At 46.7% G+C, this 141,335-nt stretch overlaps 3 protein-coding genes and 2 long non-coding RNA genes across 8 annotated transcripts; 4 read left to right on the forward strand and 1 right to left on the reverse strand.

Moving 5' to 3' along the window:
• The first annotated feature begins 12,275 nt into the window (after positions 1 to 12,275).
• Positions 12,276 to 34,915, forward strand: RRBP1 (ribosome binding protein 1). Of its 4 annotated transcripts, none has more exons than XM_021540254.3 (22): positions 12,276 to 12,391; positions 17,844 to 18,545; positions 21,235 to 21,383; positions 21,579 to 21,701; positions 22,463 to 22,615; positions 23,101 to 23,219; positions 23,988 to 24,141; positions 25,772 to 25,910; positions 26,257 to 26,444; positions 26,560 to 26,597; positions 27,732 to 27,822; positions 28,427 to 28,519; positions 28,866 to 28,958; positions 29,060 to 29,140; positions 29,239 to 29,328; positions 29,759 to 29,851; positions 30,770 to 30,841; positions 31,022 to 31,117; positions 31,571 to 31,654; positions 33,179 to 33,262; positions 33,704 to 33,802; positions 34,678 to 34,915. In XM_021540254.3, exons 2-22 carry the CDS (start codon positions 17,864 to 17,866, stop codon positions 34,714 to 34,716), a joined length of 2,760 nt encoding a protein of 919 aa, XP_021395929.2. In that variant the 5' UTR covers positions 12,276 to 12,391; positions 17,844 to 17,863; the 3' UTR covers positions 34,717 to 34,915. The 4 variants fall into 4 exon arrangements, with proteins under 4 accessions (XP_021395929.2, XP_077638080.1, XP_021395930.2 ...); XM_077781954.1 differs by lacking the exon at positions 34,678 to 34,915 and adding an exon at positions 34,257 to 34,553; XM_031504281.2 differs by lacking the exon at positions 12,276 to 12,391 and adding an exon at positions 14,282 to 14,442.
• A 4,036-nt stretch (positions 34,916 to 38,951) lies between these two features.
• On the reverse strand, positions 38,952 to 50,476 carry DSTN (destrin, actin depolymerizing factor). The gene is made up of 4 exons (XM_021540257.2): positions 50,347 to 50,476; positions 41,718 to 42,025; positions 41,402 to 41,478; positions 38,952 to 40,308 (listed from the first exon to the last, which is right to left on the reverse strand). The coding sequence occupies exons 1-4, from the start codon at positions 50,347 to 50,349 to the stop codon at positions 40,199 to 40,201; spliced, it is 498 nt and encodes a 165-aa protein (XP_021395932.1). The 5' UTR covers positions 50,350 to 50,476; the 3' UTR covers positions 38,952 to 40,198.
• A 165-nt stretch (positions 50,477 to 50,641) lies between these two features.
• Positions 50,642 to 76,091, forward strand: LOC110475831 (uncharacterized). The gene is made up of 3 exons (XR_002466335.3): positions 50,642 to 50,796; positions 59,142 to 59,244; positions 75,953 to 76,091. It is a non-coding gene; the product is annotated as an uncharacterized LOC110475831 (long non-coding RNA).
• A 69-nt stretch (positions 76,092 to 76,160) lies between these two features.
• Positions 76,161 to 78,419, forward strand: LOC110475832 (cystatin). Its single transcript, XM_021540259.2, has 3 exons — positions 76,161 to 76,428; positions 76,902 to 77,015; positions 78,015 to 78,419. Exons 1-3 carry the CDS (start codon positions 76,189 to 76,191, stop codon positions 78,090 to 78,092), a joined length of 432 nt encoding a protein of 143 aa, XP_021395934.1. The 5' UTR covers positions 76,161 to 76,188; the 3' UTR covers positions 78,093 to 78,419.
• Positions 78,420 to 106,208: 27,789 nt separating this feature from the next.
• On the forward strand, positions 106,209 to 107,458 carry LOC116183463 (uncharacterized). The gene is made up of 3 exons (XR_013339588.1): positions 106,209 to 106,363; positions 106,939 to 107,057; positions 107,264 to 107,458. It is a non-coding gene; the product is annotated as an uncharacterized LOC116183463 (long non-coding RNA).
• Positions 107,459 to 141,335: the final 33,877 nt, after the last annotated feature.

Genomic DNA, 141,335 nt, shown 5'->3' on the forward strand with positions numbered 1-141,335 from the left:
GAGCTGCCCAAGGGTGAGGGAAAATCATTTTGTGTAGAGAAAAAAAAAACCAAACTCCTGATGCTTCAAAATCCTATGTGAAAAAGGAAATAACTGTAAGAAAATAGAGCAAACCAGGCCTTTCTTGGTGATCTGGTGGATGAGCAGAAGCACATCAGCTTATGGAGAGGCAGAGATGTAGCTGCAGGTGGTCTGGCCCAAGGATTTTTAGCACCTACTGGTGTGGCTCCCTGAGAGGCTGCAAGCAGCTGGAAACCTTTGTGTTTAGGTAGGAGCGTGCTCAAAAAGCAAGAGTGAGCCCACGACTCCACCAAGGCAGCATCAAAGCTGAACATCTGTTAAATGTGAGCTGCCTCTGGGGGTGGCTGCAATAGAAACTGTGAGCCTGGAAAGCTGGAGGAGATGCCACGCTCAGCTCTTCTGGCAAGGAATTGTAATAATCTCCTTCAGGTTGGGGGCCCTTTGGTCTTGGCCTTCAGAGGAGTTCTGGCAGGCACATGGTCTGAGCCAGTGCTGAGGTGGGAGACAAAGAGCAGCCTTACTGATATCCATGTGTGCTGATGGGGACCTTGAGTGGAGAGGGACCAGGGAATACTGAAACAAGGCAGATCTGGCCAGGGCAAGTAAGATCTGGTCTGCTGCCTCTGATTTGGTGAGGGGTGAGCTGTGGTGGGGGTGAAACAGTGGGAAGGAGGCAGGTGAGTTTGCAGCAGGGCTTGTCCCCTCAGGAGAGCTGTAGCTCACATCCTCTTCACATCAGCAGCCAGGAGGGGCTACCCCCAGCCAGGACAGAGCATCTACTGGGGCTTTCCCTGCTGGAAGCCAAGAGATGCTTCCTATGATGGGTGAATATGAGCAAGCAGGGCGAGACTGGCTCTGCTATAAGGTGAAAGCATGATGGGTGGGAAGCATGTGGGTTGCAAACCACTGGCTGCCTCATTCCCTGGAGACCTGACCTCCAGAGAGCCTCTGGTAGTCATGGGGAACCTGAGCACCTCTACCTTGAAGCAGGCTTAACTTTTGTCCTTGATCACACGCTGGCCTTCCTCTGGGTCTTGTGGTAGCTGAGCTGTGCCATGCTGGATGCCCTCCCAACCCAGCTGCCTCTCTGCTTGGAAGGGAAGGTTTTGTAGGAGCTCTTCTCTACAGTCCTTTCCCCAGAAAACTCCATCACTCTTGAAAGAATCTGTTTGAAAGGATTCAGTGGGATAAAATGTTAAAAGAGGGGAAATGCTGAGCAGATTCAGCTTTTGCTTTGGTTTGATGGTCGTAAGAAGTCACACTAAAAAAAAAAAAGGAGTTGTTTCCAGGAAAAGTTGTCTAAAGTCTCAACTTGATTTCCTTTCCAGTGTCATAAAACCTGTTCTTTGATAAAGATTGTAATTAAAAAACCCAGCATTCCTATCTTTTCTCTGATTAATTCTAATGCTATAAATCCAGAGGAGGAAGGGGATGCTTAAAAACCAAACGTCTGTATTTTCTGATATAAACATACTGTTCTCAGGAAGCCACTTTCTTCTTCGACAAGGGTCTTTCTGTTGGAAAACCATTGCTTAGCTTTGCCCTGACAGCCCAGTGACAGTAAAACTTGTCAGCATGGAGAAACTGGGTGGCCAAGCTGGATAATGTTGGTATTAAGAGGGCAATTGGCTGTGCCAAGCAATCCCCTCCCATTCTCCTTCAGAGCTCCAAGGCAGCTGCTGGCTTGTGGCACATTTCTTTTCCTAGATTTACCTTGGGGGTTTCTTCCCCCCGCCTCCCTGGATTACTAGGATGCTTAAGCTCATTTCTGACTGTGGTATTCCAGATGTGGATGGGCTGGGCTGCATTTTTAGGATCTGATTCAAAGCCCACTGAAGGCAGGAACAATTTGCTGTTGATGTCAGTGGTCTCTGGAGCAGGCTCTGTGTAACTGCTAATTTTTATTCCAGGCAATTGCAGTTAAAAGGAGTGAAATAAAAGCCCCACATTTTATTTTAAAAGTAAAGTGCTCAGCCAGGTTCACTGGCTACTGAGCAGCCAAAACAAGGATCCTACTTAAGCCAGGGTTTTGCACCCTTGTGCAAAGTGTGCCTTCTTCAACCTGGCAACTCTCTGGCTGCTCCTGTTGTGTGTCCTCCTTGTGCTGTGGGATGCTGGTCCCCATTGTGTGACCCATGGATCCCACACACTGGTTTTGAGCACTATGGGGTTACATGGAAATGTGCTGCTTTTGGGGTTGCTCAGGGGCTTTTTTCCTGCCTTTGGAAAACTTTAAATACCCTTGTAACTAACAGGAAGCTCAAGGAAAAACACTAAATGCTCAGTCTTGTGAGAGCTGCCAGAGAGCTGCCGGGGAGCAGGACCCAGGAGCGGTTTGTGAGTAAAAAATGTATGTATAGGTACATACATGGGTACAAATTCCCATTGTGGGGGCCAAGCTGCAAGGCAGGAGCTGCCAGGGCAGGTGTGTGGGATTTGGGTGGCTGTTTCATTGGGAAGAATTACAGACTCATTGGGACCAGACCTCTTCTTTCACTTTCCTAAAAGCCAACAGGATTTTCTTTTCCACCAACTTCCGTGGGCTTTGGATCAGGATCTTTGTGCCTGCAGGGTTATCTCAGTTTCCTGGAACTCTTTCACTGTTTGAATTTGCTAAGTATATTTACTGCCAGGCTGCTTTCTTCTTTAACTCCTGCTGGCAAAAGGTTTAACTCCCGATTGCAAAAACGTTTTGTTCCCGGCAGCTGCTGGTATAGGAGCGGCGTCACTCTCTCCAAATTGGCTGTGCACGTCCCTGGGTGTCCCCCTCTCCAGCTGGCCCCACGTAGTCTTAAAACTTCACAAGATCCACTATGGACTTGCCCCTTGCAAATTATTTGGTGCAGTTGGGGAAGGTTCAGCAGCATCAGGCAGCATTATTAATATTTTTCCTTTCTTTTTGAGCCTCAGACAGCTGTTCACAAAGACATGGGCTCCCTGGAATAGATGTTTGCTCTGAGTTTATTCTGTTTATTTGTTTGGTCACATGAGGAGGGCAGAACATTCAACTGGCTGAATTAACAAATGTAGCCTCATCATGATATAAATGATATGTTTATATCAGAAAATACACTCGATGAAGCAATGGGTAAATCAAATGTTCTGTTTGGTCATTATTAAATGAGGAAAATTTTCTACTGAAAGCCCTGGCTGTAGGTGTTCAGCACCTTCTGGAGAACAGAAGAATGTGGCCTGACATTTAAAAATAGAGGAACCTAGAGTGAGGGAGTAGTTTGGAGAGCAGAGGCTGCTGCAGGGATAGGTCTGAGCCACTGTGGAGCCTGTGGATCCTCCTGCTTGGATCCCCATCAGATGATGGAGAGGCATCACTGGAAACACCAGCCTTCCAGCCAGCAGCACAGGTGCTGATGGTTGAGCAGGGCTTTGATGGTCATGAGAGTGCCCTCAGTAATACCTACAGACTTGGCTATTGGAAAAAAGCCTGTGACTTGCTTTTCCACTTGAATTAGGGCAGGCTGACAAGTACCTGTTCTTGGTTTTTTAGGCATTGATGGAAATGTGACACTTTTAGGAGAATGCATCTCATCCAGGAGTCAAGACAGGTCTTTAAAATCCAAATAGGAGTGGAGGCAGCAATGCAGACATGCATTTCTCTCAGTACACAGAGTCAAAGTACAGCTTGCAGTATAAATATACATGTGTGTGTCTAACCAGGACGGCTGAGAAAAAGTCTGAGAAGTGTAACTCCCTGCCCTCTGTTTTAAGCATGTGCTGCAATGTCAGAGAGACCCCAAAATGTGTTATTTGAAAGGATTCACTGCAGAGATTTTAAAGATAATCTTGGCACTTATGGCACATCTGAATGTTTGGATTTTACAACATGTTGTTCTTTATAAACCATTCCCAGAAGTTAATTAGGCTGTATGAAGAGATTTACAAGAGCCTCTGCCCCTGGCAGTGGAAATGGGAAGCACTTTTGCTGCCTCAGCTCCCGGGAGGAATGAGTGCACCAAAGGCCATTGTCCACGGTTCGGCTCTGCTGTGTCAGAGCACTTCAAACTGACCAGAGTCATGCTGACCTGATTCCCAGCTTTCCCATTCAACCTCCTTTGCTCCAGTTTTACTTTTAAGGCCCTTGTCAAACACCAAATAACACTGCCCCTTGCCAAGGCAACTGCTGGCCAAAAGTCCTCTTTGAATGTGAGCCGGAGGTTTTCCAGTGCTCAGGGCCATGCTGGGGAGCAGAGCCCAAGGTGAGTGGCTGGGGATGTGCCTTCCACTCCAGGACAGCTTTTGTTCCAGCACACCTGAAAAACAAGGAGATAGCAGTGAGGTGTCAGGCCAAGCTGGAGTCACTGGTGTGTGAGATGGTGCAGGAGCATCCAGGGAGCTTGAAATGTGAGGAGCAAGTGAGCCAAGCACAGGGGTGGTGCAAGCAACCACCCCAGTGTCAATTTGACACCAGTCTCCTGTGCCATGGTGGGGGGACAACAGAGACACCTCTGGCAAACCTGAAACTGAACTTTGAATTCCTCCCACAACTTGCAGCTTCCCCTTGTGTGGGAATCCAGAGCTTCCCTCTGGCTGCCCTGGAAGGTCTGGGACCCTGGCAGGGGGTCAGGAACCCCCCTGGACAGAGACCCCAGAGACACTGTCTGTGATCTCTGTCCATAGAAAAGAATTTTCAATCTTACAAAATAAATTACAAGCTCTAAGTGTTTAATATGAGTAATAATTAAGTGTAGCACAGGTACAAAAATAAAATTTTAAATTTCTAAATTAAAAAAAAAAAACAAAATAAAAAAATTTAAATATATTTTATCTTTTTTCTCCTTCTTCATACCCTCCATATTTCACTATAATATTCACATTTTTCTATTAATTTAAACTAAAACCACACTATTTAACATAAATAATAATTATTAACACATTATTATAAATATAACACACATAATTTCTAATATATAATATTTATAACATCCCACTAAGAAACAAAACCCCACACACTAATCTACAAAACAAACCTACAACAAAACATATTATAAATAAACAAAAAATAAACAACCTTAAAAACCAACACAAACAAAAATAACTTATTTAACAACAAAACAAAAAACCAAAATCTTTTTACAACCTCAAAATCATCAATACCACAAATTCCAACACCCCTGCACACCCAGAGACCTTGCCCAAGTCCCAAATACCACATTTTGACACGCCAACATGAGCCTTCACACTGTGCTGCTGCAGCAAGATTTGGGGCTTGCTTTGGCTCACATTCAGCAACAGGTTCAAGCCCCTCACTGGCCAAAATGCCAGCCTGGCACCTGGGTGTAATTGTATATGTACTTGGAGTGGAGTTATTTCTTTATTTATTTATTTGGTTTTTATTTGCTAATATAAAAATCCCTTTTCTGCTCAGAGACAGGATTCTGAGTACAAAGTTGTGTGCAGCCAGAGAGCACAGCATGTTCTTGGACAGCAATGTGCAGGTGCATGACTCTGCTCTAAGGAGACTAATTCAGAGCTAGGATTTACCTTGGCATTATTCAGTGCCACCTCACACACAGGTTTAACCCCAGTCCTGAGGTTTCCAGCTACGTTTTCTGGAAGATAAACTGCTTTAAAAATTACAATTTAAAAAAATTATCCTTTTATTTCTTTTTTTTTTTTTTTTTGTTGTTGTTCTCCTGCTTCTCTGGGTAAATAACCATCCCTAGGTGTGTTTATTTTACATTTCATTGTACATTTCAATGCTGATGTGGCAGATCCCAGGACATTTAAAGTAAGGTTTTTTTCTGCAGAGACAGAGAGGGGCTGTAGGCCCTTTGCAAAGTCCTCTTTGCAACAGTGGGGGTGTGTTGGATGCCTGCACCAGCAAGAGAAATTCACTCTAAGATTCATGTGGAGCAGAGGGGGCTTGAAGGGGGGATAAAGAGATTTAACAAAATGCAGGTGGAGGGCTTGGTTACTTTCTGCTGGTGCACAGGAGCAGAGGAATGAGCAATGGGAGCTATGTTAGCCTAGATAGTGTTGAGCTCACACAGTGAAGGTTCCAGTCCCTCCATCAGACCAGAGGAATGGCTTCCCATCTCCCCTCCCCTGCTGTCACACAGATCAGTGCCATCTTCCACTTGTGTCCCTCTGGTGTCTGTGGGCTGGAGAAACATTAAAACAGGACAAAGGGAAAAAATCCAAGTTAATTCTTTTTTTCCCACATGAAATTTGGACTGATGAAGGCAGAAGAAAAATCCATATTCTATGAAGCAGTTCTTCTCATCCAGAAAAATATTCCACTTACAGAGTGTTAGAGTGTATTTTTTCATGGAAGAGAAGAAAAACCCCTTCAGCTCTTGGCTTTCCCTTCATGGCTGTCATGCCTATATTTTGCAGTCCCTCCAAGTGTATCCAAACCTCTGACTCAACCTGGCTCACACTTTTCCCCTGTTGGCTCCCAGATTCAGCCAGGTGAGAAAAGGCATTGTACAGATTTCACTTGGAGGTGTGTGGGCAGTAGGCAGAGGAGCCTTGGAAATGTGGGAGACCCTCAGCCAGGGAAGCCTGTCCTCAGCTGTGTTTCCTCTAAGCCAGAAGCACTTTGTGGCTTGTTATTGAATGCTGAAAGTGCACTGTTGTCCTCTACTCACGCTCCGTATCATGAGCATCCCCAAAATACCTGAGTTCTCTGTCTGGGGCCTTGGCCTGGGATTTCTCAAAGCTGGGAGCTGTGCTTGTTCCTGGCTTGTTAGGAGAGCCTTCCTGGGCTCTTTAAATTTGGATTACAGTTTCCAGATGTTGAGTCAGGCAATGAGCATGAACCCTGCTAAGATCATCCATGGGATGTGGGAAGAGTTCCCCTGACAGAGCCAGTGATTGCCCCATCCCAGTCTGCTGGCAGTGGAGCAAGGCAGGCTACACATCCCTGAACTGCTTCAACCCTTCTCAGCTCTTCTGCCAAATTCTGATGAAGTTTCTTGCTAAGCTCCTGAGTCACATAAGTTTGTGTCCAGCCAAACTTTCAAGAGAAGCATGAATTTTTTGGGACCTAAAGCCAGTTTGGGGATGGGAAGAGGTGGACTCTCCTCTCTCTCATCCAATGTGGATGGAGAGGGTCTGGAGGGAATAGGTCCCAGGGTTTTTTTCCTTGTCTAGATGGAAATGCCCTTTCTTCCAAGCTGTGCATAGCCCTGGTCCTTCAGCCTGGGCACAGAGACACCATGCTGAACGGTGAAGAATTAGGTAATTTCCTTCCCTTCTCCTCTGGAAGGTGTTTTGATTAGCATAACTATTGTGTTCCCAAATTAGCTCATGTTCCTGCTTTGCCCTCAGGCTGGCTTTTCCTGTTACAAGCCTGCCCTGGCACAGGGATACAGTTTTCCACGGCAGCATCACAGCTCACATCTGGACAGATCTAGCCACATGCAGTCCACCAGCTGCCCTTTCTGAGTAACCTTAGGCTGATGCTGAGGCTACAGAGAGCTGGTCCTACAGCCCTGCAGGCCAACAATGCATGGGAAACCCCAAACAGCCCAAAAATTTTTGGTGAGGTTTGGGGGGACCATGGTATGTGCTGGATGGAGACCAGCAGCAGGCAGGACACGAGTGCATCCCACTCCCTGTCATCGTGGCAGAGGGAATGTTAACTTCTGGCACAGGCTGAGGTGCACATCCCTGGTACCTCAAGGCATCCTAAATGGGGTCTAAGCCTGTCCAGCACATCCTTGGCCAGTCACTCACCTGTTCCTGCTTTCCTCCTGCCAGGAATTGTTCTCTGCTGAAACAATGCAAAGTTCTGGGAAAGAATTAACAGGAGAATACAAAATATTTTCCATGTGCCAACAAGACACATACACAGAGAAAATAATCAGGGGCCCTGATTTAATGGCTCTTGAGTGCCATAGAGAGCAGGAAGTGCTTGCATGAAGCCACTGGTTGGGAGATCTCTGGTGTCAAACCTTATCCACAGCAGATACATCTAGGGGTCTGAAATCAGATGGTTTTAACACTCCTTCATTGTTGGCTGAGCTACAGGGGTGGTGTAGCTTCACAACCCTCCCTCTGTGGAGATGGAGCTGTTTAAGTAAATTCTCCCAGAGAACAGGTTTAAGTTCTGCTTCAGACATCTCCAGTGAAGGATGGAGGAACAGATGAAGCACATGGATATTTAGCTTTGCTCCATTACAAACCACATTTGTTATTCATGCCTTGAGATGGCCCAGAGCAATACTTCACCAATTTCAGATAGGGTTCCACCTGAATGGGAGATCAGTTATGGCCACAAGGGCAGAAGCAAGTGTGCCACAATGAGGCCAGTGGGCAACGTGGGAAGTGGGTGGGGAGGAAAGCAAGCGGTTCCCTTCTCAAACCTTTCATCAGCTGATTTAACTCCAAACTCCTTACCAATCTACTTCTCTTACAACACTTCCACTGTTGGTGGACCCAAAGATGAACTCATTGAACTTCTGGCTTCTGGTGACTGCCTGACTTGCACTCCTCCCTGCCAGCATTTGGGGCACCTCACAGAGCAGAGATGTCGGGACAAGGGAACAGCAGAGCAGAGATCTAAGGGGTGAACACCAGGAATGCTCCTGGAAAAGTGTTATTTTACAAACACCCAGGGCAAAGCCCAGCTGCAGAGACACAGGGATTTAGTGTCTGCTGGGAACTGGGCTGTCCAACTGTTCTCTGGCTGCTAGCCCACTGACATGGGGTCATCCTGCAGGTCCTGGTTCATATTTCATATTCCAGTGGTATTTTCCAATCCCGTGTGGAGTTAGGTGGAAAAACAAGGAGGCCGTGCAGGAGGTACACCCTGCTCCAGAAGCAAATCCAGCTGTGGCATGGTGCATTTTCTAAGCCAGGCCTCAGCTGTGCCATGGCAGAAACATGGATAAGGAGGGATCCAGATCTTGCCACCACATCCCTGCACTTTGCTTTGCTGCAGCATCCACCTCTAATTTCCATCCCTGAGCAGAGCTGCTGCTTATTAAACCCAGACCAGCAAGGGCTTGGCAAGGCATGCAGGCTGGGAGGAACTGCCAGGGAGCCAAGGAGAGGCCAGACAGACTGATTCCTTCTTTTATGAAAAAGGGGAGGCTGCTTCCAGAGTCTTCAAAAAGATCAAGTGTGGATGTGATGCTGCTTGGAGGATCAGCCTGGCCAGGAGACAATGCAGCATCACATCCACAGAGCAGGCAGCAGCCGAGTCTGGAGCAAGGGGCTGCCCTGCTCTTGTTCCTACCAGCTTTTTGGTGCATTTCTGCAGCAGGAGGATTCTGTGGTGGGAGTGAGAGGGGGCAAGCACCTCTACACCTTCATGAGGCCACCGCCAAGGCTAGGCAGAGCTCCCTGCTCTTCTGTAAGAAAGCATGAGCTGTGCCTGTCCATGTGCTCAGCCACAGCCTGGATGTGGATCTTACGAGGGTGGAAGAAAGCCCTTGGTCACAGTCCTGGGTGGCTCCCCAGGTGGGATTTCATGGTCATCTCTGCACAACTGAGTCTGGAACTTCAGAAGGTGCTGAGCTGTGGGGGACTTCAGGGAGTCCTGCAGACCTTGTGGCAGCGTTTGTTTGATGACTGCTGCACAGAGCTAAAAATACCCCAGCTATGGTTAGGAGTTCAGGATAACTAATACACCCAGTGGAAAGATTTGGAGCCATTCCAGAGCTAAACAACAGCTTCTTCACCAACAGCCAAAGACTTGTGGATGCAAAAATAACTAGAAACTGAAAAACTTGAGCTGGAGCAAGCGATTTTCAAACTGAACCCAAAAAAAACTTTTTAGTAGTGAAGACAACTGTGGAAAATTGTCAGTGCTTTGGTTGTTTTAACAACAGGGTACACAGACCTCTGGATTTAGGCTGGATTCTGCCTCTGGGCAGGAGTTGGGAGAATTTAAGGAGAATTTATTATTTAAGGAGAATGCCTTCATTATGAAGGTGAAATCAAATTACACTGATAATATGTTATTCCAGTGGTCTGGAAGAACAGCATATGTGCAGGGGGAAACACCATGACGGGAGGTATCCACTTGATGTCTTATAAAGGGGAAAGAGGAAAGACCTGGGAATAGATCAGTGGGGACTGTGGGTGCTGGGAAGAACACTCTGGAATGAGACAGCTTTCAGCCACACAGGGGCTGGGGAACTGAGGGCAAACAAGGGTTTCAGACATCTGTCTCCAGATCCCAAACACAGCTGGGGAAGGAGCAGAGGGAGTGATCCCCTGAGCACATCTGTGCCATAGTGGCAGAGGCACCCAGGCTCACATCTCAGCTCTGTCTGCCTGGAGTTTCACCCCACACTGTGCATTTCCCCCTTGCTCTGCCCTCATTATTGTTCCATGCTGAAGCAGACACTCAGTTGTTCCTTTGGCTGGAGGTGGTGAGAATGGCCCAGGTGCATGGCTGGGGCTGTGCATGCCCGTCCCTGCCCCAGTGAAGGGCTCAGTGCCTTGCTAAGAGAGCTTGAGAGAGCCCAGCCTCAGGTCTCTCACACCCAGCAGGCATGAGAGAGCACCCATGGTCTTCCAGGATGCTCATGGCACAGCAGGGGGCTGACAGGAGTGCCTGGCTGCATGCTCCACCACAAAAGTAGCCAGGGAAATGGGGACTGACAGGGCTCGGAACTTTGGTGCTGTTCAGCCCTGCATTCCTGCATCCAGGTGCTTTGGTTTGGAGAAAGTCCCTGGGGGGTCTAATGAGCTGATGATCCCAGGTGGACTGAGGCAGGGATGGATCCCAAACCTTTATGCCTTTGCCTGGAGGCATCATGGTCATCATGGGTTTTCCCAGTGCAGGTCCTGCTCGGAGTGGGGAGCCCTGCCCTGCCCCGAAAGAAAACCCAAAAGAGCCTCCAAATCCTCATGAGTGCCGAGAAGTGTTTGTGCCTGTTCCAGATTCCCTTGCAGAAGCTGTGTTATCATACTTAGCTGAAATGTTTCTCCATTAGCATATTTTTCCTCTTCTCCCACCACATCAGCCCTCATGAAACAGTCACTTATTCTCCCCTTGCCCTTGTGTCGAGATGTACCAGGCTGCGGGCTGGACCTACTGTCCTCCCCAGCCTGGCCTCAATAGCACGGCTTGTTCTCTGTGCAGGGGTGACAATCCAGTGGCAGCTGATGTCAATCCCAGGAACACCACTGGGAGCAGCCCCAATGGCCACCGCCTGAGAAGATCTGGCCACTGAAATACAATAACGTTGATGTGCCAAGCCAGGAGGCTGGAAGGTCCCGACAGCCTGTGCTGTGATGGTGAATTATTGTTCCCTGACAGCCAGTTTTTAAATAGATTCCTTTCTTACTCCAGAGCCAGTGCAGAAGCTTGGTTGTGCACCACAATGGCCAAGAAGAATGTGGGGTAGGGAAAGAGATGATTCTGAGCTTGGCTGAAGGTATGGAGGTATGGGAGACATATTTCCACACAAGACCAGACCTTTTGTCTGTTTTGGGGTAAAAACTGTAGCCAATGCCACCTGTGTGTTACAGAGTAGGCAGCAAACCTCTGCTCTGTCAGACCAACCCTATTTGCCAGCCCTCACACTCCCACTCGGTTGGGTGTTGGGGTGTTGGTTGGTTTTGGACACACGTTGCTGGGGAGATGGAGCTGAGATGGTTCTCACATTTTTGTTACAGGCTGGCAGGGTGCAGCATCTCCTGAAGATGCTCTGGCTCTTCTCCAATGGTTCAGCCTAGCGGCTGCTTCTGACGTGAAAGGAGTCCCTTCTGACCCACTTCCAGATAGGAAACTCCCTGTGGTGTGAACAGGCACTTGATTGATAAATCTTGCCATGGGAGGTCACAGCCAGGCCGGGAGACACACGGAAGGCATGTGCCAAGAGGACAGCCGCCATCCTCCGTGGCACTGCCCATCGCGGCCATGGTTTTCTCCCTGTCCTGCGACCCGCAAGCTGGTGGGTGATGGACCGATCCCAGCGCTGTTTAACCGCACAGCGTTTGCAAACCCCGAAAAAAGGCTCCCGCTGGGGCTAGGCATCTCTCGGGTCCAATCTGCTCCCTGGTGCTCACCCCCAGCCCTTGAGGAGGGTCCCCAGCACGGAGCAGCACCCTCCCACAGGCTGGGAGCTCCCGGATCGCCAGCCACGCTCTCCCCGCTGTGCCCAGGGGCGAGGCTGACACCCGGCTCGTCGGGCAGCCGCGGCCGGGCTCAGCCGGGAGCACAGCTCGGCGGGGCCGTGGGGCAGCCCCGCTGCCCGCGGGGAGGCGCCGCGCCCCGCCCGGCCCGGCCCGGCCCGCCGCGCTGAGTGGGCCCCGCGGCGCGGCGCGGAGCGGCGGGCGGGACGCCACGGGGCGGGGCGGGACGCGGCGGCCGAGCCCGGCGAGACAGCGGCGGAAAGTGCCACGACTCCACACGGCCGCGGCGGCGAGGAGGGACCGCGACCCGGCACGGGTGGGTAGGGGCGGCGGCAGCGCTTCCTTCCCCCGGCCCCTTCCCCACCAGCGCTTCCGCGATTTCCCCGCGCCCGCCCCGCGCTGCCAGCGGCACCCCCGGCCGGCGCTGCCCCGGCGCTGCCCCGGCCCCGGCGCTGCCCCGGCCCCGGCGCTGCCCCGGCCCCGGCGCTGCCCCGGCCCCGGCGCTGCCCCGGCCCCGGCGCGCTCGGAGCGCAGCGGGCGGGGCGGGACCCCCGAGCCGCGGAGCCGCGTCCCGCGGGGGGCGGCGGCGGTCCCGGCGCGGGGTCTGCTCCGTGCGGCGGGGCCGGCGGATGAATGGCCCTGGGCGCGGAATGGCGGCGTGTGCGGGCAGGGCGAGGTTCGGGCCCCGCGCTGCCCCCGGCTCCGGCGCCGGCCGGTGACAATTACTGATCCGATTAACCGCGCTGGCAGAAGGTCCCGGCGCTCGGGCCGCTGTCCCTTGTCCGCTTTCATTCCTTAACTAACTCTCCCGACGAAACTCCGCCGGCACCCGGAGACCCCCGGCAGCGCAGAGCTTTTAGACAGCGGCACCGACCCCGTAGGCGGAGACCCCGGCCCACCGTGGGCTCTCTGCAGCCGGGGCTGAGCAGCCTTGCCGCGGGTCTGCCCTGCTCTTCGCCCTGCCGGGGAAGCGGTCCAGCGGAAGAGCGTGTGCTGCACACGTGGCCGAGCGGGATGGAGAAGTGTCCGTGCCTGGAATGCCGGCTCTCACCTTCGTCGAAGCCCTGCATCATCAGCGGGAAATGGCTGGAAGGAGTCGAGACTACCTGGGATGTGAGCCCCAGCCGATGAGGACCTGCAGTGAAATGCCTCTTTGGGCCAGGCAGGAGAGAGAAAATTTCTAATAGCCGCTGCAGCGTTTAGTCAAGCTGCAGCTGTGTTGTGGTGCTGTTACACTCTTCTCCTATATATACACGTATTTTCTGCCTGTTTTCTCACTCCTGGGCTCAGGAAGGGAGCTGGCAGCGCTGCTGGCAAGCACAAGCCAGCTGGCTGCTGCTGCCAGAGCTAATGGAGCACTAAGACACGTTCAATTAAGTCGAGCTATAACTGTTGACGATGGGCTGATCTGGAGTTGCCGTGTGGAGTAGCACATGCTGCTGGGAGGCTGGAAGTGCACAGTCACTTACACAGAAAATGTATTTAAACAGAGACTGCTGGCAACGTGGGCAGGATCTGCTCACGGCGTGCAGGCTTTTCTTGCTTGTTTTTAATTTTTGTCTCTATTGCAACAGGGTGGAGAGAAAAACTCCAGGAGAAGTATCTGGTGATTGTTTATCTGCTGGCAGTGCTGTTGCTGGTCAGACCTCCCAGTTCCCTCATCCTTGCCCTTTCCCTCCTTTTTTTTTAAGCTGCTGGGATACGTAGAGGAAGGGATGCTGCAGGAGCTTCACAGGCAGGCATTGCTGTGGGTTTTGCAGAGCCCGTCTGTGTGAAACCTGTTCTCCCTCTGCCCCCTTATCACACCTGCTGCATTGCCCTAAACTGAGATGCCACCTTCACACCACAGCAAAGTGGAAGCCTTGGATTGCAGGGGGTCAGTGTCCTTCTTGCAAAGAGCATCTTCTCCTATCTGCAGCACCTGTTGATGCCAGGAGGAGATAACATGTATTTTCCTTTGGCTGTAGGAAGAAATAAGATCTCTGTAATTATTGCACAACCTGACTCTTCCATTGCTCCTGCCCACCTGTTGTGTGGCCTGGGTGATTTAAACAAGGGTTGGTGGAGGGCTGGGTCTTAAAGATGCTGAATTCCCATGGATTTCATATATGGGAGGACAGGCTGAACAGGTGGCACAGTTCCAGCCTGGTTTTTGCCACAGCTGTCAGTGACAAATGTGAGCACAAGACACTGAGCGTGGCCCCAGTGCTGTCGTGTCACATGTCTCTGGGTTGGTTCATCCTGGAAATTGTTCAGTGCTGAAAAACCAGCGAGGCTGAGTGCTTTTCTGGTTCTGCTTCCTTAGGACGAGTTGGACTTTTGCTCAGGTCAAACAGAGGTGGCTGCATGTGCAGGGAGGTGAGCGAGGTCAGTCTCTTGGGCTGTTATCTGGGATTTTGGGAAGCTTTGGTGGATAACAAGAAAAAGCCACAGGAGTGGGAGAGTCAGAGCACAGGATTTCAGTCAGTTCCTTTACATGAGAAAGCCAAGTGAAGTTCACCTTATTCCTGTTCTGATGGTGGGGAAAGGCTTTACCTGGACCAGCTGTTTTAGGGAAGGAGTTTGTGTATGGAGATATTAGATGATTTCTGCAGTTTTGGCTGGGAGAGGGGTGGAGGATGCTCCAGAAACGTCATGGAAGTAATGTGCTCAGTGTTGGATGTGAACTTGATATTTTGAGCATAGACTCTGATGACTGCTGGTGTCCACTCACTTCTTGGGCACATAGCCTTCTCCCAGGCAGATGGAAAAATGCCATCGTAGGAGTGACGCTCCGTGGAGGGCCAGAAGCTGCAGGAGGGAGGATCCTGAAGTCTCTGAGCCTCTCCAAAGCGTGGCTGTCAAGATGAACATGTGAGACTACCTTTGGTGCCCTAATTTGCCGTGTCCTGGCTAAGACCTGGTTCAGGTGGGAAACATGGAGGGCTTTCCTGCCAAAGGGCACACGTGCTTGCAAGGGGGATGGTGTCTTGCTGTGCAAATCCAGGAACAAACTTCCAGCCCTTGGAAGGGCAGAGGTGGCAAGGTCAGGAAATGTCAAAGCAGAGCTTCTCTCCTGGGTGCTGACACCGTGGCATAAATGCTTCTGGCGTCTGTGCACCAGGAAGTTTCTGCAGGAAGACTTTTCCTTATCCCCCAAATGCCAAGGCCAGCCTGGCTTGATTTAAGCACTTGTGGCTGTCTGCCCCGTTGGAGAGATGGGCTCTTCCCTGAACAAGCTTAGGGCTGGTCGTGCCAAGTCCCAACCACACGAGGAACCCTGCAGGTAGAACTCGCTCCTCACAGTCAGCGCAGGGGCTGTGGGGCACGAGTGCTGGAACAGGACCGAGGTTTGCCATGGGAGTGCTGCTGGCAGGGATCAGTCCCTGGCTGGCACCTCTTGCTCCTCCTGTGGATCTTCTGCCGGCACATCTGTCCTCAGGAACAGTGTGGGGTCCCCCTGGTCGAGCAGTGGGAGCTTGGATGGCCTCTCTGAGCATCTTGGCTGCTTTCAGGAGCTCTGGCAGCTGCCAGGGCTCTTTTGCAGGTCCACAGCTCCTCAGTGCTCCCAGCTGCTTTGTTCCTGTATTGCTTTAGGTCTGGAGGGGGTTGCTGGAGTGCTTTTGTTTCACTAGGCAGGACTTTAGTGCTCATTTACATCCTTATCTCACCCTGCCTTTAAAGCAGGAGGCAAGGTACAGGCAGCTTTTACTGCAACCCATGAAGAGCTGGGTGAGGCTCTCTGTGAGGGAGAGAGGGTATGGGGCTCTGAAAGGGCTTCTGGAGACAGTCCTGTGGGGTCAGGAGTGGGCAGGCATATGGCTCTGGTGCCATGGTGCCACATCGAGCACTGCCATCTCACCCACCTCACCACCCCTGTCTCTGCCGTCTCATCCATTCCTAGTGGAGATTAGGATTTATTGCCCCATTCCCATCCCCTATGGGCTCCATCAAGCTGCTTTGGAGGGTGGCAGTACCTGCCTCTACAATGGGAGTGTGTTTGTCAGCACTTGGGGGTGCCCTTGCCCCAAGCTGGAGCAGCAGATTTTTATCTAGATTTGAAACTGTGGTGCTGTGAGATCAGGAAGGGCTTATTTTTACAAATCTATTTGGGTTGCTGGGTGAGGTTACTTTGTTCTGGTCCTAAAACAGCTCCTGGGTGCTTTGGTATAGACCTAAACCCGGCACAAGATCGGGGGTATGTGTTCTCCAGCCCTGCTTTTTATTTACTGACAGGGAGAGGATTTCCAGTCCTTTTTACACCGTGGGTTAGGAATTACCTGTCTGTCCTGGTTGGGACCATCCCAAAGCAATGCTCCCTAGTCAGGAGGCCATGACTTGGCACCAGCTGTGCTGGGATAGAGTGGCTGAGGCCATTCAGGTGCAAAATGGCCAGGGTAGATGTAAAACAGTAATAAGTAATGCCTGCAGTATCAGCTGGGATCTCCAGCGGTGCCCTGGGGTAGAAAATTGGCACTGACAGGGCTGGCTGGTTCCAGCTGGCATGGAGAGCCCTCCTGCCTGCCAGCTTCTCTCTCTGCTGCTTTACCTGGGTGCTTGGAGAGGTAGGCAGGGAGAGCTGAGCTACAACATCCTTTCCCAGGCAGATTGGGTATCTCCAGTGGGAAATCTGCAGCTCCTCCCAGCTCTGCACCCCCTGCTTGAGTGCTGGAAATGAGTTTTCACTGCACTGTCCCCACCTCAAGCAGAGCTGAGCTGCAGGTTCAAGTTTGCTGCTCCAGGTCTTAGAAAGGAAGGGCCTCTGAGGTGTCTCCCTCCAAGCACTGAGGTTTGAAAAGATGCTGATCTCCTTAGTTTTATTCTTACTTTTGCCTCCTCCCCTTCCAGCCTGTCCCTCCCTCCCTCCTCGACCCACAACCCCTTAAAGAGGAAATTCGATAATGTCAACAGTTAAGTGTGGGGATGAGAACTCCTGGTAGCTGAGGCCTTTCTGCATTTTGCTAATTCTCTTTTGAGCAACAATTATGAGGAACCACAGCAATGGCAACTTCTGGAAAATGTCCCTTCCCAGATTAACTGCCTGACAGCAGCAGGTGGGGGACTGTGAGCCACCTCAGAGCCACAGGGAAGTGATGCCCTGGTGGATGAAACACGTGGATGGGCCAGCAAAAATTGGCTTTGAAACCAGGATAGGTTCAAGTAGGCATTAAAGGGAGTGGAGATAGCAGCATCTTTCCCCAGGTGTGGCTGAACCCTGCTTGCCAGAGCTCAGAGCATGCAGTGTGGTTCAGTGTACAGCTGGGAAAGGGAAGGGGGAAAGGCTGCTGCAAAGCTTTCTCCTCCCAGGGGGATATTTTATCCTAAAGATGACACCTGGATATGCATCTGGGGGCAGTGAAAAAGCCAGGTGCTCCAGGGAAAGCCCAGATTTTGGCCAACCTGCTCCCAGCAGTCTGAAAGTGGGTTCTCTTACTGCTGCAGGTATGGCTTAAGGTCGTACAAAACCACCCCACTGGACACAGAATGTGGCTTGTGTCTGTCTCTGATTGCATCCCTGTTTTTTAATTCCTTCTCTTCAGTTCTTCTGGAAATAAAATGTAGTCATTGAGGTACAGCTGGACCCCTGTGCATGGGCAGTGTAGCAGAGGAGCACAAACTCAGGCGTGTGCAGGCAGGTCAGCCTGAGCCACATGAATCTGGAGTGTTCCTCTTCCCAATGCATGGTGCCGTTGGAGGGCACAGATGCCCATGTAAAGACCGTTCTCAGAAAAGCCATTGCATTTCTTTCCTCCCCTCCTGCCCCTAACTGTTGTCCTGGTGTCTTGCAGGCACAGAAGAGTGAGGCAGGATGGATGTGTACGACCCTCAGACGCTGGGTGTTATGGTCTTTGGAGGCTTCATGGTGATCTCAGCCATCGGGATCTTCCTGGTGTCCACCTTCTCCATGAAGGAGACATCTTACGAAGAAGCCTTGGCCAAGCAACGCAAGGAGCTTGAGAAGACCCAGCAGCAGAAATCAGAGAAAAAGAAGAAAGAAAAACCAGTTGAGAAAAAAGGAAAAGCAAAGAAAAAGGAAGAGAAACCGAATGGAAAGATCCCAGAGCAGCAGCTTACTCAGGAAGTGATGGACCCTCCCAAGGAGGTGCTTCCTGAGCCTGCTGCGGTGCCTGAGCCTGTAAGCATTGAGACTCCAGCTGCAGCCGTGGCAGTTGTCCCCCAGGAAAAGGAGAAACCTGTTCCATCACCTAAGGAGAAGAGGAAGAAGGAGAAGAAGGTGGCAAAGGTAGAGCCTGCTCCTAGCCCAGTGTTGGCTCCACCCCCTGTCAGTGTCCCCAAAAGTTCTCCCGTGCGGGAGGTGGCCCCTAAGGAGGTGCCCGTTGTGGCAGTGCCCCCAGTTGGCACTCAGCAAAGTGCCCCAGTCATCAGCTCTGTCACCGTCAAGAAAACCGAGACTCTTCCAGCCCAGGAGGACCAGAAACACGATGGACCTGCCAAGAAAAAAGCTGCATCCAAGAAGAAGAGCGAGCCAGGTAAGGCCAGATTCCTCTGCCTGTATCCCTTTGGTCCAGCACACGGGTGTTGGAGAGTTACAGGTTCCTCTGGGATCTGCATTATGGGCTCTGCAGATGGGAATGAGTGACAGCTGTGTGTCCCTGTCCTGGGAGAGGGACAGCTGCTCTGGTGCTGCACATCTGGGTGGAAAGCCAGGATGAGGTATTTTCCCTATAGAACCCTGACTGTTAAAAGTACAGAGGAGCTCTCCCACACCTCTCAATGGAGCTGGGTCACTGCTAACGTTTCCTCATCCTTTGGTGGAGGTGAAGAAGGATTCTTCAAGCAGAGAGGAGTGATGGAGGTTCATACTGCAGGGTCGTAATTAGAGGGAGATGACTTTGGGTCTGTCACAGGGAAAACCGGATCATCATCAGTTCTGCCTTACTCAATTGATTCAGAGATGGAAAAGATCAGGTGGTCTTGAGCTCTGCAGAGTATAAAAAAGGTGTAGGGAGGGGAAAATCAGCTCTCTTGCTGGATTCTTGCCTCTCATTGTACCAGTGGGAACAAGGGATTTATTTTTGGTTAAGTGATAATTACAGGCACCAAAAACATGAATGCTTCAGACCTCTGGAACAGACGTGTGGACACATGGCATCTCTCAGGTGTTCTCAAAGATGTTATGTGATGTGCATGGATTTCTTTCTTTCTTTACCAAAGAAAACCCCAACCCACCAAACTAAAAGACATCCCTTCTTGCTGCCATTCTGCAGCACATCCAAACCTGCTGTGCAGCCTGGCAGTTTCCACACCCATATTTTGGAAGAGGGCCTGCTACTCAGCAGGGCATTTGCAGCTGCTGGGTTTCAAAGATGGGTTAGACCCCTTGAATCTACTCTTCTGTTGGAAGGATTTTACTAAAGGCCATCTCCACACAGTGATGGGGTTTGGAACAGCTGGAGAAGGTGCTCCTGGAGGGTATTGCAGGGGTGGTGTTGGGGTGACTGGTTTGTTGTGTGTGCCCGTGTGAAAAACATGGCCCTAAATCCGACCTGTAAGAGCTGAGGGAATAGGGAATGTGGCTGGAAGATGACCTTTTAGCATTTGTTAAGTTGGGAGGTTTTTGGGTGCTCCAAGCTTAGATTCCCTTGGGTATGAAGTGCCAATCCTGCAGGTCCTGAAAGGAAAGAGTGATGTCTAAGCTGCTTCTGTGGGATTTTGCAAAGGAAAGCTCTTGGTAGGATTTGTGCTGTGAAGCCAACTGCAGTTTGACCAATGTGTTTCAAGCAGCTGTGGTCTCTCCTCCTCAAATGCAAAGGAACAAATTATTCTGTGGCAGATAAAAATGGATGTTCAAAGTGTTCAAGGACACGCCCTCAGCACTGAAACAGATGGCAAAACTGACAGGAATGGCTTGGGGTATTTTTCTCCTGCGACTCCACCTGGAGAGAGGCAGAATTCCTCTTGGTGTGTCCCTGCACACAGCAGGGCTGAGCCAGGGGATGCCATGTGCTGTCCTGCAGCCCTGCAGTTGCCAGCATGAGTAAAGTGTGAGCCCAGCCTCGACACAGACACAGCTGCTGCCAGGGCTTGGCACTGCCCTTCCAAATGGATCTACCAGAGATCGCTTAGCAGTTACTGTCACTGGCCAAACAGACTCGACTTGGGGAAAACAAATTTATTCCCATTCAAATAGATGAGAAACAGAGATTATTTTTAGAAGTTAAAACAATGCCTTCCCCCCGCCCTTATTCCCAGGCTCAACTTCACTCCTTCCCTCCTGACTCCTCTGCCTCCCATCCCTGAGTGGTGCAGGAGGATGGGGACTATGGTCAGTTTGTTACAACCACCCTCTGCAAGCTCTTTCCTCCTCACACCTTTCCCCTGCTCCAGTGTGGGGCCTTCCATGGGCTGCAGTCCTTTGGGGAGAACCTTGTCCAGCATGGGATCCATTCTCTAGAGGAGAATCTCTGCTCCAGCACCTGCAGCACCTCCTCCTCCTTCTTTGAACCTTGCTGCTTGGGGCATCCAAAGCTTTGTATTCAGGAGACTCTGGTGTTAATGGCTTCAGGGGCTCTGGAGCTGTTGGATTCCAAACTGCTTTTTCTGCTGTGGTTTCCTAGGAAAATGAGCCCACAGGGCCAAAGATACATGCAGGAACCCCTAAACCACTGCCTGTCACCCTCTGTGTATCGTGACCAAGTGCATTGAGGTCCTACAACAGCATCATGGTGCCTGATGCTCCCTGGCTTTCCCAGGTTTGCAGGGCAAGGGTTGGAGCCATGATGCTCCCTTAGCAAAGAGCTGGAACAAACTTGGCTGGTGAAAGGTGGGAGATGACCTCGCTGTCACCAACATCACTGCATGGAGTGACATCCTCCAGCAAGGTTGTATTTTGGTGTGGTCCATCTTCTGATGCCCAACCTGTCTGAGCCTCCTGGCACTGGCAAAGCACTCCCAGCTCCTGCTGAGAGTCTCTCTGTGTGGTAGAGGGTGATGGCAGGTGTTGGGACCAGTTGTTGAGCCAGGCAGAGGTGACATATGTGTGGTGTCATCTCCAGCACTTCTCTTACTGTTCTCCCTCAGAGAGGTACCAACTGTGACTCTGGAAATCTAGGTGGATAATGGTTTGAGATGGCAGCTGTGGGCTTGAAGCCAGTTGAGAAGATACAATATTTTTGCTGTTGTCCCCAGAAGTCCCAATCCCTCCTCTCTCCTCTCTAGCACCCACGGATTCAGATGGGGCCCTGTACCTGCCCTACAAGACACTCGTGTCCACAGTCAGCAGCATGGTGTTCAGTGAGGGGGAGGCCCAGCAGCTCATCGAGATCCTGACGGAGAAAGCAGGAATCATCCAGGACACCTGGCACACGGTAGGGCTCTGCCCAGCCTCAGCAAGTGCAAGGGGAGGGAAGGCACCCCATTTTCAGGCAGGCTGGCCCTGAGAGCCTCTGGGAGAGCAGAGCTGAATTTTCCCCTGGAGCAGAGGGCAGGATGTCGCGTGTGTGGGGTGGACGGGATGGGTCTGAAGGTGGTGTCCCCACTGATGTGCCACCCTGTGCTGGCAGGCCACGCAGAAGGGTGACCCAGTTGCTGTCCTGAAACGCCAGCTGGAGGAGAAGGAGAAGCAGCTCTCTACCGAGCAGGAGGATGCAGCTGCTGCCAGGAACAAACTGCGGGAGCTGAGCAAGGTAAGCCCTGAGTGGCCCTCCTGGCATCCCCAGTGTGCCCTCTGCTCATGGTGGCTTTCCAAGTGCCTCCTGCTCCCCACATCTCAGCCCCTGAGGGGGCTGTTTGTACCCTTCACCTCTTGGCTGTTTTCTTCCCAAAAAGATGAGGAGATCCCCCCCTGCCCTCCTCCTCCAGTCTGGGGAGGTGAAAGCCCAGAGAACCGCAGGGTAGTGCCCGTTGGCAGCCATGGGAGAAGCAGGGGAAAACCCTTTCTGTCAGAGATTGCAGCTCTCTTCTCCTTCAGGGAGAAAAGCAAATCCTTCCTCATTTCAGCTCCCCTGAGCTGAGATGATGCTTTTGTAAAGAACCTGATCCTAATTACAGTGCCCTTCCCTGACTCCCTGCCCCCACCTCTTTTTGGGTGTTGAAGGCAGAACAGATCTCTGCCATGCTGAACTTGTGGCTGTCAAGTCCATCTACTTCATTTTTCTTCTTTGCCCCTAACATTGTGTGATGTTATTTATCCTGGGGAAGGAAAATAAAATTCCAGGCTGTCTTACTCCTGTCTCTTAGCTGGCCCAACATGGAACAACAGTGGCATCCAGTGGCCACAGAGCCCAAAACAAAATGCAGGAGGCAATGTAAGTGCTAAATGTACCTGGGCGTGGAGGCAGCAATGAAAGGGCTAAACTTGGTAGTCTGCTGAGCTAGGAGGCCACATCCTCTTAAAATGGGGAAACCTGTGCTCTGAGTGCTAACTGGGGGCCTCCTTTCCTGGAAGGAGCTGACAGCTGAGCGGGCCAAGGCGGTGGCCGTGGAGGGCAAGCTGAAGGAGCAGCTGCTGGCCCGTGAGCGGGAGATCGTGGCGGTGCAGGCACGCATGCAGGCCAGCTACCAGGACCATGTCAGTGAGACCCAGCAGCTCCAGGGCAAGGTGAGCCCCAGGCTGTGCTCTGTACCTGCCTCCTTTGCCAGGTGGCTGCTGGTGGCACATGTGTGACATCCTGGAGAAGCCTGAGCTGTGGGAGGGGTGAGAGCTTCGGGAAGGGGCGAGACTCTATGGTGCTCCTGGGCTGTGGTGCTGAATTTCTCCCCCAAACCCCTTTAAGGCCCCCCTAAATACCCCTTAAACTACCTCAGATCCCTTTCCAAACTCCTTCAGGTCCCCCCACACCTCTTTAAGACCCACTTAATACCCCCCACATTTCCTAAATATCCCCCCAACCTTTTTAATTTCCTTCCAAACATCTTTGGAGAAGAGGCACGTTGGAGCATCTTCATGGGATGTCACACCCCTGAGGGCTGTCAGTATCAGCAGACACTCCCCTGCATTGCCAGTCGCTCCTGCTCGTCTCTTGGGCTTCTACAGGGACAGAAAAAGGACTGGTGGTGACATTAACCCCTGTTGGGCTCCTCTAGATCCGGACCCTGCAGGAACAGCTGGAGAATGGCCCCAACACGCAGCTGGCTCGTCTGCAGCAGGAGAATTCCATCCTGAGGGATGCCCTCAACCAGGCTACCAGCCAGATGGAAAGCAAGTAAGGCTGAGAGGAGGGGCAGAGCCTGGGGCTGCCCTCTGGCAGACCTTGGCTTGACCACCCCCTTTCCCAAAGGTACTTTTGCAGACACCCCAACTAGCTGGAGGTGGAAGAGGGAATGAGGGAGGAAAAGCTTGCCAAGTGGATTTTTGGGGTACACCAGGAGAAACAAGGATGTTCTTCCCAAGTGAAAGGGCAGGGAATCCCTCTCTCCTTTGGGGTCACCTGTGCTGTTGCCAGAACCAACAGGCAGTGGAGGGGCAGAGGGGATCAGAAGGCACTGTGGTGTTTTTCCCCCACAGGGGAGCTCATACTCTCAAACGTGAGAAGAAATGCAGGCAGCTCTTTGATGGGAGTGATGCTGCAGAGAACAGAGCCCAGCCCAGTAGGTGCAGAATAGGAGCTAGGTAGAAGAATTTCACACTCCTTTTTATAGGCAGCCTGAAATGACTGGTGATTAACAGCAAGCAAATAATTACAGAGTGAACTCCAGCTGTAGTGTTTCCTCTTGTGTCTGGGAACACAGATCCATGTGTCCTCTACTTCATAAGAAAGGAATGTCTCCTGTGACTGAAACAGGGCTTTTAAAAAGTGATTTGTTGGCTCTTTCCACCCCCTCCCTGAAGGACCAGGAGTGTCCTAGAAACAGGCAAACAAAGTTCACCATTTCAAGTCCTGTATCAGGCCCACAGGAGGATGTGTTTCCCCCAGCCAGCACCAGGCTCGGCTGGCCTGTGGGCTGCAGTAACCCTGCTTCTGTTGCTGCAGGCAAAATGCTGAGCTGGCCAAGTTGAGGCAGGAGTGCAGCAAGCTGATGAAAGAGCTGTCTGAGAAGTCAGAGGTGCTGCAGCAAGAGGAGCAGCAGAGGAAGAGCTGGGAGATCAAAGCGACGGCCTCGGAGAAGCGAATCGAGCAGCTGCAGGTCAGGCAGGCAAACCCCCTCCCCTTGCAGAGCGGGGTGGCTGAAGGGCAGGGGATCCATGCACTTGGCTGTGGGAAGGGCTGGGAGGGAGATGAATGTCCATGGCTGGCAAGGAAGCTGCCTGGCAGGCTTCCTAATTGCTCTCCTCTCCATTAGCTTGTCACATTCCCTGTGGTCCTTGTGTAGCATCACCGTCAGAGCCCAGGGCACAGGATGCTCCCTGCTCCCCAGCCATTCTTCTGCAGGTGCACTCTCTAAAACTCGGATGGTTTTAAGCTTGTTGCTCTCTCTCCCTGGTGTAGAAGATGGAGCTTGTGGCTTTTTTTGTTGCTAGCAGGGAGTGACTGGGTTTGGGGTTTTTAGGGGTGTTGAAAGGACACCTCCCAAGCAGAGCCTCTGAGCACACAGAGGTGTGTTGCTGGCAGGCAGGCTGTACTCACACAGAGAAGATCATCTTCTTGGGATGTTGAGAGTGCTCCTGGTGGGATCCTGCTGGGATGTTGCTAAGCTGTGTGCTGGGAGCATTAGTCCTGGTGTAGCAGACAGGGTGAGGGATGTTTCTGAATTGCTTTGGCCTCTCCAAGAAGGGGCTGTAGTGGAAGAGACCTTTATTTGCACGTGCCAGAATAGATTTGTAGAGGAGTTCCTAGAGCAAGGGGCCTTCCATATCCTTGCTCTTAATTTTTTGTGTGCTTGAGGATGTAGCTCTCCTTTTGGTGGGCTACATTTGGCTCCTGCTGCTTTTGCAGGTGAGGAGCTAGGAGGGTGATGTGGGCTTACAGCTGGTGTGAAGGCAGGAGCTGCCTCTCTGGCTCAAAGCAGGAGCTTCTAGACATACTTTTGGGAGAACTCCAGGGCTGTCAGCTTGCTGCACACCTTAAATGCTAATTAAGTAAATCACACTAGCTGACTCTAAAGTCAGCTATGCTTAAGGTGCTAGGGAGAATGTGTTCCACAGTAACACCTGGAGCTCTGAGCTGAGGATATTGAGTCAAATCTTCAAAAACCAGAGCAGCTCTGCTTTCCTGGTGATGCTGAAACCTTGGACAGAGGCAGGCCTGCTAGTATCCCTTTTCCTATCCCCACTATGCAAAGCAATTTTTCTCCCTCTGCAAGGGTACCACCTGTACCTGTAAAGCTGCAACTCATCCTCCTCCTCCTTTGCCTTCCCCCTCAAAAGGCCTGCCCTTGCCAGCCTCTTCCTTGCTGCTTTCTATGATGGAAAATAAAAAGTATTCCCCGGCCCAAACTGCAGAGACAATTCCTCCTCCTGTGGAAACGTGGTTGGGTGTCTGTTCTGCAAAGCCCCATGCTAGCACCTCTCCTTGCTGGGCTGGGCTGGTTTGAACCAGAGCTCTAGGAGATTTCTCAGAGCTCTCCAGAGGAGAGGTTGGCCATGGAATTGGCCCAGGACCAAGGCATTTGGGTATTGTCTGCTTCCCAGTGTGAGAGCTGGCACGGGATAGAATGTGAGCACAAGGCGGGGTGCGCATGGGGAGCTTGGCAGGAGGATGACTTTAATCCCCCAAAACACAGCTTAGAAATAAGATTATGTGACACATGAAGCTGTGCTTCAAACTGGCTGGGGTGTCTGTCATGCTCCAGGAAGCCTTCTCTTCCTGCCCTGCAGGCTTACCAACGGGAGGCAGAGGTGATGCTGCAGAAGAGGCTGGACGAGGTCAGCGACGAGCTCCGCAAAACCCAGAGCAGCTACAAGAGCCTGTTGGCAGATGCAGAAAAGACCAAAGGGCAGCAGCAGAACATTGCTGGTGAGGAACTGGGATCAGCATGGGGAGAGCTGTAGGGCAGACTGGAGGCTTTGAGAGCTTGGAGGAGCCATTGGGACAGGACAGGTGGATCCAGGGATGAGCTAGGCTGCCTGGTGTGGTTGTGAGCAAGACATGGGCTGGTCTGTGGTTCTTCCCCAGGGTGTTACTCCAAGGCCCCTCTCCTGTGCTGGCCTGCATCCCTGCCTGCCCTTTCTGTGCCTCCTCAAAGCACCCATGGCTAAGGAAGGCTTCTTTGGCTAAGATCCTGCGTGGACAGAGCAGGGTGAGGAGTCTCCAGGTTTGTTTGCACCTACCCAACTGTGTTTGTCGCCCTTCCCTCCAACAGAGCTGCAGGCCAAGCTGCTGAGCTCCGAGGCAGAGGTTAAAAGTAAGCTGCTGGAGTTGGACAGTGTGAAAGGGAAACTGCAGGATGCCAGCTCAGAGAATGCAAAGCTTCTGGAGAGGATCAAGTCCATCGAAGCTCTGCTGGAGGCAGGCCAGATGCGGGAGGCAGAAAAAGACAGAGACCTGCAGGTTGTGTGCTCTTTTAGTTGGGATTTGCTCTGGGATCCTCTCTGGGATGCCACAGAAAGGGCTGACTTGTATCACATGGCTGGGGCAGGTAATCAAAGTGCTTTCTCTCTTCCAGGCAGCCAATGAAGCAGAAATGAAGCAGCTGCAGTCAAGGTGGGTCCAGGTGTACATCTTTCAGTGGCACCTCCAGCTTGCTGTCCATGTGTCCCAGGCTTTCTCCAGCACTGAGCCTGTGGCTGAGGGCTTCCTGCCTTCCAGGCAGCCCAGCTGGGGAGTCAAGGTCAATTCTGGCCAACAGTGCTGTTTAAAATATTAATTTGCTCTGGTGCTGGCCCCATATAACAGCCAGTGCATTCTGCAGCAGGACTGAATTGCTAGCAGGCACATGGAGTCTGACCACTCCTACAGAGCAGGAGGTTCTGCTGGTGTTGGTGCTGGGTGTGGGGTGTCTCTGGTCCAAGTCCCTGCTCTGGGCCAACCAGAGGAAGTTTTTTTAAGATGTTTCCAGGTATCTCCAGGGATGGAGATTCACCACCATTCTGAGTCCCTATTCCAGTGTTTGATAACCTCTTCCTCCACCCCCCAGCACAGAAGGGTTTCCTGGCATTTAACTGGAGTTTCCTAAGCCATGAGTCCTGCCTGTTGTTCCTTGTCCATGTGCTGGGCACCTCCAAGAAGGCCCAGGCTCTGTGTGGGGGGAAGATTTCTCAGATGCCAGCAAGCATCCAGCATCCCTCTAAAGGAAGGCAGCTGATGAGTTGTCCTGAGACCCCAAGAGATGTGTGTAGTTCTTCTCAAGGACCTGAACCTTGGTTTGCTCAAACTGAAGGTCTCTTAAGGGCAGATGGGGGAACTGAGGGCATGGAGGGAACCTGCAGCTTTCTGCTGTCTGGTTGGCAGCCCTGATTTAGGGTTACTCAAGATAGTGGGATGATATTTTCAAAATGGAGAGCTGTGGGGTCTCTGAGCCTAATGAGGCATGGATAGGAGCAGCCCCAGTTGTGCAAGCCAGAATTCCTGGCCTTTGCATGGTTGCTTCTTCCTCTTTTTGTGTGTGTACAGCCAGCCAGTTAAGTGATTGCTTTTTATTGCTGGTAAGGGGGTAGAAAACCAGATCCCACTCCAGTATTGACATGGCTGTGGTTTTCAGTCCTGCTCCCTCTTCCTCCTGCTGTGTGTAGATCCCAGAGCAGACCAGGATAGGAAGGGCTGTGTCTCCATCTCGGGAGCTTGCTGCCCGTGAGGGAGGGGACTGCTCAGGCTCACTCCTGCATCCTGCCCTTCCAGACTCCAGGAGAAGACAAACCAGCTCTCAGCCTTGGAAAGGGAAGCCACGCAGCTGCGGGAGGCAGTGGAGCAACAGAAGGTGAAAAACAACGTAAGTGGGTGGCAGACAGCCCATCATGGTCACCTTCTGATGGCTCCAGGGTGTGGCCAAAGGCTCTTGCAGCCCCATGGAGCCCTGCAGGCATTGTCTCGTCTGCCAGAGAGCAGGAATACCCCTGGCAGGCTGTGCAGCTGGAGCTGGTGGGCTGCCTAACGTGACATGTCTGTCCCTTGTTCTCTTGGAAGGTTTGGGACCTACCTGGTAAGCCAGAGAGATCCTACCCTGGTGGGGCCAAGGCAATCTCTGAGAAGGCTCCTTCACACCTTCCTGCTCCTTTCCTCCTTATCCCTCTACTGCAAGGTGGTGTCACTCCTGTGGAGGCCACCTCGCATCCCTGCACTTGGCCTGTGTTTCCCGCCGGCATCCTGAGCTTGTTTCTGGAGCTCCTGTCCCATCCAGGGCACTGCCACATCGATGGGGTGTGTGGAGCCACTGAAAAGCCAGGGGAGAAAGGAATGCCTGTGGGCATGGAAGACTCCTGACCAAAGCCAGCTCCCTAAGCAGAGGCTTCGAAATCCTCTGCAGTGCCAGCAAGCAGCTTTGTGGCCCTTGGCATGGCATGTGGCTTATTGCCCTGTCTGTGTGGCCTCCACAGGACCTTCGGGAAAAGAACTGGAAGGCAATGGAAGCAGTGACCACGGTGGAGAAGGCGTGTGAGGAAAAACTGCTTGCTGCTACAAAAGCAAAGGTGAGCCTGGCATTTCCCTGGTGTTGGAAGGGAAACATTCAGCTTCCCCAAGCCACCAGGGAGGCCTGCCCTGGGTTGCCTGCCTGCTTAGGAACAGTGCTGGCACAACTCTTCAAGCTTCTCCAGAATTTTTCTTGAGGGCAGTGCATCCCTGGTACTGGTCATGGTTGGGGAACCAGGGACGTGGTTGAACTGGAAGTGATGCTTTTGTGGTTCCCAGCACCAGCAGTTTTCTGTGTTGGCTGGTTTCCCCAGCCCTGTAGGCACAGAAAAGCAGGACCAGTGTTGTCAGCCTGGCCAGCAGGTGCCCAAGACCTCCATCCATTGCAGTTTGTCCCTCTTTCAGGAAGAGCTGGCCCAGCAGCTGGACGTGCTCCAGACACGAACCAAGCAGACGCTGCTCTCCGTCCTCCCGGGAGTCACCATGTCCTCACAGCAGGTGGGACAGGCTTCCTCAGACCTCCCCAGAGCCCCTCCACATGGGAAGGAGAGAGGTCTAAGCATCCTCCTTCTTTCTTGTTCTCTTTTTTCCAAACTCAGGATTATGACATGTGGCTACAGGAGTTTAAGGAGAAGACCGTGGCTGTGCTAAAGCAGCAGATGATCACAGCAGAGCCACCAGTAAGTGATGGCTGGAAATTGGAGGGCTGAGGGTGTGCTGGAGGGTCACGTGTCTTCTTCTCCTCATCTCTCTCTCCTTCCTTTCCCTCTCCTTTTAGGATTCAGCTCTTAAATTAAAAGAGGCAGAGGAAGCACAAAGCACTTTACAAGCAGAGTGTGAGCAGTACAGAACGATCCTCGCAGAGACCGTAAGTTCCTGCCCTTTGCACTGTGTTGGCTTCCCACTGGAAACCCCTCCAGAGTGGTCTCCTGTCAGCCCAGGCTGCTCATGAGCTCAGAGTGGGCATCCCTTGGTGTGTTGGGAGAGCTGCTGTGTGGTAGAGTATTTGTCAGTGAGGCAGAGGAACAGAATAAAGGTGAACTTCTAGAGCTCTTTTTCAGCCTAATTGTGTTGGAAGCCTTGCTGGTGGTGATGGGATGAGACACAGCAGGGTCTCTGATGACTGGGGAGATTGAGCCAGAATAGGGATTAGGAGCCCACCAGCCCCACCTGATTCTAATTCTGTCACGTGTTGTTTGGCCCAAATCCTTGGAGAGGCTTTGAATGTGCCAAGGCTTCCAGCCCTTACCCTGCTCAGCCTGGATGGGGCTGGGGCTCAGCTGAGGCTTTGCCCACAGGAAGGGATGCTGCGAAACCTGCAGAAGAGCGTGGAGGAGGAGGAGCAGGTGTGGAAGGCAAAGCTCACAGCCTCTGAAGAGGAGCTCCAAAAGGTGTGTGTTGCTGACCCAGCTGGGTTTGATGCTCCTGGAGCTGGACTTCCAGGTGAAGGGGATCTCTTGGCTATAAATTGGTTGGTGTCTCTCAGTGTTCCTGCCAGCTGTGAACACCGAGACACAGGAACTTCCTTTTCTTCCCAAATCTACCCCTCCTGTCAGCAAGCCAGCTGACAAAAAGCCCACCCCATGTGGAATCTTCCCTGCTGAATGCAGAGCTGAGATTGAGCTGTTTTCCGTGGTCTGGCTGCTCCCCATCCATCACGTGGTGTTTTGGAGTTAACTGGGACTGCAGGGAGGTGGGGGAAGTGTTGTACAAGAGATGTTTGATTTCTCAGCCCACTGCTGGCTCCTGCAGCGCCAGCACTGCTGAGGGCTGGTGTGGGATTGCACAGGGTGACGTGGCCACTGGCGGTGTTCGTGATGGGAAGAACATCTGGTGCCTTGGGCAGTTCCCAGAGCAATCCTGCCTCTTAGTGGAGACGGGGTGAATTCCTCCTTTCCAAAAACTTCAGCATCTGTAGAGTCCTCTTCAAAAACCAGCCTGGGTTTAAGTGCTTTTTCTGGCAGCTTGGCCTGTCTTAATAATGAAGTCCATGCCACCTCAATGGAAAACTTCTGCTCCCAAACTAAAAAGTGCTTTCAGCAGGAAGCTTGTGCTGAGTCTGGTGCTGGTTTCTTGAGTGTTGAAACCTGACTGCAGCCGCCTGAAATGCTGCAGGCAACAGCTGTTGCCTTGCTCTCCACCATTTATGGCCTGTGTGTGTTAGACTTGTCCTCCCTGGGAAGGAGAGCTCCTCCGTGGAACTCCCCTTGGGTGGGTACAGGATGAAGTGGGAAAGGTGGGAGTCAAACAGCAGCCAGTTTGTGATTGAGCCAGAGGTGCTCAGTGTCCTCTGATCCCTTCTGCTTCAGTCACACGTGCAGCTGAAATCCCTGGAAGGCGTGGTGGAGAAGTTGAAAGCAGATCTGCAGAGCACAGATCAGGTGAGGTTTCTTGGGGAGGGGAGGTCTCTGCACTGGTGCCAGAGAAGTGCACGTTGTGCTTGGGTTGAGTTAGGCCCCATCTCCTGACTTGCCTTGGGGAGGGCAGACTTTAGCCATAGGATGTTTGGGATGTGTTGGACCTCAGTCAACCTCCTCCTGCTTTCCTGTCTTGTAATGCAGCTCAAGGAATACACCTCTCTTCTGGAAACACAACTGGAAAATCACTTGGAGACAGCCAGCTCTGAGCGCCAGAACTACACAAAAGAAGTTGAAGCTGTAAGTGTGGAGACTGCTGCCTTCTTCAGCTTTTTCTAACCCTGACCTCTCCACCCGTGCATGTTTTGAGGATTTGAGGAGTATCCTGGGCATCTGGGAAGTGCCCCAGGGATCTGCAGCTTTGCAAAGAAAGAGAAAAACAGATGGAGATGGTTGCTCCAGTCTGGGTTGTAGACTCCTAAAGCTAAGAGTCATGGGCAGGGTGATGGGTCATGGAGATCTCCATGGAGGTGCTGTCTGCTGCTCCTAGGTGGCCTGTGTGGTTTCTGTGGCTCAGGTGAGACAGACCTGGCCCATGGCTGTATTTGCTTGAGCAGACATCAGCATGTGATAACACCATGACCTCTTTGGGAAGATGTTGCATCATAAAAAAGCTTCCTTGGGCCAAAGAGTTCCTAAACCAAGTGCATAAAGGGAGTTGGGTTTTTTTCCCTTTCTTTTCCTCCTTGGCAGCTGAGGCAGCTCTTGTCAGAGTCCCAGGAGCAGCTGGAGGCAGCAAAGACTGAAACACAGAAGCAGAGCAAGGAGCTGGCTCTGGTAAGGAGGGACCCTGGGAAATGCCCTGCTGGGTCCTTGGGGCTGGCTTGCAAAGCAGCTGTGGGGCCAGCACCCTTCCTGTGGGCTGGGGGAGGGCAGGAAGGCACAGCCACTGCATGGGCTAACCTGGTGCTGCTGGGGACCTCACATGCACAGGCGATTGCTCGGACCCAGGAGGAGATTTTTATTTTCCTGTCCTTCTTCCTGTGATGGGGTGGGAGGGAAGGGAGAGCAGCAAGGCTTGCTCAAGCTGGTGTGTAGCAGAAAAACCCAGCTGCCCCACCACTGGACACTTGTCACCACAACACCACCCTGGGGCAGGGGTTTGGGTGTCCGTCCATCTGTCCATCCATCCATCCATCCATTCATGTAGGATCATTTGCTCTGCACCCCTGGGAGCTGTTGAGCTTGCAGCTGCCCAGGTCAGATACCACTGTGCTGCTCTGGCAGAAGCTGAGGTGGTTTTCCAAGCATGCCAGTTCGTGTGTGAGCCAAAAAGCTGTCAGGCTTTATCTGTGTGCTTGTGTGAAGGCTGTGTGAAGGATGTGTCACTGAGCCAGGCTTGCTGCTCATCCCTCAGGTCAGGCAGCAACTGAGTGAGGTGAAGACCCACGTACAGGAGGGAGAAGTAGTGGGGTTACAAGCTGAGCCAAGTGAGCCTGCAGCCCTCAAGGGGAGGGTGGGGAGGCCACTCCTGGGAAGGCTCTGACCCTTAACCACATCCCACATGAGAGATATGTCACCATCTCTTACTGCATGGAGAACTGCACACAACTCTGCTCAGGGATGTCACAGCTGTGGTGTGTTACATCCTGTGCTGGGGGGCAGCCAGCCCAGCACCTCCCCCATTAACCATGTGCCCTGTTCCCAGAGGGAACATAGCAGTTGGCTTTCAGCAGGCTGTTTCCCTTGGGAGCCCTCTGGCAAGCTTTGGGGGATGCAGGCAGGAGATGCTGAGAGCCCTTGGGCCAGCACTGCCATGTGGCAGTGACCTGTGGGGTTCAGAGTCTCCTCAGAGGAAGGGGACAACACCCTGACAGAGCTGTGCCAGGATCCCTTCCCAGCCAGGGAGGATTAGGATTACAGAGGCTGCATAAGTCCTGCCACAGCTGGGCTGAGGGCATTAGCAGCAGCTGTTCCCTTCCAGGCTGACACTTCTCACCAGTGGCAGTGCTCTGTCGTTCTCCTTCAGTCCTGTTAACTGTGGAGCCTTCTCCCAGTCATGGGGGCCTGCCAGGAACATCTTTCTCTATGGCATGCCTCTCATCCCACATCCCAGCTGGTGCTGCCTGAGGAGCAAGCAAAATTGGATAGTGCTAAGGCAGGCCCCAGGCTTGCCATCAGCAATCTCCCTGCAGAGGGCCCCCCTCATGCTTGTACCTATTGCCCTTTGGAGCTGTGGGGAAAGCTTTGGATTTTATTTCTTCCATCCAGCCCAGCTCTCTTGGTCATGTCCCTGCTAGCTTATTTCTTGAATATTTTTAAAATGTTATTTCTGTGTGTTTTCCCCTCTTCTCAACACAGTTGAAAACCCAGCTGGAGCAGAACGAAACGCTGGCGGAGAAGGAGCAAATGCTGCGGCAAAAGCTGGCACGGGAGCTGGAGGAGGTGGGTGTGGGCAAGGAGGATACTGTTTGCAAAGCCTTCCTGGATTCTTGGCTGCTAATGAAGCCCAGGAATTAATTTGAAGAATTATTCTGAAGGCTTTTCCCCATCACTGTCCACACCTCAGACAGCAGTGAGACGTTCCCTCCCACATCTGAAAGACTTCTTACAGCAGCCGTGCTAAAGCCATGTGGCATCACTGGCCCCTCAAATTCAGCTCTCCCAGTCCCCCCTGGTCTTGTGCCAGCTTTTTCCTTGGAGGGTTATGGGTTGAGCTGGGTTTCCTGCTGTTCCAAGTGAGAAATGCCATCTCTCTGGTGGAAGCAATGCCCTGTGTGTCTGCACCACCCAACTCTTCAGCAGGACACACTCAGCGGGCACTCGGGGATGGCTGTAGCAGGATGTGTGGGAGATGCTGTGCTCACCTAGTGTGTCCCTTCCCAGGCCCAGAGCTTAGCACGCAGCTTGCAAGCAGAGCTGGAGAAGCTGAGACTGGCTGAACATGCAGCAGCTTCAGACAAGGAGGAGGCCCAGCATCTCAAGGTGAGTTGGCTGCGCCATGACAGCACAAGTCATATGTGAGCAGGACTAAGAGCACGATTTGTCATTTCTGAGGATTGAGGAGCAAGGCCCATCCCATGGGTACCCTGCAGGAGAGGGCTGAGAGTTCCAGTGTGGCTGAAGGATAGCAGGGCCACAGACACTGCATCCCTGCAGGCCGAGATCGGTGTGATGCCCTGAGCAAACACTCAGGCTGGGCTTTTCACACACTGGGAAACCATCCAGTCCTAGCACACGGCATCTCCAGGGAGCCAGAGAGAGCTTTGGGGACTGCCTGTTCTCCCTGTTGGAGGTGGGGACTGGGTGTTCTCCTGGCCTGTGGTCAGTGACACAGCTTGGTGCAGACCCGTGGTGGCCTGAGGTGTTTTGAAGGGGGTAAGGTCACCAGGTGGCAAAGGGAGGCTCAGGCAGGTGCCTTCTTTTGACTGCCATGTAGGAAAGACTTGAAAAAGAAAAAAAATTAACAAAGGACCTGGGCCAGGCAGCAACCAAACTACAGGAGCTACTGAAGGTTTCCCAGGACCAGCTGGCCAAAGAGAGAGAAATGGTGAAGAAGTTGAAAGAACAGCTTCAGGAAATGGTACTGGTGGTGGCCATGTCCCTCCCTTTGATGCTGGTGGAGGCCCTGGGGCAGTGTGCAGCAGGCAGGGGTTTAATAGTGGAGGCAAGGTGGTCATTGCTGCCAGAAACCATTTGGGTGGCTTTTGGGAAGAGCTGAAATGCACAAGATGGTGATCAAGGTCCTCCCTGCCCCACAGGCAGGACCTGGCCCATCTGAAAATGCTTTGGGCTTTGAGCTGCCATGAGAATAAGGGTGAGGCCCAGCTGAGTAACCCACTTCTTTTTTTGTTCTCCAGGGGAAAGAGGACAGTTCAAAGGAAGGGACTTCAGTTTGATGAATCTTCACTCTGGACCTTACGGTTAACTTACCAAAATGCCTTACACATTCCTAAAAATAAAAATTTATGCTAAATTTACTGTAGATAAAAGATACAAGCCATTAGTGACCCAAAACCTAGTTTTGAAACTTACAAGAAAACATGCAAAAAAATTATAAAAAAAACCAACCAGTAAACACTGCAGTTTGTAAGAAAATCTTCATACTGTTTTGTACAACTCTTCGTTTCCTGGGGAGCTGCTGTGGTCACGCCAGGCACATGCTGGGGCTTCACCCTCCTGTTCCAGCAGAACCCACCAGTGTGTGAAAAGGGAAGACTGTGCTTGTACATCAACCAGTGCAATTATAATTATATATTTTTTCCTTATTTTTTCTTTTTTTTTTTTTTTGTTTATTTTTTGAGTGAAAGGAGTGTGAAAGTAAGACCCACCATGGAAGGATGCCCTCTTGGGTGGGTGGCTCTTGGCAGGTGTATTTCTGGGTGTCGATGCAATTAAAATGATGTAGTGAAGAGAGCTTGTCCTTACTTTATTTTTCTTGGAGGTTTGTTTGTGTTGGATTTTTTAAGTTTGCAATCCAGGTAGAGCTTTGGGGGTCACTGCCTCACAGAAGCCATCCCCTGGTTTTTATTCACTACACACAAAGGAAAGAAACTATTCATTCCCACTGTGTTTTCCCACTGATGGTCCAGGGTCACTGTGTGGGGTTTGGCAGAGGGATGAACACTTTTGCCATGGCAGTAGAGGCATGGTGGGGACAGGGACCATTCCTCCTACTTGCTTTAAATCTTCATGCTCCCCTGTAATCTCCCTGTGGGTGCTGTGTGGTGGTGCTGGCCCTTGGTTACTGTCAGGCTCTTTAGCCCTCTGCTCTTTCTTCTTGTTGCTTTCCTTTTTTTTATTTTTATTTTTATTGGGTTTTTTTCCCTTTTTTATTTTCAAGCTGGTTTCTTAGGAAATGGCAGAGGCCACATGACGGTTTGGTGCCTGTCTCCCCACAATAAAGCTGCTGAGCCCAGTGCTGACATCAGCAGACTTTGACAGAGGGGAGGAAAAGGCCCCTCAGTTCCTCCAGTGTCTGCAAAGAGCCAAGGCCAGGAAGGAGGATGAGGGGCAGACCTGCTTCCATTTTCTTCCTGGGGAAGGCCAGTGTGTGACCAACCCCTGTACTGCACACCTGAGACTTCATAGGACTGGGACACCCTGTCCCTCCCTCAGCACTTTTGGGGCCATGATGAAAGGTGGGGGAGGACTGTGTGTACCTCAGCTGGGACCAGGTAAGAAAAAGGGCCAAGAAAATGGGGAGCTGAGAGCCACCCCTGCCCCCACCCTTGAGTGTGTCCCCCTCTCCCTGTCCCAGCACAGGTGGCAGAGGGGCTGCTCTCCCCATCCTAGGGGGACAAACTCAGGAAACAGACCTTTGCCCCACAGCCAGGGTTAGCGTGTGGATTATCTTCCTGGACTGTGTGGCAGATGTAGAGGAATGCACGAACCAAGGGCCACTGGTGACCTCATCCTGTCAGCGCAGTCACTTGCCACAGCTCAGCATGCCTGACCTCTTGGACTGAAGCTCCCCGAAAGTGAGGGAATGCCTGCATTGTGTCAGGCTTGCACAAAACCCCCACTCGAGGCCCAGGCTGGAGGGAGCTGTTGAGCATGGCAGGGTGGCTCTCACCCCCAGGAGCCACGGGGAGGAAGGGCCCGGCAGCCACAGGTGCCGGGAAGTGATGCAGTTCCTTTGGTTTTGCAGTTGTTTGCTTTTGCAACAATTCTTTCCTTTATTGTGAGCTCCTGTGCAGACAGCATACCCAGGCCTGCCCACAGAAGTAGCACAGTGCAGGAAGGGCAGGCGGTGTTCCAAGTGCACCATGGAGCAGGTTGGCTCCAGCGGGGCTCCAAAGGCTGCCCCAGAGCAGGTCCAGTGTCCCCAGGCCCAGGGCACACCATGCCCTTCTGGCACACAACACCGAGCTGGCTGTTTCAGGAAGAGAGAGGACTGTTCTTGTGAAGCAAAGCTGAAATAAAAGAACTCTTTTTGGGGAAAGACATTTATCAGGCTTTTTTACGTGTGTAATGGTACTGTTGCCATGTTTAAATTCCCTTGGCACCTTGATGGAAGGGGAAGGACATCCTGAGGGGCCAGGAGAAAGCCACGCCTTGCCCAAGAGCACACGGAGCTGAGGCCTGGCCAGCCCCTGCTTTCCCCACAGCAGGTGGGATTTTGCCATGTGCCCACCCAGTCACCTCCTTTCCTACAGGACAGTGACCCAGGAGACTGTACTTGTCAGCCCATGACTCAGAGCAGCCCCAGCACTGCAGGCAGGTACCTTTGTTGATAAAGATCAAAAAATTGCTCAGCTGGAGTGACTTGGAATAAGAACACTGGATCCTTCTGCTGATTCAGCCAAGCCTGGAATTACCTTTCAGCCTGGGTACCTGGGCTTATCAAGGCACAGCTGAAGACACTCAATTTAGCCCTCCTTGTAAATTACATTTACACTGCCTACTGTTTACACTTAGGCCTGAATTATCAGTCTCCATTTCCTGTTCTCATCTTCTCACAGGCCAAATAGACAAAAATGGCTTGGGAAACCATTGCCTGCATGTGTACTTCACAATGTTCACACTACCTGAATGACTCCTGCTGAGCTTGTGTGACTGAGCTGCCTCCCTCACCTGAACTCCTTCACCTTTTTCTTCACGTGCCCCTGTTAGGAAGTGATTTCTCCCACCAGCAACCAGCCAAGTTATAGGAAGTACTCATCACGTTGTCCCTCCCTGCTTGTCTTGCCTTTTTAGGTCTGGGAGAAAACTTAAAAACAGTCACAAGAGCTTCATCCCCATGAAAACCAGGAAAAATAACCCTGAGGGGGGAAGTTTGGCCAGCAAACCCCACAATGTGTCTAAGACCACAGCACTGTAGCTCTGAGGATTAAGTTACTGTTAGTTCTGGAGAACAAAGATCAATACACTTTGGGACTTTTTGTGAGGATCCTAAAAGCTCTCCAGTTGGCTGAAACTATAGCACCACACCCAGCCAAGGCCCAAAGGTTCACCTCTTATCATCAGTTCTAGGATTAAGATTCTGAGACTTTGAACCCAAGTCCCTGATCCAAGGGCTTTCACATTGTGGGAAATGCCCTCCTACCTCACAGGTCTGACATCCTACCTCTTTTGCAGTGTCTCCTGCTCCATTTTCTGACCAAGGAAGGAAACCTTGGGTAGAAGTGACCACAGCATCACCTGGGCTAGATAGAGATGCCTGCAGCCTGGAGGCACCAGCGATCAGCTGGATCTTGGCTAGGAGTTGCCTTGTTTGTCAGGCAGCACCACTCCCAGTGTGTCACACTGGTTTCCTTATATCCACCTGGACTTTGGACAGAGATCAGTACTGTAGACACCTGGGCAAGGAGGAGCTGTTCATAAGGATCATTACACACTTGAGTGAGGCCCCAGTTGACTGAAAGACAGGCTAGAAGCCCCAGCAGAATCCAGGCCAGTTTGCTTTGCTCAGAATCAGGAAGCTGCACTCCAACGGGTCCCTTTGCATCAGAAACCTTGTGCTCCCAGCCCTGTGACCCACGCGGATGCCAAGTCAGAGTGGTCAGTCAATGCCTGTCTTTAATGAAGGGCTTTAACCACACAGCCTGGCCAGAGAGGCACATGCTCATTTAGGTAATGGCCCATTATTGCCCTGGCCCCCAGACACAGCAGCACAGCTGGCACTGCCCTGCCAGGAGCAGAGGGGACACTGCAGCTTTCTGTCCCCGCACAGCTGGGAACAGCTCAGGGAGGGAGGCCATCCTGTGACTGCCTGGGCTCCATGGGCCTGCCAGAGAAAGCCCCCTCAGTCCTCATGGGGAAAGCAGGGCAGAACAACCAACACATGGCAAAGAGGGACATGGCTCCCAGGATGGCCCCAGCCAATGGGAATTTGGGCCCAAAGCCTAAAGGCACAGAGAGGCGCTGTTTGTGAGCTGAAGCCTGCAGCAAGCAGGGGGATGCAGAGCCAAAAGGGGAACACACTGCAGAGCCAAACCTGCTTTCCCCCCAGATCCCTCCAGCTTCACCAGCTCTTCCTTGCAGCCTGTTTCCCCATTCCTGCTTCCCAGAGCAGAGCAGGGCAGTCGCTGCAGAAGGCACAGCAGCTCCCTAAGTGCTTACCCAGATCCAGCAATGCCAGCCCCCTGCAGGAGGCCTGATCCCGAGGCTGGAGAGCAATCAGTCACTGACCCAGGGGAGGGAAAGCCCATTTATTTAGGCTGTTCAAATTTGGCACGCACAGAACATATCACAGTAATGCACTGGAGGCTAAGGGTTTTGGTTTTTTTTTTCTTTTTCTCTACAGACATACAAAAAAACTCTATGCAACTCCCATGTACACATTACACAAAGGAAACAGCTTTAATCAACCACTGATGAAACATGGAAGCTTTTAAGATCTCTGTAGCTGGCACAGGAATGTTTTCTACCCCCCATACAAAAGGCATTTCAGGTCAGACTTTCTAGTAGGTGATATTTCCATGCATTTCTACAGAATTAAAGAAGCTAACAGACAAAAAGCCCAGATCAAGCCATATTAGTCAGGCTGATTGGTTCTACTAAGTTAAATCAATAGTAATTATGGACAAATGGACCAAGTGACCAAAGACTGGGGCTGAAAATACCATTTTTTAAGTTGTGGTTCCTTTTCGTTTTACTACCTGTAACTGGAGAGCTCTGATATAAGAATATGCATTTATAAAAGCCTCAGAAGCATCTGATCCACTAGTTGGTGTATATTAGAGAAAGGTAGTCCTAAATTAAACTGTGTCAACAGAAAAAGCAATTTCTATAGAATCACTCAGGAGGAAAGAGACCTCAAGACACTTTATAACAAGAAAATTGAACCTCCAGAACAAGTGAACCTTTAAATATTACTACTGCAGGGTGAGTTCATAAGAGAGTGGATTAGGACTACTTCTCCAGAAAAAGTGTGTCTGTTTTACGTCTAGCTGCATAATTAGGCTTTTTTAGTACAGCTCTGCAACTGCAAGCACTAAGAATTTAACCCAGTTTTGGTGCTAACAGGTTGCTTTAGCTGAAGTTAAACTACAGGTTTTAAGTTTTGTCTTAAATGGTTACAGGGGAATGTTTTTGAATTTTGCTTGATACTATGCAGAAAAGCAAAAACAGGAACCAGATCGTTCTTGCCTCTCCACCTTTCATGATACACTATTCAAATTTTTGGAGACCTTTAGTGTTAATCCATTGGGGACAGTACTGGGCTGGACAACCAATGCAAATATTAATACACCAAGATAAATCCTTAATTTGATTTATTTAGGGTCATTTGTACATACGAGCTACATCTCCAAAATCTACTTTATTCTACAAGACAGCTTCCCTACTGTTAGTGAAACCCTTGCCTAGAATGTTTGCTTTATATAACTGATCTATTAAAACACGGAATGCTTGTAGAGTTGTGGCACTGTATGACATCTACACGGGACTTCCTTCAAAAGCTACGACTAGGGAGCCTCCTAGCTTCTCAGCAATGCAAGCTCGGTTCAGGTCCTCTGGCCCATTTGCTTGGCATTCATGCTTTATGCCTAAAAAACAGAGGCAAAACACTCAATAATGCAGTATTTCAACATGCTGGTAAGCAATCAAAGAAACATACCTGGTAGTAATATTAGAAGAAGCAATCCAGTCACTCAAGCAGACAAGTCCTGCCTTAGCTTAGAGAATTTGATGGCTTTTCCCTGACATATCCCAGGAGACATCTGGCTGCACACCAAATGTCACTGAAGGGACACGAAGGGAGAAATTTGTCACTAGCTCAGTGCTCAGGTGTTGGCCTTTCATGGCAGGCTCTTAGAGCAAATCCCTCATTTCTTGTGCTGCCCTGGATACAGCAGGGGAGGGAGCTCCAGGCAAACACGAAGAGAGGGCTCACTCGGCTCCCGCCGCCTCTGTGGAGGTGGCCGAGAGCATCACACTGCAAACCTGAGAGGCAGAGACTGAGAGCTGCGCTACTCAACCAGCAGTGCTTCCTTTTTCCTTTTTAAGGCTGGGAGCCCAACCCATGTCTGCCTAATATGGCGAAAAGCAGAATTTCCTTAGGATTTCTTTTTCTCAATTTCCACATGTGCAGCACACAACGTATTCCCATGGCAATTCCAGTCCCTGGGCAAGCCATCCTGTGAAAGCTGGCACTGCTGCACAAAGATCTTGTCAGTCTTGCACAGTGCAAGATTTTGGCCCAGTGCAGCCTGACGAGCTGAAGAGTGCTACCTGGCTATCAGCCAGACTGACTTACAGCATAGTAAATTTATGAGACTGCATTTTAACAGACACAGGGATGAAAGTACTCTGCCACTGAGGCAGCTCTGCACAAAATCCAGCGCTGTGTTATGAATCTTAGGGTTTCTAGCCTGTATGGTGCAGATGTGCTGCTCATATTGTCCATCACACATTGCAAAACCTGCTCGTGTCCTGAGCACTGTCCTAGTGCCTCTGAAATTTTGTCAGATAATGTAAATTTGTGCCAGAGCGCATTTTAGCTCTGTCACATGATACTTCACTTCTCACTAGTATATCAAAACAACAACAACAATAAACCCTCCAAAATCTAAACTAATTAAGCCTTGCTGTGTACTCCAGGGACAGAACAGAGTTAGGAGCATTAGCTGTATTACATACCTTGAAACTTCTTTTTGATTGCATCCTTGGAGCTTGCGTAGATCATCTTACTTTTGAGAGGTGCTTGTTCTGGTGCCCTAGGGGGAGACACCACAGAGAGTGACATCAGTGACACTGAATATCCACCCCAGACAGAAGCAGGATCTTACCCACCATAGGCAAGTGGAACATCTCATGGCTCCAGAATACAGGCATCAGGCTGCCCAGCTCACTTTAAGCCTGCCATTTTCCCAGCCTGGGCAATACAAATGCTGAGACCTCACCCATACAGCCTGGACTGCATGTTAGGAATGAGAGAGTTGGGAAGGTGGCTTACCACAAGAAAAACATCAGCTCTTCTTTTTTGGACTCCTTGGTCTCGAAGCTTGCATCATACAAGGCATAGCGACAATCTTTCTCAGGAAGCATCTGCACAAAGTGCTTGAAAGGGTCGGTGACTGTCACTCCGACATCTCCCACCAGAATCTCTTTACCTTCCTCCACAATAATGCACTTTTTGTCTGGACTGAGGCAGAAGATGACAGCCTTCTTCCTCTTCTTGATTTCCTCCGGCGTGGAACACTTCCGCACTTTCATGTCGTAGAAGATACGGCACACCTCATCGGCCACTTGTACTCCGGAGGCCTGCAAAGACCACAGCAAACACCTTCAGGCCTTCCACCCCTAATTTTCCCAGCTACATTATGGCACCGCCTTAAATCCAAGGCTAGAAAACAACAGATTTTTGCAAAGTCACTTGTGCCATGAGAGTCTCATCAGAAAAGGTTGCAGTCCCTCTTTACCAAAGCCAAGTAAAGAATCTGGAGTCTCGCTGCTGCCCACAGCCAGCTGCCAAACCAAAAACTATTCCAAAGAAGGCAGAATCCCACTTACACCAGAACATTGTTTTGGGAGAGTTTTACAGGCATGCCAGCCCCTTGTTCTTTGAGATTCAGTTGTGGCAGATCCTTTGGCATTACAGCAACTTAATTTTCTTCCCCTTTTCAGGCTGGCTGGACAAGCCCATAAGGATCTTCTCTGCAAAGTTTCCCAGCCATTTCCAGCATGCTTGCTAGCAGCTTTAGGAACAGAGGTAAAGCTGGCCAAATTCCATACTTGTCACATGGACTTAGTTTAGGGATCAAGGGAAATGTAGTGGGGTACTGGGATTGTGGTGGTAGTTTTTATCTGAACAAACCAACTTTGGGAAGTTGCTCTGAATTCAGTATTTCAAATAGAGAATTTGCAAGTCTTAACAGTTAAAGTCTCTTCTTCTCAGCACCTACTCCAGCAGTTTTTAAAGCAAGCTCAACCCTTCCCAATATTTCTCCCCCACCTTGGAGTCAGCTGGGAACCTGTAGTGAGTGGTATCGTATTCCCCTGTGTAAGCTGGAACAAGAGGTGCAAATGCAGCATTATCAATCTGATGTAAAGGCAGCTGCACAGCATAAAGAGGACAAGACCTAGCAAGAATGACAAAAGGCTGAACTGCATTTTCAGTCTGATGCCTTTCTGGGAATGAGAGAGGAAAAAAAAGTGGGAAGTAGAAGCATTTACACATGAGTTTTGTTGTCAGACTGCACCAAGTTTAAAAGCAGCTGTGCAAGAGTGAATACTGCAAATGAGGGAAGCCAGCAGGCACTGCTGGAAGGACATCATGGCCAGAGCAGTAAAGACCAAACTGAAGCCTGTCCAGTACTGTAAAACTCAATCTGTTCAAAATGCTACACAGGGTATAAACAATGAGATTCCTTTAGAATCCTGCTTCCTCCCTCACTGCTTTTTTGTCTCCCAAATTCAAATGACATTACTCATATCCATCTATCAGAAGGAAAACTGCTTTCCTCCCTCTGTGTAAACCATGACACCTCACTGCTATGAGCACAGTTAGCAGTACCAACAGTCAGGTACAGCAGCAGGTGAGATACACCACTCAAAAAAGCTAAAGGCTATTCTTATTTTTTAAAACTTATCTTCAGCCCCAGATGTGAGCTCAAGTGATTTTTTTTTGTATTTTTAAGGAACAGCAGAGTTCAGGTGCAAAACCAGAGGGACAGAGGTGCAGGGGACCTGCTCAGGCTGTCCTTGAAATACAGTTATGGAATGGACACCTCCTTTAATGTATGGGTTTTTTTAAAGTGTTGATTAGTGCCTACCACAGAGGACCTCAGATAAGCCTAGATCCTCCTCTTTCTACCAAAATCCTTCCTCCTGTAACTCTGAGTGGCTGGCACAGCCAGCTAACCTAGTGAGGAGAGGTGGCACAGCTGGCAGAATCTATTACTATGGAGTTTGGTACCTAGAGCTCCCAAGTGCTGGTCACAGAAAACCAGGACAATCTCATACATCAGCAATCTGAGACAGCTTTTCTTTAGGGTGGAGAGCAGTGCTTTCTCAGGGTTTACCTAAATACAGGGGGACCTCCCTCAACATTTACAATGCATGGTCAGTCTGGAAATGGTAACCTATGCAGAATTGCTTACATTTACTTTGGGACAGGAGAACAGCAATTCAGGCACCATGCCTCAGCTGTGTGGCAGGCAGACATCCTTCTGCATATCACCAATAAGGTGAGGAAAGTACATGGAGAAAGCCTATTTCAGGATAAATTCAAGCTACAGTGCAAACATGGACTCAAAATGACTCATTCCAGTCACCTCCTCCATACAGAGACACTGTACTTTGTCAGAGTGTGACTGAGAGCTAATGAGGAATAAAGGTCTTTCTCCTCCTGTCCCAGTGTTTGGTGTGGGCAAGAGCCTTTTTGGGAAGACTCTGAATAACACAAAGTTAACCTAATAAAGCAAACAAGAACTACAGCTATTTCATCATTCACTAAAGACAAATCCACAGTGAACTCAAGAGAAGCTTTTTCCTCCCCGACGTTTATTTTCTAACTAATGGTACCTCAGTAGCTGGCAATGGGTGGCAAGACTTGAGTTTTAGCCACAACACCCCTCAAGGTTCTTAGAAAATGCACAGAAAAGTCTGAACTGGCATGGTATTTATAATGAAAAAGCAGTACATGTCACCTACCTTTATCTTTGTCAATTCTTGAGTATTGCTCAAACACTACAACAAATAATTCCCTTGCACCAAGTCATGTTAACTTTGAAAGCACAGGTTAATGCTCAGCTTAGAGCCAGAAGCAGCAGCAATAGAGCTGCAGGTTGATGCAAACTGTGCAGTCATGTGCATTTGCTTGTGCTACTACACAGCCAGAAACATGTCTCCAAGTCAGGAGACAAGTTGTTTCTTTAAAAAGAATCTGAACACTGCTGGCAAGTCAGTTCAGATTCCAAAAATATTGAAAATATTTAGTCTTGAAACTCAAAATTCACTGTAAAACTTCAGCTGATAACTGGGACTGACCAGCAGCTAAAGGGACAATAGTGACAAGTGGATTTTTTAGCTTTCCAAAGCAAAAGGCTGTTAGTAGCTGGTACTACTCCTTTTCACAGCTGCTGTACAACCCCTGGATTCATCACACAAGCTGACATTAGCAGCCATTGTGTTGCCAGGGACAATGTAGATTTGTTCCATCTGAGAACACCCTATAGCTGTGTTACAGTATGGGCTGAGATGAGACAGTGCAACAAACGAATTCCCTCCGAAAAGAGCATCTACTGTCATAACTGCAGGGCTCCCTCTTCAACCCTGGGCCTGTACCAGCCACAAATAGCTTCACAAACATACTTAAAAAGGAAAAAACTCAAACCCCAGGCAGCTTTTGTTTTAAGGTGGCTGCAACCACTCTGTGTAGAACAGCAACAGGATGACTTCTAAGAGCACTGGAACAAGGAGAAATTCCAGACTCTAAATATGTGTACTTAAGCGACACTTTAACCTCATCCCTGCTGCCTTGTCCAGAAGAAGAGCTGGTGAGAAGCCTCCACCCTCCCAGTAATGATAGAGTAAACACTTGTTAGTCTGGATTTTCCCTCTTTGGCCAGATATAGCTCTGCTCAGAGGAGTCAATACAGCACATTGGTTATTATTTTGTGCATTGTGGCTTGAACACTGTAGAGCTCCAGCAGCCAGCCTGGTCCTATTCCTTTCCCAGCATGGAAGCAGTTAGCCAGCTCTGGACTGGCACACAGGAGTTGTTTCAGTGAGCAGCACATACTGCAGGCACTTGTGGGATCCATGACCATCAGCCAGCTGGTGGTATTTCACTGTAGGGGACAGACCCTTAATTGCAGCAAAGCAGCAGCAACCAGGCAAGCCACCTAATTACCACATGGGAAAACGATGCCAGGACAGCACACTCAGGGAGATATTCAGGAAAGAAGAGACAGAGCAAGTTTCTCTGAGGCAATCAGCACAAGTGAGTTGTCCCGCAGCACGTCCATGCAGCTGCTGCAGACACAGCACGTGCTGGGGGCTGAGCCCCTCACCCATGATCCCAAGGCACTTCTGGCAGTGTCCCCTCTGGATCTCACACAGCCTGCTGCAGGCACCTGAGGCAAGGGCTGCCTTCACTGCCTCGTCAGCAGGCACTGCAGGAACACAGCAGCTCTTGTTCACAGAGCCTCGCTCTTGCCTCAAGTGCAAAGCTCTGCACAAGTCTTGGGAGAGCACAATGCCCTCCCTCCAGCAGCCCGAAGAGGGAGCCCAGCTGCCTCCACTAAGAGCTCCCAACATTTTGCCTCCATTGCCAAGTAGCCAAACTGAAATTTAATCTAAAATGGGGAAGACTGAAGAATAATCCAAAGCTTTCTCAAGAAAGGCCCACATACAGAAAAGCCATTTCAGGAGTGAGAGACATGCCAGACACCTGCTAAACTGGATTCGTAGTGAGCCTGCACTATAACACAATTCTGACACAATGAATTTCAACTTCTCTTTTGTTAGGAAGTGAATAGTGTGAGCACCAGTATTTTTCTTAAATACTTAAAATAATTTACCTAAGAAGAGTTTTTGTTTTCCTCAACTCTAAGACAGCTAAGACCTTAAACTAATGACTTAGTTTTTGCCTCAAGACAAATTCGAAGGACTAAATTTAAGTCTTGAGAATTGCAGACTGTCTGTTTTCCCTCCTGTGATTAGGGCCGAAGAACTCTCCATAGTGGTGCCCATGCATGCATTATCTCCAGAGACATTCCAAGATGCAGTTCCTGACTTGTTTTATCTGGGAACCACGCACAAACATTGTACTCATCAGGGTGAACTATCCGCAGCTACTCAAGTGGAAACTTTTGCTCCTTGGAAAAGCATCATCAATTTTTTCCAGGATCTGACACCAAGAATGTATTAAAACATGCCTTGTTTAACTGCAAGGGCAGATTTGAGAACACTGTGCTCCCATGTTTGCTGGTCACATTATTGGCCTGTATTTGTTTGTTAGTTTCTTCAGCAAACCCTTTTCCCCCATGCCTGGCTTACCCTCCCTCCTATCTACCTCCGAAATTCCCTGCCACTGCCAGAGCTGCCTGTGGAGCCATGTGGCATTTCCTTCTGACTCACTAATGTGTCACAGTACATCTCTGCAATAAATACTTTTTCAATTAAACCTATTGCCACCCAATTGGTCTGGGACAGCACCCTTCAGGGACAGAGCTGACCCCTGCACTGCCACACACTGGAATGTCCTGGGCCATCACCAGCAACTTGAGGGGAAAACTAAGCCAAGGTAGTTGTGGGAGCACTTAGCAGAAAGGGAGAGCAACAGCCTGGCTGAAAGTTTTGCCAAATCGGGCCTCTGAAAAGGTGTCACCTAAGGCCGACAAGCCAACTGAAAATGTAGGTGGTCAAAACGATAAAGATATTAAATACTGCTTGGTGAGCACTCAGGAAAACACATCTGATGTTAACATTCCCACTTTACTGAGCAGGAAAGGCAGCAACGCAAAGAGGAAATGCAAGGAGCAGCTACTTTAACTTCATCCCAGAGACCAGCAACAGTGTGGGAACACCAGTGACTTCAGGAGTCTGGAAAAGCCCATATTCCCTGCTTACCTACAGCTGGACAGAGACCCACCTCCATTTACAGGGGACAGCCTGTACATCTGAAAGGTCAAGGTTTCAACTTGGATCTGAATGCTGACAGGAAACAGAACTAACAGCCTTTTACTGCTGTTGTATAAGAGGCTATTATTTGCACACCATAAACCAGCAAGAAGTATAGAGACATCTGTGTATCACTTGTAGAAAGATCTTGCTAGCTAGACTCAAGTTTTTATTTTGCATTAGTTGGTCTCTTTTGGCAGGTGGAAGGTGTGAGGGAAAGAACCAAAACTCAATTCAGCTTTTATTTTTTCCACCCTGACAGTAAGAAACGTTACTGACAAGACAAGGAGAGATGAGTAGAAAAACAATTATTAAAAAATTCCTGAAGGTTTTCTTCAGCTTTCAGCCAAAGAGGAAATTATCCCCTTCTCTAAGCCACCATGAAGTTCACTCACAATTCAATTATCAAGGTAGGCAGAACAAGCAATACCCACAAAAGGCAATCCCAGCAACAGTACCAAAAACCCAGGAACTGCAGTGGCCACTAGTAGCAGGGCAGAAGTTTTAAGCAGCACCCATTCCTGTGCTGAAATGTAAGTTTTTAAGGTAATACAGGTGGAAGCTGGTGTGTAACAGGAATTTCTTGCAGAAAATCAAAACTTCTCAGAAACACATTCAGCACACAAATCAGCTGTTATGAGCCCAAACGCCTACAAGATTTTTTTTTGTGGCCCTCTAGGCACCTATAGCAACCTAAAGCTTAAATGTCACCCTCAAAATCAGGCTCTGGGCATCCAGCTCTGGGCATCCCTGATATTTGTTACTGAGGGATCCTCCTCTCCTGAGGAGACTGCTGTGAATACTGAACAACCAGGTGAGGAAAGGGCTGAGAACAGCTTCTCAAGCAAGTCCTGGTTGTATTCAGGCTCTCTCACACGGGATTTCTTAGGTCAGCCATTGCACCCAGCAGGAGCGTCTTGATAGTGATTCTGCCAAGACCAGTAGGAACATGCCAGACATCAGCAGCACCAATTGTTATGAGGCTGTTATCTTGTATATGAGGCATATGTACCTTGTAATTACACAGATCTGGGAATAGCACTGACTAACAACCAAGAAAAATCATTTGCACGGTACTCCAAAGACCTTGGACTCATTTAATCCAGCAGCAAAGAAACTGAACATTGTGGCAAGACACAAAAGCTGAAAATCCAAGCTCTTTTGATACCAAAGGATGCCCTCCCGCTGGCACTACTGTACTTTGCCAGAAGGCCTCCCCTCTGCCTAAAACCAAGTTCATTTGCAGCCTCTCAAAAAAGCCAACTTAAACCCTGTTGCAAAAAGGAGATCACTATGAGAAATAGTAGTTTTGACTGACTTGGGAATTCCCTGGTTCCAAAGCAAGATGAAGCCTGACACACTGAGTAGTCACACTTAACTAGGTTTGCATACTGCAGAGGTGGTAGCTGGCTTGTTGAGACAAGCCTCCTTTCAACAAGAGCTGTGAGTCTCATCAGACTTTTTAGCAGCTTCATCTGCAATTCCCATCAGCTCTGCTCCATGCTGCAGACCAGCCACAGATGCTCCAGCTTGGGTGTTGGAGAAAGCAGGGACATTAGCAGTACATCCTGTCTGCTAGCCCTACGGACCAAAAATTTATTTCCCAGATATACCACATGTTCAATGAACTACCGGTAAATACTAAGGGAAGGCCTCAATATTTAACACCTCTAATACAGGTAAATAACCCAGGCTAGTGCGTGTTGCTGGACAAGTGCTTGTGCATGACTCAAGCAAAAACAGGGCAGCAATTAAAACTGCATGAGCTAATAATTGAGGCAAATTTGCCAACCTCTGTCTCCCGATTTAAACGAGGATGCAAATTCCGAGCATGGGCAAAGCATATAGAATGAAACTGATCATGTTTTTGGTCTATTCTGCCCCACTTATGCAAGGAGAGCCCTAACACTTCTTTTTTTTTTGAAAGCCACGAAACACAAGCAAATCAGTGCGAATGCTTAATACTTTTTTGGTCCTTTGCTTCCAGCGTTATGCCTTAGATGAATGTTTTCAGCACTGTGCGGAGAAGCAAAACAGAAAAAAAACCCTCAAGTCCTTGCAGCAACTACCTCAAAATTTCAGCTTTCTCGAGCGGCCGCTGCGACACCCTGTTTTTTTACAATCAGCGATTCCCCTCCGCGAGTTCCGCTTCCCCCTTTTGTCCGCCACCAGCGCTGCGGGCTCCGGCCGGGCCCGGCGGCGGGGGGCGCTGGGAGGGCCCGTGCTGGCCCCGGAGCCGCCGCCGGTTTCTAGGCCAGGCCCGCGCCCCCGGGCCGTGGGAAGATGGCTCCCGCCGGGACCGAGGCGGCGGTCGCGCTTCCACGCGAGCAGGGCAGCCCCCGGCCACGGAGGAAGGGCGGGCTCCCACCAGCCCCGCCCGGCGCCTTCCAGCGAGGCTGCGACCCCCTCGCAGCCAGCCCCTCGCGGGGAGCGGCCGGGCCGCCGCCCCCCGTCCCCTGCCGGCCGCGCCCTGCGGCGGCGGGAGGTGCCGCCAACAGCCCCCCCGCCCCGCCGCGGCCCTTTCCCGCCGCGCCCTCGCTCCTCACCAACCCCCCCTCCCAGGGCCCAATGGACGCGCCCGCCCCCAGCGCCTGTGTGCGACGCGGAGCGTACCACTACTTAACGGCGGGGGGAGGCAAGGAGGACAGTTCCATCGCTTCAAGGCGGGGTGGGAGTAACCTTCCGTCGCCTCATGGCGGGATGGGGGCGGGGGGGAAAGGAGGAGAACGAATCCGCCGCGTCAAGTTCAAAGGCGAACGGGAAGGACCGGGAGAAAGGGAAGGAGAAGAAAAAGGGGGCGCGATATTGCCAGGCACAGCGGCGCCGCCAGCCAGAGCGCCGGCCGGGATGCGGCGGGCGGTACCGCTGCCCCCCTCCCCCCTTTTTCCCCCCAGGGATGAAGGCGGAGGCGGGAGACGGAGAAGCCAAGGGCCCCTGCGGCGGCGCGCGGTGCCTACCATGGCGTCGGCGGGGCGCGGCGGGCGGGCTGCGGAGCGCGGTGCGGCGGCGGCGGCTCCCTCGGCAGTCTGGGCGCGGCGCGGGCTCCGGCGGCAGGAAGGGAAGCTGCGAGGGCGCGAGCCGGGCGGAAGCGCTGCCGACGTCACGGCCGCCGTGCCGGGAGGAGGAGGAAGCGGTTGCTATGGCGGGAGCCCCGCGTGGCGGCGCCCCAGCTCCGCGCGCACGCGCGAGCGGGGCGGGGAGCGGGAGTCCCTCGCCATGCAGGACCACGCCCCTGCGGAGTGAACCAATCACAGGGCTACTCCGGCTGATTGACGTGCCAGCCGGCCAATGGTGCGCGCGCTCAGGCGGGCGGGCGGGGTTACCTGCTCCAAGGTGTGCCGGGCGGGGTGCGGGGAAGATCCTGAGGGCAGAGCTGGGGAGCCGTGAGGGAGAGCGCGGTGGGCACGGTGGGCACGGGCGGGATTTGAGCTGCCGGGAGCGCGGCTGGAAGCGACTGGGGCGGCGTGAGGGGAGCGGGGAGCGGCCGAGGGGGTGGCCGTGGCCCTGGGGCGGGCGGGGAAGCCTGCAGGAGGAGGCGGCAGGAGCGGCGAGGGGCGGGCAGCCGGGCGGAAGTGTGGTTTTTTTTTTGGTTTTTTTTTTTTTTCTTCCTCCGAGGGTTTTTCACTACCTACTTTGGTGCGATCTGAGGCGGGCGGTGCTGATTGGCTCGGGCTGCTGCGGCACTGCCCGGCGCTCCCCGCCGGCCGCCGCTGGTCCCGGATCCCGGCGCTGCTCCGTGCCGGAACAACGAGCGGCTTGTCCTCGGAACAAAGGCGGCCCTGAGAAAACGCTGCTGCCGAGCCGGGCGCTCCGAGAATTTGCTCTTCCATGTTCATGGCAGGCCTGCTCGCCCTGACGAAAACACTCATTCCTTCATGTTTCCGGCCAGTGAGGCTCGGGCTGCATGTAGGCAGCTGCTGATGGTACGAAATGTATAGAAAGTTAGGTTTTTATCACTGAATCCTGATTGCAGTGATGTTCCCGTGTTGAGTCGATGAGCAAAAAGCCGCTAGCATCAAAAGCTTATTTGTTGAGTATGTGCCTTCCTGTAAGAAGGAAGCAAAACTAAGGCTTGATGGCGGCATTTTGAGGGCTGAGATATAATCATGAAGCTTCACTATTCACTAAAGGTGTGAGCAACACTTCCACACTTTACAGTTCTCATCCATATTGCTATTCTAATTAAAGGGAGGGGGTTAATTTTTATTTGATTTATCCCCTCTTTGGAGGGTACCCTAGCAGATGCTCCTTGTAGTTGTTTTTAAGTGTTCACATGAGAGAGAAGTTACTGAAATACCCCATGCTGAAGATGGGTGCATTGAAAAAACCATCCTGTTTCATTAGGCTCTTGTGCTGCGTGACTTACTCCTGCCAGCGGTTCATTTTTTGCAAAAGCTCTTGCATCAGATTTGTAATGAAACTAGCAAAAAGGCCTACCAGCACGACTCAGACTTTAACTGGCCTGTGTGGATAGTTCTTCCCTGATACATTTAATCAAGGAATGCTTAAATTTGACCCCAAATCTTGACTTACTTTGGAAGTATTAACAAGAAATAAACAGGGACGTGTTTGGTTTTTTTTTTTCTCCATTTTGAACCGTAGTTCTAAAACAAGTCAAATAAAGTGCCTGTGTAGTAGGGAGAGCTTCAGTCATGTTAGCAATTTTCTCTGGACAACTTCTGGTCCTGCCTCTCTGCTGTGATTGTGGCTTGGAGAGGAAATCAATGCAATGGTGGTCAGCACCATGTGGCAGTGCCACAGCAGACCTCCATCTCTGGTGGTGTGTAGCAGAAACCTGGGGCAGCTGTGCTTTCTAGTCGTAATTGATGTGGGTAATTCGTCTGTTACTGTTCCTGGCTTGCTCTTTGTAGATAGGTTTCACTCTGAGAGAAGAGTACAGAAGTGAGACATCCTGGGGAAGAGGGGAGGAGATGATGCAAGGCCATGAGAACAGCGCTGGGGCTATTTCATGCTGTGTACTTATAAGGGCAAATGAGGTGGAACTGGCCTCTTGGCTCAGTCTGTTCTGAGAGGTGGTTTTGGAAATGTTGCAGTAGATTGAGAAAGTTTCTAACCGGTTAGAGGAAATTCAGCACGGACAACAACTCCTTCACCAGCAGAGTAAGAGAGAACTCTTGCTTTTAAGCTGCCTCATGAGAAAGATGTGCCTGCTCTGGAAAGGGCACTCACTCACCACCAACCACAATGGCTTTTTGAAATGTTTAATTCCCCAGAAGACAAAATAGCATAGCCCAGTGAGGATAAACAACGCGGATGTGGTGCTTTGAGGCAGGGTCTGTGCACCAAAATACACAGACAAGCGTGTGGTTATGGTGGTACCAGCCTGCCTTAGCACAGGGCTCCGCAGCCCTTGCCCTGCTCTTCCTGCACTGGGAGTTCCAGCCCTGCCCCAGGGCTGCCTGCTGGGGTTAACAGTGTGTATGGCACGCTGGGAACCCCTGCTGCATGCCGATCCTGTGCTGCTGGTTCTGCAGGGGAAGGGAGCCTGCTTCTCCAGCCCTGTGCTGCTCCCTGACCTGACAGCCCTCTCCTCATGTGCCTTTAGCATCACCCTGACCATTTGTAGTGCTGGGGTTCCCTCTGCCTGGACTTAAAACAGGGTCCTGTCAAAGCTGTTCTAGCTCTTGCCTTGGAGCCTGAACCCAGGGGGAACTCCCTGGTTTGGGGAGGGCACGAGGAAATTTTGTTTTTATTTCTGAGTTCCCCTCTCTATCAGTGCCAGCCTTTGGATGGGTCAAGGACCAGGCAGAGGTGAGGAAATTACTGCAACTCTGACACCAACACCTCTGGCTTAGTGTGTTGCACACCTTGTTGCACCCTTTGCTGTGTGGTGAGTGAGGCTAAAGCCTTCTTGGGGTGAGACCTCTTTGTCCCCAGCCTCTCAGTGCAATACTAGATTGTCACAATGACAGACAGGAATTGCATTGTGGAGAAGAATGTGGTTTTTTACTAGCTTTTCTGCTTTTCAACACTGAACTAGCTTTTCCCTTTTTTTTCTTTCTCACAGTGTTAGTGCTATAAATAAGCTAGGCTGGAAGCTGAGGCTGTACATTTGGATGAACCATCATGAAAGGTGAATTCCCCCTCCTGCTCTTCAGGCAAATGGTATTTGCAATCAGCCTGAAACTTCTCCCCCACACACGGCCCCCAAAAAATCCATCCTTCAACCAGGGGAGACTGATAGATTCCAGCAATCCTGTAGCTGGTGGTGACCACTTAGGCTCCTGTCAGAAACAGCTGTGAACTGCAGCTGGCAAATGTCTGCCCAATGAAGGCTCGCTTCAAAATCCAGTATGGTCAATATAAAAAGTCACCCGTGGTCTACATCAACAGAAACCTGAGATCAATACATCCACTTTGCTGACTTTGTAGCTTTTGAGATGCTTGCTTACTTTATATGCCTCAGCTATTTGAACTCCCCCTCCAGTCCTCCAAACTACTGACTCATTTCCTCCTCTAAAACCTTCCTTTTTTAGCCTTTCGCTCTGAAGTATTTGGTGTCTGTTTTGAGCTGCATGCTCCATGCCTTACTTAGGCAAACTCCTACATCAAAGCCCTGCAAGCCATAGTTTTGTACCATGGAAATCGTTTATTTTCCCTGATAGTTTCAGTCCTGAGGGGCAGCCTTGGCTACTGACTCTGCTCGTCGGCAAATTGCTGCTTTGCTGTTGGAAATCGGGAAGGCAGACAATCGGCAAAGCAGCTGGTGAGCTGAGGCTGCCGCTGCTTATGCTAATTGCTGTTGTCTCCCTCTTAGCCCCGCTTCCCCCATCTGCCTGCATCCACCTGCCGTCTTTTCATCCACTTTTGCCCTGATCTCACAGTTGGAGCAGGGATCACAGAGGCTCCTGCTTGGCTGAACAGCCACAGAGCACCCAGATCCTGACTCTGCGCTGTCTGATGCACCAAAGGAACAGGTAGTGTCCCCTGGTGCACGGTGGTGACCCAGAGCTCTGGTCGTGGCTGATGGATGCTGCTGTAACAACACTAGCTGAGTGTGCCTGAAATACAGTGCTTCTTTCTCAGGGCTTGTGGAATATTGGCTCTGTGGTCTTGGCGTCGCAAGGATCAGCAAAGATAATTTTAGACAGGAACAGAAAGTCTCTGTAAACCTTACAGTCATAGCTATTTCACTGGCAGAAAAAAAAACCCATAAGGAGCCCATGGCTGTGCATTGCTGAAACATACTGTTTAGCAGGTGCGCTGGAGTAAAAAATTAAAGGGAAATCTGGGGACAGGAGAATCTAAGGGTGATTTCCTGAAACTGCTGTGATGCTCCATCCCTTTTCTGAGGAGGTGGTGCAGCAGACGGGATGCAGGAACCAGAGCCTGGAATTTGGTCCAAAGCCCTATCTTAGTCCATGGCGTGTGTCTGGACAAGCTGCTTTTCCCCTTTGCAATAGTTTCCTGTTTTTGAAGTGTTAACTTTGTTCCTGCTTTTTCTGTATTGCAATTTGAGATTTAGTGCAGATCAGAACTACATGTTGCTTATCAATACTTGCTATTTTTACAGTAATGAAAAGGCTGTTCCTAAATTGCTATAGATGAATGCCAGAACTCATATTCCCTTTAATTTGCTGTCGACTTCCACAATTGCTGCAGGTTGTAGTCCTTGTGACTTCTGCATGGTAAGAACTGCAGGCCATAAGCAACCAGACTAAAATTTGACCCTGCTTGCTGTTGTAAAACTGGGTGAATTTTATTAGCATCATCAGAATTGGTCTGGACTGAGTGGGATGGGGAAGTTAGCTCAGTGCTTCATTACGCTGGGTGTGGATATTCTTAGTTCAATCAGAGAGAAAATGGAGAGTTTCTAACCAGGCAGATGCCTGGAAAACAGTTGAGAAAGAATGTAAATAATTCTTTATCTCTCTTGTTGTTCACACTGTTTATAGATAAGTTCTGCCACTCTGCATCATTCACTGCACACCAATGGTTGAGATGGTTTTACTTTGGGACCAATAGAATTGGTCTGGACAATACTCTCTATAGGAGAGCAGTATATTTGAAATAAATCAGAGTTCCATTCTCAAACCTTCTGAATCAGAGTTCTTTCATACCATCCTGCCTCAACAGCGTCACCCCCGGGGCATTTTCTCCACTAGAAAGACAAAGGAGGAAATAACACAAGAACGCAGCTCAGCAGTGGAACAGCTTCATGATAATTTAAGTAAGCAAGAATGTCATCAAGCTACTCTCCTACCTGCCTTTTTTTTTTTTTTTTTTTCTTTCCCCTTTGGTTTTGTTGCCACTAAAGTCTGAAATACTTTTTATGGTGAGAATGATATACATCTTGCTCCAGAATCAGCTTAAAGCTGGCCACTGCTCAGCTCTTGTATAAATCCTCAAAACAGGCAATGTACAAAACGTAAAATGATATGTTTCCCTTGCATACACAGAAATTAAATTTTAAGTCCCTGTCAGTCTGAGAAGGGAGGCTCATGTTGAGTACAGCGAGGCCTTGAACAAGTGGGTAAAGCTTTAAGCAACATCTCTGCCTGCATAACCCGAATGCTTTGCAGTGTTCCCTATGATTGTGCTCTGGAGCTTTTGCGTGAGACAGGGCTGTGTGTGCAGCACCTTTTACAGACGGGGAGGGCTGAGCCCAGAGAGGCTGCATGGCTCCCACAGCCTCCGGCAGGAAATTTGTGATGAATCCTTCTCTGCCTTTACCGGGTAACACCCGACCCTTCGGGCCATCTCTGCTCTATGCATGTAAGAAGATCGTGCTGCTACACTGAATGCGGCATGACTGCAGGGATTTCTTGGAGAATAAGCATTTGTGGCTCATGTGGGCTTTGTTCCAGGTGTGGAGGCGGTTGCTGCTGATGCCATTAGTAATTGCTATCTGCAATGGCATTAATAATTATTTTATCTCCTGAATTAGTAAAGCCCCACTCCTCACACTCTGTAACCCGGACAGAAGGCTGTTGCAGCAGTTTAGTTTTCTTATAACAGGGTTTGTGCTCAGCTGCATCACAATAATGAAGCCTTTTGGATGTGTGTTGCTCATGCAGGATGGCCACTTGTTTTTGCTTGGGAACTGCAGGCCTGTCTGTGTTTGTCAGGGCTATGGCCATTTACTGAACCTGTCTGGGTTTGGCACTCTGAAATGGGGGGAGCTTGGCTCTTGTTTAAATTGGGAGTTCATTTTATGGAGGGCTTCTGTGGGTAAGATTAGATGAGAGGTGAATTAGCCCTACCCTATGTATACGGCAAGGTGATGTACAGGCATAGACTGGAAAATCCCCACCCCTAATCTGCTTACTATCTAACCATAAGAAATGCATGGGGTAATGAAAAAGGAAGCAATGAGACATATTAGTCAGCATGATGGATGCTCATCAACAGCAGCCTTATAGCTGTGGAGGATTTGCTGGAGGGTAGTGAAAAGCCCTTCAAAACTGTCAAAAGATAATTAAGTAGTATTGACTATGATTTCTGGGGAATGCTTTGAGAATTTAGAGTGGTTACAGGAGGCCTGAGTTGCAGAGGTAGGTCTGGAGAGGTAAGCACTCATTTCCCAATAGGAACCATGGCTGTTGTGACACTGGAGAGAAGCCACAGCACTGGCAGTGCCTGGGGAGCACAACTGGAATGGGCTGCAGGACAAATCTGCCCAGAGCCTGCGTCTGGATGGGTCTCAATGCTATGGGAGCTGGCTGGGCCAGCAGTGATATGGCTGGTGCTGGGGAGAGCAAGCATATATGTGTTTTTGCCTTCTAATACATCAGGTAGTCTCAAAAAGAGCTTTGCTTTCTGGTGAACCTGAGCCTCATACATGGATGGATAACACTCCTAACCACTACTGCCACTTGGGCTGTGCCAGGTGAGGTGGAGGAGTAGGAGAACATTGCAGAGGGACACACTGGGAAAGAAGAGGGTCTTTCTGTGTTTCCTATGAGTGTGCAGTGGATGGGAATCTGACAGTTTCCTTTACCTCTCTCCTATCTGTGTTGTGGGCTTGCAGGATGTGGGCAGATTATGAATGGAGTCAAGAGTGGCTTGATAGCTGTATCTGTGCTCTAGCTGTATTTATAGCTCTGGGTTGATGGCTGGGTCATGGTGAGCTATATATACCTGCTGTGGCTGGTCTTGTCCAGGGAAGTGGCTGTGGGAAGTCTCCACTGAAAAACAGGGTAGTGTGAGCGGAGCATTTCTTTCCCACCACCCTCTTTAGATCTGTTCTGTGTGCCTGAATCTGTACTGGTGGCCTGTGCTTGGTGTGCTGGCTCTCTTCTGGGACACAGAGTGTAGAAATGCTGGCTGCTGTGGGGGCATGGACCAGCTGGGTGAACCTGTGTATTCCCAGTCTTCAGCAAGCAGCAGTCTCCTTCTGAGCCTTTGCATTGCCTAAGTGGCACAGTGTTGGGATATCCATCCTTCCCAACAGCACAGCTCACATCTCTGGATGGGTGGTCACCCAACAAGCTGCATGTAGGTGTGAGGAAGGAGCATGGTTACAGCAGCACTTCTGAAGGGAGCCAGGAAGCACAGCTTGCCAGTCATTGGTGTATAGGCTGAATCTGGCCCCTCAGAGCAACTTCTTCCCTGAGCAGGCTACCGTGTCACCCTTCCCTAGTGCTCTGACACTTCTGCTGGATCAAAAACACTTGAATGTAACCAAAACACAACTCCTGGCCAGTGCTTCCCTGCCAGATTGCCCATCACAGAAGTCTTTCTCCCAACATATGATGCTTTGCTCTTGCAGTGCTCAAAAAGGTACTCCCAAACGTCTCTCCACCTCCATGGGCTTCCAGGCACATTTCCCCTCCTCTCCCGGATCCTGACTGTCTCAGGCCCAATTCAGCATTAGCCCCGCCACTTCAAAGTGGAAGTGGCCCTGCCGCTGGGAGATGTCGGGCTGGGGAGGCCTGGCAGAGCGAGGCTGTCCCTGCCCCCGGCAGCTTGAGGGCAGCGCCCATCGGACCCCGCTGAGCGGAGCGAGCGCTGCTGTCCCGGAGCAGCTGCGGGCTGGTGGCTGAAGGCACGGCACCATCTGGTGGCTTGAAACAGAGAGCAGTCCTGACTGTCTCAGCCAGATGCAAACTAGCAGTTTCCAACTATTTTTTTTTTGCCTTCTTTTTGTTTTCCCCTCTTCTGAGGCTTGTGTCTCTCTGTGGCTTTGCCCACCTGTCTGATGTTCTTGTTTATCCCCAGCTGCTGTGACTATTTCTTACAGAGACAAACCTGTCCAGCTCTGAGTCATTCCTAGATCATGGTGCGATTTCTCAGTCTGGGAAGAATCTGCAGAGGGCAGTGTCGAAGGGCAGGCTGCTACAACTTGAGATGTGACAGCTCTGCTCCCATTAGAGCTGTCCTGGGTTGGATCAGAGGTCTGTCTAGCCTGGTGTCCTCTTCCTGGCAGGAGATACCTGGGGAAGATAGACAAAGGCAGCCAGCTGGCAGCAGGAGATCATCTAGATGGTCTGCCAGCCTCCCATGTGCAGGCAGGAACGTCCTGAGTTTGGCATTGTGCCTCTATTTTTGATAACCTTCTGTGGATTTCATCCTTTCTGGTTTTGGCTCATCACCACCTGAATCCCTGAAGACTCCTGGCATTTGCTCCACCTGCTGGAGTGCAGCTGGGCAGGAGACCTCTGCCCTGGGCTGGGGGTATAAAGAGCTGTCTAAGGTTGCATGAACATCATTCATTTGCATGCTGGGGCTGCAGGGCAGAGCACCAGCCAGAAAGGATTGGTGATATGTCACTGTTGTCTCTCTTTTCCAGGTCCCTTGGAGGCACTAGATATGCCAGGAGTGTCCAGATTGTGGGTCTGCTGATCTTCAGGCACAGAGCAGTGGTGGCACCCAGCTCACAACCAGATGTCAAGGTGGGTGTTAAGGAGCAAACCCTGTATGTGAGCTGTCTGTGTGAGATGGAGTGGTTTGGTTCTTCCAGATCCCCTGAGACCCAAACTGTTTAAGGGCTGCTGGACACTTGATTGGGACAGTTGCCTAAGAAGGCAGTGCTAAAAATCAGGTAGAAAAAAGTGGAGGCCTCTTGTTTTGTGAAAATCATGGCACTCCAAGCTCTTTTTCACCCAAATTCCAATGGATTTTGTCTGGGTCTTGCTTCTGGTTTAGGGTGTCATGAAACCTGGATGGGTGACAGTAATCTGGTTGCTGTTGATTTTGTCATAAACCAAACACAGGTACCTCCTGGCCTGTGAATGTGTGTCCCAGCACAGCTTGCATGCCTGGGCTGGAGAAAGGGATGCCAGGTCTGTGAGGAGGAGCTGGGAGTTGTGCTGGGCTCTGAAACAGGCATCCATGCACTAGACACCATTGTGTTCAGTTCTGACTGGTCTCAGTGCACTGGGAGGGGGCAGCATAGGACTGTGTTCCTGTTATCCCGAGGGTTAGTTCCATGTGAGCAGGGAAAACCATGGGGCCACTGAAAGTCCCATCTCTCCAAATTCACATTTTGCCACCAGGGAGCTCCCATTCCTCATACCAGTCCTGTGGTGAGAAAACAGTCTAACACGGCAAAAAAAAAAAAAAAAAAAAAAAAAAAAAAAATATAATCCTCAGTCTAAGGGCTGGCCTCTGTGGTGCTTGCTCTGGCTTTAAAAAATACTATTTTAGTGTTTGGATGGGTTTTGCTCTTTCATTGCAGGTTTCTTAGGAATGGGAGAACATTGAGTATGGGAATATTGAGGCTGGCTAATGACAGAAAACACAGTGAGCAGGTGGAAATGTGGTGACAGTGATGCATTTTTCCCTCACTCTGGTGGTTTTGAGCAGTCTTCATAGAATGGCAGAGCTGGAGAGGGTCTGCCTGCAGCCATGCCCTTGCTGCTAGTTGACCTACAGAGAAGAATGTGGCACTTGAGTTTTTAGAAAGAGTGTTGACACATGCAGTAGGTTTAGTTTGGTACTAATTTGAGTTTTTAATCACCAGTGATATGGCTTTTTCTGGTTGATTACAGGGTTGAAGCATTTACTCCCCCAGACTATGTAATTCTGACCTTTTCCATCTATTCTCCTGCCTTCCAATGCCTGGTTTCTTTCCTGCTCTTACCTGGCACTTTCACACACATTTTTCAACCTCCCACATCCCTACATTGCTGAGGAGACAAGTCTTTCCCACTTGGAGGAAAAGATAATTGGTATAGTTGAAACATGATCGGTATAATTGAATAATGATTAATTAATTAATAATGGGTGAAAAATTAGTAGTCAGAATACTACAGTGAGTTTGGAAAAATGACTATGCTCCCTTTTTAGGGGCTGGTGTGATTGATGTGAGGTTAGCTGTGGCAGAGTAATGTGTTCTCTGTGTTCCTGCTACTTGTATTACTATTAGACCACAGCAAGGGACATCCGAGTTTGTAAGCAGAAAAGTGTTTCCAAGGATGAGGATAGCAAAGCAGTAGACCAAATTACTTGGGCAAGAAATTATTGTCCTTTCTTGGAGGTACTTAAAAAGCAGCATTAAAAAATGGCATAATTCCTGTCCCTGTCCTCAGATAGTCTGTCACAGGACATCCTCAGCAAAGGTTTCTGTAGCACACAGACAGAAGGGTGGAAGGACATCTCTAGAGATCTGCCTGGCAATTCTCCTCATCTTAGGCCTAGACTCTTTCCTGTCATGGATCCACAAAGGTTGTGTGCACTGTCTGTTGGAAACTGAGTCACATCATGACAGGGAAGAGAAAAAAGTCCTTCAAAATCCAAGCAGTTCCCAGGAGAACAATTTTTTCTCCAGGAAACCAAAGACACAGCTCTGGCACTTTTCAGTCCAGTGTGGCTTCCTTCTGACTCTGGTTGGAGTTTGCTGTCCAGGGGAGACAAGGGGAAATGTTTCAAGTTAGGGATGTATGTTGGAAGACCAGCATATGCTGGCATGCATCTGTGTAAGAATACCTATGGGCAAAAAAAGCCAAAGCTCTCCTAAGTGGGAGAACTTGCTTCGTCATTTATTTACATGCTTCAACACTTGCGTTTTGATGAGGGCTTAAATATTTTTTGTATTAGCCAGAACAAACACAGCAGAGGGCTCTTCTAAACTGTTGATGAAATCATTGAGGGCATTTATGGCTACCTGTGATTTTCCACTGCTTCAAGTTTCCTTTGAGATGTGAACCTAAAATCTGGCACTCATGGGCCCCATGTGACTTTGTGCCTGTTCTTGGGAGCACTGCTTCTCTATAAAACAATGTCTTGATCCATACAAGTACAGATATTTGTTTGTTTGTCTATGGCAGGTGTAGTATCAATGATACATCCTTGTTGAGCTATCCAAGTCATGCTTTAATGGAAATTCTTTAAAGAAGTTAAAAATAGTTCATTGTAGTACACTGGTTCAGCAAATACTGCAATAAAACTTTTGGAATAGAGACTGAATGACAGAAATAAGTGAGTTTTGTGTGGAGGGGAAATGAAAATCATTTTTTATGGCATGCTGCAGTGGTTACTAAACCTTATGGCTTTCTCAGCAGTCTCCGGATGTTGTATTTTTTTTTTTTTCCTTAAAAGCTGCTGGAAGAAAGACATTGCATAAGAAATTCCATTTTCTAATTAAAAAAAAAATAAAAATCTCTCATGGTTGCTTAAAAAACATGAAAACATGAGCTGAATGTTCCAGATAGGATGTTGAAATCAAAACCAAACAGGATGGAAATCTTGGTTCATAGATTTATACTCCAGCCAGCAAACAAACAGCCTTAGATTGGCTTAGAAATTCTGCAGTTTGGAAATGTATCAGTGTCTGAATTTTGGGACCTGACTGCAGGCATGAAGGCAAATGTGATTTTATAATCAGAGTTTAGTCTCTTTTTTGTTAGACAATATTGACTTTCATAAAAAAGTCAATACTCTTCAAAGTAAATACTTCTGTAAAATAAAATATTAAAAAAATATATTTCTCTGGTGAGAACATGTCTTTTTCCAAACTTTCCCTAGCATTACTTGAGTTGCTTTTCGTCTCTTTTTTTTGTTCCCCAACTAATTTTATTCTGTTCTGAGTTGAGAACTTCATCCTGAAGCTTTTTTGGTTCATTCTTCCTTCATTCTGGACTTCAATGTTTCTGTCTGGAGATTTCCATTTGGTTAGATTTTGATGTTGACTTCAGATTTGGTGTTTTCTTCCATCTCTCACTTTTCTTTGTCACCCTGTTCTTTGCTTTCCAGTTTTGTTTTGAACAGGTGCTGTACAATTCCACCTTGGGTCATGGGTGATGTTCCACTGGATGTTACCTTTTACCAGCTGAGCACGGGATGTTTCCAAGTGTCTCAGTGCAGCCACCCAAAGTCACATTTGAGCTCATCTTCTCATGACTAGGAAAGCTGTTGACCTGTTTTGTTTTCCCAGAGGAGATGACTAAATTTTTGGTGAAAAACATACACAGTGCAGGAATTCAGAGAGAGGGAATTACAGTTCTCCAAGCAGAACAGGCCCTGAAGGTCTGTAGAGGCAAACTTTGTGGCTGCACTCCTGGTGATGCAGTGGAGTGGTGTGAAAGTAGCTGGAGGATGAAAAGCATTCTCTTTATCCCCCACTGTGTTTAGACCTGCATCATCCATTGCTTATGATATACAAAGTACTATCCCTAATGTGATTTCTTTTTTTCCTGGATGTTTTTTGTTACTTTGCTAAGGTAAGATCTGCAGCTTTGGGCAAACATATACAGGAGATAGAAATGTCTTAACTAGAGAAAGGCTGACTGGATCTTATTTATTAGTCCTTGTCTTCAGAGCCTAAGTGTCTGTATCTATCATCTTGTAGTTTATCCTGTAGTAGACCCCTGGCTGTCCAAGGCTTCAAGGTCATATGGATAATTAGCAGTCAAGCACTTGCATTCCATCTAATTCAGACTTTTCCCAGTATTATTGATCTCATATGGCCCTGTTTGTGCTGGATGCAAGACAAGGGCCAAACCATGCATTAAACCATGTATGTCAGGCTGCCAGAATGTAGGGGCAGGGGTAGATGCACACCCCTTTTAAACCAACATTCCTTTGAGCCATACATCAGGTCATGCCTCAAAACACTTACCTGTATTTGCCAGCCTTTCACAAGTGGTGAGCACACATATTTCAGAGGAAGCTGTTGGGTGGTATATGGTGACTAGAAGCACTTGAGCACACAAAGAGAGAGAGAGAGGGAGTTAGAGGTGGCATGGCCAGCTTTGTAGAGATCTGTCGTGCTTGCTGGTCTCCAAAGCAACTCATTAGGTCTTTTCAAAATGCTAATTTCTGAGTTGCTACTTTAGATTCCTAAGTGAGGACTTCTAGAAAGCATGACCATAGGATGGGGCTGGTGGGACTCAGAATTCTTGTTGGAGCAAGTAGAAGGTGGAGGTTTGGAAGAAAAAGAGACTACCTTTGCATGCATCCTGAGATGTGTGTGAATTCAATGACTTAAATGGAAGGAGCCCAGTGAGGACACAAGAACAGCAATGAACTTTTGTCCAGGTGGGAATGAAGCTTGGAAAAGAGCAGATGGCTCACTGGCTTTTATGTCTCCTGCTAACCCTCAATGCACATGTATTTTTGGAGGAATACCCCTGAAGCACCCAGAAAAGTCAAAAAGGTACTCCCCAGATAAAGGAGAAATGTGGGTCCTGTGTTCCCTAGTTTTCCAACAGGTGTCAAAGACTGTGAAAACCCTGGGCTTGGTCAGGGGTCTCGTGTGGTGGTAAAGTCTCTCCTCCAACCCGTGCTTCCAAAGAAAAACTGCGCAGGCTCTTGCTGTTCAGTCTCAAGGCAGTTTATTGTTGGTTATCTAAAAGATTGTCTTCTCGGGCTGCGGCTGCTTGGTCAGCGGCCCAAGCAGAGACACACACACACCCTGACATCCTCTCTGTCTGCTGTCTTCTTCTTCTCTCTCCCCGCCCAGGGCTGCTGCTATCTTTTATATGATATATTATGTGTTATATGTTTACAGTTTTTCCCCAATACCTACTACCTATGTTACAAGGTGCTTTTCTACTCTAAACCAATCCATAAGTGCCAGCATCACCAAGAACATGAAGGCAAGGAAGAAGAAGGAGGAAGAACAGGATCAGCCCACTTTCCTCCATCTTAGAACTTCTGACCCCCATGTACAAAGTAAAAACCCCCCTGTACAGGTGCTAAAACCCCCCTGTACAATACTAAAAATTTTCCCCTCTACTTTGTAACTACTTCTACTATACTATCTAACCCTTTGTGACTGCTTGTTCCACCTTCAAAGTTGGTAACTCATTCCATGGCTCAAACTCAAAATCACAGCTGTTTACAGCTGCCTGCCAGGTTCTAAAATGCTTCTAACCAAGGCCTGGAACCTCTAAAAATGTCTGAGATACATTCTGAGTTCTAACAAAGGACAGGTGTGGAATACACTGGCCTTGGCACAGTTGCAGACAGGACCTTGGCTGTGGGGATTTGCAAGCAATATGACCTCCCTTGTGACCCCAGATGGCTTTACAGAATTTGGCATCTCCCTGCACTACTTCCCCTTCTGTGTCTGGTTTGTCCTGACTCCTCTGCATTTGGCACTGGGGATGTTGTGTTGCAAAGACACCTCACTGGAGAACATTTCTGTGCTTCCTCACAACCATGCCCTAACTCAGTGTGTGGCTGGTTGCCATGTTTCCTGATTTGTGTTTATTGCTGCAGAGCCACTGCTTCCTTCTGGCCTTGGCTGACACCACAATCTTCACTGTGGGTTTGTACTCCACATAAATAAAAGGCCTCCCTGGGACTGCCCATGGGGTGAGCTTTCTAAGCCCAAACCTGCCAAGGTGGGGCACTGAGTCTGTCTGAGCCACAGGACTTTCTTATCCTACTGTAAGTGGCCACTTGCCACATCCAAAAGGGTTGCCTGACTGCTATGGAGGCCATGGAGGGAAATAAGGCCATACAATTTCCTGGCCATGTTGTGAATTATAGCAGAAATACCTAGGGTTTTGGGAAAGCAGGATGACAGACTTCCATTCAGTGGGACACTTGGGCAGTGGAGCTCCAAGGATTGCTCCCTTGTTGTGCAGTCAGAGGACTGAACTAGGAGATTGGCCAGAGTTTTCATGGCTTGGGACAGAGAGGGAAAGGAGGCACTTGCCAGCTTGTGTGGAGTATGTCTACCTGCAAGAAAATGTGAGGGGTCTTCAGTGTTTTATAGGACTGGTCTGGCCCTAGAGACCTTGCAGAGAAGCCAGAGTAAAAGGGACAAAATACATATGGTCTTGAAGGGCTGTGTCATCCTTTGCAGGGTAACTCTTCAGAACACTTTATGCCCCTTTGGAAGTCAGCACTGCTGGTGCTTTTTGATGCCACTTTGCTGGATAATCACTGGCATTGTCTGCTCAATGTATTATACAGCTAAAATTTAATTTTTCCCTCTGAAAACTCCTGCTGAGAGAATTGGTGTGCTTAGGCAGGTTATTCAGTAGTGTCAGTCTTCATGGGATGACTTCTCTACAAAAAAGGCAAAACCACAATTACAACTAAAACCTCTTATTTCTTGTGTTTAATGGCATATGGTTAGCAGCAAGGATAGCAACAGAAAAGCAGCAAGGTTCTTTTAAAATTGATATTAATGGGAACAGACACATGGGGAGAGATAGATGAGAACTGCTTCCAGCCTAAAAGCAGCAGCTGCAGAAACAAGGGTTACTTGTTTACCAAGACTGTGGTATGCCCAAGAGTTAAACAATGCATGGGGCTGGGATTGAGCCTTTGGGTTCTAGGTCTCAGCCCTGCTAATGATTGCTTGAGAACCTTCTGTAAATAATTTAATTTCTTTCTTTCTGGCCTGGAACTCAGTTGAGAACAACTGTTGATTTACTTCTACTTGGTTTTGTGTTATTTTTTTCCCTTTTTTTTTCTTTTCAGAATCTTTAATCTCAGCTGTTTGGTGACTGAATGACTCCTAGACCGCAGGACCATCTTTCACCATCTAAATCCAAGAGTGTGGGCTTCACAACATAGGATGGCTTGTTGAGGGGACTGGTTGGGATGTTCTCCTGAGCATGGGTGAGAGGGTTTTGGAGATGTGGCTTTCATGTGGGGTCAGGGTCAGAGAATTCTGCAGAGGCCTCTGTCTTCAGTGGGATCTCCCTTCTGCTACAGGCTTCAACTCAGTCCAGCTCTGAGTCCCACACTGTGACTGAGCTGGTTGGGCCCAGGTAGAGAAAGGAGAAGAGCAAGGCGTCACAGCTGGAGGCATCCCTGGACCCTGCTGGATTCCTGTCTGGAATCAGAAAGGGAGCAAAACAGGGGTAGCTTAGAGGTCTCTCATGATTCTTTGGCTGCTCTCTCAGCCTCCTCTGTTCTGTGGATTCCCAGCAAACCTCAGCTTCTGCTTCATACAAAGGGCTGTGCTTCCCCTAGTATTGCTTCTCTCATAGTGAGAATTCTTGTGCTCTTTCTTCCTCAAATCTCCTGCTTGGGAATGTCCAGTTACACAGGCATTGTGTCTCAAGGAGACTGATTCACTGACCACCCACATGATTCCACCTGCCCTTGGCTGATGCTTACTTGGCTACTGAAGGCCCCTTAGAACGGCCCCAGTGTTGCTCATGATAAATCAGATGGGAGTTTCTAAGTTGTCTCTTTAAGGACTTGTAGAAGCAGGTGTTGAAGTCCCTGAGTTTCAGGCAGGTGAGGTACCGTATTGATATTTTCTGCATTTTTTTCTGCAATTATCTCTATGATCATAAGAGATCTGCAACCTTCTTTTTCTCTTCTAAAGCAGCCTGCAGGCCAGGATTTCCTATTATATTCCTATTCCTATTATCTTTTTAATAATAGGAAAGGTAAGACTCTTTTAGTTTTTCTTGTGATTCTGGAAACTGGGGCTCTAGCAGCTGGCTTCATCTGGCTGAGGCAAGGATAGTCTGGTTTTTCACCTGAATTAGAACACCCCTTAACCTTGTGCAAGGCTGTGTCAACAAAGGAATGAGTTATATTCAAACTTTAGCCTATTGAGGTGACCTTGAAATACTGGACCCTTTTACAGCCAAAATCCTTCAAGGTGGTGGGGAAGAGAGCCTGCATTCCTGACCATTATTAAAGTGGACATTGTTAATCACATGTGAGGTTGGATTATGGCATGCATGGAACTAGTCCTTGATGTTGATCAGTCAGAAGTGCATGAAATACACTTTTCAGTTTATTAACAAGGACTCCTGGAAGGACTCTCCTCCTGTGGCTTAAAGTAAATATGCTGAGGGAAGAAATAAAGAAATACTAATGCGATTAAATGAGAGGTATTATGGCATATTTTCAACCTCTTTCTCCAGATTCTGGGCCTTGAGTCAAGTTTTCGGCTATTTTGTGTGTTCTTGGACAGTAACCTTGCTTGTACTGGTTTTATAAGCCATCAATTGTACTAGAAGTTCAATTAATGGCCATATTGACAGCTCCTCAAATTCAAAGTTTACTTCTCCAGGAAGGATCACATCTTCTAGAACAATGTGGAAAGATCCTACCGGACAGTCCTCAACCAGCATGAGCTGACTTCAGTCCCATGAACTCCAAATGATTTCTGGGGTTGTGGCATGTAAATACTGAACTCCTTGTCGGTGTCTGCAGATGCACCAGCCTAGGAGAAGGAAGCAGCTCTTTTAACCACTCTGAGCTCTTTTAACCACTCTGTTGTATAGCAGGAACAGCAAGATGCAGGCAGAGGGACAAGCAGCAGAAGGATATGGCTTTAGTGCACTGCCTTCTTGTCCATTGCTTTAGTTTTTCATCCAAGCAAAGTTTTATCCTGGAATTTGAAGGAAAGAGACCAGATGTCCTTGTGAGTAGTTTAGATGAGTATTTTGGGGGAGAATTAAATTTTTAAAGGGTTCAGGAGATGTGTCCTCATTGTTGAAGGTTAAAGATAGCTAAGGTGTTACTCCTGCTTCTGCTGTTTGCATCAAGAAAGCATTACCCCACCTGAGAAAATGGCATTATGTGGCTGCCTTCGTGTTTTCGAGCCCAGAACTGAAGTGTTGGGCTTTAAACCCTCCAGGCTTCTTCCTTTGTACCACCTGGGCACAGTGAGGCTTTCACTTTGCTCAGCACAGCAGGACCCATAGGTGGATAATGCTGCCTGAGCTGAAGTGGCTGTGATGTCCTTCTAATGACTGCCTCAAGGCATGCTCAGCCGCTCTCTATTTTCCCAGCGAAGTGCAGCCATGGTAATCAGGCCTTTTTGATGTTGAGTGATTTCCTAGGACTTAAAAAACTGATCAGCTGGAGTCCTGAAGCTTAACAGCCAGTATCCAAGTGCCCTATGGAATACTTCAGGGTGACACCAAATGATTCAGAGTAACTGGAAAGAAAATGCCAAGAGCCAATGTGGTTACTTAATTCCACACCCAGCTGCCTAACTTCATTCTGTCCTCTCTGACTTTGGAGGTCCCCGGCACTAGAAGAAGGGAAGGGCTGAATGCATAATGTCAGTGCATTATCCAGACTGCCTACCTAATCAGAAAGTAAACCTCAAACAGCTGAGTGGCATTTGGGTTTCTAAAAATCTTGCAAGGATACAGAAGCATGCATAATTTTTATTCCCCTTCTTGCTCTCACTCAGGTAGGATTTTGTTTATTTGATAGGTGTGTCTGTGTGTTTGTATGTGGATGGTTTTATTAGTTTACTCTTAGTCTAATAAGAAGCCTATTTTGCATAAGTATCTCTGCATATGATGTGTCATTGCTGGGATGGTGCAGTGCATAGCCTTATGGAATTTGTTTCCCCTCAGACATCTCCTAATAAATTGCAGGGTTTTTTTCAGGTTCCAGCCCCTGGGACTCATGTGAACATATGCAAAATTTGATATTCATTATACTACCTTATAATCTGACTACGAGTTTGACAGAGGAAAACTTGGAAATCTAACCTTAATTTATGATTGATGTATTTTAAAAAGGAGTCAAAAAGCAGATCAAAAAGGCATTTAGAGTGTATTGAGTTTGAGATATTTCAAAGGTAATCTCCTACCTGTAGGGAGCATGATTATTTTTTGTGAGCTGAGGTTTGCTATCTCATTACTGAGTGACAACAAAAGCCGTTGTTCCTCCTGCAGGCTCCGTTTCTGTGTGAGAGCTGTGCAGAGATTAGAGTTCTGCAGGCTGTGCTTTCCAGCCCTGCAGGAAGCAGCCAAAGGCTGTTATCTTTAGCCAAATGCAGATAGCAGGCCTGGAGGAGAGGTACTCAGATAAAGTGAGAGGGGCTGCCACAGTGGAGATTTTTCTGGGAAGTTCAACCAAACTCTGGAAGTGTGTTCAGTGACTTGCCCTGTGTACATGTTAGGAATTGCAAAGGGAGAGCAGGTGCCAAAGGTTGTGGAGTTTCCCTCAGTGGAGATTCTCAAGAACAGTCTGGACACAGTCCTGTGCCATGTGCTCTGTGAATTATACATGGACACACTGGTTCCTTCCAAGCTGACCCGTCCTGGGATTCTGAACTGTGGTCCACCAACAGCAGTGCACTGTGGCTGAGCTGTTAGCAGCGAAACACCTGTTCTATGCAGCTATTCCTACAGGGGCTGGACACAACTGCACTGAAACAAAAGCTTCTTTTTCCTTTCCCCGTTGTCATGTTCATCAAAGCCCAGTTATTAGCCAGCAGGGAATCTGAGAAGGAATTTTTATTTTTTAATATTCACAATTTTATTTTTTCTCCTTATGTTTACACATTTCAATTATTCCTGTTCAGATTAATTTAGTACACTAGGTCTGCTTTATACAGACATATCTTACATAAGATTGCTGGGAGAATGTTGTACAAGTCGTTGTGAACAGCTCCACTGGTAAGTGTTGCCCTCCTACGTGGTATGACCCATTCTTTGCTATTCCCTCCACCCTCTTTAAGATTACTTTTTAAGGCTTCTGCTGGTGACATTTTACAGCTCTGTGTCATCCACTATGTTAGGTGCAGTGATCTGCTGTGGCTTTCTGTCTCCTTGCTTGGATGACTGAAACTTTTGAGCTGGAGCGAACTGACAGCAGCTACTGGATAAAAAGCAGTTGCCTCACTCACAAATAACCACCAAATAACTCACAAATAAATACTTATTTGAGTAAAAATACTGTTTTGAAAGAGAGTCTTTACTTGTGCACTTAAGCTTGCTGAAACCTGAAGGATTGATAACTATAAATGTGGGCTCCAGCATGGCTTGTAGATTAACTGTATGTTAATTAAATAATGATAATTGATGCAGTAATCTTATTTATGTGCAACAATACATACTCTTCTGCAAGGCCCTTTCATGTTTTGGAGTGGGCTGGTCTTTTTGCTGGATGTGTATGCCAAGTGAGCCACTGGTGGGGTGAACTTTGAGGTTATTCACAATTTCACTTCCTTCTTGAGGGAAAAATTTTAGTGGCCAAGTATGCCAGTTTGTTTGGTACGGGTGACTGCTTTTGCTTGCAAGCTACCTTGCAAGTTACCTCTGGCAATTGTTAAACACAGTAGGTATCCTGGCCCCTTCCCATTCTTCAAATCCTACAAGCACAATGTAGAAAAGAGTTTAAATCCTTCCTAATGAGAAGCAGTGAGGAATCCTATTGGCAAGTCAGCCCCTTGAGAACAGGCTGTTTTCAGCACTCAGATGTTTCATAGATTCAAGTTTTGCTTCCCCATTCCCTGCAATAAAAGCTTAACCAGACAGAGTTTTCTGCTCTGAAATGCAACCATTTCAAAACTTAAAACAGAGGTTGTACCTCTGGTTGTATGTGGGGATTGTGAAAATATCCAGGGTATGCACCATTGATTTTGTCTTTCAATAAGAAATCTTTTATTTGAGAGCACAACAGTTGTCTCTTAAAAACAAAGCAACAAAACCAAACAAAAAAAAATCAAACACACCTCCCCAACATCAGAATGAAAAAAACAAAGCAATTGTGTGTCTGTGCAGTGCCATGCAATCCAAAGCAGTCTGGCATCTGTCTTGGCTCTGCTGGGATCACAGCAGAGGAGCTGACTTGAACCAATGAAAACTTGAGGTCCTGGATGGCCTTTTAATTGTTTGTTCTTGCAAGGATTAGGGATTTGTAGTTTTGCTCTTGACAAAAGGGCTTCATCATAAATAGGTGTGGTTAAAGCGTGATACCATGCTGAGCAAACACTCAAATTGTTCTATGCACTGAAGCCCTTGGACTTGGAAGTAGTGAAGTTACATTACAAGCTGTTGCTGAGGGAGGAGAGAAATTATTTAAGGAGAGAACAAGAGTGGTGTGACTGTGACCCAGTTCTTGGAGAGCTCAGGGGAACTCTGCATGGACACGGTGCTACTGATTTCCCCTCTGGGCTTCCAGGGATCTGCAAAGCCTCAGAGCTCTACTCTTTGTATCCCAGTATAGTATCCCAGCAGTCTGCTGGAGGGCCAGTTTCAGCACAGCACACAAACAAACATACATTTCATTTAAGGCTTCTTCTTAGTCAAATGAAGTCACTGGTATGCCTCAGAAGCTAAGCTTAAACATGCACTTCGTGCTTTGGGTAGGATTGGAGACCAAGGACACAACTCATTTTCTTATCAGCTCTGGGAAACAATTCCTGGGGAACTAAAAAGCATGTAATAAGAACTAATGAAAACAAATCTTACACAGCAAAGCTATTTCTCCTGCAGGCTGAGGCAAATACATAAGATGAAGAATACAGGGGAAAAGAGAATGGCCAAATTATTCTTAGTAAATAGAAGCTAATATAGCCATCAAAGGCACCAGATTGCAAAAAATCTCTGATGATAATTTTGAATATATGGTACTGCTGTGCAGCTATTTATATTTCTCAGAGTAAAAATAGGATTCTTCTGCAGAGGGATTTTTTGCTAAAATCCCAAGTGCACCAGTACTTCACTTAAACCAGCACCCACTTTTAGTACTGTGGGTTCACTGTTTCAGTTGCACAATCTGACCATAACTGATTGCATGCAGTTATTTGAAATGCAGCTTTTCCTGCTGCCCATTACTTTGTTTACTGCTTGTGTGTAAACAACAATGCCTCCCCTCATGGGCATAAGGGCAGATTAACTACAGTAATTACTAAACAGATGTCTGCAAGTGAATACAAATTTCTTGGAGGCAGATTATCTTCTGCACTGGCATAATGGAAAGGGATTCAAAGCAGGTGCTGCTTTCATCCCACAGGTGATGTGAGCAGCTTGGGACTCAGCAGAGGGTTGTGTAGGTCCCATGCCTCTGCAGGGTGATAATCATTGACCTACTTGAGATCAGTGCTGAGAGATGTTTGGTACTTAATTCCTAAAAGTTACCACCAGTGAGTAAATAGCCCTCTAGTGCTATGTGAACTTCTTTCCTGTTACTTGGTTTTTCTGTTCCCAAGAAATCTAAGGCTGTGCTTTCAAGAGGGCTCAACACCCAGACTGAGAGCCTGTGTTTCCCAATAGCTCTATTCCCACTGAATTGTATGAAAGGTGCACTCAGCACTAAGTGCTAAGCTTATTTAGGAGTCATTGAACTTGAGAGGGGGAGTCTTTACTAATCCAGTTGTACTGCCAGCACAGAAGTATGTTTAGAGCGGCCTTTTGGTGCCCTTGAAGCCTCTCCTGGCATATACTGTTTTTCAGCTGGGCAATCACCTTGCAGCCTATCCAGAAAAGCCACTACTGGCTGTTGGCTTGTGGCAAGAACTTGTCAGTATGTGAAAGCTACTGCATGCCAGAGCAGGGACTGCTGACCACGAGTCTCAAAGGCAGGCAGAGACTCTTTCTCCCACCATCACTGAATAAGCTGGTGTGGGATGTGTTCGTTTCCATAAGCAGAGGACACTCTTCTACTGCAGTGAAATAGTTTTGCCTTTGGTATTGAATCACTCTCAGACCCAACTCATAAACTGCTGACTGTCTTGCTCAAGAGGCCTTTTTTTTTTTTTTTGTGAGACCCTTGGACTCATGTGAACATATACAAACCCGGCATTTGGTTCTGGCAGCCAGTTTGACAGAGGAAAACTTGGAAATCTAACCTTAATTTATGATTGATGTATTTTAAAAAGGAGTCAAAAAGCAGATCAAAAAGGCATTTAGAATGTATTGAGTTTGAGATATTTCAAAGGTAATCTCCTACCTGTAGGGAGCATGATTATTTTTTGTGAGCTGAGGTTTGCTATCTCATTACTGAGTGACAACAAAAGCCATTGTTCCTCCTGCAGGCTCCGTTTCTGTGTGAGAGCTGTGCAGAGATTAGAGTTCTGCAGGCTGTGCTTTCCAGCCCTACAGGAAGCAGCCAAAGGCTGTTTTCTTTAGCCAAATGCAGATAGCAGGCCTGGAGGAGAGGTACTCAGATAAAGTGAGAGGGGCTGCCACAGTGGAGATTTTTCTGGGAAGTTCAACCAAACTATGCAATTGTGTTCAAAGAATTCCCTGTGTACATGTTAGGAATTGCAAAGTTAAATTACCACATTTAAAGATATTCTTTCCATTAAGAACAGAAACCCCAAGTATTTTTTGGGCCATGAAAACTACTCTGAGGACATGGACCACAGCAACTCTACCCATTGATGTTACCATCCAACTTCCATCTGCCATTTCTGTTGTCCGTGTCTTCATGGGCTCAATCCTACAAATCTTTCCAACGGATTAAATATGGCACTTTATCTTTCAATCCCACAGACACAGAGCTGTCCATATAACTCTCCAGATGGACAGTGGCCTGGCTGACTGTACTTCACAGGAACTCTGTGCCCATACAGAAGCTTTGGCTGGAGGCTACAGTACATTTATTTGAAGGATTTTCTGCACATATGCATATCTTATAATGGTTAGAGTTGTAAAAGTGAAATTTTCATGTTTGACAACTATATTTTTGAATGGTAAAAGAGAGATGAGGGACATCAAGGGAAAGGGCAAGGGATGTAGCAGTTATATGGAGAAATTAGTAAGCTTAGTACCATAAAAAGCTCACCAGTCCTGAGTGAAATTGAAACATAGACAAAAAGGAAGATGAAAATATGTTGGATATTGCTCAAATATCAACCACAAAAGAAGATGCTAAACCACTATTTTTCTAGTTATACTGACGGCACACAGTATTATAGACTTTTGCAATGTTATCATGAGTCTTCTGCTGCTTAGTAAGTTCTTTAATTACCAGCTTCTTTATTTATCTGGTTATTCATGAATTTGTTTTATATTTTTAAAAAAGCACCTCTGATAGAGCAAGATTGTTGCACCCTGCATAAACAAGCTGACAAAGTACAGCTTTATTTCATGAACAAGGTGCCCTTTATTCATCAGCTGTAGAACATAATTTTTTTTGCCAAACCTTTTTTTCTCCTCATAATTGCTTTGTTTCATGTCCTGATTTCAGGGGGTTTGGACTGGCAATAGTCTACAACTGCTTGTTTCTGTTTGGGTGTCTGCAGGTGATTTTGGTGACATTCATTCTAGGGCTTTGAGCAGCTTGGTCTAGTGGAAGGTATCCCTGTCCATCGCAGGGGGGTTGGAGTGAAATGATCTTCGAGGTCCCTTCTAGCCAAGTCATTCTACGACTATTTCTCTTGCTACAAGAACAACCCCAATTCCTGTCAGTGTTGATAGCTCAGCTTGTTGCCAGCTGCAGGGATTTTTCCATGCTGGATATTTCTGGCATGCAGGCAGCCTTTCCAGTCAGCAGATAAGCCCTTTCCATTATAAGGCAAGTTGTGGATATCCAGGTGCAAAACCTCCTCCTCTCTCAGCCTAACAATTCCATGAGGCATTAAATCTCACTGAAGCTGGCTATAATAAGTCCTGTCTTCCCAAACTTAGGATTTCTGATGGGACGAGGGAGATGTCCTAGGGTGACGTTATGGTGCTTGTATCCCCAACAGTATGTTCTGTTTATGTCTGATATTATGTTTTGTGCTTTCAGAACTGACTGAAAGTGAAGGTTTGTTTTGTTTTGTTATCAGCCGGTTCACCTCCCCCCAGGGTCTGTTGTCTAGAAGAGGTAATGCTGCCTGGCTTGCTTTGCTTTGCTTCCTTGCTCTTGCTCCTGCTTCTGCTTCTGCCTTTGCTTTTGCTTGTTAGTTTAGCTGAACAGTCCAATTTTTTTCCCTGGACTGTTTTTTTTCCCTTTCCCTTTCCTGAATATCATTCCAAACTGCTCTGGGCTGGGACGTGGGAAACACCGAGAGCAGCAGCCATCCCCAGCGCCCAGACCCGGGCCATCATTCCCAAGAGAGACTTTCTGGATTTGTCATCTCTTCAGAGTGGTGAAAGAGTTTTGTCGTCATCTGGTGTTGTTCATTTTTTGGTGCTGGGCAGTGTTTTGTTTGTTAAATAAACAGGTTTTTTTCCCACTTCTCGCCGAGAAAATTCTTCCCGAACAAAGGGGGGGGGGGGGGGGGTGTGAGGGGGCGTGGGGGTTTGTTTTCTGGGGGCTCCTTCCAGAGGTTTTCTCCCAAATTTGTCCTAACCAGGACAGGAGATAATGTTGGTATTTCGGGAGCAGACGGGAAGCAATCCGTCTGTCTGGGAAGCCGCCTCGGCCCTTCGAAGCGTAGGTGAGGCAACACCAGCGCTGCGGAGGCAGAGGTAGGAAATTACTCAAGGTGTTTTGTGCTGGGAACACAACACCGGTAGCTTAAAATGCTCTGTGGCTTTTGTTTTCCTTTCGCAGCAGAGGGAAATAAGCACAAGAATAACCCAGGAAGAGGCAGAGTCTGGGAAAAGCCTCCAGCTTCCCGCGCCCGTGCGGAAAGCATCCTCCTCCGCTTTGCAGCGCCGCTCCCGGGGCCGGTGCAGGGGCTCGGCCGGGGCGGGGCGGGGCTCGGCCCCAAACCGCGCCCGGCCCGGCCCGGCCCGCCCCGCGGCTTTAAAATGGCGGCGGCGTGAGGGGAGCGGCAGAGCGCAGCCATGGCGGCCGGCAGGGTGTCCGCGCTGGTGCTGCTGGCGGCGGCCCTGCTCTGCTTCGCCGGCGCCGTGCGGGGCGCCGGGCTCCGCCCGCGGATGGTGGGCGCCCCGCAGCCCATCGAGAACCCCGAGAACGACGAGGGGCTGGAGCGGGCTCTGCAGTTCGCCATGACGGCGTACAACAGGGCCAGCAACGACATGTACTCCAGCCGGGTGGTGCGGGTCATCAGCGCCCAGAGGCAGGTGAGCCCGGGGGTGCTCTCTCCTAGGGGGCTGGGAGTGTGCCATATGATGGCCGGATTCCTTTGGAGAAAGGGCAGGTCGCTAGCCTGGGGGCCTCTGCAACTTTTCCCCTCACAGAAAGTGAATAAAAGCCCGTTTTTATATCTTGGCTTCTCTCAGTCTGAGTGACCTTGAGTGCTGTGCGCTGTGGAAGGAGCCAGCGGCTTCCCTGCGCTGCTCATGAGTTAACATATGTCTGTGTTTATTGCTAAGGAAGCTGCTTTGTGGGACATGTTTACTTGGATTTTGTTTCCTGTTTCTAAGGGGGTGCCAAGTGCCTCTGTAGTGGAGGTTGCCACATAAAATTCCCTCTGTACTTTCAGAGTCTGTTTTCCATCATGTAACAGGAACACTGCCCGCCTCTCTGGTTCTCGGCGGAGCGCTTCTCCGTGTGCTGTGAGTAAAGCTGCCTCTGCCTGCTTGTCTTGTTGCAGATCGTGGCTGGAGTCAAGTACATAATGGAAGTGGAGATTGCCCGGACAACCTGCACAAAGCCAGCAACTGATATCCAGCACTGTGCTTTCCATGAGGAGCCACAGATGGCCAAGGTAGGCTCCAGGGCACAGCCTGCTGACCCCCACTCTTCCCCATTTCCAGCCCTGTCCCGCTGGCTGGCTTTGTACAGATGCCTGTGGTCAGAGTCCCCTGTCTGCCCTGGCCAACATCAGAGACATAATGCCCTTATACTTAACACGGCAAAGCAAGCTTTGCCCTTGCAGAACTTGTCTTGCCAGTTGATGTCAGAGAAGGCAGGGCCTTTTAGCTGTTTTTCAAGTGGAACTCAGGCTGGAGCAGTGCATGTGTCTCAGTCCTCTTAAGAAGTAGTCATGGTCTGGATCAGAAGGGTATGTGGAGGAAACTGTGTCAGGCCTACAGGCCTCCTGGCTCTCAGTCTTCAGTCCTCATAGAATTCCTACCTCTTTTTTTTTCCCATGGTGATGTAAACATGTGTGGCATGCTTTCCTGTGGGACTTGTATTGCTGTGAATAGAGCCTTGGGCAAAGCACTGCCCAAAAGAAGCAGATCACCCCATCTCTTTGTGCCTACCAAGCACTTTGTAGTGAGTAATTGAGCTTTTTGGGTGGGAGCACCAAACATATCTGCCTTCACCTGGCCTGAGTTTTTCCATAGTGCTTAATTCCTTCTGTTGATGGCAGCAACAGGATGTATGTGCCCTTTGTTCCTGCTTATGTGAGAGGTGTAGCTGCACATAAGAGAAGCACAAAACTGGTGTGTACCATTATGGCAACTGCAGTGATTTGTCACACGTGGCTTCGCTGTGCCTATGGGCTTATGTTTGAGTGTTATTCATGCTGAAAACTTTCCTCTATGAGTGGATAAAGGAGATAATGTCAGCAGTGCTGATGCTCAGCTTTATTTCTTAGGGTTTATTTAAGAGATGTGACTTGCTCCGAGTACAAAAGTGCCGCTCCAGAGTACTTGCCTGGAGAGTGCATATCTAGAGAGCCACAGGAGTAAAGAACAGTGGTAAATGACACTCTTTCATGCTCTTAGTTTCCTAACTACTTTTTTCTTTCTTTCCTTAGCACACCATTTGCAACTTCGTAGTGTTGAATGTTCCTTGGCGAAACCAAGTGGAGCTGCTGGAGAGCAAATGCCAGTAAACCTACCTAGATTCTACCAGAGACCAGCAACCAGTTGTTCAGATTTAAAAGAAAAATGCAATAACACAAATTGAGATGGGCTTTATCAACGCCTGCAACTTGGCTACTGATGTATGCTTGTGCTATGCAAATTAAACCATGTAACTTCACTTTTAAAGCACAGTATGATCTCAACTTTTTCTTCTTTGGAATTACTATTTTAGAGCAGCTGTTTTGGTCTTCTACAGCTTTCCCAATGAATTCACTCCAGTATCAGAATTTTTATTAAAACCTCTTGGTATCCATGTTAAGTGACTACTGTAAACATAAAAAATTAATTAATTGCCATGATGTGTGGTTTTCTTTGATCTTCTGCTGCCTTGGAGGGAGGGTTTGCTTTTACTTGTCACCTATCCTGCCCTAAGAATGGGATGAGAAGAAATACTGGGTCGTGATCGCAGAGGAGACAAACCATGCCTGCTTGTTTCTTAGCTTGGCCTCTGGTTCTGAGTAAAAGATGGAAGCCCTAGCTGTTTTCACTGAAGGAACTCTGCTTTGGAGAACTCTTGATCTTGGGAATGGTTTTGGGTCCTGGCTGCTGTACTGTTCTAAGGCTGTAAGAAAGAAGGAGGCTCCCCAAGATAAAATTGCATTTTCAGGTAGTAGGGGAAGGTGCCAGGTCAAGAGAGAGTCTTGGGACTGGTGAAGGTGCTGAGGTGAACAATGGAGGAGCTTCTTGTTTTTTTCACAGTCCTGATATACAGTAAGAAATGCTTTATCTTGTGTTTTTGCTTTTCTGTATTTTGAAATAAACCTTTTCCTTTTGGTGTGAATGTCACGCATGCATACAGCAAGTCCAGCTCCTTGGGAGCACATCTGTGGCTTGTTCTTCCTCCCAAGGGAAATGCCACTTCCCATCATTGCCAGGGTTTGCCAAGCTTGCAGTAAACATTAGGCAACACCTCTGTTCATGTTGTTGGGAGGATGAGCTATTTGCCTGGCACCAAAGATCTACATCTGGGTTGTGCTCAGATCCAATAGGAATAAATCCCTCTTTCTCTTTCTTGCCACCCCATTCTTAGTGCTGTGCATGAAGGTGGCCTGGTTTTCCTTGCCAGCCAGGTCAGTGACTCTGTGCTGACGCTGGAAATCTGGGTTGGGCTGCTTAGGTGCCCTCAGCTGTCCTCTTATCTCCTCACTTCATACATGGTTATTTTCTGGATTCATCCACACAAGCACATGACAGTGGTGAATGGATTCCCTCATGCTTAAAGTAAGTTTGCCTCTTGATCTTCTACCCTCTTGACTTGAGGGTGGGTAATTGCGCAGGTCTCCTTCAAAGAAAGTCTAGGCAAGAAATGAAGGTGCAGATAGACATAATGAGGATTTTCCAATACTTTGTTGCATTTATTACCCAGCAGCTCAGAACAGCTTGTGGAAAAAAAGTGGCTGTGCCAGAGAAGATGAGAGTTTGAGTGTTAGGATCTCCTGACTGTGGAGGTGCTTCATTTTCCTGTTGAAATGCCAGTAACTAAGGGCATGAATGAATAGATGGCATAGATTACCCCATGCTCACATGTCAGCCTTGGTGATTATCCCACCTGGAGAAATGCCAAAAAAAAGCCTGACCTAATTTAAACACATTCCACTGTGGGTGGTGTTGCTTTGCATTTGCAACAGGCTAAGAGCATTAGTGGAAGTTCCCCTGCCAAGAGCATTTTGCTTCTCAGCTCTTTTTGTTTGGCTGGCTGGCAGTGACTGGGCCAGCTGAACACTGAGCCCTCTTTTTTTAGCTGCATTCTCTGCCTGACTTTTTCAAATGTTGGTGTCAGATGTGAACAGGTGACCAAGGAAGTGCTTGTTTCATGTAGTCTCTTGCTTTGCTTGCATCTCATACATCAATTCTGGAGACATTCTTCCTGAAACTTAGTAGGGTCAGAGCTCTGCTGCTGCTACAGCCCAAGAATCCAAGGGTTTTTCCTGGCTCTGGTTCTCAGGAACAGATTTAGGGCCAAGTATGTGAGAAGTGTAGCTCTCCTTAGCAGTGTCTGCCCTTGCAGGCCTGTGCTCACAGGAACTTGTGGCTCCCAGCTCCTGGATTGTTGTTCCCTGCTCATGCTGCTCCCTGGGTCATTGCCCTACAGGGTTTTTCTGAGAATCTTTAAGTTGTATCAGCACTCCTTTCAGGTATGCACACTTCCCTGTGCACACAGCTGAAATGGCAATTTCCTGCAATTATGGCAGGAAATGACCGTGTGAGGATTTGGATCACCCTGCAGCCCTCAGTCTGGGCCACCCAGTGGTGTTGCTGATATGAATGCACTTAGGGTGTATTCCTTAGCCTAAGGCATGGAGACCTCTCAGTGAGTGTTTAAAAATGCTTGGTTGTTTGTGTTCATTATGAACATGTAATATCTTAGAATTCCTACTGTGGCTCCTTCAGAAGGTCAAATTTACAAATCAAATACACATTCAGTTTTGAATCTTGGTGCTCTGTCTCTTGACACGGGAGAGAGAAGACTTCATGTTCCTTTCCTTGTGGAATGCAATGGTCACCTGGAGATCATTTCTGCAGTTGAGTAGGAAAGTGTCCTACATTGGTCACTGCTGGCAGTGCTGAGCCTTTCCATGACTCTTGTCACTCAGCTTTAGTGGTGGCCTGCAGGTGAGAAGGTGGGAGGGCAGGTGCCTGTCTCTCCTCTCTGGGCATCATTGTCCCAGCTGGGCAAGGAAGAGTGAGGAGGAGGACTATTCTTGAGCGAGAAGAGCAGCAAACCTGCAGACTCCATGGTGTAAATCCCTTCTGAGTGTTTCTCTCCTGACCCTCTGGCATGAGTCATGGCACATTGGGACAGCAGACCCTGCGGCAAGACCCAGGGCTTGAGGTGACACATGCTAAAACCTCTCTTCTGTATCATCACTCACTCACAGGGCATTGCTCAACCTCCCTGAGCTGGTGGGCTCCTGCTGGTACAATTTTGCAGTGGGAAAAAAAGGAGATCAGCTGCTCATCTCCATGATAAGCTGGGGCGTGTGCTGGACCCTATTTTTAAGCTTTCTGGAGGGAGATGTGGGTGTTTGTGAGCACAGGGCTGATGATGGGGAAAACCTTTCTATGTTTCCAGCTGGAGAAGATCCCCCTGTGGCTCATGATGCCCTCACTGTACCATGCCTTGCAGGGAGGCACTATCCTTTCTTCCTCACAAGCTGAGAAACTTCATACCTTGTGCCCTGCCAGCTCCACCACTTTTCAGCATCCAGCTGCAGAAGAAATTGGGACTAAGGCCAGGTCAGGGAATAGATTTTATATCTTGAGTATAAAAGCTAGCAAAAGAAGAGTTGTTTCAGTGAAATAGGGATGCTTACACTGAGCATGCCTCTCTCCCTTGTCCTAGGTGGTCTCTCCATCTGTAGAGGTGAGTAGTGGGGTTTCTTCCCTTCTTGTGGGCCCAAGGAGGGAAGATCAATGGAGGAAAATCACAATCTCAAAGTGACGGAATTGGCTAAAAGCAGGAGGAGGCTGGAGAAAATATTGGCTGGTCTTTAAGGGTGACTTTGGTTTGCAAATGCAGCTGCAGTTTTGAGCACATCCAGAGCCAGTGGGACAGATGCTCTTCAGACACCATGTTGCAGCTCACTTGGGTGACATTGGGTGTAGCAAGCTCCATCTGTGCAGAATCACAGTTTGGTGAGCTTGGGGATCCCAGAGCTGGTTCCAGAAGGAGTATGTGGGAACTTTTCAGGAACAGGCTTCTCTCAAGACAAGCCGCGACCCATACAATGAAATTAGTTCTGGGCCTCTGAGCATGGCTGGGCTGGGCAGGTTGGCTAATTACATTGACCTTCCCTGGGTAAAACCCATGGGACTGGTTAAGATGACTACAGATTTTTAATTACCTGCTTTTCTTTGCTGAGCAGCAGGTCTTTTCACTGCTTTCTGTGTTAGCCAGATAACATAGATGGAAATGTGTTTCCTATTTAATCTGACATTTTCAGTGTCTGCTGCACACCCCAGATGGTTCAGTGGAAATTATTTCTTCTGTGAGATGTTGAAAGAATAATGAAACATGATGTTTCTACAGCTCTGACACGCTTTTTGCCCAGCTGCTTGCATGAACAAAACTGTCTGGGATCTCAGTTTGATAGGAAATTGGAGAACTGACAAGAAACTTATTTGCTCTGTGCTCTTGTAAACTGCTTTCCAAATGTAGGAAATGCTTCTTGAAGGTGCTTGTGCTAGGAAAGCAAGGAATTCAGATATTAGAGGACAAGGGGTCTGGAAGGGTCAGATTCACCAGGGAGGAGACCTGCTGTAAACCAAATTTTTCATCTGGTCACAGAGAGTGTCAGCTCAGTGCTAACTGCAGAGCTTCTCAGCTCATAATGGGAAGAGAGGTGGGAAGAGAAATGCCTGACAGTTTTTCAGGTGCTCCACTGAGCATCCTCTATATATCAACAGAGCCAGTTCGATCACAATATAGTGAGAATGAGCAGTGAGTGTGAAATTAAACATTGGCCCCAGACTGACGTGTTTTGGTCACATTCCACTGGACTTGATCTGAAATACTGCCACAGGCGAGCAAAGTTTACTTTAAAAAAATTTTTTATAGAGAATGTTGGGGGAACCCCTTCCATTGGGGAAGATGCTGTGTTATGGCATCTGAAAGCAGCACTTAAGCTGCAGATGTGACCAGATGTCCCTCTGGGCTGCTCTTCCTTGAGCTTAATATTAGTATCTGCATTTTACTGAGGCATTTTTATTATCTTGTGGAAGATACAGTTTCACAAGCTTTCCTGAACTGTCTGACAGTCACACTTGTGCCTCCCAGGACTGGAAGAGAGCAAAAGGCACTGCTGCTGGTATTGTAAGCAGGGAACAGCAGGGCAAGCAACAGTATTGGATGAATTTCCAGCATGGAAAAGTGGTCCCTGGCTCCCCCAGATAGCAGGGACTAAGTCAAGCCTTCTTTTCTGAACTCTTGTAGCCTCATACATGTACCATAAAATCTTTCCACAGGGGGTCAGCATCTTACAGGAGATGCACAGGAGTGGAAGACAAGCCGGTTTCTTACCTCAGCAAAAGGAAGGCAGCGCCAAGCATCTGCCCTGTTCTTTATCCCATCGGCTGATCGCCCATCTACTTCCCAGTATCTGCTGGAAGAAGGTCTGACCCAGCCTGCCTGGAGCCTGCTTCGATTACCTAGGCAGAAGGACACTAGAGGGGACTGATCAATGTCCCCTGGTCAGTCAGGGGGACTGAGGGAGGGACTACATCAATCATCCCCACAGAATGCTGCATGTCCACTCTTGCAGGATCAGCACCCGTCTCTGCAGCTCTTTGCCTGGGTATTTCCACTACCAACAGACACCTCTCAGTTGTGTCCAGGTGTTATGCAAATTGAAGGAAGTTACTCTAATCTAACCCCATCCTCTTGTCCTGCTTCTGAAGAGAATTGCTTGTTGTAAGTGCGATGAGCAAACCCAAACGTGTCTGCCCCTAGGTGGAGGAGTGCTTACAATGTTCTCTAAGGTCACGATAAAGATTGCTTTTGTTGCTATGGGATTTCTATTCTGTAATAGAAAATGTGTTTTTCTCAATAGGTTAGATGTGATGGAAACAGTTGGAGAGCTTCTGTCAGTCATGTCCCTGCAAACAGAAATCCTTAGGCTGTGTAAGCAAGTGTGGGAATTGGGATATTGAAATATGAACATCCTTGACTACTAATCCTTTGTATCTGGCAGGTGCCTGGAGAAGCAGTCTAACCCAGAGAATGACAAATTGTATTTGTGGCTGCTACTAATTTTGTACAGGTACCAACGTTAAAGTATGAAGGGAAGGGCTGTGAACTTTCCTGAGCTCTGCTGAAAATGTTACACTGAAGAGATACTGCCTTACATGTAGCTCTTTGGGAAAACCAGGATCAGATAGAAAAATATTAAGTTATTTTGGTGAAATAATCAGCTGTTTTTCAGTCTGCTGCCATATGAAAAGAAGCAGAATATGGATGTTATAATAGATTAAGGAAAGATTAATTTAGTGACTCTACAGATCTCTGGTCTAATTAAAATGCAACCTATTGTGCTTTTGTAGAACTTTGCATGGCCTCTCCAAAAACAGCTCCTGACACATGCCCTGCTTGAAAATATTTGAGCTCCTGAACACAGGCACACCCTGCAATGGGCAGGTAAACCAGTGACTCTGCAGACACTGAAACTGCCTTTTTTTTTGATCCCAGTGGCATTTAATACTGGCTAACAAGCACCAAGTGGGAAACTGTCTTTATGCTGCTCCAAATGTGTTTCAGGGCCACATGCAAAGCCAGCAAAAGTCGTATGTGCACTTCTGAAATCAGTGGTTAATGTCCTCCAAACCCTAGGAAATTACTGCCCAAAATTAGATGAGATCTGGAGAATTCAGTTTATGTAAATTTCTGTGACTGTCCCAGGGATTATTAAAACAGAACAAGAGCCTTATTCTAGTTGGCTCCTAGACCCCTCAGTCTATTGACTTGCATAAATCTTGTTTGCTTTGGAATTGAAATTAGCTCCCTTAACTGCATCAGCATAAAGCAAGCATCTCATTTTCTACAAGTCTTTTTTTTAAAGGTGGACTGAGATTAAATAGCTGGCAACTCAAGCAGATATAAAAGGCTGTGTTGTGGCAATGCAAATGATGTGCTATATGGCATAATTGGGATCCTTGTGCAGAATAAATGAAAATCAGGATTTTTTTTTTTGTTTGTTTGTTTTTTGCTGCTTGCTTGCTCACTTCTGGGATGTTGTGCCATCAATTAAGAGCTCATTCGCTGTGAAGGTGAAAGTCCCCACTTTGATGCAAGACTGGGAAAACTGCAAATTGTCTCATATCAAATGGTAAAGGTTGGGAAGGTGCAAATATTAATTGGGAATGCATAGTTGGGGATGGTCCTGCCTGTCCCCAGGTCAGGCATGGCTAAATTTCTTGTTTTCTGCTAACAGCCAGATTTTAATGAGGTGGATGTGAGTGACGACAAAGTGTTGAGTAAAGGATGGGGGCTCTTGATAGCATGGCCCAGTGCCACCTGTGGTGTCTGGAGGAGCCAGGATGTCCCCTCCAAACCCTCCTGTGGGCTGCTCAGAAAATATTTTTCCTTTTTGGAGTCCCCAGAGAGCTTTGCATAAGATCCCCTCTCTTCAGTGGGGTGGTGGAAGGCCAAATTTCTTACTTCTCTGGAGGCAAAACAGCTACTAAAGAGCTGCTGAGCAGCTACTGAGCAGCAGAAAGTTTGCAGTGATGCTTGTCTTGTTGCCAGCTGCATCTCAGTCCTCACTTACTGTGTTTGGAAAGAAATCTTCAGTAAGAGCACAGACAAACTTGTGATTATTATTTCCTACTCTTCAATTGAAGGTGAAAAGAACAGTGAGATTGAAGGAAGCCTTTTGGTTTCTGTGCTTAATACAGAATGATTCAATCCTTGGTCAGAGCTAACTGCTCTGAGGCCTTTGCCAGAGCAGAGGACAAGTAATTTTTTTCACATTCTGGTGTGAGGTTTTTGTCCTTTTTATCTGGATTTGTTTACCAGCTACTATTTTTTGAGGATTTTGAGATCTGAGAGAACACTAATTTTATTTAATCTCAGGAGTAAATTGACTTTTATCATTATGTCTTACTTTTAGTGAGTTTAGTGTTGTTTTTATAGGTCAGTTTTGCTGGTATGCTCAATTTTTATTATTATGGAATACCATGAAATGTGGATGAGACCTTCAGACTGCACCAAAACTTCATAATTTTGAAAATGAAAGATGTCTAAGGAGGATGTCTGGTTACTTGGTTCTCCTAAGTTCCTCTTTCCCTTGCAAGGCAGAGCTCAGCACAGGTACCTGCAGCTCCCAAGGCAGAAGCCATCTGTGTATCAAAATAGCACCTTGTTTGAAGGGACATCTCAGGCTATGAGGGATTGGAAAGGAGGTTCTGGGGATGTTTACACAAATGTGGTGGTGTTTAGAGCAGTGCCACGGTTCCTCCCTGAGGGACTGCCATCATTCCTGCAAGGATGCACAAACTGCTGCCTGAACTGTGTTTATTTATAGCCCTTCATAAAACCAATTACCCAAATGTCACAAAATGGTGTTATTATTAGTGCATTTCCTCCTGTATTAGCATGCCCCGAGCTCTTGCACTGTCAGGGCAGTGGAAAGGGCAGTGGAAAGCTCATGGTCTTTTACCAGCAATGGCACAAATCACTTTTACTGTGCTAGAGCTGAAGTAACATTTCTTCAAACTCCCAGCCCTGCAGGCCTGAACAAAGTGTTTCTGTAGGAACTGAGAGGCTGCCAAGGAAAGATGAATTGCTGATCCTGGAGCGAAACGTGCTCCACACTAATCTGGCTGCTGCATAGTAACTGGGATGGTGGGGTAGTGGATGGATCAGGAGAAAATGGATTGCATGCACAGAGGTGTTCACGGGCCAGGACAAAGTGTGGCTCACCCCTTCTGTGATGGAGAAGAATTGTGTCTTCTCCAGGTTTGTGAAGTGCCCTGGAGGTGATTGGGCTGGGGTATTTCCCTGAGAGGCTCAGCCTGGAGAATGGATGGCACAGGAGGACCTAAGAGCAGGTTCCCAGTAGTACAGGGAGCTCTGCATCAATCTGTGACTCTTCCACGGATGTGATAGAGGATGTTGTGGTTCTCCTGTAGCAGGCTTCAGGTTGTTGTGTCACTGCCACTGCTCCCCTGAGTCCTAGAGGGTGTTCAGAGTTTTTGACCTTCAGGTTGAAATTCTGGACGCCCATGTCCAACCTCTCCACGTTCACTCAGAAAGCAAGCATGCAGGTCCACAAATCCCTGTCTGTTGCAGGTGGTTCACTGCAGATTTTGGGAGGTGCTTTGTTGGTGCTGAGGTTTACACCTTGGCAAGGTTGGCCTGTGGATGTTTTCAGTTTGTCAGAGAGCCTTGGTGGAGGCAACAGGGAGCCAAACTGCTTCTCAGAGGGGACAGAGTGTCCCAGAAACCAGGATTCTAAGTTGTTTTCTGGCTCTGCTACTGGTCTTGGGTGATTTTGGGCAAGTTCCTTCATCTTTCTTTGCCTCAGTGTCCTTAGCTTTTAAAATTGTCATAACAATTCGAAGTCAGGCTGGATGGGGCTCTGAGCAACCTGCTCTAGTGGGAAATGTCCCTGCTTACTGCATGGGGTTGGACTAGATGGCCTTCAAAGTCTCTTCCAACTCAAAAACCCATTCTGTGATAATGTGGTGCTCCCCTCTTACCCAAAATAATAATCCGAGACTCATTTGGGACCTTCTAGTGGATGTAAATATTCACTGCTGTGGTTACACAGGAGCTGAGCTCTTATTTGTCAGGGTAATTTTGTCAATATGTAACTTTTAATTTGTTCTGGCAACTGCAGAATAAACTGCCTCATCATAATATAATTTTCAGGGAGGAACATTTCCTAACTCTCTCAATCTGACCCTTATGATACATGGATGATTTTACTACTTGGAGAAATTAATTGTGCTGTACAGTGTCTGCATCTTTCCACCTACACACTTTAATGAAATGTTAGGATTGTTTTTGTTAGGTAGTGCTGCTTATGCCTCAGCAATTTCCAATGAATATCTGACTATAAATTGCTGAGATGCTTTCCCGGTGAGCTGAAAAATTATTTAGGATAGGATTTATTCATTCCCCTTACAGAAAAATAATAATTTCAGGCAGGGTAGGACCCTTATTTTCCATACATAGATGCAAGATTTTCAAGATTTTTAATTTTTTTTTTTTTTTCAGTTTTGTTTACTTTATAAGTTTTGCACTGAACAAACTACTAGCATCTGCTGTGCACATGAGAATGTGCAATTAATTATCTCTTCTGTGCTTTTGCAAACTTGCTCCAAGGAGGTTTGAGTAGTGAGGAAACAATAAGACCCAGTGGGGAGTCATATTCCTCTTGATGTAGTTGGATTATAGTAGTGTTTTCAGAAGGTTCCTCCAGTCAGGAGATGCTGTTGGATGGGACAATAAAGCAACACCCCGATGTGTCTTAGAGGGGCAGAGAAATGGGATCACAGAATGGACAGGTTGGAAGGGACCACAGTGGTCATCTGGTCCAACCTCCCTGCTCGAGCAGATTGCCTCCAGACACTTCCTGAATATGTTTTGAATATTTCAGTGGGGGAGACTCCATGACCTCTCTGGGCAACCTGTTCTTCCTCATGTTCAGGTGGAACTTCCTGCATTCCAGGGACTGCCTTTTGCCTCTCATCCTGTTGCTCAGCACCACCCAGCAGAGCCTGGCCCCATGCTCCTGGCACCCATAGAAGATCTATGCAAATGGATCCATGCAAATCTTCCAGGGAAGAGCCATGTGAGGGTAACACCTGGGTGGATGTCTCTCAGGTGGTGCAAGACCTTGGCCAAGGATACAGATCTGTTTTCTGCTGCACGGCTGAGTCTCAGCCAGGGGCTAGCAGCTGGGGGCTCAGGGCTTCAGGCTGCAGCCTAGTAAAGGCTACATGGGCAATGAAAGGAGGATTGAAAATTGGGGCAAGCCAAGAGCTGTCATCTGCCACACCCACTGCTGCTCATGGGGCTGGCAATCCCCTTCCAGCAGAGCCAGTGTCACTCCATCCCCATTTTTTGCAGCCCTATGCAGATAGGTAAAGAGAACAGGTTGCTGCTGTTTCCTACCTGCATCCCCCTGGCTTCCTCCTCATCTATAATTTTCTGCCTTGCTTTTCAAAGAGAGCATTTTTCATTCCTTGTGTTGGCTCCAAATGCTGGCAACTGAGGCCAACTGGGAGTGACACCTCCCTGACAGGCTGCAGAAGCATCAGATGTGTAATTGGTTGCTCCACCCTAGGATAGATAAACCCTCAGAGACTCAGCCTTGAGTATTTAATCAGAGGAGTTAAACATTTAGGGAATTGGATCACTTGATCACTTTGCTTAGAAGTTTTTCTGCCTCTCCTTGATGAGGCAGACTTGCTGACAGTTGGCAGAAATCTTAGAGACATTTGTGCAGAGAAAAGCTGGAGCTGAAATGTTCTTTTTTTTCTGATTGATTGTGGAGACTATCAGATGAAGAAGTTATTGAAAAATGGGAGTGTGGTTCAAGCTCTCTGAGAATGGCTTTTCTTTCTGAGCACATCCTTCTCAGCACAGTTGTGCTTCCAATTTATGGAGAGAAATTACTTTTCAATCAGGACTACTGGAAAACACAACCCAACAGGAATTCACAACCTTTCTACCTCTTGCTTTTCCCTCTCTGCTTCCTTTGGCTGCATGTCACTTCTGAGCAGCTGCAGCAGGAGGGATGGGATCATGAATCACTCCTTGTGGAAAATGCAGATGTTCTTCTCACTTGTTCAGGAAGGAAGTTGAGTAACGCCATATGCAGGTGTTAAGTGCAGGTGTGTTTGAGGAGTGAACTCCTGGCCAACTGTAGGTTGGACCTGGCAGAAATCATCTTGGAGGCAGAAGTTTGATGGCATGATATTGATTTCACATTATTTAATTCTCATCCTGATTAAAACATTTGGCCTTTGAACGATGGTGTTCTTAATTCTGCCCAATGCAGAATGTGTCAGGGTGTCAGCTGAGATGGGTTTGAAAGTGCTGCTCCTCTCAGGCCCAGGGGAGTTTTTTGCAAGAGCTTCAAGTGGAAGGCAGATGGTTTGCAATTGATTTTTGTTCTGAAGGGAGACACTGAAATGAAAAACATCTTCAATGTGTTAATTGCAAATAAATGATTAGCAATGATAAAAGTTTCCTGCTTAATAGATTTCAAAATGAAAACTGTGTAGAGATGATCACAAACCTAAGGTGCCACTTTTGTTACAAACAGACATCCCATAATTCATAAACTTCTTTACGTTGTGAAGAGGAAGAAGAGGAAGACTTTCTGTCCCTCCCACCTCCTTAATTATTACCTGAACCTGCATTAGCTCATAGAAAATAGACCATAGTGATGAATAGGGAATGAGATTTTGTCTGCCTCTGGCTGTCATGCAACATTCATCCTTTTGAGGGATTTTTGCTCCATCTCTGCAAGCTTCATGCACTAATGCTCTCATTTTATTGGCACAAACAAGAACATTTTCTGCAGGACAGAGTCCTTCAGGGCTCTGGTCCATGTTGCTCTGGGGAACCTGGTGTGTTGGGGTCACTGCTGAGGTAAAACAAGTCCTTTATGTTATGATTCAAGTGCTCATTATACCTTGGACCCCTTGGATTTCTCTTGATGAAATAGTTCATATAACTTTCAGGTTATTTAGCTCTTTCTATTATTCCTTTAAAATATAAAATAAAAGTCTCCTTTCAAAAAGAAGAATGGATGCACTTGCATAAAGAAAAGGTGAAATGAAACATCTGAATCACTCTGACCTACCCAGTTCTACTGAACAAATTTCATGCAATTTGTGATTCATGTCAGCACCCTCAAAACCATGTTATTTCCATCAAATTGATGATGTGTCCTTTTTCCTTCCTGCTTCTAATGAATTACATTCTCACTGCAAATTGCATAATCCAGCCTTCCACTGGAAGGTCAGGGATGTTTGTGTGATTGGAGACCTTGCACAGCAAAAGGAAGGCATGGATTATTCTGTTCTTGCAGCTCTCTCCATGTAGCCCTGAGCTTTCCTCCCAGAGCTGGGTGACTGCTCCATACCCCTGCACCTTCCCTTGACCATCTTGCTGATGTCTCATCCCTTGTGGAACCCCCTCCAGCCCTGTGGTTTCTGTCCCTGTGCAGTATTTCCAGCTGGGTGCTGCTTCAGCTTTTTGCCCCACTCACTATCAAAGCTGCCCCTGTGGTGCATCCTACCCGATGAGCAACAACGTGACTTCTCTTGAGATTGTCATAAGCAAAAGTCCAAAAGCCAAGCCATGGATGTACATTTTGATCTCCTCCACAGGGGAAAATAGGGCAGTAACAATGATGCTCAAAAGTGAGCTTTTCCTCCTGCAGAGCTAATCAGGAAAGGCCCAAGGCTGGAGAAGAAAGGGAAAGATGGGGCAGATAAAAAAGCTGGTCATCTCTCTGTTTTTCAGGACCAAACTCATTCTTGCAGGAGCCCCTTTGCTGTGCAGCCACCTTCTGCAAAGATAAAAAAAGCTTTTCTCCATTTTATATTAGATAGGGACCTTCAGTTTAGAAAACCCAAATCCTGGTGTTTACAGCCTAAGCTATCCAGGGTTTTGAGTCATAAACTCACCTCCCACAGCTGGCTGTGCAACATGCTCCCAACTTGTTCCTGCCTTCATGCACATGGCATTATCCATCCTCACGCTGTCTAACGTGTGTGTGGCACCAAAACAGCAGCTGTAGCACAATGTGCTGCTTCCCTTCTGTGGAGGTTGAAATCTTAGCAGCTCCATGTGCCAAGGGCTGGGATGTGGTTGGTATTCCCCATGGATGGGGGTCAGAGTTCTTATCTGTGCCATTGTGGTTATTGCCAAAGCTGAAGTTACGCAGATCTACTTTCCCCATCTCTGATGCCCTCCAGGGGCTGGATTCAAGCGTGCCAGAGTGCTCCTGAGCAGCTCAGCAATCTCTAATGTCTTTCTGCAAATGTTCAAAAGCTGGATTTCATTTCAGCATACCAGGCGCTGGTTTCAGCTCATTTCCTGCAGAAGCCAGCAGCACCCTGGGCTGAACACTCAGGGAAAGCCAATTTAAACGTGGCCATTGCACTGAAAGCCAGTTGTGAGTGATCTGTTTAATTTCAGCATTCCCAGTGCGTGCTGGCCTGGGGAGTGGCACGGATCAGGGAGCAGAAGCCAGGCTCTGAGCTGCACGTGAGGAGGCTGTTTACAGCAGACTGTGCTGAAGGGGCTGGCTACAGAAGGATGCATCACTGAAGGTGTTTGAAGATAATTTGGGATGATGATGCCTCCCCAGTGCTATTTCCCTCTTGCAAGGGATAAATCCTCTTGAGAGAGAGGATTTTTATCAAGGGAAGAGTTTCTGGCAAGTGACTTCATTATAGAATTATAGAACGGTCTGGGTTGGAAGGGGCCTTTAAGGACCACCTAAATAAACACCCCTGCAATAAACAGGGACATCTTCACTGAGCCCAGGTTGCTCAGAGCCCTGTCCAGCTTGACCAAGAATGTTTCCAGAGACAGCGCAGCTACAACCTCTACCTGTTCCAGTGTTTCACCATCCTCATATAAAAATGGTAATTCTTTCTAATCCAAGTTGACCCTGCTTCAGTTTAAAGCCATTATGTGCCCTGTGACCTTGCCAGCCTCAGGAGGCTTCCTCTGTGCCCTCCCTGCCTGTGAGGGGTTATGAGCACCAGGAGCATGGCTCTGAGGCTGTGTTTTGCCACTGTGAGTGGTGCCAGTTCTTCTATGCTGTGGTGCAGAGGTGCACAGTGTGGGAAACTTCTCCAGCTCCTCTTCTCTCTGGCTTTGTTCCAGTGGAATGAGCATTATTTTCCTTCTTTTCTGCTTTCCTGGCTTCATGCAAGTCAAGCCCTTTTTCTGAGCAGTGGTGTACAGCTTGCCTTTGCTGCTGGTCACAGCACTCTGTGCAGTGCAGAAGATGATGCCATGCCTATGATGTGCTTGGCAGAAGCTGTCTCAATTTTACCAGCAGAATTCATTCAACTCATCCATCACAACTATAATTACCAATTGTACAAATCCATTTGACAGCAGCTTGTTCACCAGCTCACCAGTTTTGTGTACCTGCTGCAGCCTCTTCTTAATTATCAATGAAAGGGGAGCTGTGTTATGATGTGGTTTCAGCTGCAGCAGAAATAAGCAAATATTTCTTCTTCTCTCTGCACAGAGCTGTCGGCCCAGCTCTCGACCTGTATTGATCACTGTCTAGGAACCCAAGCACAGGCAGAGAGAAGAGCACAAACACAAAAAAACTGAGGGAAAAACCAGGAGAGCAGTGAGGTTAACATGCTGCACAAGATCAGAGGCTCATTCAGTTTGGTGGAAACCCCTGGAACAGAATGGGTCAAATGTGAATTCAAACCAGGGTGCTTTGGACTTTGTTCTGTTGGGACTTGAAGTTCTCCATGAACAGAAATTTTACCAGCCCTCTGGGCAGCCCATTCCAGTGCTTGAATATCCTTATAATAAAGTATTTTTCCTTACATCCAGCTAGAATCTATGATTTCAGCTAATTTCTGTTGTTTCTATGGACCAGGATGAAGTGGAGCTCTGCCTCCTCAGCAGCCTTCTGGTGGATACTGGGGTGTGCTGTTTGTCTTTGGGCCAGGGTCACTATTGTGCCACTGAATTTTGGTGTACTTCTGGTCACATCACCTCCCTCTGTTGACATTTCTCATCTCTAATGATATCACAGTGATGACACTTTACACAATATTCAGGGTTCCATGCACAGGTTGCCTGAAAGGTTTTCAGAGCAGGAAATGTCTCTTGTAGCGTCACAACAACCAGCAGCCACTCCAGACTCTGGACCAGCATCCACGGCAGCTAACTGTGCCTCTAAATTTGTAGCTTTCCTTCATTTGAAGTAAATCCCCACCAAGAGAGAGAATTTCAAGTTTGTTATAGGTATATCCATGTTGTTCTTTTAAAACACACACACTGTAAGATATATGTATTATAAAATATTACCCTACTGAAAAATTTATGTTGCCACAGGAGCCACTTTCTCCCAGAGGAATAATATCTCCTTTTGGCTTAAGCAGCAGGAAGGTGGTGACCACCTAATTGGAGGACCAGGGAGCTGAAAATAATTCCTGCCTATCATGAGAAGGTTTCACATTAATTTCTTTTACATCAGCTGTGTTGTCCTGAAGCTGCTCAAAAATTTCATGCTCGCCTTGCCCACAGAAAGTGTTGTTTGTTTGTTTGTTTTCCTATTGGAAATTACTGCAATGAGAATTGCCTAAAAATGGAGAATGTTGGTGAAATTACAATCTTTATTTGATTTTTGTAGGAGTATATGGAGACACAGTTATTTGGTGAAACTGCCAGTCACATGGGAGCTATCCTTTGGAGAATACATCTAATTTTCCTCATGAGTCAGACTCCCTTGTCATATCATTTCTATTGGGAAACCATTAGCAAAAGATATTTATTTTGAACTCCTAATTAGTGCAGTTCTCCCCTCATCAACTAACAACAAACCCCTTCAATGAAACAGAGTAAACAAATAACATTTCTTCAGAAAAGTGGACCTTAACAAAAACCCTGAATCATTTAATGAGAATTTCAAGTCTTGAAAGACAGTCTAGATGAAAAAATAGATTAAAACCCCACTCTTCTAAGTTATGTTCTGAAAGTTTTGTGTCAATTTGCTGAAACTTCAGGAGTGAAGGCTCTCAAGAGGGGCAGTTCTGAAGGAAAAAAAAAATCAGTTTCTCTGTGAGTATTGAGAAATACTCTGCATTCTGCCCAAATGACTGAGTTTCAGAACTATCAAATATTTGTATCAAATCAATTATGAACAATGTAGAGATTCCAGCTTATTTCCCATGTCATTTCACTTCATTTGAACCAAGAAATAAATTTATGAAAAGGATGATCAGAGCACTATCGGGGAAGAGGACAAGAAACAAAACCTCACTCACTGCATTAAGCCTTTGGAACAAATTTCTTCAACAGTCTAAAAGGTTTATAAAAGAGGAGCATATTTCACCCTGGGGGTAACTGAAGCACCTAATACAGTTGTATGAGGAAGAAATGCACAGAAACTTGGAAATGCTAAAGAAAATGTTGGAGGGAGAGGAGGATTTGCTTCTCTTGTATTCCATTGAAATCTTTCAGGTAAGTTGAAAAAGCTTTTCCTAGGCAGCAACATAATTTAACATCCACTGGAAAACCAGCAGGTCCAGGTGCTGAAAGGAAAATGATCCCTTCCCATGCTTACACTCCCACCTGCTAAGAACATACCTGACAGGACTCCTCCTGGCAAACTCTTCAGTGCCCACACTTGCAGAGGAGGACAAAGAAAGACCCTCTGGCAGTTTAAGCACAGCTTTTCATTCCTCTCCTTTTTCCCCTGCCTGTGCCTTTCATGACCAGGTAGATCAGTGCCATGCTGGTGGCCCTGGGTACAGCAGCAGGTAAATCACAAAGAGCAGGGCTGGCAGGAGTTCACAAGATCACTTGCTGCTACCTTTCCTCTGGGAGCATCAGCAAAATTTGCACAGGTAACTTCTTCATCCCAGCAGAGCTCTTCCCTAGCAGTACTCCAGCATGAGAATTTTTTGTCTCTTTGTTTGGGCTGGGCTGAACCAAATCTCCAGAGAATGAATCACCCCCCAGACTCTGGCTATGGAGGGGCAGAGATTACCTCTGACAATGCGGAGTCCCTAAGCCAAGGGACCTCTTCAGGCTCTTGGGGACAGGCTGAGGACAGAAGCTGTTGCTGCTAGAGACACTGGGCATCCCGAGGGAGTATATCCCAAGGGAGTATATCCCATCTTCCCTTAGGAGAATGATTCCCACTGGAGATGCTGGTGGAAGTGCCAGAGAACAAGAGGGAGAAGGGGAGAAAGGTGAGGGATGGGGAGGGTGTGGTTACAGTTTTCCCTCTTCTCTCAGTGCTCTGTGGAAATACCAACCTAAATTTCATTTGGTCCTGTGCCCTGATGGATAAGGAGCCCTTCCTTTAATCCAGGAAGGTGGTACAGAGAACAGGCACCTCCTTTGGCAGCCCAGGTCTCTAGAGGTGGGAACTGCTGACAGGGACAGCTCACCTTGACCTGGGACTGCCACTGCAGCTCCCGGCTGTTCTGCTTCCTGCGCACTGGACACATGGAAATGGAGAGTAAATGAATGTTGCTGTTGAATTGAAAGGCTCCTGATTCAATGAGGAGACATACCTCAGGTAATAGGGAAGAGATTTATGCCTTGCCAAAGCAGGCAGGAAGGAAATAATTCTGCCAGGCACAGATCACTCCTTCCATCTACTACCACTGCTGCAAGGCACTCTGGAAGAAATTCAGGTGTCCCTGAAGGAAGCAAGGCTCCTTTCTACTGCTGGGGTTACTTTAGCAGCAGGTAGAATTGCTTCCTTTGCAACATTTGTTTTCTGGGGTAATTTTCCTACACTTCCCCGAGGCCACACTAATGTTCCCTTTTATGCTCAACTAAGCAGCTGATTGATCCTTGCTGGAGCTCTCCCTGTATGGACAGGGGTCAGAGCAGCACCCAAATAACACAGAAGAATCAGCTGTATGAGACACTTGGCTCCCTAGAGCCAGAAAATTTCTTTTCCCAGCTACTCTGCCTGAAACCCCATCACTCTGACAGCAAAAGACTGGTGCCTTGTTCCCTCTAAATCTCCTCTGAAAGAGGGAGGAGATTTGGCCTCTCTCCTTAAGTTCCCATGTTCTTCCCTCTGTGCTCTGGGCAGTCAGAGCAAAGTGTGTCCATCATTTCCTGACTCCCAGTGGCTGATGATGGGATGGCTCTCACTTCAACCCCGCTGCATATTACTATGTCAGAAAACATTTCCTGACCAATTGCAGCATTTGTGGCTATTCCCAGCATTTATGTGCACATCACTGTGTTTATGGAGCATTGCACAGTTGTGAAAGCAGATGGTTTGTTAAAAAAAATAGGAATGCTTCATTCAGGCAATCAGGGAGAAGTGGCACAACAGCATGACTGAGTAGCCTTTGGGAATGCACAGTTTTAAAAAAGATTTTATTCACGGGACGCATCAGAACTGCCCTCTCTGGGGCAGTGGACTTAATAATCTTCAGTGGGATTTGTCAGAAGTGCCTCAGGTTTGCCAGAAGGAAATTTCTTATCCTTAATGACTCATCCTGCTAAATTATTTAGGTGTCATTGATAGTCTCCCCACTAGTCCTAATGAAGGCCACTGTCAGGCTCTTTAATAAGCACAATGATGCAGTCTGCACCATTTGGGTCCCTGGTAGAAGCTGTGCTGCTCAGATGATGGGAGCTGATTAAATCTGTATAGCTCCACTATGCAGAGATAACTGTCCTGAATGTTCCCATTTCTCCTTCTGTCAAAAAATAAAAGACCTATTTGGTGAATATCCATCAAGGAAGGACAAAATTTGGATGCCTGACCACAAAAAGCCATTTTTTTACACCAAATCCCACTGGTTTAGTTATATTTTGTACTAACAAGAGTTAGGGGCAATGTTTATCAGCAGAGACTGCAAGTTTAGCATTTCAGATTGCATCCCTTAATGCCCCTTAATTATTGTCCCTTAAGGTCCAGCACACACCTCTGTTATTCACCTGCAGTGTTTGCACCTGGAGGAAAATTAAACAGGGAGGTAGGGAATACCAATTTTGGGTTCAAGCACAAGGGGAAATTACATGCTGTCTGAGGAGTAGAGCACTTCTGCCCTTCAGTTCTGAGCAGAGAACATTCTAGGAAAAAGAAAGCAGGACATACTCCATCAACCTCTCCTGCAAAACACTGACTCTGCAACCTAGATGTTGTTGTGCCTGCTAAAACTGCTCAGTGGTGTTGACTGTGTTATCACCTACCCCTTCTACTGCTCCTGAAGGAATAGCTGAGTTCCTTATCTGGCAAAATCAATAAAAAGAATCATCACGGGAATCTGTGCAATTCTCTCCTAAATGATCCCACAGTTCCTGAAAGAGGTCAAGCACAGCTCAGCAGGCTGTATGTACAGGAGGGAGGGAGCAGAAAGCAGGTTATTTTCTGTCAGCACTTCCAGAATGCAGCATCTCACAATGCATTCCATCTGCAGCTAAATAGGAAACTTTCCAGACAGCAGATTTTGCCATCAGAAATTGCCATGTTTTTTTTTTTTAAACCAAATTCTTTTATGAGGATATGGTGGCTTTGATTTATATTTTTAATGGGGGAAAAATTGTAGTGAATTATTTTGGATTTGCCATTTTAAAAAAACAATGCAGAGTGTTCATACACATTTTCTGGCCTTAAATGTCTTTTGTTTTGGTCTGAGAAGAAGAAACTTCATTTTCATGGTGGTGTATTTTAATCCTGCTTGATCTTCTACATGTTACAGAGCTGTTTTATTTTGACATCTATGGAGAACTCAACAATTAGCTTAAATGAGAAATTTATTCAGAACACTCTGTGTCATGAAAGTAATATTCAGAATGTCACTCCAAAAAAATTGAGTGAAATAAAAGATTTCTACAGATTTGGGCTTTCTTCCCAGAAGGGTGCTCCTAACTTCTAATTGCCAGCTCTCTTCAGGGTAGGTTGAGGATGGTTTTGCTCTGCAAGTATCATGGTCTACTCGTTCTTGTATCTGTTGCAGGCTGGAAGTGCTGACGATGTTTTAGACAGTCACTTCCAGGCACCACAGGGTGGTAACAATTTTCTGAAAAATCCCCCTTTTGTTTCCTTTTTCTGCTTGGTGTGGTAGCTAACATATGTGTGCTTGAGTTCAAAAAATGCTCAGGCAATTCGGGAGAAGAAAAGTTAATTGTGGGCTATTAAACATAGAGGTGCTCTTCTCCAGGAGCCAAACTCCCTGGAGCTGTCTGGAGAGTGGCTTGAGAACGGGGAGTCTGGTTTGAAAGGGGGTTCCTGTGCAGGGAGGGGTGACTGGAGGACTTTTCAGAGTCTCTCAAGCCCCTGGAGGGTTCATTTCCCTCTTAGGAAAGGAACTTCTAGAACTGGGGTAGGAGGAGGCATAATGGTGGGAGAAAAGTGGGATTTGAAAAGGAGACAGCTGGCTAAATTTTTGTGTTGCCACTTGAAATTCCAGTCACTTTGTTGCTGATTCTTCCATCTATCACCAAAGTGGAATGAGAGCAGAGAACCATGAAGAGTAAATTTATTATATTGATCTTTCTCTTTTTTTTCTTTTTCCTTTTTTCTAATCCCACATATAGGCATGACCCGTAACAGAGAAGCTGTCAGGCACCTGCTTTGACTCCCTGTGGTAGATGAGATCAGCTTTCTTCCAATGTTTGGATTGCTCCATGCTAAGATGGCCCTGCATAAGTTAGGACAGCAGGTGAAGGCCTGTTGCCTGTTCCTTGCCTAAGGTATCCATTTGGAGACCTGAACCTCAGCCAGATGTGTGTGCTCTTACCAGGCTGGCATGGCTCTGTCTCCAAGGCCAGAACTCAGCTCTGGGGTTGTAGTGAGGAGATTAGGTTGCTTTCCTATGGAATGAGAACTAGGTCGTGGTGATGTGTTTGTGCACTGGCACAAGCAGAGCTGCGTGTCTCAGACCTGTAACTCTGAGCCTCACTTCAGCAGAGTCTGGCAGAACAGTTGGGAGTTCCAAGGGCTTAGGATAAAGAAGAGCAAAAAAAAAAAAAAAAAAAAAAAAAAAAAAAAAAAAAGAAAAAATTCATTACTGTAAGAGTGGTGAGCCACTTCAACAGGTGGCCCAGAGAATTTATGGATGCCCCATCCCTGGAAGTGTTCAAGGTGGGTGGAGTCTGAGCAACCGGATCTAGTGCGAGGTGACGCTGTCCATGGTGATGATCTTTGAGGTCCCTTCCTGTCCGGGCCATTCTGTGATTCTGTGATCCACCAGTGATAAAAAATTCCTCATCTCCCAGATACAGAAAGAGATTTTCTAGGTGGTCACAGTCAGGGAAGATTTTCAGACAGAGATGGATTGCCTTTCTAGTCTTTGGTGCTCAGCTGTAGCTTGCTGCAGGTATAGTGTCCTGCCACCCCTTGGAGCAGCATGTTGGAGGGGATGAGCAGGGAAGAGCTGAGCAGCAGCATTACTGAGTGGTAGCACGTAAATGGTGCACAAGGAGGTTATTTGGTGGCTTGATTACATTGTGTAATTACCTCCAGGAGGGACAAGGTCAGCTGCTAAGAGACTATTAAATTCAACTGAGAAAGACATGCTAATGGATTTTTTGGGGTCTTTTTCCATCTGTTAAAGTTTGCTTCCTACCTTCACTGGTTTTAAAACATCTATCAGTAGTCTGTTCAAATGCTGGGCTTGGCCCTGCAGCGCAGGACTCAGCAGGTGCCAGCTGGAAAGTAAAATGTTATTGATGGGCAGGGAAGGGAATTGCAGTATGAAGTCTGTTTCCATTGCCCCCGGGGCACAGGAGCACATCTCTGTGCAGGGAGGGATCAGTCCTGGGGTGAACCTTGTGGATGTGTTGATGGGCTGATGTCTGCTCTATTCCCAACAGTCTAAGGTGGACTCAGGACTCAGGAACAACAGAAATGAACTAAAAGACTAAATACACCTAAAACTCTTGTGGAAAAGGTATCATAGTATGTGTTATGTGTGTGATTATTTTCTCGGAGTGATTGTTACTCCAACTGGAAGTAGAGCAATGTTTGGAATACAAATCTATTGGTCTATTGATGCCACTACACACTTGATCAAATAAAAACTCAGTGACAAGTCCTTCATTATTTTCCCCCAAAAAGGTTTTGTCATGGCCTCATTCCTCCCAGTATCTGTTTTCCAAATTTAGCAACATCACTTGAATTATTGAAAACTGAATTATTTAATGTCTCCCACTTCTCTGACAGGAGCATGATGGCTATTGACAATGGGCCATCAATCATGTTTTAAAAAGAGCTGTCAGTATTAGTCAGGAGAAAGAATGATTCAAGGACTTCCAGCAAAAGATGATAAAACACTAAAGAAGGGCCAAGTGAAATCTTTCCCTAATGAAAGCCTCAAGTTATAACCAGAAGCTGTGTGCCCTCAGAATTCCTCACCCAGGCATTGTTCTGGTTGTCTCCAGATAAAAGAAGCTGCTACATCTTGGATTTGTGTTGTAATTTAATTGGTGCCCAGATGGATTTGTGAACAGCATTTTAGAGCCTGCATTTGAATAAGCATTTTCATCTCACCTGCAAGTGCTTCAGACAAAGTACAAATGCAATGAATAATAATAACATTGGCTTCTGATCACTCCATGCCATGGGAACTCATGAATTAAGTGTTCAGTGGAGGTCAGAACAGATGTAGAGAGCTAAACTCTGCCAGGGGTTCTTCTGGGGGTAGTGATTTTTAGGTGTTTAAAAGCTATTAAAATAATTCCCCCATTTTATTTTTAGTGCTGATTTTTATGAAGAAAAGTAGCCAGCATGGGGAGAGGAGACAAAATGTGGCTGTCACAAAGAGAGAAGGGAAAAAAAAAAAAAAGCTTGGGAGACCTAGGGCTGCAAATTGGCTTTTTGGGGGAAGAAGTGCTGCCCACCAGAGCTCCTGCCAGGGCTTCAGCAGCCCCTCAAGGGCTTTGCTGCACCCTTTGCACCCTGACAGGGTGTGCCAGGCTCATTTTTTCCCTGCTGCACACATGGCTTGAAGGGGTATATCCTGATACCTGTTGTGCAGAGGCAAACACCTGCCTCTGCTTGCAAAAGAGACATCCATGAAGAAAAAGAAAAAACGAAATATGGGAAGCTCTGATTTCAAAAGAAGACCAGATTTGAGGTTTGAAAGTTTCGGGCAGGGTGGAGGTGGGGGAGCAGCTCTGGTTCTTATCCTGTCCCACAGAGCATGGGAACAATGGTCAGAGAGAAAAAGCAGAAGATATCAGATAGCAAATTAAGGAATCCTGATTTGGTTTTTTTTCTCCTTAAAAATAACAGCCAATTCATTGCCATAGGATCTGAATGAAAACACATATTTCTTCTAGCTCCTACTGTGTTTTTGACATATTTAAGAGTCAAAGCTAGACAGATGAGGAGCCTGGGTATTGGGAAGCCCAGGGCTGGATTCAGGTCTGGAAGAAACTTTATCTGAAGGCAGATTGTCAAACAGCTGCTTCCTAGATTTACTGCTGTTGGCGTTCTTCTGCAAAGCCCTGATGGCAGTGTTTGAAGTTTGTTTGTGAAAACACACACGCACAAATGTGTATCTATGAAAGCACCACGTCTCCTTGCCCTGGGCTCATTTTTCATACCTTCATTGCAGGGCTGTTCCCAAAAGCATCAGTTAATTACCCTTCCTCCTTCCCAGGGGGCTGCCTTTGGACAAGGCTCATTGAAACAGAGCCAGGGTGAATTGAAGTCAATCTGCACATAGGGGAAAAGTCCCACTTCACTAATCCATGTGGCACAGCTCCAGCAGAGACATTCATCTCGGTTTCTTGTCTCTCTGGGGAAAAAATGAGTGACGGATTCTGGAAAGAGCCTGGACCACTGAGTTTTTAAAATCTACTTGCTTTTACTGTACCACTGTCAAGCTTGCTAGTTAAAGAGCAGGAGACAATTCACCAAACTTTTAAGATGGGCACAAAGCTCATTGTCTTGTAGAAGGTGATAAATGGGCATTCTTTTTATTTGCCCTCTGGGTTCTGAGGCTGAAAATGCAGGATTACCAGCTCTGTCCCCAGCACAGATCAGCTGGCATGAACAGAAAAGGGATCACTGCTGCAGAATGAATTGATGCTTAGGAAGGATTTTGGGCATATGCAGATGTGATTTATGCTTACTGTGGTCTCTGAATACTATGAGTTAGAGAGCAAAAGCCCTCTAACAATGAAATCCTTCCACAGGAACCCTGGCAGAACTCTCAACACACCCCATTGCAATGTCCAGTCCAGTGTGGGATGAGGGAAGGAAGGCTTTTTCAAATGCTAGTCTCTGTAACATGTTCCTTGCCTCATCTGTCTCTGGCTGAAGATCTGTCATGAAAGGACAGAAGTGGAGAAAGGTCTGAGCCACTGAATCAAAGAGGGACAGCAGAGACTGGAATAGGCAATAGAGAAATGGGTGTTGACAGAATCTTTCTCTGACTCAGGAAGCTCTGGCTGTGCCTGGGTTTGGACACCAGCTGCACTGGGCTGATATTGTTGTAGGTGTAACCAGGATGTGTTTGTGCTTTGTAAAAATCTCATAAAGAATCTCCAAGGAGAGTGCATGTAAAGATGTGGCCCTTAACATTTTTTAACAGTAATCCTAAATCCCTAGTGATTCTAAATGTTGAAGTGTGTTGGGAACTTGAATTTTGCTCACAAGGTAGTGATGGTCAGTGGTCAGTCTTGCTCTGAACAATCACATTATTAGAGATCCAAAGCCCTACAGTAGCTACTGTATTACCTGGAAGTGTCTCAGTTCTGCCCATAGCATGTTCATCTGCCATGTGGTAGCCATCAGTGGGATTTCTGCTAGTCAGACCTTGGTCAATGAGTGGCAGAGTGGAACAAAATACTGGTGCATTTAGCAAGTGTCAGATGTGGAGCTTCTCAGGAGAAAACTTTTCCAGGCTGCAGCTTATGTTTATTAATCAAACACTGTTGCCTGTGAGATAGCCTGTATTTTGAGTACAGAGAGCAGGGCTGAAATTAAATACTGCTCATTTGTTTTTCAGTACTGAGACCTTCCTTTTTCCTCCCTGCCTTTTCTTACCTGTTTACCTGTATTCCCAGCTATCACCCAGCCCCTCTTGGCCCCTGGCTGGATTGATGCAGACTGCAGTGAGGTTTCACTGCTCCCCTGAACTGGCCCGAGTCCAGCCTCTCTGCTTTCACTGGGCTCTTGGATGCTGAGGGTCAGGGCCTCAATGATACAGATGGGATGGGGCTGTAAATCTGTCACTGCCTAGAGGTGTGTGCACTGTGGTGGCAGCAGCCTTGATCTGACCCACCACGAGCAGGGAAAATGAGTGATGCCCAACTTAACTGCTCATCCTTTGTGTCCCTTTGAGGCCTTGAGCTGATGGGTTCCAAAGCTGGAGGGAGATGGTGACATTGTAGACAGTCACACTAACAGGTTGAGTGACCAGGTGAAGACAGACTTCTCCACCCCTCCCTTCCTTTAAGAAAATCACCAGAGTGTGCAGCTGTTGAGCAGAAGAATTTTGATTTTTGCTTTATTCCTCTGCAGTACTTCAAGCATGATGACCCACATGGACAGATGGATAGATACTAGCATGATCCCAGCAATTCTGGCATGCTGACACCTGCCAGATGGGAATGTGGTCCAGCACAACAAAAATCACATCTCATCACATCCAATCTGAATGCAGCTCTCTGTTGCAAAATCAGAGTCCTCATCTGGGATATCTGAGGGGAATCAGTTGCAGTCAATTTGGCAAAGGAAAAGCAGAGTTTCCAGGGACTGTGTGGTGTTTTTCCACCTGTTATTGCTGTATTTTAACTGCAAGGCCATGCTCAGTCCCCTGGCAGTGCCAATGCAATGCAGATGGGTTCTGCATGGAGGACTGTGCATCTGCTGAAGCCATCAGAGCATGCAGCAAGAGGACGAGGCGTGTGTGTGCCACAGGGACAGTGCCAAGCTTGCCTAAATCTCCCCTTAGCAATTTTTGGAAGGATTGGTTGAAGCAGGGTGAGTGAGCAGAATTTAGCTGCAGTGGGTTTGAAATTAGGAGCTGACTTAATGGTCCAGTGCAACTTTTTTTGCCTCAAGCTTTCTAAAGGCTAATTCCTGTTGTGGGTTGTGGCAAGAGCTTGGAGAGTGACAAGGTGCAGACAGCTTGTGATAGAACAGTCTGACTGGATTGAATAATCCTTTATATCAGCTAAGATTTCTGAGTTCCAGCACTTGTATTTCCCAGGCCTGTGATTCTCCCACTATTCTCCCTGACTGCACCACCCCTGATGTAAGGTTGTCTTCTCTTGGTATGCAGAGCAGAAGTGATCTCAGGGAGGTCTCTGGGAAAAGTGGTGCAAGGAACAAGTAAGAACAAGATTGGCACAAGGAACAGCTGTGGGAGGTAATCACCCTGCGGGTTTTGTGGGAAGGGACTGTCTGCACATACAGGAAAATGAGCAGGTGTCTGGGCTGTTTCTTGTTGGGAAGGATGAAAATTTGACAAGAAAGTCTCACAGATTTGTCTGCTTGGCAGAAAGATTTTTGAATGTAGAATCTGAAGAAGGAATAGAAATGAAAGTAAGTTTTGATGTAGAAGAATAATAGATGTGTAAATTGACAATTTCTGAGCCAGTCTTGCTGGACAGCTAAGAAGGCAAAGGGTATGTTAGATAGAAGGGATTTTTATGGCTTAGGGCAAAGAATAAACCCACCTCAAACAAGAAGATGTTTTTACCAACTAGAAAGATACCACAGGCAAACAAGACTGCTGATGTTGCAAGTAGAGAAAAGGTCTCAGAATTTTCCACTGCAAGAAAACTGAAAAACAACTTCTAACTTAAACTGTAACATACTAACTTTTAGTGATTGGAGACTAGTAACATGAATATGGTGATTACAGGAGTTATGACAGGCTATAGATAAAAGTAAAGGTATAGATTGGTTCTTCTATATTAAGATGCTCAGCAAAGAAAAGTATATAATGCATTGTAACCAAAATTAAAGGGTCTCCAGGCTTGTCTGCAGCTGAAGCTGACAGTTGTAGGTGCAGGCTCTGTCACCCACGACCCTGGACTGTTGTAACATCTTGGATACAATAAACTGCATTTTGAAGAGCTGCCTTGAGTCCTGCATCTCTCATTCAGGCTCTTACTGTTTCTCTGGGCGCAGAAGCTGCCAGTGCTGGTAGAACAACATCAACCCTCTAAGAACAGGATGAAAGAGTGAGCAAAAGGTTCCTTTGTGGCTGCTTCTGTAGGAAAATGAGCAGGTTAAGACTGCAGCACACTTTGCAAAAGCTAAATGCTGCCGTGGCTGTGATTGCGTAGATTGAAACTGTTTCTTTGCCTTCTGTTTATTTTGCCTGACAAGTGTTAGGCAATTACTGGAAATGAGGAAGAAAAGCCTTCTCTCTCTTAAAAACACATCAAATTGCATTCTTACAGATATGGAAGAAAGTAATTTTTCTTAGAAGCTTATCTTGCCCTGAATGGAAAGAAACGCCTTGCAACCCAGGAAACACAACGTTCTCCCAGCTCAGCTTCTCGTTTTCTCTGCCCCTCTCCAGATTGAAAAGGAGCTGCTGCAAACTCCCCCTGCTTTTGTACACTGTACATAACTAAACTCTGGCTTGTGTCAAAGGCCAGTTGTTTGCTATCACCATACAGAGATGAAAAACCTCTTCTAGACCCTTGTCACCTCCTAGTTATTGCTTAGCACCTGTACCTACACCAGATGTAGTTGCTACATCCAGATGTTTGGCTTTGTGGGGCACGTTGATTAATTGAATTTCCTTTTAAGTCTTCTTTTAGGATTGTCTGCACAGCCACCAGTGATGTGCACACTCAGCAGAAATTCTCCCTGATCTCTGAAATCAGTGCTGCCAGGCAGGGGGAGGCCACTCTGCTGGTTGCCATAGTAATGAGCCACCCTGCAAAAAACCCACGTCTTTTGTCTGCCTGGTGGAAAACAGTTCACCCACCAGAAATCTGAGTCAGGGGGGCATTACACTGCAGCATTTCAAACCTCTGTTGCTGAGCCCTCCCTGGGCTCATCAGCTGAAGGGATGGGAACACTCCAGGCTCAATTCAGGCAAGGGAATTCTTGAAGGAGCACAGGTGCCTAATGCCATGCAAACTGGGGCCTTTGGAGCCATTTCTTCTCACTTGGGTAACTACACGAGTTGAGGAGCACTAAATTCCAGGCTTCTCATCTGTATTCATACGTCAGATGGGCTTTTTTTTTTCCCTTGAAAGGCAAAGGGAAAGAATGGAAACATAGAAATAGAACAAGGCAGTTTCTCTGCTGGTGTCTCTTTGAGCTGCTCCAGAAGAAACAGTTCTCTGACACCAATTAACACCAGCAGGGGATCTGCTGATTTTAGGTGGAACATCAAATCTCTTTGAGATAGAAATAACTCTTTTATGCCTACCTCAGTTCTCAACACTGTCAAATTCTGGGCCTGGACTCCTGCCAGGTCTTTTCAGAAATAATTAAATGATTGTTCTTACCTCCAAGCTAGAAAGGTTTTCAACTGAAAAAAAAAAAAAAAAAGTCTACCTGGCATTTGTTACAATTTTATTCTTCATTTTCATTAACAACTCATTCCTGGTCTAGCCTGGCAAATATGCTTACAATTGTACAGTCCATTGAATTGTTTTCACTTAGCATTTTTTTTCTTTGCCTCCAACAGGACTGAATATGGACTACAGTGGAGGGAAATTTACTTGAAGGCAAGCCAAGGAGGAGCAGAGGAATATGGCAAGCATGGTGATGGAGAAACTCACTGGAGCAGGGAATGCCAAGAAGAAGGTAAGGAAGCAGCCGATTTATGACCACCTGGTGAGAAGAGAGATGGAAGATGGTCTGGGAAGCTTTTGGAGGAGTGTCCTGTGGATTATAAATGAAGTAGAGGGATGCAGGGGAAGTAGGTACAAAGCAAAGGCAACAGAAGCCACCCGGGGCTTTTTGGAGTAAAACTCTGCCACATCTTTGCAGCTCAAACTTTTTTCCTCCAGGGTGAAAAGTAAATTCCTCAATGCTGCCATACTTGAGGAACTCCTTTTGCTTCTGCCAAATTAACTATATCAAAAGCAAAACAGTCAAGAAGAGAATTTCCCTATTGGTATTTGGAAATAAAAGATTCATTGCAAACATTGTTCCTTTTTAATAAAAAAATGTGAAAAAATGATTGGGAAAAATAAATCATCAGTTGCCCATTTCTTCAGTGTTTCACTAAACTTAGAGAAACATTTTGGTATTTGTTGGAAATATTAAGAATATTGTGAATAAAGAGGGGTATGAATGCACTTCTAAATTTCAAGTGCCAGCAATACCAGAGTAAGTAAGTATTATGTCATTATTTGTTATTTGTTTCCACTCTGGAAATCCCTCTCAAACCTGAGACTGGGCCTGAAAGCAAAACTTCAGGGATGGCAAATTTATGCAGTGAGTGAGACCAGGGAGAAAATGAGAATGGTTCAATTAGAATTAGTTAAACATTCTGAAGCAATTTTCAACACCCACATAAGCACACCAAGGGTGAAATTAAAGAGGAAGAAATCCTGCAGATCTGTCTTGTGTGTGATAGGAAGTTTTGAGAGACATCACTAAGACACTGAATACAGGCCTTTTCAGACAAAATGTATTTAATATGTGACACAAGCAAGGGAAACACTGAATTCAGACTGGAGAGGACCTCTGGGGGACCCTGGTCTGTTCCCTGTGCTCAGAGCAAGGCCAGGAGGAGCAGGTTGCTCATGGTTAAATCTGTTCAGGTTTTTAATATTTCCTTGTCTGAATGAAAAAACAGTCTAACAGAAGAAGAAAATGAGATACAAACAAGATTCTGGTCCTGTGGTGTGAAGCAGTTGGCAGTGAGGACTTCAAGTCCTTGACAGAATGATGTCCCCATGTTGTGGTTTGATATGGAAAAAGAATTTTTTTAGAAGGAAGAGGTCAATTTAAATATTGATTAATTAAAGGTAGATATGCCTCTGAGAACACAGAGGAGTTAAAAGTAAAATTTTTAGGAAAATTTGCTGTCTTTAGTTTTAGTTAGCGCGCAGTGCAGCTTCTTTCTTGCTCGGTGACGAGCTGGGTTGGGGAGGGGAAGGCTTATGGCTTGACTGAGGTAGGCCGAAGGGTAGAGGGGACTGGAACTTTTTGTAAATAGAAGGGTGGAGAAAATTTGGGATGTTTCTGTTTTTCTCTCAAGAGTTTCTTGGCAGCGGTGGCTTGTTAGTAATTTCACCTCGGGGAAGGAGAAGAGTGAGTGAGGGGGCTGCAAGGTGCCCAGCCACTGCCGTGGGGGCTGGAGCCTGGGCAGAGAGCCAGCCAGGGAGTCGGGACTTTTAACCCTTAAAAAATGAAAGCTTTATAAATTTTTTTCCCCTCCTCAGTTTGAAAAGAGAGGAAGAAGGACACCTTAGACCCTGGGATGTTAGAAAGAGAAATTTTAGATGAGAGGGGGACAAGGAGTAGCTTTTAGCTAGACTTTTTCCTTAATAGCCACCGACTGAATCAATCTTCTCCTCCAAGAGAGATTGTATTTTAGGAGGATGACAATGAGCCAAGAGACCTGCTTCAGCTGGGAAAAAACAGAAGTAGAGCAAACAGAAGAAATATTTAAGGGGTTTATAGTGGTGCCCCTGTCCTCAAAGAAGGAAAAGAGAAGATCTCTGTTCTTAGATCCCTGGCCCCAGAAAAAAAAAAAATGGGGGGGACTGTAGTCCCAAAAAATGAAAAACTGAACTGTTGTTTTCTCCCCTCTTGGCAAGACATCCTTAAAAGGAAAAATCCTAAAAGCAGTCTGTCCATCCATGCATTGGTGGTGAGAGCACTGTGCATGGAAAGGAGAAGGGTCACCATTGCAAACTTTTTCTCTGGGCGGTGTCATGTGTGACATGGAAACACAGGATGTTCCAGCTGTGTTTCTTAGGGGGTCTGGCACAGGAGAGACTCTGCCTCCCTCGATGGACTGAGTATTGATTGTCTGGAGGGTGAAAACCTGATTGGGGTCCAGACTGTGTCTCACTGTAGTTTATTAGAGTTAGGTGGTGGGAGGAAGAATGCTTTACAAAGTTTTCATTTTAATCTTTGTGTGTTTCTTTTTCCTTCCTTTCTTTCTTTTATAGTAGTAGTTTAATAAAGTTTTTTTTTCTCTCTATTATTAAGCTTAGGCCTACTTTGCTCTGCTCTAAATTGAATTTCACAGCATTCATTTAAGAAATTACATTTTAATGGGGGCACTGGCATTGTACCAGTGTCAAAACATGACACCCCATGAGTTCTTCTGGAGCTCATCTTCTGTCCAGGTTTGTATGAAAAGCAGCTCTCTTGCAGGCTCCAAATGTGCCCTAAAGCTCAGTGAGAGGGGCAGTAGGGGGATTTTATCAGATGTGGAGTCCTGCCTTGCATTATAATCCCTGTGTGCATGTTAAAAATCAGCTCAGGAAGTGTTCAAGGCAGGATGGATGGGGTCCTCAGCAACCTGACCTAGTGAGTGCCATCCCTCCCCACAGATCTTTAAAGTTCTTTCCAACCCAAACAATTCCAGGATTCTGTGATTCTTTGATCACATATTTTATAATTGAGCAAATTCCTGAGTGCTTTTTAGGGATGGGCTCATAAAATCTGATCTGGGGTTCTCCCAAGCCTCTTCCTCTCTATACTTACATTGCTCCCACAGGGACTGTGACAAGAAGACAAGGACATTCCACTAATGCTTCAAAATAAACACATAAAGGAGTGAGAAGGTAGAAGTGGGACTCCCAAGATAGCTCACTGTTTTGTTTCTTTTGAATCTAATTAGGCTGAATTTTTACCATCCTCAGCATCCTTTTCAGAGGGAAAAAAATCTCTGTTGCAGCAGAGTCTGGAGGGGGTCTGGCTTAATCCCATCTTCAGCAGCACAGAGACACTTTGGCATCTCAGCTGATGAAAGGCATGAAACCTATTTATCCACCTAGTTTCCTACAGAAACAAGAGGACTGTGATTTTTTTTCTTTTAATCAGTACCTGTCTCCCTTACTCTTCCCTCCATCCCTTTTTGCTGTTTTTGATAGTTTCCACCAGTAGCTGAGACATTGCAAAGATTATAAATTCATACTGGGTTTCCTTCCTCCTCAAAGAGGTGGCCACATAGGGGAGGCATTGCCAGAATGTTCATGTTTCATGTGAGTGAAACAACAGAAATGTGAATTTAAACCTTATTAGACAACATAAAATCCTCAGATGAGAGATTAAACCTGTTAACAAGGTGATCAGACTCCCACATAAGTGTCATTAAGGTTTTTTTTTACCTCTCTTTACACTGCCTCATTTAGCTGAGAAGAGGAAAGTCAGGGATCTCAGTACTTTGGGATCAGCCTCAATAACTGGATTTTCCTGTGCATTGCTCACTAGGTGGAATGGCAAAGCACCAAAAAACAGCACACATAAATAACATTTGGAAATTAATCTTTCCATTTCCTGCAAGTGATAAGAAAATTTACCCTGTGTGCAAGTAATTTGCAGTCATTTATGGCAATCTGTAATATTTAAATACTAAGTAAATTAATTATTTGGCATTATTTTTAGTTAGCTGATTTACTGTAATCACAATGACTAAATAAATCAATTACTTAAAAAAAAAGCGCCCCCAGACAAATATGGCAAATCAATTACTTAATATTTAATGGGAATTACTCGCTGTTACAGAAAACAACAGAGGAACAAATCCTTTAATGACATAAGAAAAATTCAATCACTGTCTGGAGAAAGAGGTTTCTATACAATATTACCTTTACATAACTCATGAGATAATGCAATGAAATAGTGGGAATGCATGGGAATAGTGAGTTCAGGTGAACTACCAGGCACCAGGAAGAAAACAGCTGGGACCTGGTTTTCTGCACCATCCCAGCAGGAGGAAACAGCTCACCAGGATAGGTGATAGGAAAGTTGTGAAAACAGATGGTGGGTGCCTGGAAAATACCACCTGTGCTGGAAAAAACTCTGTTGTTTGGACGCTTTAGAGAAGGGTTGGATCATTGTTGTGGCTGTGGGAGGAGGCTACTCTCAGCCCACACCTTGGACCAGGTGGAACAAACCTGTCTCCTGTCTGCTCACCTCAGGAGGGTCTTTAGGAGATGCTTCAACAAATTCCAGTGGGGACAGTGGGAGTCTGTCACAGCTTTTGGACAAGGAAACTTTGGACGAGCAGATTAGGACTGATCAGCCTGGAAATACAGTGAGGGAGAAAACTTAGGAGTTCAGGGAGGGCTGGAGAAGAGAGGCTCACATAAATGCACAAGGTGAACTATGGCAAGGATACACCAGGAGAAAACAGCTGGAGATGGGGCGGTACCTAGGGAATTTAATTATCTTCCAGAGCTCAAGTGGAGTCTGATGAGGTTTAAATTGGACAGCAGCTTCAGTGTTAGTCAACAAAAGCTAGGGAGGAAGATGAATGGTGCAGTGCAGGGTTGGGAACAACCCTCAATAGGGAACTGGGGTTAAAGCCCACCAGACCTTGGTCAAATTATTATTCCTTGTCTCTTGACCGCTCTTCTAATCCAACATTATGGTAAGGGTGTATATAAATCAGTGCATCTTAAAATATGGCTGGTTATGTCACAAGCCGATTTGGCAGCAGCTTGTCCCATCACTAGTGGTGGCTTTTAGCTTTAAGCTCAGGCAGGGAGCCCTTGGAGCTTTTCCTGTTCCTGAAAACCACAGCTGATGGTGAGTTCTGATGCTGATGGAAGGAGTTCATCTCCCTCTCACCTGCTGAATGCCTTTGGAAAGCCTCATTACCATGCAAATGGAGATTGCACACAGGCTAAGAAAAATGCATCTGTCAGGCTGCACATATTGGTAACAGCAAATGCGAGCATAACTGGGATTTATAGAGCAAAGGGATTTCACCTGGGGCTGCTTAGATTTGTCCTGCCACTGGAAACAATAAGGGTTAATTGTGCTGCAGTAATTCTGACATCTTTCTGATGAGCAATCCATCTCTAATTGGACCCAAAAAAAACCTGCCACAGTGCTGGGAAACTTTTGACCTCGAAATGGGTAGAGGAGAATTTTGACAAAGAAATTGCAAAACTGACAAATGGGAAGGAGCAATGAATGCAGCTGTGAAAGGGGGAAATGATGATCTAACTCAGCCATCATTTTGCAATGGATCAAATGATCCTCTGACTTACATTGGAGTGAGCCTGTGATGGTGCAGGCACTGAGATTAAAGACTGGAAGGGTGTTACTGCTCTAACCTACTGTGGGAAAGCAACTGGATGGAGATGCCAGGACACTCCTGACAGGTTGTGGAGTGTGATGATATGGGCACCCACTGGAAGTCCAGAAACAAGTGGCTGTGAAGCTTGGGCTAAGCAGTGGAATTTCTGCCTGGGAGAGCCAGGGCATCTCAAGATCCAGAGGAAACAACTGCACTAAGCTTATGACGTTGTGCTTTTCTTCCTACATTTGGAAAGCCCACCTCTAGGCATAATTAGCCATGCCTGGGACAGAGATTCTGTGGAAAGAAGTAATCCAGCTTTGCCAGAAATACCCAATACAGAAGTTTATCCAGCTAAAAATATTTTTACATATTTCCAAATATTTTAATATGTTTTTAGGTGTGGTTCTACACCAGCACTTCCACAGAGTGATATGCTCTCTGCAATCTCTGTAGAATGTATCTTAGGTTGGAGATTGCAGGAAAATAATTTATTGATCTATTGAAATTGACATGTGCACAGTGCAAGGCATTTGCCAATGCACATATATTGTGTTTACTGAGGTAATACTGGCAAGGAGTCAGGGACAATTAACTTTGCAAGGGCCCTCAAGGGAAAAAGACAAAAGCAAGTTTATAATTTATACTAGAAATAACAGGCAAAGTCTGTGTGTGTTTAACCTGAGCTCCAGGATATACATTTCTTGGAAATACATAAATGTGCTCCCCAGATTTTATATCTAAACATATTTTTTTGAAACACAACTTGATTTTCATGCTTTTCAGACTGTTTGTAAGTGATTAACACAGGACATCTCTGCCTTGGATTGCAAAGGGTGTCTCTACTGCTGTACTATGAATTTTCAGAGCTTTTATCTTCCCTGCAAAAGAAAAGCTAAGAGCAGGTTGTAGTGCAGTGACCAAAAATCTATGTCTACATTGGATAACATTGTAATGAACCCTGCAGAGCTCACAGGAAAACCCTTCAGTTAAGGCTTGAGACTCCCTTGAAGTATTACTTGGTATTTTTTAGTGGAAGATGGGTTTTGATTTCATTAGACTTTCTTTCTTGTTACACTATGACATGAAATAACTTACACAAGTACATAGATGTAAAAGAGGGGAAGAAAAGAGCTAAAAGAGAGAACTTTATTTTCTGACTCCGCAATATATAGCAACTTAAAAGTGACAGTGGATTGGAGGGTGAAATTGTCACCTCTCTACCTACACCGGTTAAATTAACAGTCTATCATTTCTCTCCACCCACAAAGAAGAATGTAAAACAATCATTATTTACATAAACAGAGTAAAAAGATTCAGTAGAAATATATTAACATCAGAAGGCATAAAAAACTTTTAGAAGAACTTTAAAACTCTCAAAAGAACAAAACAACACTTATGTGTGGGTTTTAAAAAATTTTTTTAATGTCAATGAATGAATGTGTACTGAACACCAAACAAAGAGTTTTCATGTAGGTTTTTTCCAATGCTCCTTCTCTTCCCTTCTTCTTGCTGTGCTCAACATGTAGTGGAAAAATGTTTTCGACCTAAAAATTTCTTCAAAAATTCTCCAATCAATTATATTTTTTGTCTTCTATCTCTGTAAACATAGGTGGTGTATTTCTGTGTGAGCTATGTCACATACATATAAAGTGAAGAAAAGGATATGTCTATGATTATTGTCCCCTGTTCCTGACCCTGGTCTCACTTGGTGCTGTGGTGACTCCTGCTGTTGGAACAGGCCAAGCAGGTCCTAATATTACTGATAACCAAATCTAGCAGATTGGCTTTGGGCTTTTTTCAGATATCCTAAACTCTTACAACATGTTTTAATAAGGGTTTATACAGCTTTGGTAGCAGCTTCATGTTCTTGGCATGAAAAGTTTCTGGCATATGCTTTGTCACATATCACTTTATCCAAGCAATTTGTTACTGTCTGATCTATTTATTTGCTCAACATCCTTCATTCCAGCAGTACAGTTCAGCTGCATTCTCCAAAACTGAAAAGGGTAAAAGTAATATCCACTGCAATACAAAGCCAAAGCATTTACCTCCACAGCAGTGCTCTTTCCTATGCTTTTCAATCAGAACCTAAGAAAGCCATGGTTAATTAATTAATTACTCCAAAAGATTCATCCCAAGGGAGCATCTTTTCCTCTGCCACAGGAAATGTGTGTTTTATTAGTGATGCTCTTTTCCATGAGGTCTGTCTAGCTGAAAAATAACAGCCCTAGATGCTTGAATACACCATCTGAACTAAGAATTGGGCTGGAATAAATGAAGAGCAAACCTGCATGGAAAATTTTGGATTTTTTTTGAGAAATGAAGTGTGGTAGTCTTGTACTTTTCCAGTGACCCTTCATGAAAAGAAAGTACACCACTCATTTTAATGAGTGGCAAACATTTTCTAAAGAACTCCTAAGGCAAAAAACTCTCATGTTGTGGTGGCAGATACCCAGGAGAAATCATTCACAGCTGCCGGAATTCCTTTGCTCTTATCTTTACTGAAGTCACCAACGCTGATTTCTGCTAATTTTCCGTCTAATCCAGCATTTGCTAATCCTACCCTCCAAAGCTCTTGGTGCTGTTCTCAGCACAGAGCCATCCACAAGTTTTATGAGTGTACCCCTGGGCCATATTTCTCTCTTTGCTTAAGAGAATGTCATGCAAGACAATGTCATACTCTTAATAAATTCAAGACATATCTCATCTGCTGCCTCCTCTTTATCCACTTGGCTGGTTGCTCTGACAAGGAATGAAATTAGAAATAGTTTGAGAAAGTAGGTTCTTGAATAATCTATGCAGCCTGTTTTTATCAGTTTATTCCCTAGATGACTACTAAGATGTTGTTTAATAATTTTATATTCTGCCTTTCTGGGTATTAGATTACTGCAATTTCCTTGGTTTTTCATTCTGTCATGAAAGATGAACTCCTCTGCTTGCCTTCCTCGATTCCTCAGGCACAGAAAAATTACAGAGATAACCTCTAAATGTATAGGGATATTCTCACCTGACTATGAAGTGCAGGAGGAAAAGCTTTAGCTGTTCCTCAGGATGTCATAACTTCTCTAAATATTCTTTAACCAGGTCTTTTCCACTTTTGGTTTGCAGTGCTATTTCTTAGGATAATGTGCACAAAACACCTATATTGCCCTAAATAGGAATAATTCTCTTCCAAACTTTCAACTAGGACACTCAAAAAGGAGCTGTTGGAAAAGACTTACCCCTCACTGCCAAAGGGCTTGCAAACATCTTTCTTATCTGCTAATGGTTTGAACACAAAAATGCTCAAAATCTGAGATGAGACAAAGTCGCGTTCCCTTTTTAAGCATTCCTTGGCTCTCTTAAAGAAGTGATCAAGGAGATATGTTGGAGACAGGGAAGAGGTGCCAGAACTGCTCTCAGATGTAGCTACAGAAAATTGGTTTGTGTGAACCCAGCAGCTTGGCAGATAATGGCTCAGGCAGTGCTTTTCTGCTTACTTGCCAAACATGAGCCATGTCCAATATCTTAGAAGTGGTATTAGAGGCACATACACATTTCCTTACAAAGGTCTGGAGCATCAATCTGCTTGATTCCTGTTCTGTGATTTCAGCCATGTCACACTAAATGCAGAGGGATGCACGCTGCTTACAGGAGCAATTTAGTGAACTCCTGGACCTGTAATGTGAGCCCAGGCTTCTGCCACAGAATGGCTTGTAAGGTTTTTTAAGAAACAGCATGTGGGATAATTTTTTTGTTTTGCCTGCCAAATGCCTCTTAAGGCTTTTGTCTGTTCTCTCTCTCTTGCCAATTTTGGGCTGTGACAGCAAAGCTAAAAAACTAGAACATAAAACTTGCCATTGATTTCCAATACAACAGTTCCAAAGGAAAGGTCAGGAAGGAAAAAACAAACACATTGGACCAAAAACCAGCTTCATTGATGTATGCTGGTGGCACCTATGGAGCTGCCCCAATACAAACAGACCTTTTTTATCAACTGATATGAGACAAAGGTCCTGGAAGGGATGGTCCCTGCAGCTCATCACCTCTCCCTCAGGGATGAGGCTCTGTTGGTCTTACATTTGCTGCTGCACAAGCAGCCCATCCATGCCCCTCCACTGGACAGGAAAGACATGACTGTGGGAAAATAATCTATATAGAAAAAGGGAAATAATGGATAGCATTACAATAAGGAGACAAAATAATAATGGGTAATGCAAGAAAGGCAAACAAAGTTCTTGTGATCTGAACATCAGGAAAGGAGCAATTTCAGCACCAATAAAGTTGTCATCATAAAAACATTTTATAGGAAGGGCAAAAAAAGGCTTGGATACAAAGGTATTTATGAAATCGGGTGCAGTGTATTCTGCATCCATCCATTAAATTCAGATGGGTTTGTCACAGTTTTTGTGCTTTAAATCTTTGTGGTAAATAATTTAGGCATTGTTTCATATTGTCTGCTAGTTAGAATAGGTTTAAAATTGGAGCCCAGTACAAAGTTGTTTAATAGAAACTTTTGAGATGAAGAATTCTTCTGGTACTGACAACATCATTTACATGAGAAATAAAGAAGGCATTTATGAGAAGCTCCTGTGTGGTTATGATAATAATGGTAACAATTATCTTGCAGCCTTTCCCCACTCTCACATTGCTACACGTTAACTAATTAACTAAATAATCAATCCCTTTTCCTGCCAAGGAGAGAAGCTCTGCATGCACAGCTGAAGGAACCATGGCACTGCAGTGGGGTTGGGTATGTTCTTACTCTCATGGACCACTCATCACCAACCTAGTTTCTTCTCCTGTCATATATTATCTTAAGGTAGCTGTTTGACTGTTTGTGGTGTTTTTATTTGCTTTGTTTTGCCGGCTAAACATGAAAGCTGGGAGTACTGGAGAAGTCAGGCTGAAAAGTGACATTCCTGGTTCAGTTACTTACCACCCAAACCATGTCACCATCAGCTCTGATTAAATGGTTCTTAGAGAAGACAGAAATTTTCTTGGATACCTCTCTACAAGGCTGGAGATGGATTCAAATACTGCATCAGGACACCATGTTTTGTTTCTAGACCTGACATTTTTGTCTGCACAAAGCCCAACCCATGGTGACATTCTAAAATTAAAAGTTTGTTCTTCTCACTATCTCCATGAAAAGGCAGGATAAATATTCCCTAGGGGATTTGTGATAGCATAAGACATGAAACAAATCCAGCTTTTTATAAGGTATATACATTTACAAGCCAGATAACTCCACACCTGTGGGAATGACAGGTTATTTGCTCATAGACCTTTAAAATCTGCACAGCACGACACAAATATATTTCTCCTTAGAACCCAAATCTTGACTCCTTCTTTACAACCACACAGGCCTCACTTAAGTGCTGGGATAACTGTTTTTGCTGATTGGAAAAATATTGTGTTCATATTTGAGACAAGGCAATTTTTTGCATTTTGGGGTTGACTGGGCTTTCCTGGAAACTCTTAGGTTTTATCACCCACTTAACATTTGAACTGCTTTCTATGCTTTCACACAAAATAACTACACTTTCATACAAAATAACTTTCACTACAAAATAACTGTGTAGCCATAATTCCATTACTCTGTACCCCCTCTCCCAAGGGTTTGGGATGTACACAGATGCCCTATCACAGCACAGCATTGCTCTTTGATCTGCCAAAGATCTGAGTCTGCAACAGCAGAGAATTACACTCAGCTCTCTCAAATCCCAGCACTTCACCTATTATTTCAAGGAAGTTGTCCCTGGAGGTATTAAATAACCACAAAGTGCTGCTGCAGCAGAGCTAAATATTTACTAATAATGTTAAACTAACACATTGGGTTTTTTTTTTTTTTGCAAGGCAACATTGGCACAAAGCTCTGCTGTGAGCCATAAGTACATCTCAAGACCTCATAAAAGTAAAGCTGGAGAATTTCTGGTGCCAGACCTGGCATCAGCTGCTGTGAATGGCCAGAGCCTGTTGATGCCAATGGGGACATAATGCTTATCTGACTGAGAATTTGACTCCTCTTGCCTAGTGTTTCTAAAAACATTTTTGGAGCTCTCCAGATGCTCCAGCTGGATCTCTCAGGTTGAGGAACAAAAAGGTTTTTTAGTAGTTCCTGAAGGTAGATCCAGATTGTAGAAAATGCCAAACTAGAAATTCATGTGCATGGTGCAATTGATGTTGGCATCTGGACGGGTAGAAATTGGTGAGGATTTTCCCTGCTGACCATCCAGCTGCTCTCCACAGGAAACATCTCCATTTCTGGGAAGAGGACAGAGATTTTCACCTGTGATTTGTAAAGGAAGGCAAATTTTTTTGGGTCTTTTTCACACCTTTCTTTACAAGTGGGCAGTTTTGTATCTGCCCTGCTCCAGGCAGTATTGCAAGTCATTTGAGGAGAGGAATAAAACACAGTGGGTGAAGGGATCTCCCATCGAGAGGGATCAGCAATTGCTGAGAAAAGCCAGAGGGAGAGCACACATTTTGTTTGCTGTAAAGGCTGTAAGGTGGGAAGGAATATCTCCTTCCTTGCAGAAAAGAAGAGGCTGTTTATGAACCTCTCCTGAGTCTTTCCTGCCACTGTCTGGTCTTGCCAGGTTGAGGAGTCCCAGGATGGAAAAACTGGCAGGAAAGGAGTTTCACTCAGCTCAGGGTACCCAGAACAATTCCCAATGATGCTGTTGGTGATCCAAGTACTACTGAACCCCCCAGCATAAAGCAATGTAGAAGAAAGTCAATGCAGCATTGAGGGGATAAATAATGATAGAATGCAAATAAGGTTTAATGACAGCCACTATGGTCTTATGGAAACTAGGTCTTGTCATAGAAATGCTGTTTTCCTCTTCATATGGGCTTCTGAGTAAAGCAGAGCAAAGGAACCACATGGACAAAAAAGTACACTCTGACCTGAATTAGAATATCTTAGAGGAATGTGGTGTTGCATGCCATAAAATAGCTTAGAGGATCAATCTGATGCTCAAAACACTTTTATATTCTCACTAAAGGGCTAAAGTGAATATGAAATCATTGCTAGTAATGTTTGCCATGTTGTATTTTCTCCTCTCTATCCACCCACGTATATTCATGGTGTTTGACAGAAATCAGCATTTTTGTATCTTTCATATCAAACCAGCTTGAGACACAACACTGGAAAAATGTTAAAGGAGGGAAAATGGCTCAACAGCAGCTGCTGACAGACACAAAAACGTTTCCTTGAGAAAACTGGGCAAAAGTCTGCCCTCATGCATTCTGTGTTATGTTCTTGAGATACCCAGTAAAATACAGGGAGCTTTTTGTCTGACTGCTTTTTTAGCCATGTTAATGAGATCCTGCCATAGTAAGTAAAGCAATTAAGAATAATTAAGCTAGTGATAAACACTGTGCAGTTTGACATGGTTGCAGCAGCAGCTTTGAAAAGTTTGCCTGTTTTCATTAGGATTTTAAAGTGGAGCCAAGTTACAGACAGGAAGGCAAGGGGGGACTATTATCAACATGAGCCAGCAGGGACCAGGAGGGAGGTGGTCATGGATAGAGACTTCCACAATAAGGTGACAGGTCTGTGGAGCATTTGTCTTCTTGAACATCTCCTAGCAACTTCTCCTGCCTCAGGTTTGTGCACCAGGTGCTGCCAAAGCCTTTCCAGCCCTTCCCAGCCACACCTCCTGTTGTAGTTTGTCTGGGAGCAAGGCACCTGTGCCTGCCAGGACCTGTGTGTCAGAGCTCCCCAGACAGAGATGCCTTTGCAGACCCATCTCTCTCATTACAGCTGCCAGCTGATTAAATGAAAATTGCAAAGGCATTCTGATGCAGACTGCTGCAGCCAAGTGTTTCATGGATTTACTCAGAGCTTCCAGTAAATTACTGCCTGAAACATTGCCTGAGAGGCAGGGAGGTGATGGTAAAAAAAAAAAAAAATAAATGCAATTTTCATCCAAGATGATTTTTCTTAGTGCCTACAGTTGTCTATACACTTTCCAAAGGCAGAGGCATACTGTGATTGCAGGTAGTGTAATTTCCTTTGAGAACTGTTGGAAGTTTCTACACAGTTTGCTTGCTACTTTGCTTCTTGAAGATAAGGAAATGCTCTAAATCAAAAGTGTGAGTTTTAAAGATAAACTATATAAAAATTAAATCCCCATGTCTCTTCTTGCCCTGGTATTGACCATGGCATTTAGCCTGGTGTGCTGCTGAAGAGACAATTCTCACAGTACATTTCTCAGTCATCTTGAGGGCAGAAAGCAAAGCCTGGTGCTGTCTGAGGCCTTCCACATTCTTAAATTCCATCACTCATCAAACATTTTTGTACCCAGCAAAACACCAATGGCAGATGTCTTGTTTTTCAAGAAGGCTGTAGTAGGTCTTTCAAATTCTGCCCTGAATGACACTCACTGTGAAGGGTGGGACTGTGAGAGGGAGAGTCACCTCCTAGGAGATGGGAACAATTTATATTAAACAGGAGACTCTGGTGTGTCCTATGCAAGACAAGATGGATGGCCTGGAGAGGGGGTTTGAGAATTTCCATACTGGACCCTTCTTTACTGCCCAAGCTGTAGATCCCACCCCTTTCTCCATGTCCTCTTCAAGGAGAGAAAGCAAAACTTCTCCAGCTGCTCTTTCTCTGAGCCTATTTTCACAGCAGCTGTTCCAGATGTTTGCACCTACTCCAGCAGATGTGTCAGCCCTGGAGCAGAGAGGGGCCCTAAAGGAAAGAACATGACTCCTATGGGATGCTTGTCCCATGAGTCAGTGTGCTGGGGACCTAGGAGGAAAGGTGTTGACTTCTTGTGCAAGTGCACCTGAGGGTGGACGTGCCAGTGGCAACCTGGGGTTGCTGCCCCGAGGTGCTTGGTGGTGTAACGAAACCTCAGAAAAAGGCAGAGGGATAGAGTCTGAGTAAAGGAGATAAAAGTTACAAGACCTTGACTAAGTCATCTTTGTCCAAAATTTGTTTCAGCAGCTGTTTCCAGCAGTGGTTTGGCTGTAAAGAGTGTTGTGTCAGCTGTCACCATTGCTTCACTGTTCTCTTTGCCTTAAGTGAGATCTGAGTGTGGCAGGCAGCTCAGGAAGGAAAGAAGAGCCTGGTTTATTTGTTCCACACTTGCCAGCCCCATGGCTGAAGCCCTCCCTGAGTAACAAGATGAGCAGTTTCAGGTCACTGCCACTATCAAAAGCATCTGCTCTGACTAATGGCGTAATGGTGTGGCCCTTTTGGCTGTGGGTTTGCCCAAGGCTGCAACACTTTTTGTATTCAGTCTGCCACCAGTCCTATCATTTGCAGCATCTCTCAGAGGAAATGATGCTCAAACATTCCCCTCCCCAGCCTGTGGGCTGGAGCATGCTCAGCCTGCAGAGCCCAGAGCCTGAGCCACCCCTGGGAACCTGTGTGGACCCAGGACTGGACTGACACAGAGAGGGCTTTGAGTCTCCTTCTCCCCTACCTTGCTGTGCTTTGCTTGTAGCTCAGGTCAGCCCTGCAGATTCCCTTATGCTGAGCTGGCATTTCACCCTCAGATTCTCTCAGCAGCAGAGGTGCACCAGCAGTGTGCCCAGGATGGAGAGCTGGGTGTGTCTCCAGTTCTGCCATCCCATCCCATCCCATCCCATCCCATCCCATCCCATCCCATCCCATCCCATCCCATCCCATCCCATCCCATCCCATCCCATCCCATCCCATCCCATCCCATCCCACACCAGTTCTGCCATCCCATCCCACACCATTTACTGTGGCAGTATCAGGAGCAGGCCAGGCATGGCACAGAGTTTTTGTCCTGCCCTGGTGAGTGTACATGGCAAATCCCAGTGTGCATTCAGCTCCTTTTAAATGCCTGTTATGTGAGGCATAATCTCCACTCAGTTTGGAGGCTTGGTTGCTGAGAAACCTTTCTGAAATCTTGCTGGGGAGCTGGATTCCTCATCTGGACCACTTGGCAAGGACCAGACTGGTATTTCCCCATCTCCCCAAGAGGCAAGAAAAAATAGAAACTCTGGGGCATTCACATCTCTGTCTCCCTGTTGTGCCTCTTAAAAAGACTTAAAAAATAGAGCTGCCTGTCTGAGAACACTGTCAAAGCCACAGAAGGAACTTGCCATAAAATAAGCCACCACAGAGGCACCTTGGATTGAGTACAGATGGCAGAAATTCACAGCAAGAAGGTGCTAATTCCAGGCCTAGCTGAGCTGGGGTCTGCTGAGCTCATCCTGGCTAATGCATCCAGACAAAACTACCACTGTGTCAAACTGTGGGAAAGGAGGCAAACTGCTTATGCACATGCCACCTCAAGGTTTTGGGAATGTTTGTGACACCCTTGTGGATACCCTGAACTAAGGCTGTAAAAAGGGAGCACTTCCAGAAGGGCTCTAGGATCCCCATTGCCCAGAAGCCCAGGGTGAAGAAGGACCAGTGGGATGCCACTGGCTCCAGGGGTGGTGGTTATCTTATCAGTGATCTTTCTTTCTCTCTCTCTCTCTCCTTCCCTCTCCTCTTTTCTATCTCTCTAACTCACATTTAGTGCTAAATAAAATCCATGCAATTGAGTTTGGCCTATGGTTTGATTTACATCTGAATTTGGGTTTGGGCAGAGGCATCTTCCATGGACGCCAACAGCCTCACACCTGGGCTGCCCTGCACTTTGGCACTGTTGTTCACCCAGTGCAGCATTATTTTGGAAAAGGAGGCTTCTTTCTCAGGTTATTTTTACAGATTAATCTTGCAGTAGCAAACACCAGACCAAGACAAGCCCATTTCCCCCTAGATTTACATCTCAAATCAGATTTGTATGCTAGAAAACAAGAACATCAAGTTTTTTTTGCTGTAGCTGCACTATAAAGTGTCTCTCCTACTTGCCTCCTTCCCCAAATTAATTCCTTTAGTTTACTTAGGATTTCAATACTTGTACAGTCATCTCAGGCACTTTGCATGGTTTCCTACTTGCACAAAGCTCGAGGAGCACCATGACCTCAGAGATATCTGCTACTGTGTTGCTTGGGCTGCAAGGTGATAGGGAGTAGAGACTCATTTAGATAGTGGCAATGCAATAAAATATTCTTTTAGCAGGAGAGCAGGTTGAAAGGAGGTGTTACAAATTGCCAAGTCTTTTGGACACCCAACTGAGATGTCCTGAGGAAACATGATTTATGAGAAAAGATGAAAATTTGATGCCTGAAAATCAGAACCTTTAAAGCACATCAAAATTCAAAACCCCAGGACTGTTGTGTGGATCATAAAACATTCTGGAAATTCTCAGCTGAGGACCATCTTCATAGGACCTTCTGCAGGAGCTAGGGCAGCCCTTGGCATTCTGCAAAAGGCTGAGGAGCAAAGGATAATTTCAAGCACAAGAGCCTGACTGATTTCTCTACTGGCATCAGTGAGAAATACTTGTTAAACTAATAGTCCAACTAGTTTCTTGTCATGTAGGTTCAGTCTAACTTATTAGTTATGATTTTATTAATTTGCTGCATGTCTCTGGCTGGTCACTAGATGTCACTAATAAAGAATAAGAAAGAAGAACCTTTGGGGGAACTTTTTGGGGAGGCAAAATTTAATGGACAATAATGCCTGGGAGTGCCTCAGCCCAAACTTCTGTTAAGAAAATAGTGACACTCAAGCACCAGGATGGTTTGAGCAATTGTCATCGAAGGATTTGCAAAATGCCACACTTATCACTTATCCATTTCCCCCCCTGCTCTTTCCCACCACTGGAAGAAAAAGAGTGGACTTGAGCAGGCCAGTGTAAAATGCTGCCACACCAACAGACCTACAGCTTATGGGATCTCCTGGGGAGCAAGGAGCCATCACATCTGAGACTTTGGCATGCATTTACTCAGACATGGCCAGCATTGGTAAACTTTTGATATGGCTTCTTTACAATATGTTAAAAAGTCCTTACAACACTCTGTGGTGCATCTTCTGATACAGTGTCCAATGTGTTTGGAGAACAGCACACATCACCCACTCCAAGGACTTGGAGGAGCTTGCTGTTTGTTAGCTTGAACCCATGGCTCAGTGAGGATTTAATCCAATATGCACAACTACCAACACACCATTAGTTTGATGAATAGATACAGCCAGAGCCTTAGATGTGTTTAGCTCAGGAGTGAATCCATCAGGGAGTGAAGGTCATCCAGCTCCCCTCACCCACGTGTTAATTGCATCCAGCTCTCCTCTTCAAGGCACTTTTAAGTTACATTTCTTTTGGGTTGTGTCTTCACTGGGCATATATAAGAGAGTTGTGCCAGAAAGACAGACAACACAGGAATTAACTTTCTCTGGCAGGTAACTTGGCAAGAGCAGCCTGAGGTCAGACAGCCTTGGGTTATTTAAAGGACTCCAGGAAGCACCTCAGGCCTCCTCAGTTCCAGCCTGATGTCTCAGTCCTGCATGCCCAGTGAATTTGGCTGTTTATGGGGACACGAGGATGGGCTGCACAAGCCTGTGTTTCACCTTGACCTGCTCACCAGTCTGCAAAATGTTGGAGAGCCCTGTAGCAAGCATGAAAGAGAGGACGTTCTCTCAGTCTCTCTCTCGGGGAAGCAAGAACTCAAACAACACCATCAGCACAGGGAGGGACAAAAAAAGGCAATAAGATGTTGAGAGAGAAATGGAGACATTTAATTTGTAGAGCTGAGTACCCTTGTTTTCTAATGTGCTACAGCAGCTCTGCTTCATCTATTGACCTGCAAGGAAACCTCTGCAGCCCCCAGACAGGACCATCAGCAACCACCCTTTCCTTGTTCATTTTGTGTCTAATTTTGTCAGCTTTTTCTTGGCAGAAATGCCTTCCAGATACCAGCAGTTTTAGCCAGTGATAAAATCCCAACATTTCAGAAGTCATTTTTGTTTTAAATCAAATTTCAACAAAAAATGCTCTTCCTTCTCCCTCCTCCAGAAATTACTAATGAGAATAATCAAATTAAATGGTCTTGAAAGCATAAAATAATTTTGTTTCAACAATATCTAAATGCTCCATTTCCATAAGGTACACACATTGTCATTCTATAATAATAAGTATTACACCAACAAATATTAATAGTACTAATAACACAACAGGAAATATTATATTACAATTAATGTTTCATATTATCCTAAAAGTTCAAGTGAAATTAATGGAAATGAGTGAATTGAAATAGGAATTTATTTACTTCACCAGGATGAGACCATTTGGTATCAAAAGAAACTTGCCAAGAGCTTCTTCCAGGGCTTTTCTTGTTCCATAACATCCATTGAGGAGAATTATATTGAATTTCAGTAATTATGAAGTTATTTAAGAGAAAAAACCTCCATGACTCCAAAACATAAAAAGGCACTTACTAAGCTTCTTAATAATCTGTGGGCCAGTGAGGGGCTGGCAAGCAATGCATCACTCTTCCTACCTGGAATGAATTGATTCTGTCACCAGCAAAATAAATGCAATCAAGCTCTTGACTTGAATCATAAATCCTATGTAAGTCACAGTGAGCAGTAAAGTGAACTGAAGCAGATAAAAGAGTCTGACAACAGGCTGGGCCAGCAAACAGTCTCCAATAAGGAAGGGGAATGTAAATATTTTATTTTGATGTCTGGAATACTTTCTAGTTTTCAGAACTCCATGTAGTAGGAATGTAGAGAGTTGGAGCATGTCAATATGACAGGTCCTAACACCCTGGGCTTTTCCCATAAAAGCAGAGTGCCTGGGTGTTTAGGTCCTGGGGGCCTGTTAGGCTGAATCTGCTGAGAAATTGTTTTCAGGATTTTTTAGTAGACCGATCTGCTGGGTAGACAGAAGAGGAAGCCAGTGGATGTGATCTTTTTGAATTTCAATGCCACTTTCTGTACTGTCTCTCACAGGATCCTTCTGTGCAAAATGTCCAACCCCCAGATGGATGAACACATCCTGTGATGTGTGTCAGGGGAGGTTTAGGTTGAATGTCAGGGGAGGTTTAGGTTGTATATCAGGGAATATTCTTCACCCAGAGCATGGTGGGACACTGAACAGGCTCCCCAGGGCAGTGGTCACAGCACCAAGCCTGACAATCCAAAAAGTGTTTGGATAACACTTCTCAGATAACTTCACTCTCAGGCACTTGGTGTGACCCTTGGGCATGGTCCTGTGCAGGGCCAGGAGTTGGGGTCAGTGTTCCTTGGGGGTCCCTTCTGTGATTCTGTGAAAAATCCTTGCAAAAAGCCCTCCACATGGGGAAACTCTACAGACTGATGTTTCTTCTGTACAGGAAGCAGTTCACACAACTTCATACAGCAGCTCACCTAGCACAGATCTAATTGTCTTTTTCCCTGAAAGCTGTGTCTGAGGAGCTGTGACCAGGGACCTTGTCCTAGAAAGCTGTGCAGAGGAGCTTCAGTGTGGTAAAGGATCCCTCCCACTCCAGCAGCAGCCAGGCTGCAATGCCATCCTCCAGCTGGAAGCTCTGTGTCTCTGTGGAATGGCATTGATGAAAATGGTATTTGCAACGGGTCAAAAGGATGGGAAACTCTGGGTCACAGCACAAGGAGCTGGGAGAGAGAGACAGACACACATCTATCCAAGCTAAAAAACTTGGGCAAGGCTTCCTCTGCAGGGGTCAGGCAGAAGGGCAGACCTTCCCCATCTTTGCTGCAATGGGTGTGTGCCCTGACATTGAGTGTGCTCTTTGGCTTGGCAGGGGCAGCCCTGGTGCTTTGGCACTGTAAAAACTGACAGGAAAAAACAAGAAAAAATTGTTATAAAAATTGTCACAGCCATGGAGTGTGGGCAGGCAAACACTTCCCTGAAGATCTGGTTCATCACCCAGAGATCATCAGCACGAGAGCTGAGATGGCAAACACCAGCCAGCTCTGTTGATTAACCCAACCTGAGCACTGACCCACAGGCTGCCACCTAAAAAGGACTTTTTTGCATTAAACATCTGAGGCCCAGCCCCTGGAAGGAGATGGCACAGCTGAGGCTTTCTGTGCTGATCATGTATTCAGATTTTATCACCCAGTATTGAAAGCCTCTTGACTCACTTGATTTGTGACAAGTTCAAACATTTTCTAGTTTAACTGCTCTCAGCAAAGACAGTGATGAAATCATCCTTACGTTTAGATGTTTAGTTCTACCCAAGATCAGTTAAGGTTCCCGTATTTCATATTTTAAGATGTATTGAGCCCAAACTCTTTCACAGAGAACAGAACTTCATCAGCAAACCAGACAGCATAATTAGGGGAAATACAAGCAATCTTCTTCACCTCAGCTTTACCAAACAACACAAGATGAAAAATATTGCATTATTCCTCAAATGAGTTAGGGAGAGAGCTGATTAAAAAGTGTGTGACAGAATGTATTTCTCCTTGAAGATGACTTTTCATCATAATAGGCTAATTCCGAATGCAGTAATATAAAAGAAAGTTTCTTTTTAGAAATGAGGCTGGAAAAAAGAGTTCAAATATTCCTTTCTAAACTTGTTATCTCTGAGATCTCCTAGGGCATGGCTGCAAGCCCACAGCGCCAGAGATGGTGCTTTTTTTTTTTTTTGAAAGGAAGGAGGTAGACACTCATAAAGTCATCAGTCTAGTTGTGATGCCCAGAATGACACTGACATCCACTCATTTCTCTCCGAAGTCCTTAACAAAGACAAATTAGAGGGTTAAAAGCAGTCAACTTGCATTTATCAGGTCATGCCAGAGCAATGGCAGTGCCAGTGATGGCATTTGTTTTCCTGGGTGGTCTGCCTGAAGGGGAAGGGGAAAGTGGTGGATATCAGTGAGTGTATCAGCTAACATGAGTGAGGTCTTGTTATGCTGCCTCCAGCAAAGTAAGTTAATACACAGTGTGGATGAAGTCACTAGGAGGTGCAAACAATTCCAGTCAATAGATTTATTAAATACAGAAATGTTTAACTGACATGTCCCAAACAAAGTCTGAGAGATTTGGGGTGACTCTGAGGGACAGGATTTGGTGAGACTTGCCTGGGTGAAGTAGGAAGATGGTCTGCAGCCTCTCAGGTGGCATGGGCTAAAGACACACTTGGTGTAGGAGAATTCAGCAGTCTGAGATGATGGCATATGGATTATGGCACTGAGAGGAAGCGAGATGCAAAGGTCAGACACTCTTGGGGTTGCAGGATGCTCTAACAAAAAGGCAGAGCTGATTTGGAACAGTGAAAATGGGAATGCAGCTGGAAATACAGAGCTTTTGTTCTGGTCCCCTCTGGGATGGGAGGGTCTTGAATCAAGGGTTGTGCCTGATAGTGAAGCTGTGATCCAAGAGTGATGCAGGGGAATTGCCAAAATGCCAGTGCAGAGAAAGGACCAAGATCAAGACAGAGGGGTCATCTGTAACACAGAGTATGAGAGGAAAGAACTGGTTCTCTGAGAAAATAAGAGACTTCCAATTATTTTTTAGTAGGTAAAACGTGGTAGTGAAGACATAAGAGGCTAATTGCTCTCTTTGTTTGGCCTAGGACAGGTAAAATGGAAAAAACAGCAGAAACTTCTATTTTTCACCAGAATGTCTTGCACTTTCTCTCATTCTAACCAGCTGACCTCAAAGAGGGGTGCTGATCCCACCAGTGTGGGTTACCTTCATTAATCTGCAGCAATGCAATTCTGGTTTCCTTCCTGTTCACATTCCTGTGGGGTCACTGTGGGAGCTGAGTGTGTTTCAGAGTGCCACATTACCTGGGGGTGACAAGTTTGGCCTGGTCTGCCAGGAGTCTCTGTAAAGATGGGCACCAGGGAGCTGCTGCAATGTGTGAGGGGGGTGAGGACACCTCAGAGTTCTCAGTCTTTGTGGAACTCTGTGTCTGCTGTTGCAAGAAGTGGTGGAACAGCCTTGAAGAGAAGCTGCCTACACAGCTCCCAGAGTGGGCATTCTTTTCTCAGTGCCAGATGCAAACACATCTCACTGTGTAACACTGTGGGGAGCCTTAATTTGTCCTTGGTGCTTGAGAAAGGAAATGATCTGAACTGGCACCACCTTGGTTGACATTCCTCAGTATAACACCAACTAGTTTTCAATTAGAAGATTTATTCCAAGTTTCATGGCATGCTTTGGTGGGAACAGGGCTTTGATTGTCATTTCCTAATGCATCCATGCTAACTCATCTGTGTGAAGCTCAGATCCACCATGATTCTGACAAGCTGACAATTCCCCACAGTCAAAGGCAAATTTTCCACAATACATAACTGAGAGGTATTTTTAATATGGAACATTGCATCAATTCCAGGTATTCAGGAGCATATCAGATTCTCTTGTCTGACACACTTCCCTTTGAGATGAGCATTTAATGAATTGTCCACAGCCTCAATCTTCCCTCAAATTACCTGCTTTGGTTGGAGAGGCATAATGAATACAAATTGCATTATAGCTCTGATGCCTCTAACCAGTCACTTTGCTAACACATGGTGGCAGTCCAGGTAGAGCCTGCCAGTCCTTCTCTTGCAAGAGGAAATAGAGAAATGAGAAAGTGAGAAAAAAACCCCAAAAGTAGGAAGAATAAGATAATTCACAGGTGTTGGAAGGTTACTTTGAATTGCAGCAGCACCACTGGTGCACCAGGACAGTGAGAGAAAGGAGAGTTTCTGGCTTCCAGCTGGAGTTCAACACCTGAAAGCTTTTTCCACTTCAAAAGATGCTTTTTGGGTGGAGAGACAAAAAAAGAAGGACACCAAGAAACCCTGCTTCTACTGCCTTCTCACAGAGCATGTGGCTGCACTGTGGAGCTTCGTGCCACTGTCAGTCGTGGGAATGAAAACATCAGGGCATTACAGAGAGAAAGCTGACAATTAGAGCATTTACCTTAAGACTGTAATCCCTATTGCTGAAGAAAGGTCGGTGTGTTCATATTAGACACTGTTTCTTTCCATCTAAAATTACTATTTCCCCTCAAGTTAAAACACTTTATTTTCTGCCAGACATAATGTGTGATGTACAGCCCTGTGAATTAATAAAGAACTGCTTCCCTTCAGCTTAGCTTTTCCTGCTGAGTCTGATAATGAAATTTAGTCTTCTTTTATACACTCAATTAAAGTAAGTTAAGAACCGAGAGTGTGACTTCATTTATTCTTTGGACAGCATGGATTTTCCTTGTGCTACATCAGTAGTGAAGTACATAACCCTGTTTCACCCTGATTTTTTCAACCTCTCTTATTTTCTGAGAATAGGGAAGAGAAATGAATCGGCACGAGCCAAAGCTTGCTGGAAACAGCAAGGACCTTCCCATGGGAGTCAACAGGCTTTCATTCCACTCTTTTCATTGCAGATTTTCTGCAAGAGCTGAGTTCCCCTGCAGGGGCCAGAGGTACAAAAGAGCTGAGCAGGTGAGACACCACCTGGGAAAGTCTGCTGGTAAATGTGGAGCAGAGGAAGCAGGAAGCAAAGATCTCTGGAGAGGCTGAGAGGAGATTTCTCTGAGATCCCCTTTCAGGGATCCCACCTGTTTTCCTGCTGCCAGGTTGCAGTGGCCCCTGAGAGATACTTGGCAGACTTATTTTGGAGGAGGAGTCCAGCACAGATTTGTCTACCCTCAGCTCTGCTGAAAGAGTGCAGCTGCAATCTTACTTCATTAATTATCTTGTCTCTAAACAAAACAAGGTCTACATTTATCTTCTGGTTTTATTTATTGCTCATGCTTAGTCCAAAGTTCAGGGCAGAAGTCCAAAAGTGTTGGATTCTGAGGGTGACTGACACAAAACTCCTTTTCTGTCCTTCACCACTGCAGTGATGATGTGGTCCTGACCTTCTCCAGGGTGATTTATCCACAGCTCCAAGTAGGTGCAAGGCCCTGAGACACAGGAGTTATGGTGCACATTCTTCCAGAAGAGGGTCAGTTCATCACCTGCCTCCCAGAGCAATTACAGCACCCTGGTTCACTCCTCACCACAGCTGTACTGAGCAAGGCTGAAAAACTCATCAACCTGAAGATTTGTTGCTAATTGCCTGCTTGGAGGATATGTATTTCATCATTTGTCCAGGCTCACCTCCAGGTTTATTTTCTCTGCCTTCTCTAGGATCCTTTACTCCTGTTCATTTCCACACTCTGCTCTCTGGTTGCCCTTTTTTTCCCCTTTGCCAGCCCCCTCTGAGGGCTGTGACCTGGTGGTACCTGCCATTTAGGATGTGACTTGTCTCACACAGGTCACCAGTAAGCACTCTCTCCCAGGAGAAAGAAAAGCACATTTATCCAGCACTGGCCTGCTTGCAGACACCAGGTTTGGACCCACCTGTCCCTGGTCTGGATGCAGCAGCTCTTGGGACCAATTTGTGCAGAACTACACATGGAAGGGGCTACTTGCCATCACTTGTGGCTACAGGGCTATTAACCACCTGTCTCTGCAGGAGTCCAGCCCAACACTGTAATTATCAAATTTATTAATAATTAGAGAATATCCCAGAAGATGGAAAACCATGCATACTGTTGCAGGGAAATTCACCTTCTGTGGAAAAAGCTGGAATGCTTTGAGGAAGGAGCCAGTTATCTGCTTTTAATCACGGATTTTTTTTGTCTGCAGCAGCATCTTGGATCTCTCCTGGCCTGGCCCATGAAAACTCCCCAGCCAGTTAATTTAAGGAAAAAAAAAAAAAAATGAAAAGCAACCCAAGCTGAAAACCAACAAGGCTCATAATTGAATGGAAAGAATTAGCAATAATATCAGTGTTGCTGCCAGTGACAGCAGAGTAGGGAAGGTTCAGCAGCTCAGGGCTTGCTCTAGTGCCCTTCACTGGTCTTTCCTGCTGGCTCATTAGGCAGACCTCTCACAAAACAGTCAAAAATGGTTTCCCCTTAGAAAAATCCGTTCAGCAAAATTATCCATCCACGAATAAATGTCAAGACAAATCTTTTCACCTTGCCCAGGTTGTTCTGATAATGTCAAGCCAGTGCGTTTCAGTCCTCCTGATGATTTGTTCCAGTGACAAAATATCCTGCTTCACAGCTTTCTCTGTTAAATTCCATTTTGGCTTTACACAAACATATTAACATTCATTTTCATTTAAATGGACCTTGCAATTTGCAGCATTATTGTTTTGGCTTCAACATTTTTAGAGCCAAATGTGTGCTGTCTACTTTGCTAAGGGTTACTTAGGCATTATTGGATGCAAACAACCATAAATATTATCACCAAATTTGTGAAACATGTTTGTCCAGCATTGGGCTGGACTGTACTGAGAGTTTGTAAAAGAGGGATTTTGCAATAAAATCTCAAGCTTTTTGACAGTTTGTTCCATTTATGGATTAAAGAGAGCTTGGAAACAACAGAACCTGCAGTGTGATGGAAGATCCTTTTTTCATGTCCCTACAGCTGCAAACACTGGCAAGTGGTTTGGCATTCAAAAGTCTTCAACAAATTAGCATATTGGTGCTAATTTAACAAAGATTTTTAGCCCAGAACTGTCCCAGTTCTGCTGTCCAAGCCTTCCTTTGCCTCCTTCAGCCTGAGCCCACTGCTAAGGTGAGTACTGCTCCCAGAGCCATGTTTCATTCCTCAGCTCCTTCAGTCTGGTGAGGTCACCTCCCTTCTTCACAGCTCCCTGGACCCTGCCTTTCTCTATATCTGCCTCCTGGCCAGCTGGAAAGTGGCACTTGGGCAGTACATGACCCACCTTGCTCCATGACCAGGATGTCCAGCTCAGTGGGTCATTCAGGGGAGAGCATTTTCCCTTTCTTCCCTCTCTTCCCTTTGCCAAGCCCTGTGCTGAGTTGTTGGAACTCAAAATGTCCCTCAGACATTTTTGGAGGTTCCAGGCCTTGGTCAGAAGCATTTGAGACCCTGGCAGGCAGCTGGAAACAGCTGTGATTTTGAGTTTGAGCCATGGAATGAGTTACCAATTTTGCAGGAAGAACAAGAAGTCACAAAAGTTTAGATATTGTAGTAGAAGTAGTTACAAAGTAGAGGGAAGAATTTTTTAGTATTGTACAGGGGGGTTTTAACACCTGTACAGGGGGGTTTTTACTTTGTACATGGGGGTCAGTGGTTTTAAGATGGAGGAATGTAGGCCGGTCCTGTTCCTCCTCTTTCTTCTTCCTTACCTCCATGTTCTTGGTGATGCTGGCACTTATGGATTGGTTTAGAGTAGAAAAGCACCTTGTAACATAGGTAGTAGGTACTGGGGAAAAACTGTAAATATGTAACATGTAATGTACCATATAAAAGATAGCAGCAGCCCTGGGAAGGGGGAGAGAAGAAGACGACAGCAGACAGAGAGGATGTCAGGGTGTGTGTGTGCCTCTGCCTGAGTTGCTGAGCAAACTGCAGTAGCCAGAGAAGACAATGTTTTAGATAGCTTGCAATAAACAACCATGAGACCGAACAACAAGAGCCTGCGGAGTTTTTCTTTGGAAGCACGGGTTGGAGGAGAGACTTTACCACCACACGGAACCCCTGAACCAGGCCTGGGTTCCGACACTGAGTCTCCAGCTCCATACTGTTAGAAAGGTTCTCACAACCAAAGTATCAGGTACAAAGCTCTTCTGAAACACCACCTAGGGAGGTGTCACACAGTGGGTACAGAAGGAAATGTGCAATCCCACCCTTGGCCTTTCTAAGTCTCTGCACTGGAAAGCATCTCTGCTCCTTGTGGACTAGCTGGACAAGAGGATTTAATCCCATGTAGGCATTAGTTAAATGGAAAAATGGTATTGGAAAAAGACTCCTATCTTCTCTTTCCTGACTCCCATGAAATCCTCACTCTCAGATGGGGATGGTGGGTACAAGTCTTAATGCCTACAAATAACACCACTGGAGGGGTATTCCTCCAAAAAGATCTACAGAGGCACAGCCCTTCGCACTAATAAAGGGCCCTTTCCTCCAAACCAATGCTCTGGGGAAGCAGAGGAAGTTATTGCCTGTGCTTTAGACAGGCTGAGACATCCATTTCTGGTTAGTACATGTGGGAAATATTAGATATCAATGCAAATTTTGTCTAGCAAGCAGCCATGTGGTCTTAATTAGCAAGATTTAACTCTGTAAAAATGAAGAAATTTATCTTCCCTGCTCAGTGCTTACTGCACAGCTGGCTGTGATAAGTTGCCTGCATTTTAAGACCAGCAAATTAACTTTTTTATGCAAGCCCCTCTTGTAAAATGTCTGTGCTGATGGCAGTGAGACACTTATTTCTCATAAAAGCACCTGCTCCTCTCCTTCTAAGGAATGGGTGCAGAGTTTCAAATAACTGAGTTATCTTTGCACTTTTCTGTGAAAAAAAAAAAAAAAAAAAAAAGGGTATTTTTGAACTTGAAGAGGTTCTCAGAAGGCAAAACTGTCATTTTCCAACCCAAAACCCAGAGGCATGTGCTGAAAATGCAACTTGAATGATCTGTACTCTTGGTCAGCTCATTGGACTGGATTTGCCTCCCTTCTGGCCAGAGCAGGGACCATTACTTTTGCTTCTTGGCCAGCTGGCACGGTAATAGATAGAGCTGGAAATATTTTGGCAGTCACCCAGGTGCAAGGTGTGGGGTGAGGAGAGCCATGTGAGTCACATCCTTCCAGGAGCAGCAAATTTCCTCCTGGCCCTTAAAAACAGAGGGATAGTAGGGATTTAGTTTCTATCAAAACTTATCCCTTCAACTTGCAGCTTGGTGGGGACAGCCTTGGAGGTGAGTCAATCCCTGATTTGCTCCAGGCTATGATGGAAATTGCTTTGCAAGCCCCAGGGCTTCCAGCTATTGCATGCTCCTCCCTGGAGAGAGCTGCTGGGTTTCTCTCTGGAGCCAGTCAGGGTTTGCCTTACACAAACCTTTCCTGCAGAGGTTAATGCAGAGTGGGGCTGACTTGGTAATGCTGCTCCTGATCTGATGCTGTGGTAAGGATTTCCTGAAGGTAAAAGATAAGGTTTGTGAATGTTTGAATATGTAAGCTGGGAGGTTTTAATTGAGAAACAATTTTCTCCTGCTTTCACATAAATAAATACGTTTTCCCACATGGGTTCCTATTCATGTACCAATGCATTTCCCTCTGGGAAGAGCAAGTGCTGGCTTTATGAGATATGTCCTTTTGCTAAGCAAGCTCATTTTCCTCGATATTTAACTGGGTGGGCTTTTTAATGCAGATACCCACTTAGAGTTTTCAGCTTCCTCTGTATGTTTGTTCTAAAAAATCTCAAATGAACAAATTTGTTGTGACATTCCCTACGCTCCCAACAAGCAGCACACCCACCGAACCAGAACTAAGTGAGATGGTAAGATGGCAGAGGAGCTTTTGTTTTGTTTTCTGAAAAAAAAAAAAAAAAAATTGAACAAAAAGATGGAGATTTGAGAGGATGAAAAATATCTGTTTATGAATTTACTTCAGCAGAAAATGTGAGAAAATATTTTAAGGCATGAAATCACTTTCATTTCACAGTATCATTTCAGCTGTATCAAATGCTGATAATTTCTGAATTGCATTTGTAGTTTAGAATTGTCTTTGAGGAAGGAAATAAAAAGAACAGAGGAGAAATGAGCTGCGCTGAAAAGCTGTTAAGTAAGCCCTTCCATCTGAGATCAAGCAAAATAAATTCAAGATAAGCTTAATTATTTTGTGCATCTTTTGTTTCAGCAACTAAGCTGAATGTCTCTTTTTCATACAGGACAGCTTCTTTCTTCAATTAATCATAAGAAATAGGTCTGTACACAAGTTAGGGAATTTTTGCTTGCCTTTCATCTGATGTTCCCTGCAGGTGTGTGTTGGAGTTGGACAGCAAGAGCGAGACTCAGAGGTACAGGAATCCTAAAAATCAGCTCTGAACAAGGGGACAATTCTAAAAATGAGCTCCTGTGGCCCTCGGGCAGGATGAGCTCTGTGCTGTGTCCAGCAGAGTACAGAGGGGCTTCAGGCCATGTGCTGATGCTGTCCTGCTCGATCTGAGCAGGCCTGGTGGAGCTGCTTGTGGAAGCACTCAGCCCCACATCCCAACTCCTCCAAAAACACATCGACGTGTGCCATCCCACATGGGGCTGGCAGTGCCAGGAGGGGAGGGGTCTAAGGCAAAGATGTGCTGGATGCACACTTAGGGATGTGACACGAAGGTTCTGACGCCATCAGGCCATCTCTGGAGCCATGTTCCAGAAATGCCTAAGAGACTCAGGCAGGGGGAAAAGCAGCAGGAAGAGGCCCCAGAGTGTGCCAAGCCCACCCTGTGCATTGTGATTCTGGGTGCTCCTGCTGCTCCAGCTCTGGCAGCTCTTGGTGAGCTCAATGGGAACGGGAAGCATGGTGAGGGCAGATCCATGGGATGCAAAATAGCACCCTTAGAAGGTTCTGGGAATGCAGGAAGAGCTGAGTGCTGGACCCAGGAGGTGAAGTGTGGGTCTCAGATTCAGTCAAAGAAAGAAAATGAGAGTTTCTATCCAGGCAGAGGCCTGGGAAACTGCTGGGAAAGAATGTAAATAATTCTTTATCTCTCTTGTTATTCACATTTTTTATAGTTAAGTTCTATCACTGTGCGTCAAGCACTCTGCACCAATGCTGTAGGTTGTTTTCACTTCAGAACCAATGGAGTTGGTCCTTGAGGAGCTCTGTATAAAAGAGCAGTGTATTTTGAATAAATCGGAGTTTTACTCTCACAGCCTTCTGAATCAGAGTTCTCTTCATCCCCATCCTGCCTCGACAGCGACAGTGAAGGAAGGGCTGCCACAGTGCCAGGGCTGTCTCACTCATGGACATCGAGGTGAGGGAAGATTTACAGTGAAAATTATGCTGATTCCAAACCTCAAAGCTTGCAGCTGCCTGGAGATGTGCCGTGCTGGCAGACAGTGACAAGACAGCTCACAATTTACTGTTTGGCTTATCAAATCATCTCTGGTGGAAAGAACTGGATCCACAAACACCTTGTGATAAGCCTTTTTCCCCCACTATCTTCACCTCAGCAGCTAGGAGATTCCCAAAACATCTCCTGCTTTCTCGAAAAAATATACACCATACCTGAGGGAGGACAGGGAAAAGCCAGTGAGTTTTGATGTTTTCTGTACTGTTTAATTTCTGTTGCACTGCCAAACATGATTATTATGGTGAATTTAAGCAATATGTTCTTTATTGGCTACATGTTGCAATACCTATGAAATAATTTATTATATCTGCAAGGATGAACCTTAGGAACACCAACATTTTACTTATCATGTCCGTAGAAATGTTTATTTATTCCTAAATTAACACTTGGAGAGAAGCCTTAAGAAAACTTCTGTTCTGAAAAAGATAATATGTCCAAGTATGATTATTTACTAACTTTGAAAAAGTATGGCTGATGGATGAAAGCATTTATAATGTGAAATATTGAACACAACAATCAAGAGCTGACCACCTCCTTGTCTCCATATTCACACCTTCCAGAAGAAAGCTTTTCCTGATGGATGCAACCACATTTAGGAATAAATCCTTGGGTCTTCCAGTAAGGTTTCCCCAAGTGAGTCCCCCCTCAGAGCAGGGATCTCCCTGTGCAGGGATTTCCCTCAGTACAATGCCTTTGATCCCACACCTCATGGCCTCTGCTTTGCCTCTCTCTGATTATTCCTTTCCTCATGTACATATTCCATGTAAGACATGCTGGGGGGACAGCAGCAGCAGGATACACAGGGATTTGAAGAATCCATTAACACTGATAACATTAATTACACTACAAAACAAAGCATCCATGAAAACATATCCCATGGGATCTAAAGCAAAGATTCATTAGTTCAAGCCAAATAACTCTTCTCCAAGCTGCCTGCCATTCAGAGCACTCTGTGAATAGCAGCTGAAGAAAAATGAATTTATTCTGGCCATGAGGAGCCACTGCTCCTCCCAGAGTTTGTCACCAAAGAGGGACAGAGAGACTGGAACTGCTCAAGTCACCAACACCACTGAAAGAATTAGTAAAGGTCCTGGAAACAGAAATTATTTTTGGTATTGTATAAGGTACCTGCTTGATCAAAATAGGACCTTTAGCATAATGCCAAGTGATTAAGCAGCACGAGTCCCCAGGACACAGGTGATTGCAGCAGGAAATCAGAGCAGAGCATAAAATGCTAATGAAAGCAGAATTGCTAGACAGGATTGAATAGCTGCTCATAACTGGGAAGGCATAAACCCCTCCTAGGAAACAGCAATCTGTCCAAAACAAAATGATTTCCTGACTTTCACCAACGAGTAGATGCTGCAAGGCACAGAGCTGTGGATTTCTAAAGAGTGTTCCTTCCTTCCAACTCCTTCCAAAGAGTTGTTACCTAAATTTTCTTTGCTGAAAGTCAGCACTTTCTCCTTAACAATAAAAACAGCTAATGTGGGCTTGTCTCCTAATTACATTGTTGGCATTAATGGTATCTCCTAATGGCCAGTTTCAAAGGTTTTTTGATGGGGAAGAGAGAGGGGTAAGGATAAAATTTCTAGTTTTTGTAAATTTGGTGCTGTTCTGCTTTGTCTCAGGTTGTCCACTGAGAAAAAGGTTAAAATTTGGCTTGAGCTTTTATATAAAGGTCTCCTAGAGCTCCAGAAAGAACTGGCTCTGAACTCTCCTGGCAGTCAGGAGGTGTCTTCAGAAATCAGTCCCACAGGCAGGAGAAGCACCTCTGGGCCATACACCAGGAACACCTGGGTCACAATTCAGCTGTAGGGGGAGCATGAAGAAATCCAGGCTGCAGGTGTTTTCTCTGAGAGAAAAGTAAATATCTCTGTTGCAAAGTCTGGTGACAAAGACAGGGCTCAGCCTGGGGTTCAAGTGAACAATTCTGGACGTTTTTTCCTACAGTGCTCAGGATTAGGTAGCTGGTTGCAGAAGTTACCTTTTTCCATGGTTCTGTGGGTGGTAGAACCAATGCAGGAACTTTATTTTTCCAAAGAAAGGAAGAACCTTCTTTTCCCAAAAGAAGCTTGGCATTAGATAGCGCAGGTTTTCTTTGGCTCAGATACAGAAGGGAGCAAAGCTGAAGGTGAAAAATGAACTAAAGCTTGGGTGGTGTGGAGTGGGCAGGAAAAGTTTTTCCAAGTCTATTTTTACCCTTTTGGCACCCACCTTTCTTGCTGTGAGTGTGGTTCTCTGTTCTTCTTCCTTAGAGAAAGAAGCAGCACGAGGATGCTGGACATTCACAAAGTGCTTGGAACAGCATCTCACACCAAAAATACCCAAGAAAGGCCAGCTGAACAGCAGCCAGAGTGACAAATTCCTTGGAAAGTGAGGTAATGGGGAGGAAAATTGTTTGGTAATGCCCTTTCATTCTGTCTCTTTTCCAGTCACCTGCTGGGATATCTGGGGCTGAAGATCCTCAGATATGTAAAAATATAACAGAAACAGGGGATAAGTGAGCAGGTGGATGGATAGAGGGATGGGCAAAGCCATGCTAGTCCCATACTAGTGCACGTGGTTTATCCATGGAAACTTCTCCTCAGAGTGCCCCAAAAGCACAGGGTGGGAGTGTTAATGCAAAATGCATAAATAGATATGAACCATGGAACAGGGCATGGGCAGATTTGAGACATTTCTTCATCACAACTGAGTGGGTTTAGTGGGAAAGAAATAGCTTTAATCTATAACCCCAAAGAGCAGCAAACCCAGGGTGTGCTGTACCTCTGGCTGGATGAAGCAGGAAGTCAGAATTTCCTGTTCTAGCAGGGAGGGGTTGTCAGGCTGAGGATGCAGAGGATCTGTCAACCCCTGGATTTCTTGCTGTTGAAATGGATGGCAGATGGCCATCTTCCATCTGGATATCAGTCCAATTCCTTGCTCTGCCACTTGTGCAAAGCAGGCTCAGAGGTCACCTGGCAGCCTGGACATGAAGGCTATAAACCCTGGGGATGAGATGGGCCATGATTAAGGGCTGAAGGAACCACAAAACCTAAAATCCACCCAAAGCCCTGGTGCTTCTCATTACAGTGTGGTGTCCTGGAAACAGCCAGCAGGAAACAAAACACCTGAAATACTGATGGAAATTTGATAGCCTGAGTCTGGGCCATCCATAAGTCAAAGCTGCTTATGCTGCTCCTTGAAAGGATTTCTGAGAGGAGATTTGCAGGAAGTTGGGAGCTTCTCTGGCACTCGGGGAAGAGAGATATATAAATGCATGAGATTGCCAAAAATAGCCCAGAGGCTTTCCAAAACATAAACAAGCAGACTTCACTTAAGCTCACCAGGAATGCAGAATGGATTTTTCTGCAGATGGGTTTGCAGCTTGTGAACTCCTGGGAAAGACAATGTCTGCTGGCCCATCCATCCAGGTCAGAGCCCCTCAGTACAGCTGAATAGCCAGGTAAACTGGCTTATTTCCAGAGGCACTCACAGGGAAAAGGGGGCCTGCCTTCTCTCAGCCATGGATCAATTGCCTTGCAGTTTGGGTTTTAAGACTTGTGGAAATTTGCCAAGACGTTGGGAACGATCCTGTAGGAGAAGTGCTGATGGGACTGGTAGATGATCTGAGGAAATACTCAGCAAACTGAGTCTCAGTTTCCCTACTCTGAAGAGTTTCAAGCCTCGTTGGAGGCACTGTGGGAAGCAAAGTTGCATCTGTCCTTTGTGTCAGCAATTTACCATGTCTGAATAAAGGTGCAGAGAAACTTATCTGTGCAGAAAGCCTGAGCTGCTGTGACAACAACTTATACAAATCAAGTTCTTTGACACAATTCTGAACAACCACTTGGGGTAGATTATTCCAGCTTCCTTTACTCTGCAACAATGACTAATGCAAGGTTTAGGTCATCTTTAAAACAAGGCTTTCATACTGCCGTCCGTGGCACTGAAACCACTGAGATTGATTGCAGATGCAGCAAGCAGCCCTGACAAATGAATGTTCCAAGTATAAACATTTGGAAAGTCAACAAAGGTAATAAATCTGTGCAGCGTATGGGGAAAAAATAGCTGAATAAAGGTTTTTGGGGATGTTTGGCCTGGACACTGCAGAGCTCTGACAGTTCTGGAAACAGCTATCATTATTATACATTGCTTTTGATTGCTTTATTTCATCACAGGGACCACAGGCAGAGC

This window comes from Lonchura striata, chromosome 3, assembly GCF_046129695.1.
Source record: "Lonchura striata isolate bLonStr1 chromosome 3, bLonStr1.mat, whole genome shotgun sequence".
NCBI classification, from domain to species: domain Eukaryota; kingdom Metazoa; phylum Chordata; class Aves; order Passeriformes; family Estrildidae; genus Lonchura; species Lonchura striata.

Coding starts and splice junctions, on each gene's coding strand:
- RRBP1 (XM_077781954.1), top strand. CDS start 17,864: ATGGATGTGTACGACCCTCAGACGCTGGGTGTTATGGTCTTTGGAGGC. Junction 23,220..23,987: donor ACCAGCCAGATGGAAAGCAA/GTAAGGCTGAGA, acceptor CTGTTGCTGCAG/GCAAAATGCTGAGCTGGCCA. Junction 26,445..26,559: donor AAAAAGACAGAGACCTGCAG/GTTGTGTGCTCT, acceptor TCTCTCTTCCAG/GCAGCCAATGAAGCAGAAAT.
- DSTN (XM_021540257.2), bottom strand. Junction 41,479..41,717: donor GAGCTGATGTTTTTCTTGTG/GTAAGCCACCTT, acceptor GTCTCCCCCTAG/GGCACCAGAACAAGCACCTC. Junction 40,309..41,401: donor AATCAAAAAGAAGTTTCAAG/GTATGTAATACA, acceptor TCTGTTTTTTAG/GCATAAAGCATGAATGCCAA.
- LOC110475832 (XM_021540259.2), top strand. CDS start 76,189: ATGGCGGCCGGCAGGGTGTCCGCGCTGGTGCTGCTGGCGGCGGCCCTG. Junction 76,429..76,901: donor TCATCAGCGCCCAGAGGCAG/GTGAGCCCGGGG, acceptor GTCTTGTTGCAG/ATCGTGGCTGGAGTCAAGTA. Junction 77,016..78,014: donor AGGAGCCACAGATGGCCAAG/GTAGGCTCCAGG, acceptor TTCTTTCCTTAG/CACACCATTTGCAACTTCGT.